This window comes from Lactuca saligna, chromosome 6 (genome assembly GCF_052625555.1).
Source record: "Lactuca saligna cultivar CGN05327 chromosome 6, ASM5262555v1, whole genome shotgun sequence".
Lineage (NCBI taxonomy): Eukaryota > Viridiplantae > Streptophyta > Magnoliopsida > Asterales > Asteraceae > Lactuca > Lactuca saligna.
Genome location: NC_136422.1, coordinates 33,976,819 through 34,120,997, shown reverse-complemented (window position 1 = coordinate 34,120,997; position 144,179 = coordinate 33,976,819). Strand labels below are relative to the sequence as shown.

Genomic DNA, 144,179 nt, shown 5'->3' with positions numbered 1-144,179 from the left:
AATTTCTCATGCTTTTTGATGTTTATTATGATCCGCATATGTTTCACAAACTTATAAAGAATGCTCAATAATATGTATGTGTTTTTCTGTTATTGCAGCCTCAAGAGTTCAATTTGCAAAATCCGAGAAAAATGTGGTTGTTGATAGTAGAAACCAACTTACAAACCTAAATTCTGACACAATTGTTAGGGAAAGAAAATGTTTAGTACAAGAAGATTGTAGTAACTTAACCTGTCCACCTCATAGGTTTCCAAATTGTATTGATTATTATTGTGAATGTGTTATCCGTAGAAGAATCTAATAGCCGACAAAAAATCATAATAAACTACTATTGCTTGTCTAAAATGATGTTGAAGTAATTTTAAGTATGTTTCAAAATTATAAATAAGATAATTAAGCATGGACTATTGTTTAGTTCTAACACCCCCACATGTAAACCTAGTTGAAATAATAAAGAAATGATACATTTATTTACTTTACACATGAATGTGTTGCAAAAGTGGGGACAGTTTTTAGAGTGTTGTATCGAATTGTATTGTGACATTAGAAGGATTTAGCTTAATTTTGAGAAATGTTGGATGGTGTACAAGTCTACAAAGAAAGAAATGAACAAAAACATAAATTATAAAAACACATCGTGTGAAGAATGTAATTAAACAAAATGGAAAAACAAGGTTTTGACTATTTGATGGTAGATAGAAAGCAAATTCCCATGCTAACTCATGGTTTTTGTTTAGTTTGTTAATTATTTATTTGAGTAACTTTTAACAGTATTAAAATTAATATTATATGCTCACCAAAGTTGGCTTTATTGATAAACAATGTGAGTTTGACCTTGATATTCTAAGTTTTAAGCCAATTAGGTAAAAGCATTTTCAAATTTTAAGCTCGCCTTTTAAATTTTGCTTATTAATTTTGACTTTTGGGTCGTTTGATTTCTTTCAAGATTCAGAATTGAGAACTATTTTGCTAGCAGCTCAAAACTAATATCTTTAAGTTTGATCTATTCATTATAGCAGTTGACAAAAACATAATAATTGTTTTTAAAACGTTTGATAATCTATTTTATTTCGAAGATTAAAGTTAGTCACATTGACTTTAACAAGTCAAACTAAGAAACTACCATCTTATTGCCATACAACTTCTATAATGAAAATTAGAGAAAAGTGATACAATATATAAGGATTGACAATTAATCATGACGTATCATTTTATAATGGATTAATTTATAATCCGTAGAATCCACGGTTACAACATTAATTAAACTTTCATAGTAAAAACTCAAAACTATTAATCAATTATTTTAAATAAATTATTAGTTAAGAGATATTTTTTAGTTGTATAAAATCATAATTGTTTATATGAATAAATATATGAAATTATATTACCTTATAATATGTATTAATTTTATTTTAATTTTTATTATAATTTTATTAATTTAATGTAATTAGAATTAGAAATTTAAAATTTAAAGTTTAAAATGAATAATCAATAGGTTCATACATGGTATGACATTAATTAGAAGACTTATAGAGTGACATATGGTAAAAGAATAATAAAAATTTTCTTTTATTTGAATATATAGAGGTAGATTTCAATTAAAAATAATAATTTTTAATTACTATTTGTAACAAAATTTTGGAAACTTATCTTTCTTTGTTTTCTATTAACATTAGTTATTAATTTCAGTTAATAATGGATTGTCAATTTATAATCTTTGTAGTGGTTACATATTGAAATATTATGCACTAAATATGCAAGCGATCAAAATAGAATTTCTATTTTTTATTGTAGCATTGTATTTTCTAATTTTCTTATTATAACATCATACTTTGAGATTATTTGTTTTTAAGACATTCTACTTTAAAAAGTTATCCGTTATAGAAATTAGGTAATTAAGTTAAAAGGTAGTAGTAGGTTCCCACTAATATAATTGGATAGAGTTTTGGAAGTATAATGTTTTAATAAGAATAAACTGAAATCACAAAGTTGTAATACGAAGAAATGAAAGTACAACATCATGACAAGAAACAAAAGTACCATGATATAATACATTTTTTTTTTGTAAAATCATATAATTATTTCTTTCATTTAGTGCGTTCTCTAAATCATTTTCTAGGAAAATTGATACTTATGATTTTTACTTATTTAGTACCAATACTTGTAATACTCTTTTACTAAAAAAGGAAACATATCTCATCTATTGTAATCGATCTCTTGTAATCTATGAAGCTAAATCTTAAGCAATAAAGTTCTAGTTTTGAAATATTTTCTTGCTGTCTTAATTGTTTATTGCTAGATTGAATCTTTGTAAGGTACCAACAACTAGTATTAGAGTGTGGTGTTTAGAGTCTTCTAAACATATTTGTTCAATGGATTCATCAAGCTCCTCAAAATTCTTTCAATCTTATTTCCTCAATAAATGTCTTTGTTGAGACATATAAACCCGAATTTGACATGCAGAATTGATAAGCATACAATCAACATGATATGATTTGGTGAACGTAATCTTTTAATTAACTAAAAATGAGAAAGTTACAAAAAGGAAATTTCATTATATCTAAATTACCTATCGAACCTTAACTCACAAAAGGATACATCATGCCACACCCTTATACAATGAGTATTGCATGCTTATTTATAGGCAAAATACACAAGTTAAGAAAATAAATCAGATAAGTCATAAAGAGGGCCTTGTTATCATCCATGAAGAACTTATAGAATGAGTACTGCATCCAACATTCTCCCCCTTGAAGTTTGGAATTGATGATAAAACTTCATCTTCCAAAACAAACATTTTGCGAATATGAAGTGAAATGATGATAAGGTACATCAAAGTAATCCACGAATCTTGACTTTTCAATAGTCTTCAAAACAGGTTCTAGGATATAAGAATGTGAAGCCAAGCACCAAAGGGAAAATCAATTTCAAACCCAAAAGAGTTACAAAAATGATATTTTGACCTTTATCTTCTAAAGTAATCCTGTAACATCCAAAAATTCATGACAAAAAATTTCATTTTTAAAACTATTCCAAAATCCATACGTTGTGGAATAAGATAGTTTCTAAAACCAAAATCATGAACCATAGTGTCCCAAAATCATAAGTCAATAGAATCCAGGATGATGTGCACAATGAAGCCTTCACCTTGCCCCTATCCTCTAAAGTACCTGAATCCATAAAGTCAAACTGTAAGACAAATCTTAGTGAGATTCCCCCAAAATACCACCATACAAACATATAACCACATGAATAATAAGTCCACAAGAATTGGATTGCATTACCCCTGATCCAACAGAACGAGTTTAGATTGCCCACATGGACCACAACTGATGTTTGGATTGCTCTCGAGCCCATACATAAGTTTGGCTTGCCTTTCTGGCCCTCAACATATGTCTGGATTAGTCCCGAGCCTACATCATAAGTCTGGCTTGCTTTCTGAACCTCACGTTATGTCTAGATTGCTCCTAGTTTGTTGGCTTCTGTATAGAACAGTATTCCATCAACCCAACCTCACTATGTCAACATATGCAACAGATAAATGTATAAATAGAAAATATAGCTAATCATACAGATCTACAAATCTAATATATCACTACAACATATCAAAATCCTATAATCAAGGATACATAACCAATAATCCAAGGAATGCAACCATATGTACCCAGAGGTGAGATAGACACCCGAACAGGTGATCCTACTCTAATGCCACAACCAAAAAATGAACAGTCAAGAAAGCCTAGACCAAGAGTCCTCAGTATATCCTACATGACCACATGCAGTACCTATGGCATCCCACTATTAAATGATAACAAAAACTAGTGGGCCAACATTCCCATGGGTAAAGTGAGGAAAACTCATTTGAATCGAAATACCCCAATAACACTATGACGTGCTCCCCTTGCGGGCATTTCTTGCTTCTGTGACTCCACTAACACCAAAACTAGGTAAAATCTTAATAGATAGTCCAAAACCCTCAAGTTTAACCCAAAATCAAACTTGATGAAAACGTTAATGGTCAAGGGTCACATAAAAGCAAAGTCTACATCAGGTTGAGTATGCCTTGTATATTTCATCTCCCCACATAGAGGGTAACTTGGCTATTACAGGACACTCTACGTACTCAAGCCAAAAGCAAAATTTCCATTAAGCACTTATCCCTTTAAGACCTTTCATCCACTACTCAGATCTAACCCCAAATAACTTCCTAAATCATAAAGTTTCCAACTTTATAACTTTGCATGGCTAAATAATGCCCAAATCCAAAACCCTAACTTATCATAATGTCCTAAGCTCCATAACCCGTACATAAGTGTACGCCCAACGTACTAGGGCACACCCTAGTACGTGTAGCGTATACACATGTACGCTTAGCGTAATCCTCTTGCCAAAATTACGAAAACACCACTAGGGATTCAAGGCATTTTCTCTTGGGACTTAGGGGCCAAAATGTCTAAAAAATAAATTTATAGGGATGAATTTAGAAGTACATTAACATCGGGATGTTACAATCTCTATTTTCCACTATTACGATATTTTTAAATAGAATTAGTGCAAATAAGATTTAATATTTGATGGATTCAACACCGAGCAAAATGATATCATTGTTCGCACACTCGACATCATTTAATCATTTTGTGTGGCAAGATTTATAGTACCTCTTATTTTCTTATTGCAATTGTTTAATTTCAAGCTTAAAAACTCGATTGAGGTGAGAGTGTTTTTAGTTTCGGTTATTTTCCACCTATGTTATTCTTAAAACATGTAATAGATAAAAATTACTAGATATCTAAAACGAATAGACTCGGTTAGAATAAGTTATGTGATATGAACACAGAGAAAAACGCATCATGTAGTCAATAGATAACAAAGACCTTTCATCATATGTTCCATCCTTTGTTGATGTTTCCACCCAACACCAAAGTTGGGCAAAGGATGTCGAGGAACATATCATTGTTGAGTTTAACTCAGTTGAGTGGTGGCAACAAAGATAGGTTACAGTTTAATTTATTAGATATGGATACTTTTGCATCATCTTCATTCATCTTAGTTTGATGATAACTCGAACACCAACAACCTCATAATTTTTACAAATACAAGTTAACATCATACTAAATTTTAATGAAGAAAAAAAGTATACTACCTATGAGGTTCAAAAATTTTCTTCCTACAAGTTCTACATGTTCTTACCATTAGTTTCGAACATGTTCTACTTATGATTTTCGAGCATGTTATTTATTGAATATTATTTATGAATGATAAACTTATGGTATATGTTTGTATAATCTAAAAAAAGAAAGACAATTTTAAATTAGGCCATATATGCTTTTTCAAATGCATGTATAACAATTAAATTAACAAAAAAAAAAGGAGTATGCATTAGTTTCAAATATGTTCACGAATTTCAAACATGTTCTTCTTACTTCTTTTAGTTTATGTGTAACATCCACAAACATTCATAAATTTAAAACTTTTCAAACATTTCAAAAACACCATTTAATTAAAAATTGTTTTCAAAATAGTTTATATCAGAGTATCCCAGAAGTCAAAATCATAAAATGCGAGGAGGTGCACGATCATGCCTTCACATTTTCGTGATCATCTGAAGTACTTGAAACAAAATCCAAAACTATAAGCCCGAAGCTTAGTGAATTCCCCCAAAATACCAATGCCATACAGATCATAACTATATCATAGCAAACAAACAACATGCATATAGAGTCTACAGTATGAGTGAACCGCCTTCACCGGGCCTGCAGTCTATCTTGTCCACTCTCAGAACCTTCAGCATGTCTAGTTCGCCCACCTGGGCCTGCATCCTGTCTGGACCATTCTCCGGGCCTTTGGCCTAACTGATATGCCCTAATGGGTCTGCAATCTATCCGGTTCACCCTGTGTCTGTTGGCTTTTAGCACAAAGCAAGTCCTGCCTCAACCCAGTCCCACATATACAATCAACACATAAATACCATAAGCTAGCTAGCATGTACAAACAGTCAGACCGATCCAACATATTACTAACAAAACATCATCCTATATACCAAGATACTGATCTAACATGTCACTAAGCACATCATCATGCAATAACCATGATAACAATCCAAAAAGGACCAACATCCGTTGTTAGTATAGTGAGGACAACTCACCTCACAACGTTGAATGGAACTAAAAAGATCAACCTCCCGAAACACGGCTCCAAACACCAACACCTACAACCACCATTGACCCAATTCAATAAATTCCTAAATTACTAAATTTCCAAACTACCCTCATCCAACTTGTCAAGTTGACTATGCAACTCATCGAGTTCCTTCAGTCCTTTTCTCATTCAGACGCTTTTAAGTGACACCAAAGCTCCAAACTATAGATCTAGCCTCCTAGGGTGAATTTACCATACAAAGTTGTCAACTTTACGTGCATGCAAGGTCTCATGAGGCTAAAACATCCAAACTAAGCTTAGGAATAGGTTTAGGGCATGAAGAAGTGTTAGGGATAGGTAAAGTTTAGAACTTTATGTTCATGAGGGCCTAGAGGAGTCCAGATCTGAGACCATGTTCTCATGACAAGCTCAAACCCAAGGATGACCCAATTTTCCACCAAAATTGTCCATATAATTACATAAGAAGAGATGTAAGAAATGGAAAGCCAAGGTAAAGACTTTTTACCTCCAAATGGATGCCAACACAATGTAGATGCTGGATCAACAAGCTTCTTCTCATTCCAATCCTCTTAAAGAATTGCACCAAACACACACTTTTTGCCTCACACATGCACACAATAGGGGTAAACTCGATTAAGGCTTCTTTCTGGACATGAAAAGGTGGTAATGAGGCTGGAAAGAGGACTTAAGATCCTTTAAATAGGGTGTAAACCCTAAAATTTAGGGTTTTCATATCCAGCTTCAACTTGTGAATTTGGGTCCTCTAACTCGTCGAGTAGGTTCTAAATGTTACGCGAGCTGACTAGTTTCTACACAATGAGTTGCGGCCTCCAACTTGTAGAGTAGGCTTCCTTAATTGCTTGAAAATCCCTAATATGTCATTCCTAAAATCGGGATGTTAAAAATCTCCCCCACTTGAACTAGGCTTCATCCTCGATGCCTGCTGCAGTGAACAAATCTGAATAATGCTCTTGCATCCTAGCCTCCGGCTGCCAAGTCTACTTGGATCCCCTCTGATGATGCCACTTGTATCTTTACCAAGGGCATCTCTTTGCTATGCGAAACCTTTACCTTTCTTTCCAAGATGGCCACCAACCTCTCGATGTAGTTCAGGAACACATCATCTTGAAGATCACCCAATGATGCAACGACATCCTTATCTGACACGTTTTTTTATAGCTGCAAAACACTGGAAGTGCTATGAATCTGACTAAACTCCTCCAGAATATCTACTTGGATCCCCACGGTAACAACTTGAAACAACCCAATATATCAGACACCATCTCCCCTTACACTTGAAAACCTGAAGTTCTCGCCAGAAACATAATCATAGATTATATGTTGCCGCCAACAATTCTTTGTTGGAAAGAGATTATGTATGATTTCAATCGGAAAGCTCATTTAATGACCGGATTTTTAGGGATAACACGAACCACAGGAGGCAACTGGGAGATGAACCCTTTTGTGCTGACAAGATAATGCTTCTTCAGATCCCGAACCTATATACAATAACAGCCAATTGCTAGCACATAACCACAAACACCCATAACTGGCCCGATCAACCTCGGGCTGGAATATCAACGTGTCGAATCCAATCAACCACTGGATTGAAATTACCAGGGTCTGTTGGCCTACCGCTTCAACCCTACTGCTCCCCTAGAGCTTTCGTGCCTACGACTTTCAGTCGGCCTGCACCGAGTATCTTGGCCTACTGGATAGATCAGGACCGCCTCAACCCCCAAGTATAATGTGTCGCAATAGATAATCAGGAGCAAGATCTAACCCGGTTCCCAGAACCTGAAGGACAGGGAAATTCTAACCCATCAAACCTCTATTTCACCATCAATAACATCACACCTTTCACCTAAACCTCGCGACTCGCACCACAAACCAAAAGATTCCCCATTCACCTCACTGTCTTTTAGGATGCATGCCTCACACGGATACACTCACGATTCTCAACGTACATTTCCATTATAAGCCATCATGAAAATGGCCATCCATGAATACACCCTAAGTTTCTGACTGAACACACTACCGATCATGCAGAAAAGATCCTCAAACAGGTCGATAGCAGACCTTTAACAATCTGAATCCATATGTTCACCAAAACCTTAGCATACCCTTGACTATCTGTCATGCCATTACCAACCTTCGAAGTGATGAAAGAAGATGATCAAACGAAGAAATTCTACATTTCATCCGATCCCTAACAACAACTTATGAACAAACAGGAATATGAGGCAAACATTTCATAGATTCAATCTGATACCCGACTGACATTCCCAAAGGCCCTTGACCATTCCATATCCAAACCAACTAATTAACGGGTCTTCTGATCTCCATCAACGCGTCAATAGTGAGAGTATCGCAAAGAGATTAAATGATCAATCATGACCATTTGGCCTACAGCTCATGACTAGAATGCCCCTACCAAGTCCTCAATCCATGGCTAAAATGCTCCTGATCTCATACCGACCTTGTCGGTATTACATTGCTTGCCCATCCTCATAATCCCTAAAGATACTCTCCTCTTTTCATTGCCTTGAGGGGACTTAATAACCGTCCCACACAACACAAAACAAGCATCACAATTCAGAAATCCTACCATACACGATTTTCTTATAGAATAAATTGTTGTCCAAGAGTTTTCAGGCTCTCCTACATGACCAACGACAGTCCTTCAGGGAACTCCATAGGTGATAACCAACAAGCATAGCTAACATCCAGTTCCACATGTTATTATCACAAAGCAGCATGCTCAGTGCCACGAGACAGACCTACTGATTGCTACAACATAGCAGCACACACAAAACCTGAACATATTTCTAACAGAATACATACAAAGTCTTCAGCATGACTAGACCTCCTCACTGGGCCTTCAGACTATCTGGACCACTCTCAGGGGCGTTCGAAGATGTCCTAACTTCTCCCTCCTGAGTTACCCTGACCATCCTGAGGGTACACCGGAAAACTCCCCTTCGAACCCAGGTGACATGAACTAATCCTTGTTTGCAATCCAACTGATAATTCAGCACCCAACTTACCCGAGAATACAGTACCTAACTTGCCTCGCAAGATACTCATGCCACATTGACTGACATGCGCTTACCGGTGCTGAAACATTGCCGCCAACCCCTGCGACCAATGGACCCCGAGCTAGAAATATAACCTGACCCAGAGGTCACAAGCCTGTTCACTCCTATGAATGCGAAAAAACTAAAAGGGTACAACACTTGCTATAGATGATAAAATTCCAATCCATCAATCAACCATTCTACTTCCCATCCTCTAATGAATCCCTGAACTCTAACTGCCTACAATCCTTCGATAATAAAATCATCCTGACACTTCCAATGACCTAACGACTCATGAAGTTCCACAACACATTGATCAGACAAAACAACTAACTAACCTAAAATTATTGTTTATCCACACTTAACAAGATTCCAAGGCAAGACAAATACCCATCAAGGACAATTTGACCATAATATTATTAGAGAATAGGGTTTCGAATTACATACTGTAACATCCCAAAAATTCAAGCCGATAAAAACTTTTTGAATCATTTAAACCCATTAATTATTAAAAAGTTTATTTTAAAAATAGTTTAATCATCAGAGTATCCCCAAATTCAAATCATGAAAATATAAGGAGGTGCACGATCACGCCTTCGCCTTCCCGCGATAATAAGAAGTACCTGAAACAATAATCGATAAATGTAAGCTCAAATTCTTAATGAGTTACTACCAAAATACCAACTCCATACATATATAACCATATCATATAAAAATATAAGCAAACACCATGTATAATGAGCCTTGAACCTGACTGGACCGCCTTGCAGGCCTTCAGGCTATCTGGACAGCTCTCCGAGCCTTCGGCACGACTGGACCGCCTCGCAGGGCATACAACCTATCCGAACCACTCGCCGGGCCTTTGGCCTAACTAAACCCCCTTGCAGGACATTCAATCTATCCAGAACACCCTGGGTATGTTGGCCTTCAACACAAAGTAGGAACGCCTCAACCCAACCCCCAATCCCCAATCAAACAAATTGTGCACATAAATATCATACTCTAGCATATATCACAGTCAAACGAATCTAACATATCACTAATCATAACAACATCGTAACTACCAGGATGCAGACCTAACATATCAATAATCATAGTACCATCCTATCTACCTGGATGCAGAACTAACAAATCAGTAATCTTATCAAATAGTATGTATAATGAGACTTCATCCTGACTGGACTGCCTCACAGGCCTTCAACCTATCTGGACCACTTTCCAAGCCTTCGGCACATCTGTACCGCCTCACAGGGCCTATAGCCTATCTGGACCGCTCACCAGGCCTTTGTCCTAACTGGATCGCCTTGCAAGCCTTCAGTCTATCCAGAACGCCCTGGGTATGTTTGCCTTCAGCACAAAGCAGGACCGCCTCAACCCAAACATACACATACATATGTCGACATACTCATAACACATAATCATTCAACAAACAAGCACAGATCATATAAATCATAACAACATACTATAACTAGGATAACAATCCAAAGGGTCGGCCTTGGTGCCTTAGACCTTGTCGATATAGTGAGGAGAACTCACCTGGCACTACTGAAGTCTCGTGGATAAAATACCAGCTGTTAGTTGACAGATTCTCGAACTGTCAACATCAAACAATACCCAATTAATAATTGGGTTCCAGCCCATGGTCCAACTCACACTCCAAAGGCCTAAAAGTCAAGTAATGGAACAAAGCCCAACATACGGCCCGATTTTCCTAATTGGGCCCAGACCTCTACATGGTCTTTCCTTAAGGCCCATCCATTTATTCTAGTCCAAACTCTTGGTATACCAATGGCCCAATATTTCATAATCATCAAGGCCCATTTATGGCCCACCTATAGCCTAATTTTCCAAATTAGGACCAAGTCCTTCACATGGGCCTTATCCTAAAGCCCATCCAATTATATTGGTCCATTTGCTTGTTATTGAATAGCCCATCAATAGTCCAATCACCAAAGCCCAATAGAAAGGCCCAACTCAAGGCCCAAGTGAAATTAGGGTTGTCACATGAAATGACAATTAGAGTTAAGTGTTCCTAATTAACCCATTAAGGACTTAATCCATTAAGTCCAATAATGACTTAGGTTAATTTGCAAATGATTATTAATTCGGATTTTAAGTTTATTGAATAATTCTAGTGTAGGTCCCGATCAATCCCAAAAATTAGGGTTTCATAACATTAGTGTTCTTCAAACCCTAATTAGGGTTTCCAACCCAAATACTAGCCCATTAGTCAAATGGTTGCGCATTTAGGTCTATTAGGGCTTCATTGGGCCCATTAGGATTAAACAAGTCGGGTACCACCCACTACCACCTAGGGTGGTGGTGGTCAACGGCGGCTCACAGCGGCAACCACCACCTCACAGAGGTGGTTATGGTTCTAGTCCATTTTTGTCCAAGCATCCCAAACAAAATCTAATAATAAACAAAGCACACCACCACCTAACAGCGTGGCTGGTGGCGGCAGCCACCACCACACGGTGATGGTTACGAGTTTTTCTTTTGATTATTCCGACACGATTACAATTTTACAATAAAATTTCAAATTAACACACACACACACCCTAAGATAAACACACACACACGCAAAGACATGCAGAAAACCACCATCACGCTGTGGCTGGTGGTGGCAGAACAGAAAAGATGGTACTAACCACCATGGTTGGCAGCCATGGTGGTCTTCCATGGTTTCTGGCCAAACAAAACACCGTACACGATATAAACAGTAGAAAAAGAGACAAACACATGCATCTTTGCTCGAAAAGGAAACCCAACACCCACATGTGGTGGGTGGCGGCGACGACGGTTAGCGAAACAACTAGCAGCAACATCAGTTAACAATGGCAATGGCTTGCCCCTCTTCACTCTCGACGTCCCACCGTCGATCTTCTTCTTTAGCCAATTTCCCTGCAATACACTTATACTTGACATAAATCTCATCCGGAATGTCGGATTCCAGCCCGGTTGCTGAACCAACGAGCAATCTTACAATCACTCCACACGACCTCCGAATGAAACTTTGACTAGCAATAACTACCCTAGTTATATCACCACTCCTGGTTCCATCAATCCTTCTGTTCCATCCGATCATAATAGCATGGCATCCTATCATCATCGAATCAAATACGAAAGGTGAACATTACCAGTGTATTGTAGTTTTACATCATGTCCGGTCTCCAACGACCTATCGTTTCCTGATTCCGACTATGTTGTGGTCTACCCATAATCTTGCGAACTGGCACACCCTAGCCTAATCATCTGAAAGAATCTGTAAATGCTATGGTTACCCCCCGCAGTCTTACAACACTTTCGCCCTAACACAACCGCATCCTGATACCTTACCCTCAATCTATCAATCTAAAAACCCGCAAAGTCGAGCACACACTCGACCGAACACCTGAACTGAACTCAATACATAACTAGAACTCCAATCTGATTCCCCAAATTCTGCTGTCAAGCACAAAGTAGACACAATTCACATGCTATGAAGTTTTTACCGAACTCCAAACTCACACAACCCTCAAACCAAACAACCACTTGGGCCTCCTTTCTCCCTGATGGGGATGTGAAGCTCATCCCAGTTTCAAAACCACTCCTACTTCTGAATGTAGAGATAATTCTCCCCCAGTTAGATTCGAATAAGTCTTCACAATACAAGAAAGTTGGAGAATTCCCAATCGTTCTCACTTTCCAACGACCGATCTGATGACAACCAGCCGTTTCCAACTAGTACTCCATTACTAGTCAATCCCAAAATATCACACACTTCTAAGAACCAGATGAACACTTCATGAGTTCTAGTGAAATCGTTAGTCCCTAATGCTTGAATGATACCACACTCAAATCTTAAAGACCAAAAGATGTATGCTCCAACATATACCTCAACAACGAGTTCCCTTCTAGGCGCTTTCATCCGCTAACCAATAACGGTTACTAAAACCATCGAATCCTGACAATGTTGAAATACCATCTTGTAGGACCCTACCCGCAGACCTCCCACATAATATCCCTATTCTCAATATGCTCCAAACAAATCTCCCGCTCGTGGGCTTTAGAAGTTATATCATTCAGGGTCTCGCACCCTGACTCACTCACCAGCTCAATTGTTTACAGTTGAATTGCAGTAGTTGAAGCAACCTCTACCCTAATCTGGGCTACAAACTACTCCCAAAGACATATTCTCCAATCCTAAAAGTGTAATAGATTGCACAATCAATCCTTACTTCTCGATACAAGAGAGCCAAGGAGAATCAGATCTTAGCTCCTATAGGTAGGGATGGTAATTGTGTACGCATCACATGAAACTCATGCCACATCGACCCACCTGTGTTCACCAACGCTGAAATAATCTCGCCAACCCCGACGACTAACTACCCCGAGCTGGAATACAACCTGATCCTGGGGTCAAAAGTCTGCTCACTCCTTCGAGCTCGAAAAATGAAAGGGCACAATCCTTACCCTAAAAAGAGACATTACAGTCCATCATTTAACCATTCTACTTCCAGCTGCATAACTCCAGCTAAACATAATCATCACTCCATTCAGGAGTCCCCGCGACTCGCATTCCGGCCTCGAGCAAAATCCCCGAAGCCACAATTCCAAAAACTTTTGTGCTAGCCTCTCCCACTTAACCCATGGAATGTAACGAGTACAAAACATCTCCCTGGTCCTAAGTAACTACAACCCTCTGCTCATCAAAATATGTCCCAGTAACAAGTCTCGGTACTGGAAAGCTCAACCAGCTCCTCCCCCTGTCGTCATTACAGCTGTTGTAGCTGCTGCGACAACCGTCTCAACAAGGGCTGCATAACGCTCGTTGAAATACTCAACCATGGCGGTCTTAATGACCAAAACATCTCCATAATCTGACCCCGGAGAATCTCGATCACCTCCTCCCGGATGATCTCACTAACACGGTCCTCTGACAATACTGGCCTATCCTGGCTGCCAGCTCCCGATCCTGACCCGAATCCGGTCTCAAGACGTCTCGTAACCACCATTCTAATAATACACCAGAGAGATCTCGTATAATCCATATAATAATAGGGAACCAACTCCCAACTAAACCCCAGGGGTTATGACTTCCTTGTCACGCGTATGGGTCATGTGCTTTCAGTAGTACGAGCTCATACTACCTTCCACACCTACCCATATTTGTCTCAAGAATCACCACAACACCCTAACAATATACATAAACATAGCGAGCATTCAATCCTCACTCCTATAGAAACGCTAAATATCTCACAACTGGCCTCCCGGCCTCTCACAACCCACCCATGAAACTTCCACCAACCCTGCAGCACTCGTGTTTGTTAACCGTACATAACGTTGGACCCTATAGGCATTCAAATACTCGGTCCTACTCTAAGCCCACAACCAGACAAGGAACAGGAAAAAAAAAAGCTAAACCAAATATTCTCAGGCTATAAGATCTTAATTATGTACAATCCTGATGCATACACTAAGCAACTACAATAATGATGTCAATTTCATATAAGGAAAACCCTAGGCTATTAGGCATCATATAATCAGGAAATTCTATAATGCAATTCCTGGAGATCCCTACCCTAGTACTAGCATGTTGTTCTAACATATCACAAAAACAAATAATCCATAAGGTATTTTAGGGTCCATTCACGATCTCCGGCTGATCGTACACTTGCATCCTCCTTTAGTGTTTTGAAAACCGTTTAAAAAATCCATTTTAAAATCTTGTCCTTAGTTTCAGACTGGAGACACACGAGTGTCTCCACTAATTCACTCAAACCAAGGCTCTGATACCAACTTGTAACATCCCAAAAATTCAAACCAATTTAAAACTTTTTGAATCATATAAAACCATTAATTACTACAAAGTTTGTTTTAAAAATAGTTTAATCATCAGAGTATCCCCAAAATAAAATCATGAAAATATAAGGAAGTGCACGATCACGCATTCGCCTTCCCGTGATCATCAGAAGTGCCTAAACAATAATCGATAAATTGTAAGCTCGAAGGCTTAGTGAGTTACCCCCAAAATACCAACGCAATACAGATATAACCATATCATATAAACATATAAGCAAATATCATGCATAATGAGCCTTAACATGTTGGACCACCTCGCAGGCCTTCAAGCTATTTGGACTGCTCTCCGAGCCTTCGGCACGTCTGGACCGCCTCGCAGGGCCTACAGCCTATCCAGACCGCTCGTCGGGCCTCCAACATGACTGAACCCCCTTGCAGGGCCTTCAGTCTATCCGGACCGCCCTGGGTATGTTGGCCTTCAGCACATAGAAGGACCGCCTCAAACCAACCCCCAATCAAACAAACATGTGCACATAAATATCATATTCTAGCATATACAACCGTCAAACGGATATAACAGATCACTAATCATAACACCATCCTAACTATTCGGATGCAAACCTAACAAATCAATAAGCATAGTATCATCCTATCTATCAGGATGCAGAAATAACAGATCACTAATCCTATCAAACAGTATGCATAATGAGCCTTCAGCCTGACTGGACCGCCACATAGGCCTTCAGCCTATCTTGACCGCTCTCCATGCCTTCGGCATGTCTTGACCGCCTCGCAGGGCCTGCAGCCTATCCAGACTGCTCATCGGGCCTTCGGCCTGACTGGACCGCCTCGCAGGCCTTCATCCTATCCGGACCGCCCTGGGTATGTTGGCCTTCAGCACAAAGTAGGACTGTCTCAACCCAAACATACACATACATATTCCAACATACTCATAACACATAATCAATAAACAAATAAGCACAAATCATACAGATCATAACAATATACTATAACCATGATAACAATCCAAAGGGTCGACCTTGGTGCCTTAGACCCTGTCGGTATAGTGAGGATAACTCACCTAGCACTGCTGAAGTCCCACGGATAAAACTCCAGTTGCTGGTTGATAGATTCTTGAACTGTCAACATCAAACAATACCCATTTAAAAATGGCTTCCAAGCCCAAGGTCCAATTCACACTCTAAAGTCCCAAAAGTCAAGAAATAGGCCAAAGCCCAACATATCGCCCAATTTTCCAAATTAGGCCCAGACCTCTACATGGTCATTCCTTAAGGCCCATCCATTTATTCTAGTCCAAACTCTTGGTATTCTAATGTCCCAATATTTCATAATCATCAAGGCCCAGTTATAGCACACTTATGACCCAATTTTCCCAATTGGGACCAAGTCCTTCACACAGGCCTTATCCTAAAGTCGATCCAATTATTTTGGTCCATTTACTTGTTCTTGGATAGCTCATCAATAGTTCAATCACCAAATCCTAATAGAAAGGCCCAACTCAAGGCCCAAGTGAAATTAGGGTTGTCACTTGAAAATGACAATTAGGGTTAAGTGTTCCTACTTAACCTATTAAGGACTTAATCCATTAAGTCTAATATTGACTTAGGTTAATTTACAAATGATTATTAATTTATATATTAAGTTTGTTAAATAATTCTAGTGTGGGTCCCGATCAATCCTTAAAATCAAGGCTTCATAACATTAGGGTTATCCAAACCCTAATTAGGGTTTCCAACCCAAATACTAGTCGATCAGGCAAATGGTTGGGCTTTTAGATCAATTAGGGGTTCATTGGGCCCATTGGGGTTAAACAAGTCGGGAACCACCCACTACCACCTCGGGTAGTGGTGGTCAACAACGGCTCACAGTGGTTCACGACGGCAACCACCACCTTACGGTGGTGGTTATGGTTCTAGTCCATTTTTTAATTTCCAAGCATCCCAAACAAAATCTAGTCACAACCAAAGCACACCTCCACCCAATAGGGCAGTTGGTGGCGGCAGGAGGCGGTAGCCACCACCTCACGGTGGTGGTTACGAGTTTTTCTTTTGATTATTCTGACACGATAATAATTTTACAATGAAATTTCAAATTAACACACATACAAACTAAGATAAACACACACACACACATGCAAAGACACGCACACAGCCACCACCACATAGCGGTTGGTGGTGGCAGAACAGAAAAGGCGGCGGTAACCACCATGGTTGGCAGCCATGGTGGTCTTCCATGGTTTCCGGCCAAAAAAAACACCGTATACGATATGCACAACAGCAGAAGAGACAAACACATGCATCTTTCCTCAAAAAGGAAACCCAATACCCACCTGTAGTGGGCGGCAATGGCAGTGAGTGAAATAGCCAGCAACGACATCAGTTAACGGTGGCAATGGCTTGCCCCTCTTCACTCTCAAAGTCCTACCATCGATCTTCATCTTCAGCTATAACAGAACCAGCGACAACTGTTGGCAGCGGATGCAGGTGCGTTTTCAACCGATAGCGGCGGTGGTCATGGCTAAGGCGTTGTAAGCAAAGGACGGAAAAAGGTGGTGACTACGTGAGCTATAGTAATAGCAACTACGACGACAACAATGTTGGTTAACGAAATGTATAGAAGAAGATGGTGACAGTGGGTGTTCCCGGTGGTCCTCATCAGTAGTTTCCTCCTCAACAGCAATGGCACGGCGGCGGCTGGTAGGTCACGATGGAATGGTGGCGACTGTAAGAGAAGTGATTCTTAGGGTTAGGGTTTAGAGGGTGACGGTTTTATATACCCCAAACCCCATAACTTCATTCCATAATAACACATTTGGTCCCTCCTTCTCCCCCTTCTTTCAATTTCGACCCAAAATTTAACATTTCAACCCCGCCTTTTGAAAACCCTTCCAATCAAGTCCGAAATCTTACCAGTCAGCCCCTCCCTCCACAAATTATTTTCAACTTCAATCCATTATTTACCAAATAACCCGCATCTTTCATAATTCATTACAATCCTAGTCCCAAAAGTTACCATTTAACCCTCACATTCCAAAATCCTCTCACTCTAAGTTCAATAATTACCAAACATACCCTTGAATTCTAAAATCCTTTTCAAAACAAGTCCTGAATTTACATTTTAACTCTCGGAGATCCAAATCTTGCCATTTGGCTCCCTGAACCGACACCCTGCTAATTATTATTTGATTTTTTGCTATAATAATCTAAATTAATAATAAAGATTACTTCTCGGGTTCCAGATTTATTTTTTAATTATTCTATTTTAAACGGTATGTTACAACTCTCCCCCAATTAAAATTGATTTCGTCCTCGAAATCATTTCTTATCATTCCTTACACGCCGGACAACTTGAACTACATGGCCACAATCCCGAGCATAACCCCAGGCTTCCCAAGGCAATCAAAACTAACCCTAACAAGGTTTTAAAACCCCAGGATGGACAAATTCCCTGCATTATGATCACATTACTCAATCCAAAATCTTTAGTCTCAAGATGGTCTGACTCCCTGACAGACTACCCATACTAGATCATTATTGTTGAATTCTTTACACTTATCTCCCAACTGGCTACTCAACTGCTAATAACCTGGGGTTCCTACTAGAGGACAGATTCACAAACCAATTTCCCTGCAATACACTTATACTTGACATAAATCTCATCCGGAATGTCAGATTCCCGCCCGGTTGTTGAACCAAAAAGCAATCTTACAATCGCTCCACGCGACCACCGAAGGAAACTTTGACTAGCAATAACTACCCTAGATATATCACCACTCACGGCTCTATCAATCCTTTTGGTCCATCCGATGATAATAGCCTGACATCCTGTCATCATCGAATCAAATATGAAAGGTGAACGCTACCTGTATATTGTAGTCTTACATCATGTCTGGTCTCCTACGACTTACCGTTTCCTGATTCTGATTATGTTGTGGTCTACTCACAATCTTGTGAACTAGCCCACCCCGGGGGTTGTAACTTCCCTTCTACGCGTATTGGTCATGTGCTTTCAGTTGTACAGGCCCATACTACCTTCCACACCTACCCGTATTTGCATCAAGTATCATCACAATGTGACAACCCGATATTTCGACTCTATGTAATGACCTAAAAAGTCAAGTATTGTAACCACTTTTGAAATAATGAAATGAAATTTGAAAATAAAATGTACAAAAGTCTCTATTGGGTTACCTACTATGCTAGATATTGTGTCAAAGTTTTACAGAAATACTAAGAACACTAAAATTCGAATTATAATGAAGAAGTTATGACCATTCTAAGATTTCCGACAAAACCAACAACACCGATTAAACGAAAAACACGAAGTTTCAATACAATAGTTTTTAGCCTTAAGTATCTAAATGAAAGTTGTAGATATCATTAAACCGTGAGCGTACATAAAAATAACGTCCAAATCTGACTTCGTATGAGGAAGTTATGCTTTTTCCAAGATCCGGATATAGCAGTAGATAGCTAAAAACTCAAAATAGAGATCGAGAGACTTTTGGCCGAAACAACCTAAATGAGAATTGAAGGTCTCAACCAAAGTAGCGCAACGGTAAAAAGTATGGAAAAAACGAATGCCGGATGAAGAAGTTATGGATTTTTAACGAACTTTTCCAGTCCCGGCCTGTTAAAAATAAATAATTAAAAACAAATTCAAAATTATCCGATGAAATCTAAATGAGAGTTGTAGAGTATATTCTCACCTACGCGTGCATATAAAGAATGTCGAAAACGGAGCTCGTACGCGAAAGTTACAAATTTTACAAGTTTAAGGCTCAAAATTTGAGGTTGTCAGGTCTGCCACGACGCGACACAGCTGGCCGCGACCCGGCAAGTGACTGAGGGTGTCCGATCAATGGAAGAGGATAAGACAGCCCACCACGACTTGGCCAACCCTTTTCCATGACGTGGCACCAAAATTCTCCCCCTATAAATAGAAGCTTAAGGGTGTCGGGTTTGGTGCTCATCTCTTTCCATCTAAGTGCTGTTACTCTGCGTAATTACCTCGATAAGCCATCACGAAGCCCCGATTTTCACATTCAAGTTCCAAAGTAAGGTTATACACTCCCGAGATTCCCGAGAAAATCAACTCTTCCAAGTCGAAGTTCTGCTCGATTATCATCTCGCTTTCTCCCATCAATCAAGTGAGTTCATACCCCTATAAACTACACTTTCAAATGTTTTATCAATGCTTTTTTATACACTTTTAAGGGGGGTAATACAAGTAAACACACGGTTATTATCATATGTAACATAAAGTTTCACTATATACTCTTTTTTATCAAGTAAATCATATGTGATTCATAACTACTACATGGGAACTTTCGTATGCAATATATATTCTTGATAACATCTTGTCTTTTGGAAATAAAACATGTTTATATATATACACAAATCAAACACTTCATTTATACTTTAAGTATATGTGATCATTTATGTCACTATAAATATTATACTTTACATAACAAGTGAGCGTTACACTAGGGTTTACTATACGAACGAAACACACATTTTGAAAAACTATAATAGGTATAGTTTACGAGAAAATCATGAACATTTACATACTAGAAACATTATATCAACGAGATATTTTCATACACGAGAACAAATGGACATTTTTGTACGTAAATCTGTTTTATACTAAGTTTTGTGAGACATTTCACGTACTTTCGAGTATGCATTTTAAGTCCTGTATTATATACCGAAATCCCTTGTAGGGGGAGCGTGATACTTGTGTATAGATCTATATGGGATTGACAATCACACACCTAAGTTGTTAGCTACAGCTAGGCCTGGGGTGACAAATGTCATAACCTTCCAACGCTTGAAGAAAGTTGTTATAGGCATCCAAGTCAAATAGCATGGCTATAAGACTCACATGGAGTATTAAAAACACATTGATTTACGGGGTTTTTCAAATGCCTTAGCGACTTATACAAAAATCTACCATTTTAGGCATGAAAAGCACTATTGCATTACAAGTTTTGGAACAATTAAACTACCATCTACTATAGTAGAAAATATGGGATTTTCTAGGAACATTCAAACATGTACAAACCATTTCATTCTATTTCATGCAAACATTGTTACTAAATACTTATGAACTCACCAGCTTAAATGTTGATGCACTCTTTCAAAACTACTTGTATTTTTCAGGAATTCAGTAAAACAGGTAAACAAACAGCTTTTGATGAAGGGATGTTGTGGCGTCAGTTTAATTTCATTTTGACATCATATTGTAATTTGTTTTGAAACAAGTACCTTTAACAATGTAAACTTTTAAATTATATATATGATGGTTGTATTACTTTCTTTACTATGTATTCAATTGTTACAATATTACATGAAGTCATCCACCCTTGAATGATTCCGCCGTTCTGGTTTGGGGGTGTGACACACAACGCCTTAACAATATACATAAGTATAGGTGAGCGTTGAATCATCACTCCTAGAGGAAGGCTAAATATCTCATAACTGGCTAACTGACCCTACACACATTATCCATCCTACCACCAATTGCCACACAACCCTCCTGTTGGATTAGGTGTCTAAGCCCATAACTATATTTGGTATGTACTTGACCCAATAGTAACATGGTCCTTTTGGGTTGCCTTCACCAAAGCAACTTGACTGGATGAATTATAGAGAAAGAGGTTGATTATGATTTATTAATACATTATGTGAATGATATATTAAAAGAGAAATCATATTATTTATTTAATATTGGTCAAGAATTAATTTAGAATTAGTTTTATGGTCAAAAGAGATTAACTGAATTAAGGGGAATGATATTGTAATTATGTTATAATTGCAATATGGGCTGAGGAACCCTAAGGGTAATGGTGGACGAAATCCATGTGGAAGCCCACTAGATTTCGTCCATAGGGTATTCTAGAAGGATCCTATGGGTTGCTTAGAGCCTATGCAACTGGATTAGGTCTTTGACTGAAACCCTAATTCTTCAGCTATATAAGGGACCCCTTGGGCACCTAAAATCGGCTACCAAAAACCCTAGAAAGATCCTAGATCCGATTTTGCGCCTCCTCTTCTCTCTCATATTCTCCAACTTGCTTCTTGGTGTTTATGATAGATTAAAGGTATTACATTTGTGATACTAAGCTCTCAAAGGCAAGGATCTTCAAGCTACAATTGATAGGTAACATTCTTAGTTGCTTAGTTATGTTGATTACGATTTCTATATGATAGATTTAGGGTTTACAAGCTTTGGATGATTATTGCATTTACAATTAGAAAAACCTAGATCCAAAGCTCTAGGGTTTGCATGTGCACCATAGGATTGTTGTTTTGCTCAAAACCCACCAACTCTTTTGGTTCTAGATAGTTATTGCATGAGCACTATCACATACCCCATGACTTAAACAACCCTAGGCTAAAAGATTCAACCCAACAACGGTTGGACTCAGACAAGAGCTGCGCAACAAGACCAAATCATCTAACCTAGAACCATTTAACACGTGAAGTATGTGACTTAACGCATTCATCCAATAACTAATTCACACAAAAAGAGTTACACAACAATCAATGAGGTATTCTACACAAGCTAAGGCATCAAAGATCAGGTAATTCTATCATGCAATTCTTGAAGATCCCTATCCTATCACTAGCATGTTGTTCTAACATATCACATTATCAAATATTTGTATGGTATTTTGGGGTCTACTTACTGGCTACGGTTGATAGTATACTCAGCATCCTTCTTTAGTATTTGAAAATCATTTTTAAAAAAAATCTTTTCCTTAGTTTGAGATTGGATTCACACGAGTGTTCCTTTAATTCACTCAAACCAAGGCTCTGATACCAACTTGTAACATCCATAAAAATTCATGAAAATTTAAAACTTTTCAGACATTCCAAAAACACCTTTTAATTACAAATTGTTTTCAAAATAATTTATATCAGAGTATCCCAGAATTCAAAATCATAAAATGCGAGGAGGTGCATAATCACGCCTTCGCCTTCTCACGATCATCCGAAGTACCTGAAACAAAATCCAAAACTGTAAGCCTGAAGCTTAGTGAGTTCCCCCAAAATATCAATGTCATACAAATCATAACCATATCATAGCAAACAAACAACATGCATATAGAGTCTACAGTATGACTGAACCACCCTCACCAGGAATGCAGTCTATCTGGCCCACTCTTAGAACCTTCAGCATGTCTGGACTGCCCACTCAGTCCTGCAGCCTGTCTGGACCGTTCTATGGGCCTTTGGCCTAACTGATATGCCCTAATGGGTCTGCAGTCTATCCGGTCCGCCATGGTCTGTTGGCCTTCAGCACAAAGCAGGTCTTACCTCAAACCAGTCCCACGTATACAATCAACATGTAAATATCATAAGCTAGCTAGCATGTACAAACAGTCAGACTGATCTAACATATTACTAATCATAGCATCGTCTATATACCATGATACTGACCTAACATGTCACTAATATATAGTCGTCCTATGTACCAGGATACCGACTTAAAAAGTCACTAAGAACATCATCATGTAATAACCAGGATAACAATCCTAACAGGGTAGGTATTGGTTCCTTCGACCCTGTTAGTATAGTGAGGACAACTCACCCCACAACGTAGAACAGAACTGAAAAGATCAAACTCCCAAAACATAGCTCCGAACACCAACACCTACAACCACCATTGACCAAATTCCCAAATTACCAAAATACCCTCAAAAGTCAAACTTGGTCAACCCTTAATCAAAGTCAAAGCCAACGGTCAAGGTCAACAGTCCATGTTGACCCAACTCATCGAGTGCAACCTACAGAATTGTCGAGTTCCTTCGGAATTCAGAAGATTGTGAAAACCCCAATCAACTCGCCGAGTTACAAGACAATTCAGCGAGTCGTTATAGCATCTAGAATCTCGAGAAAACCCTAACCAACTCATTGAGTTATCTCAGTAACTCGTCGAGTTCATGCAGAATCCAAAAAGCGGGAAACCCTTATCTAACTCGTCGAGTTGACTATGAAACTCATCAAGTTCCTTCAATCCTTTTCTCATTTAGACGCTTTTAAGCGACACCAAAGTTCTAAACTGTAGATCTAGCCTCTAGGGTGAAGTTACCACGTAAATTTGACAACTTTACATGCATGCAACGTCTTATTAGGCTAAAACATCCAAACTAAGCTTAGGAAGAGGTTTAGGGCATGGAGAAAGGATAAGGCTAGGCAAAGTCGAGAACTTTATGTTCACGAGGGCCTAGAGGAGTCCAGATCTAAGACGCTGTTCTCATGACAAGCTCAAACCCGAGGATGAACCCATTTTTCACCAAAAATGCCCATATACTTACATAAGAATAGATTTATGAAATGGAAAGCCAAAGTAAAGACTTTTTTACCTCCAAATGGATGACAACACGATGTAGATGTTGGATCTACATGCTTCTTCTCATTCCATGTGACATCCAAAAAAGACCGATTTTGTTTATGCTTTATAAAAATCAGAGTACCTCTTTCAGTGAAAATGTCGTGGAATTTGTTCCCAGTAAAACATGGTAAATACGTTATCAAAGCATTTCCGAAGAAATGTATTTTTATTCATTTTAAAACATTTAGGATGTCAACTTCAATATAGAAACATAAGCATAAACATAACGTATATTCATTTACACTAGTGATCTACATCTCTTTAATCTCTCAGTATAATGTAACATCGTATTGACACATGTGATACAAATAAGCTTGAGTGGGTCGGGTTGGGAAACTTGGTGAGTACATAAGGATTTCAATCCCACAATGTTATATCATATATATAATTTAGAACTCACAAAAATTTCACCATATATATATATATATATATATATATATATATATATATATATATATATATATATATATATAAGCAACTCTTACCCCCACCCCGTTAATCCTTACAACGAGACTATCCATACTCTCGGACCTTAAATTTTACCTCTTACTTAACCCATACTCTCAGATCTAATTCATGCTCTCAGATCAATAATTGTGCCCATTCCATACTCTCGGATTAGGGACAAGTGTCTATGTGTAAATCTATTCTCCCGGATTAACGACGAATGACTATGTCCTATCCATACTCTCAGATTGAGGACGACTGACTATGTCTTAATCCATACTCTCGGACTAAGGACAACTGACTATGTCTTAATCCATACTCCCGGATTAATGACAGTTGACTATGTCCAATCCATACTCTCGGACTAGGGACAATGACTATGTCTAATCCATGCTCCCGGATCAATGACATATACTAAAGTTCTATTCTCTGAGTATAACTCACTCGTACACGTAAGAAAATACTACCCAACATTCCTCATAATTAATTTAGGTTTACTCTTTATCCTAAATCATTACATATATAATCAGGTATGTTCTTTAACACGTATTTTAGGCAACATCAATTAACTCGCACATAAACATATAATCAATACTTCAATCAATACTTGTATTAAAATACTGTTCATGAAAAGGACTATGCACTCACACATAAACTCTTTAAAAAATATTTAACTCTTTAACATATATTTAATGCTATAATTAATACTTGTATTAAAATCATGTTCATGAAATGGACTATGCACTCACACATAAATTCTTTAACAAATATCTAACTCTTTAACATATATTTAATACTTTAATTAATACTTGTATTAAAATCATGTTAATGAAATGGACTATGCACTAACTTGATAAGGTGGTGACTCAGTACTCGAACGACACTTCGTTTACTTTAAACAACTCCTTTGACAGAACCTAGTATCATTACCACTAGAGTTTAGTCTAATGCTCGACGAGACTAATTAATAGTCTAACTATTATTACTATTATATAAGCGTTAACACAATACTTTTCACCCACTATGTACAGATAGGGGTCAAACATGGAACACCGGAGGGCAGAATCATTTTCGCATATAGCACTTCTGAAATCGAGCAACCCAAGTGGCCCTCCAAACCAGATTCTCCGTACCGCGAGTGGTTAAAAAGATATTATAACGACACTTATATAACTCATAATAATAGCCCAAATATTTATTATAAGGTCCTAATAACATTACTATATTTAAATAAAAACTATATTTAAAATAGCATAGGTGTATCTTACCTACGAGGGGGTTTGGCTAGAAGCCGGGCTCTACAGGGGTAGAACTTCCGAGCCGAAAGCTCTTCTTCTCGGAGTCGTCGAGCACTCCAGGATTTTCTTCTAGCACTAGGGGAGTTTTGGGAGGTTTAGAGAAAGTATAAAGAGAAGAAAGAATGGAAAAGGTATGAAGAAAATGAGGGTGCAAGAGGTTCGTTTTATAGGGTGAAATATGGTTGAACTTGATGTCACATGTCACCATCTGGTGGCAAGACTTGGGGAGAAAGCAATGACCAAGATTGTGTCACGTCATCCATTTTGGCACAACACACTTCCGACTTCTAAAATCCGTAACTTTCTCATACGAGCTCCGTTTTTTACGTTCTTTATATCCACGTGTAGGTAAAAATAAGATCTACAACTTTCATTTTTGACTCTATCGGCTAATTCTTGACCAATCTTAAATTTAATAGTAGGAGGAGATTATACTATTAAATGACCGCGAAAAATCCGTAACTCTTTCATACACACTCCGTTTTCGTCTGTCTTTTTATCGTTGACTTCATATTAATGAGATCTACAACTCTCATTTAGGTCGCATAGGCCAAAAACCCCTCGATCTAAAATTCGAGTTTCGGGTCATGCATTGCTATGCCAAATCTTAGAAAATTCATAACTTCCTCATATGAAGTCAGACTTTGGCGTTCTTTTTATGCACGCTCTCGGTTTAACGTATACTAGAACTTTTGTTTAGATTACTAAATCCAAAAATTCCTCTATCGTAAATTCACTATTTACATCTCCCGGTGTCGTGCCAGTTTTACCGCAAAACTTTGACGAGTCATAACTTCTTCGTTATAACTCGGATTTTGGCGTTTTTTATATGTACAGAACCCCTGTAACATATATTACTGCTTGGTTAAGATTACTCTTTCTAAATAATATTCGATCAATAAATCATTTTTTATGCTTATTGTCTCTAAATTGACTAGCCCGAATCTGCGAGCGTTACATTCCAAGCCTCTAAATCTTCAAGCCTCTTCAAGAATTGCACCAAAAACACACTTTTAGCCTCACATGCTGTCAAAATAAGAGTTAGCTTGATTAGGGTTTCTTTCTGGACGTAAAAAGGTGGTAAGAAGGCTGGAAAGAGGACTTAAGGTCCTTTAAATAGGATGCAAACCCTAAAATTAGGGTTTTCATATCAAGCTTTAAATCGTCGAGTTCGGTCCTCTAACTCGTCGAGTAGGTTTTAAATTTTACACGGGCTGACTAGCTTCTACACGAAGAGTTGTGGCCTCCAACTCGTCAAGTAGGCTTCCTTAATTGCATGAAAATCCCTAAGATCTCATTCCTAGAAATCGGGATGTTACATTATGACTTTTGAACTTAAAGAAGAAGATCTTATTGTTAACCATTTGAATAAAAACTTTCTATATATTACTTTTCAATTTTCAAAGTTGTTCTTAGTATGGAAAATCATTTATAACAAAATGCAAAAATGAGATGCGAAGGAAATTTTTAAACTTGTTTTTGGCTTGTGAAAATCGTATAAGTTTAAGGTGGGGGGGACAGTAATTAAGGTTGTGTTTGCCACGCCACAACTAGCTGATAAGCTAGCTTATTTTTCGAGCTTTTCTAAGTTGTCATGTTTGGCAAGTCAAAAAGTAGCTTATAAGCTAGCATTTTAAAAAGCTACTTAGACTAGCTTTTTAGGAGCTTTTTAAAATGTTTCCAAATATACCCTTAACTAATTATAAAAAACATATTCTTTTGAATGTCTATTTATTTAATTTTATATATTTCAGCTAGCTTATCAGCTAATTCTACCAAATATCATTTTTTATCAGTTATATTTTCAGCTACTAGCTAATTTTTCATATAACAACTAACTTTTCAGCTATCAGCTAGTATGCTATATATAGCTTAAGCGCAAAATCATAATATATGGTTTTAAAACTCCATTGTCAATTTGGTTTGATCTGGAAATGATATTTATTAATGGAAAGTGATCGCTTTGTGATTATGTATAGACCTCATACAAAAAAAAAAAAAAAAAAAAAAAAAAAAAAAAAAAAAAAACATCTCGTAACCTCACTCAATAAAAGCTTTTATATATATATATCGGTGTACATAAAGTTATAACAAGACCTCGTACAAAAAAAAAAAGTCTCGTAACCTCACTCAATAAAAGCTTTTTTTTATATTACCTTTTAATTTTTAAAATTGTTCTTGGTATGGAAAATCATTTTTAATGATATACGAAAATGTGTTGCGAAGGAAATTTTTAAACTTGTTTTGAGTGCAAAAATCATAATGGTTTTCAAACTCGATGGTCGGTTTGGTTTGATCTGAAAATGATATCTATTTATGGAAAGGCGTCATTTTGTGAGTGTATATATATATATATATATATATATATATATATATATATATATATATATATATATATATATATATATATATATATATATATAGAAAGAAGTAGGTTCAATGGAAAATGAACAATTAAGACAACATATGCTGGAACCAATGATCAAGTGATACGTGTTCATTTTTTTATTCATAAGCAAATTACTATGGAAGTTATTTATGTAGTTATTCCAAAATAATGTGTTGTCATGCTTTCATTGGTTCCAACATGTGTTGCCCTAATTGTTTATTTTCCATATATATATATATATATATATATATATATATATATATATATATATATATATATATGGGAAAAATGAATATACTCTGAAGGGTATATAAGCTTAGGTACCCAAACTCATCATATTACGTCGTTTTGTATCATTTATATACATTGTAATTGTCTAATGCTCTTATAATTCAACTTCTAACTTAATTTCATTCAAAGATTTTTATAAATTTCACATTTATTTTCTTCTTACATAATTTTCATTTTCAACTATAATATATATAGCGTAATTGATGTTCGTCAAAAAGATGTGATGTAAGAGGAAGATAATAATGAAAATTTGAAAATTTTGAAAGTAAATCAAGTTAAGGATTGAAGTTGAAGAACATTATAATAAATATATCAAACAAAATGACGTATTATGGTGAGTTTGGGTACCTAAGCTTATATACCCTTAAGGGTATATATATATATATATATATATATATATATATATATATATATATATATATATATATATATATATATATATATATATATATATATATATATATATATATATATATATATATATATATATATATATATAAAGGCAACATCCCGCAACCTCACTTGGTAGAGACATATATGAATAAAAACTTATTATCTAACTATTAAACTCAAATATTAAAATTTTAGAATTCTAAATTTTATCTATTTCAGCGTTAGCGTGAAGTGATACTAATTTTTTTTTGTTATACACAATAATTCATATATTATAAACTTATATAATACAATGTTTTAAATTATAATATATTAAAAAAATATTTATTGTACAAATAACACAAGTTCAAGACGGGAATGTTAAACAAGTATATATGCTGTAAAAACAGTTGGCTACTTTCAGCATAGATCCTATTAATTCATGAAGGCATGAATATTTATAAATCCCATACCCTATTAATGGTGGGTCTCAGCAACTTATCTTGTATTAAAACCTTCGTCGACATAAATTTTTTGGTATCATTGACGATGACAAAATTGGTGACGTCGATCTTCAGCGATCTATAAATCAATCACCAAACAAATTGATGCTATTACTTGGCATTAGGTTCGAATATTTCTTGCGGCCAGCTTTTTCAGCCTTTAATGCTACATTTTAATAAGAGCTTTAAGTTCAAAACTTAATAAATAGTTTTACTTTTTAAATGGATTATGTCAATTTTCTACAAAGAACTTTGTCTAAGCATATGTCACAATGGACTTAAACTCATGAACTCATTTGGTTAACTGATCAGATACTACAATCACCAGATAAAACCTCATGTATTGATGGAGTTGGACAATTTAATTTCAACCACTCTTTATGTAACGTGTAGCATTCATTATCCAACTTCAGCTCACATGATCACCTACCCATTTGACTTATCATATTTTATACTAGTGTGGTATCAAACAAAAATCGAATTCAGATTGTAAAATACTGAAGGTGATACTATTTTAATATATTAATTAATATTATATGTTAATTAGATCAAAATATCTAAAGAAAACTGTAGTTAACTTCAAAAGGAAAATGTCAAAAATAGGTAAAAAGTTGCTCGAAATATATTCAAAAAGCATACAACAAACAACCTTCGGTATTCACATTTCATTCATTAGATTATGCATTACACTTAACTACAAAATACAAATAAAAATCTCTAATGATTACAATATATTATTACTTATAATTAAACACCGAGTAATCCAAGAGCCCTAGCCATCTTTATCGACAAAAAACACAAGTATATCACCAAGAGTCCACCTCCGAGTGTATAATCAAGTCGCATCTCTCTTTTTGGCAAAATCGCAAGAGCCCAAAGCAACCCAATCATCAGAAACCCGATAGTTTCACACATATCAGGGTCTTCTGGAATGAGATACGAAGCAGGATAATTTGACCTTGTAACAAGAACAAACGATAACCCTAAACCGATAAGAACATTAAACAAAGGTCCAGCATAACACCCTGACATGGCAATCTGTGTCCCATCTGCTCCACCATACATAGCCATAGCCACATTAGCTGTAAGATCACCAATGGAGTTCCCCCAAGCTAGAATAGTGAGTCCTATAACTGAAGGGCTTATTCCTATTATGTTCCCTAAGCATTCTAACAAAGAGACTAATTCATCAGCAGTTATGTATGTCCAAGTGACACTCATTAAGAACCCTAGTGCATACCAAAGAACCAAACACTTTTCTGGTGGGTTTCTACTACTTGTGAATGCAAATGTACATGTTCCTAAAACTATCCCAGTTAACCCTGCAACAAAGTATATCACCATGCAAGAATTTGAGCCCAGTATTTCCTCTTGTGTGTTCCAAATTAGAGCCACCATTAATGGTGCTAATGTCGCTGAAATCACAAGAAGTGGCTTGGACCATCTCTCTTTTGTTATCATTGGTATTGTAAGCCTTCTGGGAAAGTCAAATGGCACGTTAATTACATAGAAAAATGTGCCGATATAGCTTTTTTGCATGTTGGATACGGCTTGTTCTTCACAGGGTACATGTCTTTCTGTCGCATGTAGAACGTTTTCTTCGTCAACAGAACACAATAATGGCACTCGTGTGTCCTGATCTTTATCAACAGCATTAAGTATTGTTTTCTGTTTTTTCATGGTGTTGAAATGCATGTAGGAGACGAGTAAGATGTAGATAATGTAAGTGGAAACGAAAAGAAGTGACGCCCATAAGGTGATTTTTCCGATGATGATGATTGCAAGGAGATTGGAGAGTGTGAGTAGAAGAAAAACAACGTCTCTGATGAAATTGGGTCTATCAAGGATGACGACTTTCCGATGGTATGTGATTAATATGCTGATAACTCCGACGACGACGGTGGAAACGAAAATCCCCCCACCTAAGATGCTGTTAAGACCGATCTCTCCGCCATCGCTGGTTCCGGTGAAGGCGATTATGCTAGAGAAAACATCCGGTGACCCGTTTCCTAATGGGAGCAAAGTGGTTCCGGCGATTGCAGGGGAGAGATTGAGCGTTTTGGATAAGTGTTCGACTGCAGGGCAGAAGTATTCCGACGCTGTGTTGCTTAAAATATAGAACAGAACAACGAGCCATAGAAGTAGCAAAATGAAACCCAGTTGAGGAAACTGTGAAAAATTACAGTAGAAGATTTGTAGGTAATTGATGTATCCGTTTGGGTCACACCCGGGGTTTGTCTTTATATAATTGCATTTGGAGATGGTGGAGATTTGTTCGTGGATGGCGGTGCAAGTGGTGGTTATGGTGTCGCCGGTGGAGGTTGCGGTGGAGGTGATGATAAGGAAGAGAGTAAGTTTGAAAACGGAGGAAATCGCCATTATGGAGGAATGTTGTTGTAGGGGCAGTGATGAAGAAGATAGAAGAACTGCATGATTTCAAGGTTAACTTGCAGAATGATAGTTGAATTATTGGAGAGGATTTATGATTTTATGGTCGAGGATATGGGCACAAACTGATTTCACGTATTAATGGTGAATTTATTGACCAAAAATCAATGGTGGTGTTTAAAAGATACTATATAAATATAAGGGAAATGATTATGATCACTTCTATACGAGACCCAACAAGTGTATATATTTGGACTTTGGTGTTTGGAAAAGCCAAAATTCGCTTTTATGATGAGTTTGAAGTCGACGAGCTCGAAAAGTAGCACATTATAATGCCTTTTAATGTATGTTTTAACTTGGCACGTTTAATGGAAAACGACTTTTGAATGAATGTCTTCATCAAGCACAAATTTCTAATAATAAAGAAAAAAAAAAAAAAGACTTGGAGTTGTGTGCCATCATTTATTAGAAACACGTCGATTAAAGCTATATTTAATTATTTATTTATTTTAACAAGTCGAATGAGTTGAAAAGATTGTAAGTTCACAAAAACACGAGTACAAACACCAAACCAAAAGAAGGGGAAAAAGGTCCGGCTCCAACCATACACAAGCCAAAGGCAACACAAAGCACCACCAGCCCCAAACCAACATAAATAACCACTAAAAGGCAAAAGGGGCAAACCCAAAAGAAGAGGGCAAATTTTGACAAACAAAAGGAGGAAGCCAAACAACAGCACATATAATCTGTTAAAACAAAAGCAAACACCCAACCAAGCACCTTAACTGCAAAGAAATCACCGGCTAGCAAGAAAAGAAGCAATAGAGACATCACCAATTTGCAGAAGAACCTGCACAGCAAAAAAAAACCTACAAAGAAACACACGCCACAAGGCAACCCACACAAGAAACCCCCCAAGAACACTAAAAAAGTGCCAAATATTGCAAACACATTTGAAAAAGATAACTAACCCAAGAAATGAAACACACACCAACACACATGTGATGCAATGAGGTACACCCCAAGACACTAAAATATGAAATACCCTGCCCACCCCTACACCCCACTCATAACCTTAGAGTGATGCGTATGGGGCCGTTTTGCCCGTTATTTCCAGCGTGGACACTCATTAGCACTGTGGTAACGGGATGACCACCGCCCTCAGGCGGCGTTATGTTATCCCTCGTGGTAATTTGAATAGTCCATATCAACATGTACTAGATCTATTAGTCATTCACTTGACTCACATAAACATGTGATTAATGAATTATTCATAATTTTCCAATGACCAAGATTCTCATGCATCACACAATTTGAATTGCTTGACTCCAAGTTTCTGTCTAATTTGAAACTTGGTTGTAACACCGTAAATTTTCAAACAAAATTTTCTTTTAAAAATCACATAATTCTCATATCACGTTTCACAAAAACTCCATTTAAATTTATTTACAAAACACAACTCTATGTTTTTTATAATAATAATCCAGAATCCTCAAATCATAACTCCTTCTCTGGTGTGTACAATCGAGCCGGTGCCTTCACTCGATTCTGAGAAAACCTGAAACACATAACACATAACACGGTAAACACAAAGCTTAGTGAGTTCCCCAAAATACTACACACAGCACATTAGCCACTCGAGGCTATAACTCAATAAGACTCTCTGGTCGATGTGTCTTAGTGGGACCCTCCGGTCCCACAACTCAGATGGACCCTCCGGTCCTTCAACTCGGCATCTCAATATAATACACAGAAAGCATAACACAAGCAAATAGCATGATATCTCATTACACGGCTCATGCACATAAGACCCTCTGGTCACACATGAAAATTACCACTCAAGGTAAGTATAGTGAGAAGACTCACATCGGATGATGAACAGCCCCTATAACATTGTTGCTACGCATCGACCTCTAACTCTAAGCCAAAACCACAATTAACCCATTTAGAAACTAAGTCCACACTCTCACTCATTAGGTCTAAAGGAAGACCACTAACCAGCCCATTAAAAGCCTAAAACTCATTGGGCCCACCAAGGCCTAATAATAAATGGGCTCACCCGAGGCCCACACTCAAAACTAAATGGCAAGCCCAACACAAGGGCCCAAGGCAAAATTATAATATTTCTTTGCTCATAGTCTCTAATTCATAGGCCCAAAGATTCAGGCCCAACCCTCACGGCCCATGATAAGATCCAACCCAAAAGCCCACAGTGAAGTTACGCGGGGCGTACCTCTCTTGGTATGCTTAGCATACTCATGCATGCATGAAACTGATCGGGGACTCCAACCCAGTATGTGGGGCGTACTAGAACTTATGTTGGGCGTACGTCAAGTTTTGCTTTAGTCCATTCTCTTGGTCTTAACCCGTTAAGACCTTAACTCAATTCTCAGATTTGGACTCCCTAACATCTCTTACTCCATAAAGTTAGTGACTTTAAGCCTTTGCATGGCTGATAAGGTCACAAACACATAAAACTATTATTCTCTTAACTCGGAATGCTCAAATCTCATGCATAGGTTGATTCTCACGTTCAAGACCTCATTTTTATGGATCCTTACCACTAGAAACACTTAAAAGGACATATATTAAGCTCTAAAGTGCAACAACTCATAAAGCCTTAAGCTTTGGGACCAAAAGCCCTAAAATGGACCATATCATGAACAAAACAAAAAGGATGGGAAAGTTTTGAGCTTTATACCTCCAAATGATGCTCCAACCACAGAAAAGCTCACATCCAAAGCCTGGACTCCATCTCTATTCTATTCCATGCTCCTTCTTCACTCTAAAAACTCCACAATAACACTTATAAGCTCACAATGGTCACACACAAGCTCAAGAACGAGGACTAAGGTTTAGGGGGGTTTATTGAATGAGGATGGTGGCCAGGAATAAGGCAATCTCATTCTTTATATAGGGATACTCCTCTTAATTAGGATTTTTCTTCTATGCCTAGTATGCCCAGCGTACTAGGTGGCTCAGCTTAAATGTCACTCGCATGAGTACGCTAAGCGTACACACACGTACGCCCAACCTACTCTGTTACCGTCAATTTCAACTAAAGGACTTACCTTGCCAAATCATCAAACTGCCATCGCTTCCTCAACATAACCCCGATTCCCACGAACCTCATACCCTCGGATAGGTGATGAGATGCCCTAAGCTCCTAGCAACTCGTCACAACCCCGAGACTCCCTCGTGCCCGGTTTGCAGCCCATGAACCCTAATCACGGACGATCAAAAAATAGGGTGTTACAATTCTCCCCAACTTGAATTAGATTTCACCCTCAAAATCGTTCCTTATCAACACATAGATCAAACCGATAACCCGAAAAGCACCACCGAAAGGGCCTCTTATCATACAACAATCTCTTCCAAAGACACCTGATCCTAACAGGAACTCCCGACCCCGAAGAAGGACAAACCCATGTGCTGCTGCGGTACTCGATCTGACTCTTTCCGAACTATAAAACTCTAGTGGTTTGTCTCCCTACCAGACCACGCTCGCAAAATATCATGTTAATCTCCCATCGATTAATAGACTCTAAGAACACTCTGCCAACTCTGATTCTCTAGTCGATCCCGGTCGAACTCAAGAGGAACAGAAAGGTAATAACCCACTAAGGACCCACCGCCCGAACCATTATCAGAACTTATCGGAAAGAATAAATAACAAAAATTAACCTCAAACGCAAGAAAAGACTATACTCACTTGAAAGCATCCTCTGACACCCATAGACATAAGACCTAGCTTCCTCTCAGATTTCCCCTTCAATACTGAGCACCAGGTCAGCTCCCGACCCAATAGATGAACCTCCAAAGGCTACTCAATGCAAACCAAAACGTCTCACCGACTTCCTTCTCACGATAACTATCTCAACTCATCGCGACACATCAATCATGAAGTTTGCTTTACCCCAAGCGAATGCTACAACTCATCTGAAATCGTCTTGCTTACGACCTTAATCATCTACACCCACTGGTTCCATACGTCTCGCGAGTATTCTCATACCAATGAAACTGACCCACTCCGGTCTAAAAATCAAATGAAGATCAATATCCCCCAAAATGAAACCCATCTACAAAACCGAAACCTCATCTCGCCTAGTCGATACACAAACGAATCTAGACTCAAGCTCAAGAGTCTGATCCAACAGCAGAATTGGAACCACTCAATTCCAATATGGTAATCAACTCATGACTGAAGATTCACGAATTTAAGCACATACCTTCTCCCCAATTCCTTCTGATTACGATAATCCCCAATCAACCTGGGATATATCAATTCCTAACTGACACAGAGACCCCTATCTCGCCCCTGGTTCGGCAACCAAGCTCCCAAAGACTCAAATGGTAAGGCTTCCCATGCCTAAGAATTCCTCTGCGCCGTACTCTGGCTAGTGAATACTACACCCCCCCGGCAGAACAATATTCACTCTTATCGACTACCACGTGTTACTGTCTCTCCCATAGTCTTGCGATACTCTCTCACTGACTAATGAATACCATAGCTCCCCGCAGTATCACAACACACTCCCACTATCCAGTGAATGCTACAGCTCCCCATAGTATCACAACACTCTCTCTTTCTCTCTCTCTCTCTCTCTCTAATAAATGAATACTACGGCTCCCCGCAGTATCGCGACACTCTCTTTCGCTGACTCATGGATGCTACGGCTCTCCGTAGTCTTACAACACTCTCTCGCTCACTGAATCACCATGGGCTCACTTCACGGTTTCTCCTGATAATCCCAAGCGAATACTTCCACCCGGATCCGTTTGTTTTCTTATCACCCCATAACCTCATAATCACACATCACCACACTGAGTTCACCAACTCATGCTCCGCAATTCAACATAGATAGGTGCTTACACTCACCCAGCTTATGCACTACCACTCCTGATGCAAATTCTCGTAAGCCAGATACTTATCTCAACACAAGTACACCCTTAGATAGTCTCGCTCTGGCGACAATTAACCGACGGGTTCCCACTGGAATAATAGTCACTCGATACTCCACTTACAACTCAAATCTCAAAATAATTTAAAATTTTTAGGCACCATACTTAGATATCCCGGTACACCATCATAAAATCTCATGATGTCTTGTCACGTACACTGATCTTCCACTCACACAGCTCTGAACCTCGAAATAATTCAACTCACAACTTGAAACACGGGGAATTGTCAACGACTAAAAACACGTTGACAAAATCCGAAGCTCTACCCTTTACTGATCACTGTCCATAGGAGCTACTCATACCGACTCTAAAATTGGTCGACAAACCAAATGTTGCCCTCTTCTGGGGTATAGATTGCAATCTATACCTATACCTGCAAATCTCAACTATTGCACCCTGCCTCATCTACCAATAACCTAGGTCTCAAGTGTCCGCACCACAGATCTCCATAACCAATTCCTTAACCGCTCTTGAACGAATCGTTGATCTTCCTAATTGATTACCTAGTTCTCCCCCACTCAAGGTTCAAACCATCACCATTGGGCATACCAACAATTTACTCCATAGACTATTCCACCAGGTACATCACACTTGACTCATGGAACATACCATGTAAACACTTAATGATCTTCCCGATAGAAACCAAACAACTCCAAATATCCCGAAACTCAGACAAAACCTCAAAATCCCCCCAGCACGACTGCCTCTAGACATCTCGAAATCTCAAACCGATATTCCACCGGACACCTCAACTGTTCCGAAAATCCTGACCCTCAGTCCAAAAGTAATGCCCTATCACGCACCATAACATGGCATTTGAGTTACTTCATTGTCATCCCTTCCTCTGTATATTTCTACACTCCAAATCTCCACAGGTAATCCAAATACTCTTGAGACTTTGACATCGCTTCCATGTGTGATATTGAATAATGAGAATCAAGAAATCAGTTGTAATTATATGTTGTGCCGATAGTTTTAGGATGAGTGGTAAACTTCGATTAATTTAAGGAAGTAATAGACCAAATAAGGGCATGTAGGCAATTTTACTCTACGTTGACAATCAGTTATGTTCCAGATAGCATGAATATGAATATTTTAAAATTATAATTTGATCCCTAAATGATTATATAATAATTAGTAAAAGTGGGTTGGCAAATATTAGAAAAGGTAAATTAGTCTACTGGAACCGGTAATAATTTGCATTAATGAGTTAAAACTTAAAAGTAGATGGAAGTTGTTTCATGTTTTTCACTGTGTTGTGTTGTTATTTCGGCGAAATTGTTTAGGGATCTTACAATTTGGTTATAAGACAGCAACAAGAATTTAATCATTACCACTTTGACCTGTATAAGTGGTCTTGCATCTGCTATGGGAGCTGCATTTGAGAAGTCAAGCAATGTCCATTTAATATACCTTCCATCTATGCTTAATTTTGTAAGTATATGTCTGGTTTCTTTAAAAGCAACTAATTTTGATATTCCTTGATATTTCTTGTAGAAACATGTCACACGGAGATCATGCATCACATAAAACAGGGATGAATATGGCACGCCTTAACATGTCACATGGAGATCATGCATCACATCAGAACGCCATTGATATTATCAAAGAATACAATGCTCAGTTCAATGAAAAAGTCATAGCTATAATGTTGGATACTAAGGTATGTATTTTGTTTTCATCTCTAAACTATTAAGCCTAGAATCAAAGAGAAGAAAAGTGCATATAAAAGTATTCATCCTACTATTTTTCATATGACTCATGTTGCTTTAGGGACCTGAGGTCAGAAGTGGAGATGTAGCTAAACCAATTATTCTTCATGAGGGGCAAGAATTCCATTTCACCATTAAAAGAGGAGTCAACACAAACAACATTGTCAGTGTAAATTATGATGGCTTTATAAATGATGTTGAACCTGGTGACATACTATTGGTTGATGGTAAGATTACCTCATTAACACTTCTAAAAAAGATACAAGTGACAAAATTTATAAAATGTTATATAGATATTCCCTTGTATAAAGGTACTTTTTTCTTTTTCTTGAAGGGGGGATGATGTCATTGGGTGTTAAATCCAAGACTGGAGATTTAGTAAAATGTGAAGTAATTGATGGTGGAGAATTGAAATCAAGGAGACATCTCAACGTGCATGGAAAAAGTGCAACTTTGCCTTCAATAATAGGTTTACTTTCATCCTATTTTATAATCATTTTAAAACTATTTGTCACTTTTATTGAATTATAAATTTGATTCCATTTACAAATAAAGATTGGGAAGATATAATGTTTGGAGTGGATAACAAAGTTGATTTATATGTTGTTTCCTTTGTGAAGGATGCTGAAGTGGTTCATGAGCTGAAAGCTTATCGGAAAAGTAAGGTTTCTTTGTAAATTATAAAATAATATTTCCTTTTATTTTTATTTTAACTAGGCTTCTAGAAAATGTATTTTGTATGATGCAATGCAGATATCCGTGTGATTGTAAAAATCGAAAGTGCAGACTCAATAGTCAATCTTCCTTCCATACTTTCCGCATCTGATGGGGTTAGCATTTTAATTTCAATGATTTGATTTAACTCCATTAATAATATTATTATTAATATTAAGTTTTAAATATTCATGTATTAAGCCAATGGTTGCACGTTGTGACCTTGGAGCAGAGCTTCCAATTGAAGAAGTTCCTTTATTGCATGTAAACTTGATTTTAATAATTAATAACCTTGAATATTTGTTGCTAAATTTACATAATTTTATAATTGATTGTTGTTTAATAAATAGGAATATATTATTAGAAGGTGTCAAAAGTTGCAAAAAAAAAAAAAACAGTTATAGTAGCAACAAACATGTTAGAAAGCATGATTGATCATCCAACTCCAACAAGAGCTAAAGTTTTTGACATTGCAATAGCAGTAAGACAAGGTGTTGATGTTGTCATGCTTTCAGGTGAAACTACTCATGGAAAGTAAGTTTTATGGATTTATTATTAATATCGTCAATTTTATTATATGTATTTTACTAAATCATTAATTTACTTTTAACATTCAACCTTATCTCAGTTTTCCACTAAAAGCTGTGAAGTTATGCACACTGTGGCGTTAAGAATCGTGTCAAGTTCGCGAGTCAACTCGAACTCGGTTTCTTTTTCGCGTCACTTGGCGTATAAGGTATGCACTAATAAATGAATATTTTAAATTTGGAGTGCAAGGGTAAAATGATCATTAAATATATTTTATAACTTTTGTAGAGCCATATGGGTGAAATTTTTGTCTTCCATGATGCAACAATAGCCAACATTGTTGTTACTCCTATCATTGTCTTCACAAGAACAGGATCAATGGATGTGATTTTAAGCCATTTTCGCCCTTCCTCAACTATCTTTGCCTTCACAAATGAGGGAGTCTAAATTCTCATCTTTCTATTTTTACTTTGAATAATGAGTAAATTACACGAATGGTCCCTATGGTTTGGGGTAATTTGTACGTTTGGTCCCTAACTTATTTTTTTAACTCGAAAGATCCCTACTGTATGTTTTTATTATACCCTTGGTCCCTACTGTTGTTATGGTTATGCGATCGGTCACTGTCTTACCTAAAAATACTATTATTTAAATAGGAAAAAAATGGTTTGATAGGTAAGGTAATGTGAGAGGGTGGGTTTGGGGGTGTGTTTATTTAAATAAATTAAAAAAACACGGGCAAAATAGTCTTTTTAGGTAAGACGAGGACCAAGCGTGTAACAAAAACAAACAGTAGGGACCTTCTAAGTTACAAAATAAGTTAGGGACTAAACACACAAATTACCCTAAACCATAGGAACCATTCGTGTAATTTACTCTTGAATAATTTACCTAATTATAATAGAAGTGAAAATTGCTTTGTATTTGAATCACATTGCTATTTAACCCTAAAAAATCATAAATTTGTGCAGAAAACGTGTTAAGCAGAAACTGATTCTTTATCATGGTGCGATGCCAATTTATATGGTGTTTTCTGATGATGATGATGAGACTTTTTCAAGAGCCCTTAATATTTTAGGAAAGAGCTTTTTGGGTTGTCTTTATTTCGAATTGTTGATTCAATACCTAATTTTATTGACAATCGAGCTCTTTTCTTTTATAAATCCTTAATGTTTACTCTTCCCATTCAAAATTTCTTTTTAATAGCCGGTGTTGATCTCTTCAATATCCAAATCCGTTAACAACTCACATGATTGTAATATTTATTTCTTTTTGTTGTGAAATGAGTAAATTGAGATAATCCAAAAGGAACTCAATTGATATTTGTTTGAGACATAATTATTTAAGAGGTTACATATCAGGTTTGTTATAGTTCTTGATGAATTATTAGTTTATTTCGGTGTTGAACTCTAATTGTAGTAGCTTTAACCTTTGTGTATAAACCGATGACTTTTAGTTTTATTAGAAGGAAGAACAATATAGGTGAGATGATCTGGTGCAATAAGAAGAACCAAGGGTATAAAGGTCTTTTTTAGGGATTGTCAATTGTAGCATGTATCTTTAAAACTGTATAGAACATCTTGACAATGGTTGGCAAGGGGAAAATGTTTTATGTTGTAAAACATAATTGGATGATTAAATGAGCAAACAAAAGTGTATTCACCAATATAGTATGTTAACCTTACTATATAGTTATCAATTCACAAGCAAGTTGAAACCTGTAAATGCTAGCCAGTAATTTTATGAGTTTTATGAATAATTAGTATTATATATGATTAAAAAGCTATAATATCAAATACCAATGCATGTTTTTTCTCTAAAAAAATAGTAATAAGTTGTATCATTTGAAAATATCCTTTGGATGATTTGTGATTATTTGACATGTTCCAATTGTTTGATAAATTGCAAGTAAAACATAAAATAACTTGGGCATCTTTAGGCCAGAAAATCGAAATTTCCTTGGCTAATGGGCCACTTAAGCTTGCTATTTTATGTATTAATGATAAATCCAACATATTAGTATTTGAAATTATATGTTTAATTTATTTAGGAACATACTTTTTTATTGATACAAATTACAGAGTTATTAAAAAATACAATATCAAGATTCATAAGTTTTTTTAAATTAATGATATATTATTTTATTACATAATCTATTATTTTCTATTTAAAATCAACACTCTCCTTTCCACGGGTTTTTAACCTAGTGATTTATATTTTAAACTGTGCTAAATATTTGGCAACAAGTTAAGGGACTATATTTATATTTTTCTAATTTTAGAAGGACACGAAGTGTAAGACCATGTTCGAACCCTTTTAAGCTAGAATTGGGCATCTTTTGTAATTTCAGATTTTGCAAGGGCGGTTGTCACCTCCCGCCGCAAAACCTTAAACCCTTGAAGGAGCTCTGCTAACCCCTGTCGCAGCCATTAATCTCCGTTTCCTCACACACAGGGAGCATGGAGCGATCTCAGAAGACTCACAGGTCTCGTCAATCTGGCCCCTCAGCCAAGAAAAAATCCGATACTGATAAGAAGAAACGCGGCCTCACCGATGATAAGAAGCGAGACCCTAGTACTGATAAGAAGAAACGCGACCTCACTGATGATAAGAAGCGAAACCCTAAGGTTTTCCGAATGTTTCTTAATTTTCCTGTTTTTTCATGATGCATAGCCGTTTTTTTTTTTTTTTTTTTTTTTTTATATCTTCCACCATCTATACCATTTCTCAAGATCGAATTGGTGCCCTAGTGTTGGAACGTTGGAGCAAAATGTAGTAAATATGATTGTAGTGGGTCAAATTTCAAAGCTTTGTAGTCGAGTTTTGTTTCCATCAATTTCAAAAGTTTGACAAAACCTTTAAACTGTTATGCAGGCTTTCGCATTCAATTCAACTGTGAAAGCTAAGCGTCTACAGTCCCGCGCTTCAGAGAAAGAGCAGCGTCGCCTCCACATTCCAACTATTGATCGCAATACAGGGGAACCTGCTCCTTATGTTATCGTTGTCCATGGCCCTCCTCAGGTTCTCATCAAACTTCAATCATAATCAGCTGAATCCAATTCAGTTTAAATCCAATGTAGTTTAAGCACCTCAGGTGGAAAAATTAACCTCAGTTGTAACATTTTCATTTTAGGTTGGAAAGTCTCTACTTATAAAATCTCTTATCAAGCACTACACCAAGCATAACATACCAGATGTGCGAGGTCCAATCACTATTGTATCAGGTATGTTTATAAAAAAAATTCTAACGTATGTTATGAAATTGGTACTCATAGTATTCATGAGTTTTGATACACACATCCCTTTTGTTTAATTAGGTAAACAAAGAAGGCTACAATTTGTGGAGTGCCCAAATGATATCAATGGTATGATTGATGCTGCTAAATTTGCTGATCTTGCACTTCTGCTTATTGATGGAAGCTATGGTTTTGAAATGGTGAGTTTTTGTTACTTCTTTTAATAACTTTTCACATGATTTTCTAAATCCTCATAGCAACATACACATTTTTCAGGAAACATTTGAGTTTCTTAACATCATGCAAGTTCATGGATTCCCAAAAGTTATGGGTGTTCTTACACATCTTGATAAGTTCAAAGATGTCAAGAAACTCAAAAAGACAAAGCAAAGACTCAAACATCGTTTCTGGACAGAAATTTACGATGGAGCAAAATTATTCTACTTATCTGGTCTTATTCATGGAAAGTAAGTTTCTTTACACATTTCTATGTTCTTTTTATTCATTTAAAACACATATATAACTGAAGTAACATAATTTTCAGGTATGTGAAACGTGAAGTTCATAATCTTGCAAGATTCATTTCTGTTATGAAATTTCATCCTCTTTCATGGAGAACCAATCATCCTTACATTCTAGTAGACCGTTTTGAAGATGTTACACCTCCAGATAAAGTGTCAAACAATAAAAAATGTGATAGAAACGTGACATTATACGGTTATTTACGTGGTTGCAATATGAAAAAAGGAACTAAAGTGCATATTGCTGGTGTAGGAGATTATAATGTAGCAGGTGTAACAGGTTTACCTGATCCTTGCCCTTTACCTTCAGCTGCAAAAAAGAAAGGGTTACGTGATAAAGAGAAGCTTTTTTATGCACCTATGTCTGGATTAGGGGATCTTTTATACGATAAAGATGCTGTTTATATAAACATTAATGATCACTTTGTTCAGTTTTCTAAAAAAGATGATGAAGATGATGGTTCAGGAACTAGAGATGTAGGTGCAGATCTTGTGAAATCACTTCAAAACACGAAATATTCTGTTGATGAGAAGTTAAATAATAGTTTTATCAATTTTTTTAGTCAAAAAAGTGGAAAAATTACAAATGGTGATGACAATAACTCCATTGAACCTATGGAGGAAGCTAATACTGTTGGTTCTGAAGAGGAAAGTGAAGATGAAGAAGATCTTGATGACTCTGATGAAGATAACAACCCTCATGAAAAGTCAACTGATAGTCAAAAAGTCAAAGATAACATTCAGGAAGAAGTTGAGATTCATGAGGGGAGAAGAAGGAGAAAAGCAGTTTTTGGAAACGAAAGCGAGCTTGATGATCAAGAGGTATTATATACTTTTTTTACTATGAAATATTTTTTTATCAAAAGATTTGTTCTCATGTAATTTGTTTATACTTTATATTTACAGGCTACAGATGATGATGATGAAGATGAAGAAGAAGATGATGATCAAAATTCTTCTGAGGAAGAAGAGGAAGAGGAAGAGGAAGAAGATCTAGAAGGTACAAAAAGACTCCATTTTTTTACATATCTAGATTTGTTTTTATTGAAGCAATATAAAAAATTAGTTTTTATGAAAATAGAAAATGCAGGGAATGCTTCGAAATGGAAAGAATCATTAATTGAAAGGACAATATCAAGAAAAAGCATTAATCTTATGCAACTTGTGTATGGGAAGTCTGAAACAAAACCAGATGCCTCTTCCCATGAAGAAGTTGATGCAAATGGAAGTGATGATGATGATGAGTTTTTCAAGCCCAAAGGTGAAGGAAACAAGAAATCAAGCGAAGGAGTGGAGGGCAATATGGTAAATACAGAAGATAGTTCCAAGTTCACAAACTTTGCTAATGTAAAAGACTGGAAAGATGGAGAAACAATTGAAAGCATTCGTGATCGTTTTGTAACCGGAGACTGGTCAAAGGCTGCTCGTCGAGTCGAAGGTGCTGACGTGGACGGTGAAAATGACGATGATGCCCCTGTGTTTGGTGAGTTTGAAGACTTGGAAACAGGTGAGAAGAATGAAGGTGATAAAACAGAGCCTGACTCAGTTGCTGAAGAACGAAGGCTCAAAAAACTTGCTCTTCGTGCAAAATTCGATGCTCAATATCCTTTAAAAAATTCATTTCATTTGACTTATTTATAATTAATAATTAATAAATTATATAAATCACATGGTTTTGAAGTCATTGCTTTTGTGCCCTTAATTCCTACATACATACAATGAATCCGATTCATCTGATGAAGATGATGATGACAACAATAAAAAAGTCAAGAGTAATAACAACAAAGCCAATGAAGTTAGTTATATCGACAAGGTAAAAATTTTCCACAATTTTTTTTTTTTTTAATTTTAAAAAAGTTTTATTCTGTTATTATTAATTCATGAATGGGTGATGCAGTTGAAAGAGGAAGCTGAGCTTCAGAGACAAAGAAATATAGCTGAACTGGAAGACTTGGATGAGGCCACACGGTTAGAAATAGAGGGTCACCGCACTGGAACCTACCTCAGATTAGAAATTCATAATGTCCCATACGAAATGATTGACCATTTTGACCCTTGTCATCCTCTTCTCATTGGTGGAATCGGTCTCACTGAAGAAAACGTTGGATACATGCAGGTTAGTAGAATAAAAAAAATAATAAAACATTTATTAATTGATCTTTTGAATTACTATTTACAATCTACCAATATTTAAATTGTATATTTCAGGCAAGATTTAAGCGACACAGATGGCATAAAAAAGTACTAAAAACAAAAGATCCAATCATTGTTTCAATCGGATGGAGGCGTTACCAAACACTCCCAATATATGCCATTGAAGACATAAACGGGCGCCACCGTATGCTAAAATACACCCCCGAACACATGCACTGCCTCGCCATGTTCTGGGGCCCACTCGCCCCTCCCAACACCGGGATCGTAGCCGTCCAAAATCTCTCAAATAGTCAGGTAAACAAAAAAATGAACAAAACTGTAACTTTACTAATTCTCAGAGGGCTAGAGCGTAACTTTTTTCTTTTCTTTTTCCAGGCATCATTCCGAATCACAGCTACTGCGGTTGTCCTAGAGTTCAACCATTCCGCAAAAATCGTTAAAAAACTAAAACTAGTTGGCGAACCGTGTAAAATTTACAAAAAAACCGCACTTATTAAAAAAATGTTCACTTCTGACCTTGAAGTGGCAAGATTCGAAGGCGCGTCGATTCGAACTGTTAGTGGGATTCGTGGACAAGTGAAAAAGGTAAAAAGAAAAAATTAATTTTTTTTGGGTGTGAAAATTGTTTATGAAATTTTTGGATGTGTTGACAGGTGGGAAAGATTGAGTTGGGTAATAAGCCGAAAAAGATGGGGGGAAAAGTTGAAGAAGGAATAGCGAGGTGTACGTTTGAAGATAAGATTTTAATGAGTGATATTGTATTTTTGCGCGCGTGGACTCAAGTTGATGTACCGTGTTTTTATAACCCGTTGACAACCGCCTTGCAACCACGTGGCGACACCTGGCGCGGTGTGAGAACAGTAGCGGAATTGAGAAGAGAATATAATGTTCCAATTCCTGACAACAAAGATTCCCACTACAAGGTAAATCTTTTGTATATGATATATATATTGGTAGAAAAGTTAAATTATAACCAAGTAAATTACATTTTTTTTTTTTTTTAAATTTTGTAATACAGAGGATAGAAAGACCATTGAAGAAGTTCAACCCAGTTGTGGTCCCGAAATCATTGCAAAGTTCGTTGCCATTCCGGTCAAAGCCGAAGGATGTGAAGACAAAGAAGGATGGAAGGGCGGTTGTTCCAGAACCACATGAGAGAGATGTTCATAAACTGGTGCAGCATTTGCAGTTGATTAGGCATAATAAGGTTTGTGTTTTCTTTTTTGTGGTTAAAATAACTTTTATTAGGGGGGAATGATTTGATGGGTTTTTTGTTTTGGTGATTTGTAGATGAAGCAGCAGAAAATGAAGAAAATGGAGAAGAAGAAAAAGTATGATGTGGAGAAAGCTAAGGAAGAAGTGGTGACAAAGAAACGTCAAAGGGAAGAAAGACGGGAGAGGTTTCGGAGCCAAGATAAGTTGCAGAAGAAAATGCGCAGAGATTGAGGCCACTTATAATTTTTGCATTTAATGGTTTGTGTTTTTGTTAAGTTTTCGAGGCTTTATGAATAGTGGGATAAACTTGAAGGTGAGATTTGTATTATTTTATAATTTAGACTCGTACTGACGGCAAAAATGTTGTAAAATTTTGGTTAACTTATATATGAGATTGGTTTTCCTGCGGTTCGTTAATACGTGGATTAAAGTTTAAAGACTAAGAAATGATTTATTTATACAAAATATTCTTCTTAAGGCTAGAGTCAACCATTAGGAGATGTAGTCAGTAATTCAAAGCAAATTTTATTGTCCAAGTTTCTTGGTTAATGCTACAAAGATGTAAAATATTAATTTGTGCATAGAAATTGGTTAGTTTCTTTGACATTCAATCTTTAGCAAACATTACACATAACTACCAATGCAAAATATAATTTCATGACCCCTGTGTTCATGTTAAAATATGTAGTATTTATAGCATCTAAAATGAGATCCATATGCACAGTTACAATTTCTTTTATAACAAACATATTCCAAGTTAACAAACAACCGCTTTAATAAATAAAACATTCAGCATCTCAAACATTACAATATCCTCTCATGCAAAAGGGTAAACAGAAAAAAAAAAAAAAAAAAAAAAAACTTAAGAATACAAACAACACCTCTTCACCCTTCAAGTGGAAAACCCCAAACTGCCCTTCAACTTTATCTGTCTATCTTGCTTTAATCTGTCTGCATAGATCCAGCATGGTACTTTTCCAAATCTGCATCCAAATCTTCTGCAGACACCTTCTCACCTCGTTCTCCCCCTCTACCCCTTCCTCTGCCTCTGCCACCACCCCTACCTCTTCCACCACCACCACCACCTCCTCCTCCTCCACCACCACCACCACCACCACCTCCTCCTCCACCCCCTGCCGCCCTCATTGCCCGAGCACCACCTCTAAGTCTCCCCATAACTCCACCTCTGTTTCCAAAGTTACATGTCAATAACTCAAATAAAAAGACAAAAAGAGTCCACTAATTGATCACAAATCAAACTGCTATAAAAAAAAAAGAGATAATACCTTGCGGGTGGACCATTTTGCCCTCCATAATTGGAAACAGGAGGCATGAGAGCAGCACCATCGTTTCCCATGTTTGTTCCTATTAATTCAATCTTCATAGGCTTTCCATCTAATTGAACATTATCATATCTTTTAATAGCCAATTCTGCATCTCTACGCCTTGAAAAGACTACTTCTGCAGTTCCCTAATGAAAAAAATTCTCATTAACTACACCAAGTAACAAAATTTCTTGAAAGGATGAGATTATTCCCAAATCAAGTACCTTTGATCTGCCACTTCTATCATAGTGTATAGATGCTCGCTTTATATCACCAACCTCTGCAAACAGCTCCTGCATAAATCAGACACTCTTAATGTTCCACAAATAGAAGCTTTTTGCATATTTCTACATAAATCCTACAAAATTACCTTGATATCATCATTAGAAACACCATAATCCAAGTTAGCTATAAGAAGTTTAGTGCCAGTTTCTATTCCTGACGACACCCTGTTTGATCTTGCAGGGTGGGCTGCAGCATGACCTTCGAACATTTCGTGTCCCCATGTTGTATCTGGTGCTTCAACCTGTAGGATATAACACATAAGACCATAAATTGTCGATACTATTGAAGAGAGGGAACTGGAAAGTAACTTGGCCCGAAATCTAGACACATTAATAGCAAAAGCAAAATCAATCGCTAATCCCAATTAGGTTTACTTCTGACATTCATTAGATACTGAATTTTGTTACGCCACTTCTTTGATTAGATCTAGTGACCAGTGCAAGCACGTAAAACCTGTTATTCGACGGATTAATTAAACTTTGTCTTAGATTCCGTACCTTTTGAGCGCCATATGGTGTTGACCTATTGGAGGCACGATTTGGCAAACGGCGAGACGGGCCAGGGCCGGAATTACGAGCTTTAGATCTAGGGTTGTCAGACCCTCGTGATTTCTTGTTCGCCTTTATCATATCATCGAGAGACATATCTAAATTAGACATGATTGACCAATTGATACAAAACCCTTTAGAAAATTTTGAGCAGAAGTAAAGTTTCAGTAGTAGGGTTTAGCTCCGCATGACAAACCCTTGGCTAGTTGGCTTCACCGTCTATCTATCAACGAAAAGGGAAGATCATATAATTTTACAATTTGCTACCTCCATTTTTTCTCAACTACACTTCGAGCACATGTAGTTCTATTTTGTAACAATTAGCCCCTTCGTTATAAGGCTGAGCAAAACTCCGTCCAACTAGGGGTGTAAGTGATCCCAGCTATTCGGGATCGACTCATTAAAAGCTCAACTCGATATCGAATTAACAAGTCCGCCTAAATATGAGGCTCGTTTATTAAACGAGCTCGAACCGAGCTTCAACTCAATATCGAATTAATGTATATTCACTTTTCCTATATATATATATATATATATATATATATATATATATATATATATATATATATAGAGAGAGAGAGAGAGAGAGAGAGAGATAGGTTCAAATATTTTTGACAACTATTGTGTGACTGTGTGCACCAATAAGAATTCAGGAAATAATTAATTATTAAATAAATCATTTAAGGGTATTATAGTAATCTTGACATATTTAAATATGGTAGATAATTAATATGTTCTTTATTATTCCTTTAAATATGGGATGTAGTCAAAATCTGTTGAAAAAAACCCTAGCCGATCACGTATACATCGATTTATCCTCCCTCTCGTTTTCTTAGCATTGGTCCCTGCTATTCAGTGGGGTTTCGGAGGTTTTGGGCTACTGTAGAAGGGAAGATGTGCTAGAGGTTTGATCAGAGGGCATCAGAGGGCAGGAGGGGTTCCGATGGGGCAAAGAAATCAACGATGAAGTCGAATCTTCATAGGCCTTGATCGATGGGAACAGAAGAGAAAGAAAGCGAGGGGAGGAGGTATCGATCTCCTATGAGTGATTAGACCGAAGAACAAAAGGAGAAGCAACGGGGTGGGGCTGTTGCTCCGATCGAAGCAGGTCAGGAGGTGGAGAGGATGTGGTGGTGGTCGCCGATTCTTCTTCTCCGGTGAAATCTAGGTATTTTTTTATTCATGTCTTCCGATTGATCACAGAATGAACGTGTTGAATTTTATCAAAATTTATACTTTGAAGATTACATTCTATTAGAATAAGTTACAATTTTTTTAATGTTTGCTATATTCTATCAGAATTACAACCCATAATACCAATTTAAAATATTATATGCATTCTGCCAAAATTTAAAATGGCATATATATATATATATATATATATATATATATATATATATATATATATATATATATATATATATATATATATATATATATATTCTGTCAGAATAATGGTAGTGCAGTAATGGTAATTGCACTTTAGAGTTAATGGTTCTTTTAGAATTTGTGTTTGCCTTTTTTGTAATAGATTTGCTATGATATTTTTCCACAGAATGAACATGTTCAGTAAAGTCATTCTTAAAGAATACGATATTTTTTTTAACCATTCTTAGTTTTTGTTGCATTTTTTATAGGAATTGATTGAAGAATGGTTTGAAGACATGATAGGAAATGTTTGAAGAATGATCAAAGATTGATCACACTCACATTTTAAGAATCTTGTTATGTTTTAAAGAATTACACTTATCATTCTTTCAGAATTTTGTTGTTATTCAAGAATGTTCTTTGTATCACAATCATACAATGTAATTATTTGATATATTATTAGTGCAAGAAGACATGTATTCTTTATAAAATGTTAGTGTTGATAATATGTAATACAATTCTTTAAGCATGTTAATATATATAAATATTGAATATAATCATATTCTACAAGAATAAAATCAAAAATATATTTACTAGTTTATGGTTGATTTTCATGTCATTCTAACAGAATGAAATCGGATATTATTAAAAATTATATTCGAATTAAATTTAAAAAATTCATATTTTTAAAAATAAGGGTATTAATTATCCCTTAAAATCTGGAAATTTCCTTTTTTAATACAGGTTAATTGACCAAAATACCCTTATGGTGAAATTTATGTTATTATATGGTACATGTTACCCTATTTTAATATCATAGACCCTCAGATCAAGATCATTGATTCTATTTCATCCGTTGGTCCAGATTTGTGCATATGGGCACACAATAGATGTCAAGAACATTTGAACCTAGCCCTATATAGAGATAGGTTCAAATATATATATATATATATATGGGAAAAGTGAATATACATTATAACCCCACCTAAGCTTAGGTACTAAACCTCATGAAAATATGTTGTTTTACTATATAAAGATTGTGATTAAGGGATTCACGATTAACACTTGAAGATGTAGATTCAAGATCGATGCAATAGTTTTGATAAAGAAGCATGGATATTGATTATCTTCGACCTTCGTGATAGTGGAAAACAATAATGTTTGTTAGGATAAAGTAATAAACGATAATGGATGAAAGAAAACATGGTTGGTAAAACGATAATGGAGGAAAGAAATGTTATATGGATGGTATATTACTAAATGAAAACCAAACCGTATATTTTTACTAAGTTAAACGACATATTTTAGAGGTTTAGTACCTAAAATTATGCAATGTATATTCCTTATCCCCTATATAATAAATATAGGCTCGTTTAGGCTTGCGAACTCACTAAATTGTTCACGTGCCAAGCTCGAGCTTCATTTTAAGGCTCGAATCGAGCTCGAGCTGCTTTAAAATTAAACGAACTGAGCTCGAGCTTGGTCAGGCTCGGGCTCGGCTCGGCTTGTTTACACCCCTACGTCCAACCCATCGAAAGGGATATTACGCATCAGTGTGTAGGAAGTAGGATCGTGGATTGATTTAGGAAGTGTCATGGAGGAGCATACCAAACGGAATGTAGCTTAACAATATAAACTTGGAAAAGTGTCACTCTTTAAAATACTGAAAGGATAAGTTTTGTTTGAAATATTGATGTAGTTTAGGATTAAATTATGAGAGGTTAAAAAAATGAAAAATGTGAGGAGCAACATCAAGTGGATAAACTTACAAAACTATATAACAATATAAAAAATGAACAAAGTAAACGAGGTCGAGCTAACACAAGTAATAAAGAATTAATAAGCTATATTGCGTTGAAATTTAAAAATATTACGACTATTGTGGATTTTACAAACCATCTAAAGCTTATATGGCAACTTAGGAGCTTGTTTTCTATTTAAGTGGTATGGTTAAGGTGTGTTTGATTTGGCTTTTAACCAGGTCTAAAGGTGGACTGTGTCCAAAATATCCAATTGACACGTTTAATTTGGCTTTATTGTACTTGGTACATTAAACATTGATCATTTTCCCCCTCTTAAACATTGAATGATTGGGACAAACCTTGGACAAAAATCAAGAATTCCAGTTATGCACTAATCATCGTCGCCTCTACAGAGAACAGAAACAGAGAAGATCGATTCCTACTATCTCCTTTTTACCAAACTCCTCCACCTGATTCACGCTACATTCTTCTCTCCATACCCCCCATCTATTTTCTCTCTATAAATTCTCTTTCGATTTTGATTTTAACTTCTAAGATTTCTTGCTCTTAACAGTCAAAATGAATTCCAATCACTTGCTTCTCAAAAAACCTATTAGAATGGCATCCATGATATATCTTCAAGCCTTCTAAACCTATAAATTCAATATATTTTTGTGTATTTGTGTTTATAGTCTAATTTCCTTACATTGTAATTGTATATTTTAAATCAAGGCAACTCAATGAGATTCCATTCAAGCCACCATAGCTTATGTATCGTTGCATGTAATTTCTTGAATTTTTATCTCGGATCCCTTTGATGACTTGTAAACACATTCATTCTGTTAATCTATTGAAGAACTTATGTTATAATGTTTGTGTGTTTTCAGGATTTTATTAGTGTGCCTAATGTTGTAAACATTTTGCTTTTGCCTGTGAACTTTAATATGATATTAAAGCAGTTTTGAAAGCCATTTGTTAGAAATTTAGATACATTATAGAACTAGCTTCTTTGAATTGCATAATTACTTGTCTTACAAGTGTGACAACCCTTGTCCTTGATTTCAAGCTTTTTCATTCTTAGTTCTATGATTTGTTTTTATAAATTGTAACTGGATCATTGTATTTCATATTTTATAATAATCGAAATAGTAGAATTTTGCATAAAGCAATACACCGATTCATGTACATACCACACATTTCAGTTTTATGTTGGCGATCAACATAGTAGGATTTATCAATTTAAGTTTGGTATATTTTTTTATAAATATTGATTAAATAAGATATAAGATGTTAATATGAACAAAGTAGGTGTAGATAGACTGATTCTTAATGTAGTAGGAGATAATCAAAGTAATATGTAACATCCCAAAAATAAGACCCAAAAATTTCATTTTAAATTAATAAAACCAGTATACCATAAAACATCATCATAAGAATCCATATAAAACAAATGTCTCAATCATTATATCATATCACAGTAAGCGAAGAAGATGCGGAACGAGGTGGTGCGTGCTCTACATTCAACATGAGCTCTTCCCTTTGAAAACAGAAGTACCTAAAACATAAACTGAAAACCGTAAGCATAAAGCTTGGTGAGTTCCCTAAAACACCACATACCAATCATACAAATAGGCCTAGCCCTAGGGTTCATTCCAACCCGAACAACAAGTATGGCCCCTGCCCTAGGTATATTTCAACCTAAACATATCACAGTGGGCCCCGCCTTGGGGTATATTTCAACTCGAACATATCATAGTGGCCCCCGCCCTGGGGTATATTTCAACCCATCATGCCATATTAGGCCCTGCTCTCAAGTGTGTTTCAACCCGATCACAACATGTATCACACAACAACTAACATACTACATAACCAAATAATGGGTCGGCATGGTGCCTTTGACTTATGGATATAAGAAGGACACTCACCTCGTACTGCTGAATCACACTGATAACTCCCTGGATGTTGGTCCGACAAATCCCCGAACTATAAATATCAAATAACATCCAATTAACAATTGGATTCCAATCCATAACCATCATACCATAATTAGGGTAAATGACCATTTTACGCTTTACCTAGTTTGGACCAAGACGTCAGCCCAAACCTAATAATCCAAAATGCCCAATTACCAAATAGTTGTATAAGGCCCAACCACGGTCCAATTATCCAAATTGGGCCCAATTCCCTTCCACAAGCCTTAATCCAAGGTTCAAAACATTCTTAGTCCAAAACACTCAAATTCTAATGTCCTAACAATGCCCTAAACATATAAGCCTAAACTATGGACCAAACCGAAGACCAAAATATCAGAGGCCCACTCTGCTGAGTGAAGGGCGTACTTAGCTCGTACGCCCAAAGTACTTGCCTTAGGGATTGTACGTTAAGCATACCTGCTTGTATGCCCAACGTACCCTCATATACAACCAACTTCCATATTAAGCACTTATTCCATAAAGACTTTACTCCACAACCTAGATCTGACTTTCTTGGATTGATTTATCACATAAAGTTGCTAACTTTACATTCATGCATGGATAAATGAAACTCCTAAGCGTAAAAAGGACTTAATATGTGACTTAATGCATGCATGAGACCCAATACTCCATAAAGTTGGCACCTTTATGTTTAAGGAGCTCCCAACAATCTTATATCTAAATAAATAAGTCCCTCAAACGTCTTAACTCAACACCCAACCCAAAAAGGGACCAAAGACATAACAAATCAAGCCATAAAGGGATCTAAATATCTACAAGCCAAGGTATGAACAAGGGTGACGATTCTGGATTTGATGGCTCCTCACCAAGCAAAGCACATACAATCTTATTTACTTCCTTCACAATGAGCAAAAAATGACACCAAAATCTTCTCAATAGCCTAAAAAACCACAAAGAAGGCTTAAGGATCGATTTAGGATTTTAGGAGATTTGGGGGCTGGTAGAGAGGCCAACCCTAAAGACTTTAGGTCCTTAAAGAGAGTACAACACACTTAAATTAGGGTTTCCTTCACTCCTTGTACACACAACGTACTCCTCTTACGCCCAACGTATGAGGCCGAGGCTTCGCGATCCTTCCTTCTTAGCATGCTTAGCGTACACTAGTGTATGCCCGCGTACTTAACCTTGCACTAGTATGCCCCGCGTATTGCCTATGTATACCTCGCATACTAGGGTTTCCCTTAAATCATAAAATACTCCGAATACCATAACTTCTTCATTATAAAACCAATTTTGATGATCCTTATATCCACGAAAATGTAAAGAGAAGCTCTACGTTTTTATCAACTCATATGTGCCTTAAGATTTCCCAAACAAAATCCAATTTCCTTAAAAGCCCAAGTTGACACTATACCGAATACCCTTGGCTCCAAAACACAAGCCGAACACCTGGATCATTTAAATTACATCACTCACACCCAAATAAGAAACAATTTGGGACAGGGCGTTACAACTCTCCCCCAATTAAATTAGATTTTGTCCTCGAAATCATTTCTATTATCCCATGCACCAAACGAATTACAGCAACACAACCACAATCCCAAGTGCGCAACACCCTTCCACAAGGTGAACAAGCCTAACCTTAGCAGGGCTCTCCAAATCCGAAAATAAAATGAATCCCTTCTTAGCCAAAAACAACCCCATGCAGAATAGCCTCATCTACTCAACTTGAAATTTGAAATCTCGAATTGGTCTGACTCCCTGATAGACTGCCCATACTGAATTGTTGTTAATTCCATTTCACTTATATCCCAACCAACTACTCAATTTCTGATTACCTGAAGTTCCGACTAGAAACTAAATCACAGATCATGCACTGCTGCCAACAAATTTTCACTTGACTAAAGGTATTAGATATTCCTTCGAGAGAAGGCACATCCTGATCTTAACAATTCCATGAAACAACACGAAACAAATTGGGAGATAAACCTTCTAGTGTTGAAAAAGAAATTGTTTCCTTTAACTGCCAAACCCGCATGCCTCTGCTGAAATTCTGGAATCCCATACTTGCCTGACCCCTACACGGATAGAACCAATCCAAAACACAATCACAAGAGCCTAATCAACCATCAAAGTTTAAACCATCCTTTAACCCTGAACCCTTCAACTGATGCCCTTGGCATAAAGATACCCTATTTCATATCCTCCTGAAATGAAGACCTTGCACATACACACCCGCAATTCAAGGACTTACACCTGCATTGCCATATACACACGGGCCTCGCCCACTGGTCCCACCCAAACTATACCAAAAAGCATGCCTCACCCACGGGTCCCACCCATCTTGAACTATATAAGCCTGACTCCATCACGGACACCAATGATCCTCGAGCTAAAACAGAGAAATGGTCTCCGAAAATCCCGACTGTCATGCTCATGGCACGAACTGATCCGCCCTTTATACTCATGACCACCTCAACAATAGGTTACCACAAACTAGTGAATGCTACGATCCCCACACAATCTTACAACACTACTAACCAACCATGGTTACCACCCATGGTCTTACCACATTCGAATCATATCAACCCCAATTATCCTGAGTCAAACCCATATCCAACTGAATTCCAATAAGGTGTTCAGGTCATGTTTCGAACCCTAAAGCCTTCATCAAACAAGAACAGTCAACGAGACTCTAACACAACCCTCGACCTGGATCCGATCACAAGCCTGCTATGTATAACAAAGAAGACGCCAACCATCTGTTGGAAGTTTTCTGAACTCCCAACTTACACAACTTCAACCCTGTTGGCCACTTGGGTCGCGTCTCCTCCTAGATGGGATGTGAAACTTGCCCTAGTTCTACACCCGATCAAACTCCCAAAAATTATGATTGATTTCCCTCACTTTGATTCTTCGAATCTCTCCCATATTATAAAATTTGATGGATTTCTAGCCCATCTTATTTTCATACAACATGATCCTCCTATGACTTGCGCTTACCAATACCAACATTCCATTACTAGCTAAAATTGATGATAGCCCACCCCTGAAATCCAAAAGATTACTCTCGAAATCTTAACAGGTCTGATAATCCCAATCACCTACCATGATACCGTACCAATTCCGTAGTTCGTTTATGTTGGTGACTTAAGACCATCACCCTTGATTTGAAATGGCAAATCTTCATCCAAACTTCTCATCCTCAAAAGAACTTATGAATTCTAACCATCTACAATCCTTGCGATAATAAAATTCCGTTGACACTTCCAATGACCAAAAAACTCATGCGACCGTCACCACCATCTTCTTGCTACCACTCCTTCCCTAGCAACAATAGTGATTATACCTACATGATCTTCCATGGACAACTGAAGGTCATACCAGAACAAATGCTAACACGACTGAACTCTTACTTTATTGGATAACTAACCAACTAATCCAATCATAAACCTTCCAAACGATACCCTTGAATTGACCCCACCAACGCATCAGAACAACAATCGAACAAACTAAAACCCACTCAGTAAGGTACGAATCACTAAAGACTCTTGGCATGCAAAATGACATATAATAATTCTTGACGATATAACCCATACAATAGAAGAGAACCAAACCAGAGATAATGCTTACCAAGACCAAAGCAAAATTCCAAAGCAATATAAATTCTGATAATAATCAAGAAAAAAGAAAAAGATAACATACCTACAAATGCAATAACACCTGATGGAACCTTAGTCTCCCCTGATTGACACTGCAATACTTAGCTCCTCCCAGCAGGGGCTCCTGCCCCATCCTTATGACCACCAGAGATCCTCAAAGAAACCAAAGCAGGTGCACTCACTGCTCCACCCATCAACATCGGACAATCTGTTGGATTAGGTGTCTAAGCCCATAACTATTATTGGTATGTATTCGACCCGAGAGTAGCATTATCTATTTGGGTTGCATATCATCAGGACAATTTGTTAGGATGTATTTTTGAGAGAAGAGGTTATATATGATTTATTAATATATTATAAGTTCTAATATATTAATATGAAATCATATGTTTTAATTAGTATTGATCAAAAATTAATTTGGAATTAATTTAGTGATCAAAAGAGACTAATTAAAACTATGGGGACTAATTATGGTAATTAGTTATATTTTTATGTGTTGGGCTTATGATCCATGTTGGACCAAGTTTATGTATGGTGTGACATCCCCAAAATCTCGGGGCCAGAAAAGACCAGTTTCATTTATGCTTTTTAAACATTTTCAGAGTAAATCGTTTTAATTTTAAAAGAGATGCGAAATTTGTTCCCAAAAATAAAACATGATAAAATAGATATTTATCAAAACATTTCATAAAGAAATATAATTTCATTTCATAATCAAAAGTCGGGATGTCATCTTCCGATACAGATCATAAAGCATAAACGATAGCATTACAAGTCATTCAACAATTATATACATATACGGACTTGTAAGCAAAACAACTTGATGATTCGTCCATCTTAAGCTCTTGCGCCACTTCCTGTAATACAAATAAACTGAGTGGGTCAGGCTTGGGAACCTGGTGAGCATATAGGGTTTTCAACCCACAATGAATATTTAATTTAACAATCAACAATAAACCCGATTTTCCATTCTCGTTATCCTCACTTTACATCCCTAAAAATAACATCTATTATAAGGAACCTAATTTAGGATTTTCATCGGGATGGACATTACTGCAGAGGGGCTTCCTCAACAATAAGTGTCCTAAAGGCAACCATGTGGGGGATAGAGTACACCGGTGAACACGTCGTTCACAACACCTACAGGTTATGAGCCTGCTAGTGTTCCACAGGACAGTCTAGAATAGTCTGTGGTCATTATCCATACTCTGCTGAATGACTAGAATAACACCAACAACACCGAGCCTCTCATCTGTTTATTACACACCAACTATCTACCCATGTTCTACCCAACATATCAGTAGATAAAAATATACATTTTTATACATAGTTTAAAAACCTGTATACCATGCTTTAATCAATACATATTCCACATAACAGATGAGGCACACACACATAACACATATTTCATAGAGAATAAATCAGATATATGAGATAGAAGAGAGTGAATATACACTCACACGTATAACAACAAAATATATACACATAACACGTATTTTATATAAAATACTTCATAATATTGCGTTGGAAGAAAATGACTACACACTCACTTGATCAGAAGATGATCGGACAACACTACCACTTGCAGAAGAGGTGTTTCTCTGTAGATCTGGAAGATCTTCACAAAAACCATGCTCCTCGCGAGCAGGGCTTCGGCTCGGGAATAACGCTCTTCGGGATCCTCGGAGCCTCGGATCTTGCTTCGGGGCTCGGGAATATTACTGGGGCTTCGGGGTATAAACGGCACGCATCAAGGCAAAAGATTAGAGAGAAGGATGGAAATTGTAAAAGAAATGAAGCTGGCTTCGCATGCCTTTTATAGGGGGCTGGACCCTCGCACGTACGCTGGGCGTACGCCTCGGATCGTCAGTGCTTACGTCATCGGAGGTACTCGAGTGCTGGCGTCGTCATGCTTCACTGTACGTTGGGCGTACAACAGTACGCTGGGCATACTTCGGATGGGTCGGCTGACTCCTCTTCAGATAATACCATGATTTAGATTTTAAAATTTAATTATTAAATATTTAATAAACTTCAAAAATTCATATCTCCTTCATACGAACTCCTTTTTCGACGATCTTTATATCCACGCGTAAGTGAGACTACGCTCTACAACCTTCATTTAGACTCCGTCAGCTAATTTTGACTTTATTTTTATTATTTATTTTTAGGAGGCCGGGACAGAAAAACTTCGTTATAAATTCATAACTTCTTCGCCTGATGTCCATTTTCGCCTATCTTTTCATTGTTTCACTACAATTAACGAGATCTTTGATTCTCATTTAGATTGTTTCGGCTAAAAACCGCTCAATCTCAAATCGAGTATTCGGGCTGCATACTGCTAAGTCGAAACTTTGAAAAATCATAACTTCCTCATACGAAGTCAGATTTGGACGTTCTATATATATTCGGAAACCTCGTTTCAACTACTACAACATTATTCAAAGATATCAAGTTTATTTTACACTTAAATTTTGACGCTCATTTTATTCTTAATTAATCATATCGCATAATTAAGTAATTAAGCACGAAACACATAATACTCATATAATACGTTCTTATTATTTCAAATTGGGTTACAAAGGTTAACCTAGACTATTACATTGCTAAAAATGGCAAGCCCAGAAACACGGGCGTTACATATGGATGCATAAAGAGTTGGACCACATGAACCATGGATCATAAAATCCATGGATATGGGTTTGGGTTATACTCATGACTCTTAGAATTCAACACATATAAATACATTTGTTATGACCTAAAAACCGCCACTTTTAGTGTGTGTGCATGTTCATGGAGTTCATGAAGGTTTTAGAGTGCATGGAGATTCTCTCTCAAGTCCTACCTTTATCCTTGATGTGTTGTGACTTCATTTGAGGCTTCCACACTATTGGGGCTAAGTTCTTAAGGCCAAATACATCAAGACCTCCAACCACACAAAAAGGTATGTTACACTATCTAGTATTTTATGTAGTTTGTATGACAATTGCATGCTAGCTATAAGTTTAATACCTTGGAAACCATTTGCATATATAATTAGTGAAAACATAGATCCAAGGTATTTAGGGTTTTATGTGCACCATACGATGTTGTATTATACCAAAACCCAACACAATCGACCTTACTGTGGCCCACTTGATTATAGCAAAAACATAACGGGCTTGCCCCTAAGGACAATCCTGAATGATGTGGCTAACCCTTCCATATTTGTAGTAGTCCATTCCCCTATAATGACACACCCCATCGTGCTGCTTCTCGTACGTGTTGCATTGACCCCGGCCTTGCTGGCCCCTCAATCGCTAATCTAAAGTCTTGGGTCTCTTTGCAGGACCCTCAACTGCATACACATGATCTGGATCCCTCTTCCCCGGGTGCTCCAAATAAATCTCCTACTCCTGGGTTACCCTGACCATCCCATCATCCGCCTGAAACAGCCAAGGTCCGACCCCTGAACCCGACAACCAATCTATCAGTGACACGCCTAATGATGTCGGGTATCTCCTAGCGTACAACTCATGAAACCTCCACAACAATCCAATCATCTGGTTGAATCTCCTAAAGACATGGTGCATAACCCACCTCCAATCCCACATGACAAGAGCTAACAATAAGATCTTCCTTCCTAAAGGATCATAGGGATCCATAAGCTTTGGGCTCCAGGTGAGTGCTTAACTGCCCCACTACAATCTTGTCCCGAAAGGCCCCGAGACGACCATCCAATAGCTCAATAATCCCTTCCTTTACTAAACCAAAGATCACATGAGTCCATTCCAGAATACCACGGGTAATCTTCGATGAGATAAACTCCCGCATGTGCTCATTAATCAGCTCAGTACCTGCACCTGAGCCAGAACCAGAACCGGAACCCCCTTCCTGAGTGCTCAACATCATGCTGAAAAACAACATGAAAAAGACCAGAATACACCCAAGGGTCCTCATCTCACAGGCTTCCTAGATTCTCCAAGACTCTCCCCGATTCAACTATGGATCTTGTGCTTCCAGTAGTACGGGCCCAATACTATATTCCACACATAGCCATACTTTCCTCAAGAATCATCCCGAATCCTCCATGTCACCTTCTCAAATTGATACTCCAAGCACTCGCTAACCAACTCAACAAAACCCACTGAAGCATTTCATAGGCTTTCGTAGGTTCCCGACCTCACCCTGCCATTAGTTGTTGTAGAACTCCTCATAATGTTAGTTAGTTACTTCGTAAACATAATCACATGCAACAAAGCTCAGATAATCCTTCGAGTAAAAGACTCGTCCCTAGAACGGTTAGACTCAAACGAGAGCTACACAACTGGGTCTAATCCATCACTCTGAGATTATTCAATCTTTGTTACACGTGACTTAACATGTTCACTTAATAGCTAACTCACATCACTTAATAATCCCACAAAGCACAAAGCAAGCAACATTCGAGCAGTAGCACTCCAATCCATGGAATGATCAAATAACATTAAAATTCACACACCACATATCATGCTAGAAATTTCCACCCTCACTTCCGGTTGCCTTATGCATGTAAATTATACGCAGAACATGATCAAATAGACTGTCGAATAAAAGACTCTACCCTAGGACCACAACCAAATAAGGAACGGGAAATAAGGCCAAATCAATTATTCTAGGGCTATAAGATCTTAACCGCATACATTTTTTTGAGCATACACTTAGAAATTACTGATACCAATAGATATTCCCATTCCATCATAGCACCCAATGCTCTCAAGGTTACAAGGCCTCACATACCAGGCCAATCTATCATTGACTAATCATCACTAGCATGCAAGTTTACTAGCTCATATAATAGGCATACAAAGGCATCTCTCATAGCATTCTATTATGAAAAAACTGAGCAGATCCTTAGCCCTAACTAACATGTGATTCATAGATTCACAAATCAAATCATATTAGATAACATGTATGGGTATTTTGGGAAAACTTACTTGATCCCGACTGATTGCATGCATCACACCCCCTTTATCTTTACAAAAATCATTTTCGATAGTTTTTTTCCTTTTACAAAAATCTCTTTAAAACCTCTTTTCCTTTTAAGAATAAACAATTCCTCAGTTTGAGTTCAGTCATACTTAAGAGTGTGCCCGAATCCCTCAAACCAAGGCTCTGATACCAACTTGTAACGTCCCAAAAATAAGACCCAAAAATTTCATTTTAAATTAATAAAACCAGTATACCAGAAAACATCATCATAAGAATCCAGATAAAACAAATGTGTCAATCATTATATCATATTAGTGTAAGTGAAGAAAATGCGGAATGAGGTGGTGCGTGCTCTGCATTCAACCCGAGCTCTTCCCTTTGAAAACAAAAGTACCTGAAACATAAACTGAAAACCGTAAGCATAAAGCTTAGTGAGTTTCTCAAAATACCACATACCAATCTTACAAATGGGCCTAACCCTATGGTTTATTCTAACTCGAACATCAAGTATGACCCCCGCCCTGGGGTATATTTCAACCCGAGCATATCACAGTGGGCTCCACCCTAGGGTATATTTCAACCTGAACATATCACAGTGGGCCCCGCCCTGGGGTATATTTCAACCCGAACATATCACAGTGAGCCTCACCATGGGTATATTCCAACCCATCATGCCATATTAGGCCCCGACCTAGGGTGTCTTTCAACCCGATCACAACATGTATCGCACAACAACTAGCATACCACATAACCAAACAATGGGCCAGCATTGGTGCCTTCGACCCATGGATACAAGGAGGATACTCACCTCGCGCCGTTGAATCACACTAATAACTCCTTGGCTGCTGGTCCGACAAATCCCCGAACTATCAATATGAAATAACATCCGATTAACAATTGGATTCCAATATATAACCATCAAACCATAATTAGGGTAAATGACCACTTTACCCCTTACCTAGTTTGGACCAAAACTTAATCCAAAAGGCCCAATTACCAAATAATCATACAAGGTCCAACCATGGTCTAATTATCAAAATTGGGCCCAATTCACTTTCATGGGACTTAATCCAAGGTTCAAAACATTCTTAATCCAAAACACTCAAATTCTGATGGCCCAACAAGGCCCTAAACATCTAATCCCAAACTATGGCCCAAACCGAAGACCAAAAAATCTTAGGCCCACTCTGCTGAGTGCGGTGGGCGTACTCAGCTCGTACGCACAACGTACTTGCCTTAGGGCTTGTACGCTAAGCGTACCTGCTTGTACGCCTAACGTACCCTCGCATTCAACCAACTTCCATATTAAGTTATTGTTCCATAAATACTTTACTACACAACCTATATCTGACTTCCTTGGACGGATTTATCACGTAAAGTTGCTAACTTTACATTAATGTATGGCTAAATGAAGCTCCTAAGCTTAAAAAGGACTTAATGCATGCATGAGACCTAATACTCCATAAAGTTGGCACCTTTATGTTTAAGGAGCTCCCAACAAGCTTAGATCTAAATGAATAAGTCCCTCAAATGTCTTAACTCAACACCCAACCCAAACGGGACCAAAAACATAATAAATCAAGCCATAAAGGGATCTACAAGCCAAGGTATGAACTTGATACCTCCAAAGTCTTGCAACAAGGGTGATGATTCTGGATCTGAAGGCTCCTCACCAAGAAAAGCACATACAATCTTCTTTACTTCCTTCACAATGAGAAAAAAATGACACCAAAATCTTCTCAAGATCCCAAAACACCACAAAGAAGGCTTAAGGATCAATTTAGGATTTTAGGAGGTTTGGGGGTTGGTAGAGAAGCCAACCCTAATGACTTAAGGTCCTTAAATAAGGTACAACACACTTAAATTAGGGTTTCTTTCACTCCTTGTACGCCCAACGTACTCCTCGTATGCCCAACATACGAGGCCGAGGCTTCGCACTACTTCCTTATTGTTACGCTTAGCGTACACCAGTGTACGCCCCGCGTACTTCACCTTGCACTAGTATGCCCTACGTACTGCCTATGTACGCCCCGAGTACTAGGGTTTCCCTTAAACCCTAAAATACTCTAAAGACCATAACTTCTCATTATAAAACCGATTTCGACAATCCTTATATCCACGAAAAGGTAACGAGAAGCTCTACGCTTTTATCAACTCATACACGCCTTAAGATTTCCCGAACAAAATCCAATTTCCATAAAAACCCGAGCCGACACTCTACCGAATACCCCTTGGCTCCAAAACACAAGCCGAACACCCGGATAATTTAAATTACGTTGCTCACACCCATATGGGAAACAATTCGGGATATGGGGTTACATAATATTTGTAAGAGATTATGTATTTTATCTTTTGACAAATCAATAGTAATCTTGAACAAAAAGTATAATGAGATTGTGTATGATGGTTGTGAAAGCATAAACATTAAAAACAAAATTAACACAAGGGTAATATGAAAGCATAAACATTAAAAACAAATTAACCATATTTATAATTATTTTATTCAACACAAGGGTAATATGATCATTTTTCACCATTCATTACAATCAGCCATACATATATAATCAAACAACATGTTTTCAGCTATAAGTTATAACTCAATCAACAACAACCAAACAAGGTGCACATAATGGATCCGGATTTTTTTTAATCCAAAAAATATTTGATGAAGATGTTTAAAAACCCGATCCTATAATATATGAATCATATATATTCGATCTGGCATATTCAAATATGTTATATTTAACTTTGGTTATAACCCTAATTTTTTCTCCACTTTTGAAAAATCCCAATATTATTCAATAAAAAATTTATATCATTGTCGTATAAAATCCCGTCCGATCTAAAATAGCCAGATAAATCCAATGTGATCCGGAATTCAATAACTTTAAACCAAGATCCGAAATTCACATCTAGGCAAAGTTATATCGCAATAAAGAACATAAGTTACATCACGATCACTATAGGTATATATTCATTTAAAAGATCACTAAGATGACACAAATCAAATACAACACCTCGTAACATGGGATCGATTACCCTGAAAATGAAATAAACGCCCACTGCTTCAGTTGATTTTGATGAAGAAGACGATAAAATAAAAACTACAAAAAACCTAGATGATGATGAGTTGAAGACGATTTTTTTTAGATTTTATATCTTTTTTCCTTTTCGTATTTTACAATCAAATTAAGTGAATAGCTATTCGATGAAGACGATAAAAACTTAACCCCTATTTTTGAATGGAGTTAGCCAAATAGACCTTGCAAGATTTTGAAACCATAAATACCAAACACTAAGCTTTTAACGTCATACTTTTTACAGAAATCATGTAATTTAATTATTATCCATGAACAAAAATAAATCCAAAGGCCAGACATATTTGCCCTTTACTCAATAAGCCCGTGGTCCAAAGCCCGAAAATATACACATCTAGACTCTAGTCCGGTTTGAGTGCCATTCATTTTAAACCGGTATTGAACATTATTCATGATCATTTTCTATAGTTCCGATTCACATGTACACTGTCATATAGGGGTTAGGGAAATTTTTGTTTAAGAGATCGAATGAAAATTGTATCCTATAAACTCGAAATAAATATGAGTTGATAAGCAATAAATAATTATCTTTTTGAACCGACAATATTTATCATCTTATGTTATGCAATGTTTGTTAACATATGGACGGAAATTTTGTATTAAATTTAATACACTTTCAAACGGGAATTGTTACATTTACTGGAATATACTTATTGATGAAGTAAAAATTGTGGGTGATGTTATATTTTCTCAAAAATACTGTCATTTTCTATGACAACTTAAATCTTGTGAACCTATGTGTAGGGGATGTACATGGTAGGATGAGTGTATATATTGAAGGGGAATTGCTCACAATCACATTAAAGCACTAGGTATGCACTGGATATATGTGCATTGGGTTATAGGACCATACTAGACTTGTAGAACAAATGAACTTTTCTAAAATAATCGAACTAAAAATATCATACTAATTTAACATGTCCAATTTGGCTTATTGATCAAATACATACATAAGTGTGTCTTAATGTGGAAAATAAAAACCTATAAAGTCATTTAGGTTTTAGGAATAAGAAAGAGTTAGTATTCTATTTGAATTTGACCATACACAACAAATAATTGATTTTTGCAAGAAAAATCATGAACCAAATCGAAAATTCATTTAAAAAGACACAAATCAACTATAATTTGTATCCACTTATGTTTGTGTATTGCACGTCCTTACCTCTTAATCAAAACTCAAATACATATCTAACCTAATGATTTTAGCCTAGTAACATACCTCTAACATTTTGATAGTTTTGTGTTCGAATAAAATTTGCAAGGTTTTAAAAAGCTTGTTATGGCTTCGCCATGATATGTCATGACTCTAAAACTTGTACTTGCTAACAAGCTTTAACAAAATATTGTTTTAAGTCAAACATGTATATAAAAATGAATAATAGTAGAATATATATATATATATATATATATATATATATATATATATATATATATATATATATATATATATAAGTATTAATTATATACAAAAAATTCACATTAATTCATGCCTTACAAACGACATGATTTGTCACGACTCGAAAAAGTTTGAGTCTTGAAATTGTCATCAAGTCACGTCTAATGTTACTTAGAACCTTGAAATTTGTGTTCTTAAAAAAACTCAATTACATATAAAAAAATATATTCAATCTTTTGTAATATGTTGAATTGTATAAATGATGAAAAAAAAGGGGGTAAATTAAGTTTTTAAAATTATGGTTGCATTTATTTGAAGTATTCTAGCACATTGGTGTTAGGTGTTGTCCTTTATTTTAGATCGAATGATCAAGTCTCGTCTAGACATGGAGACATTAAGCGTTAGCTTAAGGGCAGTTATTGGTTCAAAAAGAAAATATTTACCTGCTAAATTCTTGAAAAACTAGTGAAGTATCCCCTCTTTGCGGGGGTTGGATATGCATTCGACTGTTTGCAAAAGGAGGAACTGATTCCTCGTCACCGTAGCAGCCAAAGAATGGAAAATGCAGCTATGTACTGTAGTTAGGTTTTTGAAAAAAAAAATCAAAAGAAAATGCAAAAGATTAAAAAGAAAAACGTGTAAATACAAAGTTACAATATGAAAAGAAACCATAAAATTCAAAGAGAAGTCGAAAGCTCAAGTTTGCTTATAATATTATCTTAAGGAAAGTAGGATGCGTAAATAGATAAAGTTTCCATTTTCTAACCCCTCATTTCTCTTCCAACTAATGCATCACTGACTTTGCAAAACTTTGTTGCCGGCACATATATATTAAATTCTAATTTTGGAAGGTTTTATATTAATTTTATTTTTTACAACAAATTTCACGTTCATGCGTAACACACCCGACAAGATTATTACAACAAAAGAGAAAACAAAGAGTAACAGAAAAACATCATAACTCATGGCTTGAGGTTGATATATTTAATACTCAGATGTTCAATTCAATAAAGCGACAAATATTAGCAAACATGAACAAAAAAAGGTAGTACCTTGTATACATTAGGACAATACATCAAACAACTTGTGTGCAAGAAATCAAAGAAATTCAATAAATATGATATTACATTGGGCAAAAAATTTGATTCTCATACAGATTGTTGTTATCTACTTCAACATCGTAAAACATCATCTATGAAAATATAATGAAAATATAAAAAGAAGAAAAAAAAGATTCTTGTGCTATTCGAGTATTAATTTTCTCAATATCGTAAAGCATCATCTGTGGAAATATAATGAAAATATTAAAAAGAAAAAAAAACGTTCATGTGCAATTCGAGTATTAATTTACACATACTAAAAGATGAAAACTATAATTACCTCTTTCCAACTCAAGAATTCAATCAAACCATTAGGAATTGTAAGCGATTTATATAGCATCAGCAACTCCACCTTTCTTCAGAGATCATGCACTCTTCAGGATAAGAAAAGTAACATAATTAAATTAATGAATATGATAATGGCTAGAAAAGATAATGTCCCAAGATGTGAGGTACATATCCATGATATACAACATCTAATGCAAGTTGGGTTGTGCTTTGCATAGTTGTACCTTAAGTGGAAATATACAAATGTTTACTATCACCCAATTATAAACAAAAAACTGAAATTGCAAAAAAAAAAATAATAATAATAATAAACAACAAAACATACCCAACACTGAATATATAAGTAGTAGCAAGCAACATATAGAGTAGCTCTGCTCTAAATTCTAGAAATAATTCCCGAATCTTAATTCAAGTGTCAAATGCTTTCATTTTCATCTTCATGATGTTGTTTAATAAAATAAAACAAAAAACCAATTAAGTAAACTCGAAAAGAATTATGTTTTTAAGATCACAAAATTTGGTATTGTTAAATGCCAACTTGTAACATCCCAACCGTCAGATATCATTATTATTACATTTAGATTTATTGTTTTAAGGTCTACTCGACGAGTTGACGTTGTGACTCGTCGAGTAGCAGCAGGTCAGGACACGTCATTTAATAAGTGACTCGACGAGTCGGCATGGGGGACTCGACGAGTAGGAGCTGGCAGAGGAAACCCTAAATTTCAGGGTTTTTGCACCATATATATTGGACCATTAGCGCCTCCCACTGTCCTCTATCACCCCTTGAGAGCCAGAAACCCTAATTTCCGTGAGTGTGAGCTTGGAGAGTGTTTTGGAGCTTTGGGAAGTGATTTTTGTGAAGGAAACTTGTAGATCAAGAGGCTAGCATCAAGGATTTCATGTGGATCCAGAGTCTACTTCATCTTGGGCACGTTTTGGAGGTAACAAGTTGTTACCTTAACCTCTTTTCTTCTAGAATCTTTCATATGTGAAGATTAGGGCTTTCTTTAGCTATTCATGAAGGGATTATGGTATGGGAGCTAGATCTGAAGTTGAAACTTCAGATCTAAACCTCTTTTGAGCCCTAAGTTCATAAAGTTCTTAATAGGGTCATGAAGGAATCCTTGTTTATGAGTAAAGTCCCATTTCAAGCTTAGATGTGGAATTTGAGTCATGCCAATATGTAAAGGTAGCAACTTTACGTTGCTAATGCACTCTAGGGACCTAGATCTACTGGTTGGAACAAAGGGGTAGTTCAGAATCGCTTGGTCATGAGAGTATGTGTATGGACTCGGTGAGTCTGGGAGATGACTCGACGACTCGGGTAGGGTTTTATCCAAATTAGTCCCGCACGGACTCGGCGAGGTCTGGGAGATGACCCGACGAGTCAGTTTGGACTTCCAAACACTTGGTCACGTATCGACTCGACGAGTCTGTTAGAGACTTGCCGAGTCGAGTCGAGAAATTCTGGAATTAGAAGGGACTCGAGGCAGATAAAGTTATATTCAGTAAATAGGTCAACATGTATTGTTGACCATTGACCAATGACTTGACTTGACTGTGGGATGCATTGTACCTCCCAAGGGAATTTTGGTAATTTGAGTGATTATTGAGTGGACACCTTATGGGTACAGGCAAGGTGGTTGGAGCTATATCTGGAGGTGTGGACAGTATCATTCCGAGCTATTAGCAAGGTGAGTTATCCTCACTATATCAATAGGGTCTAAGGCACCAAGGTCAGCCCTTTTAGTTGTTAACCTGGTTATAGTTTGCTACATGTGGTTATGATATGTTAGATCGGTATCAGGATAGACAGTATGTTGTTAACCTCTTATGATCCGTTAAGATTGGTATGCTAGAGACCTGGTTAGGTCGGTGCTCTGGTTATGAGAGATTACTATGATCGATGATCTGTGGGATAGTTATATTTGATATTTGTATATGCCATTATATGTTAGTTATGTGCAGATGGATATTTGCTTGATGTTTGGGTTGAGGCGGTCCTACTTTGTGCTGAAGGCCAACATACCCTACGAGTGGTCCGGATAGATTGTAGGCCCGTATGGCGGTCCAGTCATACCGAAGGCTCGGGATAGTTCCAGACAGACTGTGGGCCCTGCAGGGCGGTCCAGTCATGCCGAAGGCCCAGTATGCATGTTGTTGATTATTTGTTATTGATATGGTATTATCGGTGTAGTATTGGTATTTTGGGGGTAGCTCACTAAGCCCTCAGGCTTACAGTTTCACTTTATTGTTTCAGGTACTTCCGGAGATCATGGCAAGGCGAAGGCTTGACCGTACCGCTCCTCATCCATATGATTATATTTCTGGGACACTCTGATGAATAATATATTGAAAACATTTTGTAAAACACTATTTGGTTTCATGGTTGAAAAAGTTTAAATTTGGCTTAAATTTTTTGGATGTTACACAACTACATAAAGTTTAGTTAACCATAAAAGATTTACTACAATGGAAAGAACATTAACATATAATGCCAATAAACGTTAAAAAAAATGCATGCCAACTCATTCCATACTGTTGGAATAGTGTCTAAGACTGCAACTATATTAGGCAAGTATTTGACCCGATTGTGCATGGTCCTTTTGGGTTGCCTTCACCATAGCAACTTGGTAGGATGATTTATTATGAGAGAATAGATATTATTAATAATATAAGGAATAATAATATAGTTATTTGATTAATATAAGTAATAGATTAATTAGTATTAATTTGGTGACTTAAAGAGATTAATTAAATAAGAGGGTATAAACTGTCAATTGTTTGATAGTTAAACTTTAGACTGTAAATCCATATTGGATAGACAATGGATGAATTCTAGAAGCTATGGATAGCTTCAAATCGTCCAAGGTTATCTAAGGAATGGATTTGGATTACTTTAAGAGAAGATTATCCAATTAGGGTTTAAGTGGTAACCCTTAAGGAGTCTACAAGTATAAATAGACCCTATGGCAAAGAGAATTCAGTACATCATCTAAAGTAGAGAACCCCTGGCCGAATTCCTCCTCTCTCCTCTCTCTCAAATCATCCTCTTTGCTAGTTGGTGTTTGTAAGCCATTAGAGGAGTGACAATTGTGACTCTAAAGCTCCAAGAACAAGAAGATCAAACAAGTGTTTCAAGGTATGATTCTAACTCTGGTTTTGTGTTGTTCTTATACCTAATTAGCCATTAGAAGTCTTGGATTCAAAGCATGTTTAATAGAGAAACCTAGATCCGAGCATTAGGGTTTGTATGCGCACTTAGGAATGTTCTTATGTACAAAACCCATCACATACATGTTCACATCCCTCTTCATTAGCACATGCAGTAAAAATAAATAGAAGACATATAAAATGACAACTTATCTCCTTAAATACTAAAGAAGAATCACAAATAAGACCATCGATGCTTTGAAAGGATATTGTTTCTCAAAATAAAACACTATGTCTCATTGAGGCATTTCATGAAACAGGTTAGGTGCAAGTTTGAGCAACAAAGTCAACTTGTGAAAAAACATACCTTTAGTAATTAAGAGGCTTCCTTTAACATTAATTTCAAACCTATGCAAAAAAGGAAGCTTCAGGTAGTTAGAAAACCGAACTTAAAATTTCAAATTGGATTTTTAATAAAAAAGAAATAAAAGTCTTTTACAAAAGTAGAGCCCTTAGGTGTTTCTTTGGGAACTTTTAGAGTTTTCATTCTCAAGATTTGACTCACATCAACAACCAGGTTATCGTCAGTGGGTATTTATTATGTGGTCCCACAGATGGCGTCGGTTGATGTGCCTCGAGTTTTTCTTCCATAGAATAAGAGACTTTGTTTTCTTCTTTATGTTGGAAAACTATGATATCTAACTTGAGAAGCAAAACAACTCTGATGATTACATTAGATAATAGTGGGTATTTATTATGTGGTCCCACGGATGGCGTCGGTTGATGTGCCTCGAGTTTTTCTTCCATAGAATAAGAGACTTTGTTTTCTTCTTTATGTTGGAAAACTATGATATCTAACTTGAGAAGCAAAACAACTCTGATGATTACATTAGATAATGAAACATCTCAAAAATCAAGGGTAAAAATTTCATTTTTGTTATAATTAAAACACCAATGTAACTTTTATCCAAACATTTAAAAGTATTTTGAATAAGACAATTACCAGATTTCATTCCCAAAGATCACACATTGCGGAAAACATGGGTGTATGCGTTGTGATCAAGTCGGGCCCTTTCCTTTCAACGGGGAAGTACCCAAAACCATAAACCACAAACTGTAAGCACAAAGCTTAGTGAGTTCCCCAAATACCACATACTGCACATACCAATCGAGCCATAAATAACATTCATATCAATGAGCCATATTTACCATACATATATCATAATTAGTAAATGTGCTTTGTGTCATCCATAGTCTTGTCATTATGCCACGAGCCACCTTGTGGTCTTCCTTGCTAGGAAGGGGGTCGCAACCCTAGGTCTTACAGACAAGTTCCAGGAGCCACCTCTTGGTCTTCCATGCAAGCATCATAAAGACAACTAGCATACAATCCTACCATTACTAACCAATTAACTGCCAGATTTCAAACTCTGGTCTTGCATACAAATTGCCAAGGGTCACCCCTTGGTCTTCCTAGAATACACAAACCAAATAGGCCAGTTTTGGTGCCTTCAAACCACAGAACAGTGAGGAGACTCACCTCGAATGTTGAAGCACACTAGAAGAAATCCCTAGTTGTTGCCCTGACGACTCCTCCGAACTGCCAGATCAAAACAACACCCAATTAGCAATTGGGTTTCAATCCATAACCACAACCTCATACATGGGGTAAAAAGACCATTTTACCCCTAACCTAGCCTTGTCCAAAACCCATGACCCAGACTACAATCTGAAAGGCCCAAAGTCTCACTACTCTGCTAATGGCCAATTTTCCAAATTGGGCCCAAACCCCATACATGGCCTTGCCTTAAGGTCCAAAAATTATTTCTAGACCAAACACTTTGTATCCCGATGGCTCGTTAATAACTCAATCCCAAAATACCAAAAACTACTAGATCCATAAAAGCCTACTAATGGCCCAATTTTCCAGATTAGGCCCAACCCCATATGGGCCTTATCCTAAGCCCATAATTCCCTTATTTACAATTCAGATTACTTCAAATACCCCTTGGGATAAACTTGTTCAAAGACATAAGTCGAAAGGACAAGATCGATAATCCATATCGACCCAACTCGTCGAGTTGTCTACTCAACTCGTCGAGTTCTACATCAACTCAGAAATAGGGAAAACCAAAACAACTCACCGAGTTAACTAACCAACTAGCAAAGTTCGCCCAAGACCCAACCATTTAATGAATTAAGTTGCCTTCATCGAATTCAAGAGCTCCAAAGCTCGGGTCTTGACCAAAATGAGATTTAGAAGGGTACAGTTTCCAACTTTACCCCTAGGAACCACCAAAATGGGTTCAAACAAAAACCCTATACTTGAACAAGTGAGGGCTTAACCATTAAGCACTTAATCATCAAAGATAAAATCCTAAAAATACAGATCTGACCCCATCAAGCTAGATGGCCACGTAAAGTTTCCAACTTTACGCTTAAGACATTGAGAAGCAAACTATTGGACAATGAGATTAGTTATGTTCCATGTCTCATGTCCAAATGATATATTGCAGAACAGATGATTATATGATCACTTATCTTAGGACACATAACTGACTGGGTCAGAGTTCGACAGAGGCTTTTGGAAGCTACAATTTGCTGATCAGTTTGGAAATTATACTGGCAATTATAGTTACAGGCTTATTCAAGAGGGAGGCTGTTGGATTAGGTGTCTAAGCCCATAACTATAATTGGTATAAACTTGAATTGATGGTAGTACGGTCCTTTTGGATTGTCCTCAAACCTAGCAATTGACAAGATGATTTTTAGATAAAGAGATTGATTTATTGTTTGATATACATATACCCTTAAATGTTAAGGATTTATCCGCATTAATACACGTAAAACCCATCAGATGGTTGTCATGATTCAACATATGAGAATATAGGGAAAAAAAAAAAAAAAGTTGAGATCGACAACAATAAGAAGAATCGAATGAGAAGGGTTTGCACCAGGAAGAAGCAGTGACTATGGTGAGAAATTTCAGAAAAGCTTTGATACCATGATATCATAGCAATACCATTAATCACCTCCTCATCTCATCTAAGTCGTAGTATCGTTGATCCTTCGTCGACACCTCTTCTTCCTCTCGTCTTCTGTTCATCCAATCAACTCTCACTATGACAATAGATGCATCGAAAAACATCCCCATCACAAAAAAAAAAAAAACGTTATAGAATATCTAATATTCATGCCTCGGTCCATCTTCTTCTTGATTATGATTGTATGAATTACGATGCATGGATGGAACTTTTTGAGACCCACTATTGTGGTTTTGGAGTCGTTGACCATCCTAAACCATCGAAGGATTCTACGTCATCCAATATGGAGGAATGGGAACGTATTGATTCTATAGTCAAAAGTTGGATCTATACCACTCTATCTCTTTCTTTGCTTCAGATGTCGCTGAAAAAGGAGTCCAATGCATATGGTTTAGGACTCAATTTGAAACCTTGTTTCGTTCCAATACTGACTCCCTGGCAATACAGTTAGATGTTGTGCTTCGATTTATAACCATGGGAGAATTGTGTCGGTGTATATATTTGTATCCTTTGTACATACCATAAGATTTTTCTGAAGTGGTATAAGGACCGGATGTGGATGGTTGTCCCATGGTTCAACAAATGAGAAGAGAGAAGAAAAGAAGTTGAGATCGACATCAATAAGAAGAATCGAATGAGAAGAGTCTGCGCCCGGCAGAAGTGGCGACTAGGGTGGGAAATTTCAGGAGAGATATGATACCATGATAACTTTATTATTTCCCATGAATCTTAACCCTTTTCATATAACAAAATACAATGACATTGGTTGAATACATAGAAAACAGCCAACAAAATACAATACATCAACTATACATTAACAAGTATTATCAAGTTAGTATAATTTGTTAATGTTAAGATTAGAACTCGACTTCTAATCTAAAAGATAAAACCTCTCTCGAATAGAATATAGAATAGTAAATTGCACCTTGGTCAAAATAAACAAGCAATTGCAAGAGTACAAAACTCTCACTTTTTAAAATTAGAATACACAAGTACAAAACTCTTATTTTTCTATTTATGTAAGAATAACTATAGTGACATAATGCACCGCTTTACTTTTTGCCAATTGCTTCCGTCACCTTCAGATCCCAGCTTCTATATATCCCTTCCAAACTCTCTCTTCTCTTTCTGCAAATTCAAGCTGAGCTCTCACTTTCATTCACAGAAAGTAGGAAATCTCCGACCATATATCTGAAAATGGGAGTGATTAGGTTGATAACAGGCTGGCCAGGTCCCAGTGGCTTTGGATCAGCCACCACCGCCGAACAAGTCACCGCCGGAATTGATGCCGGCGATCTAACTGTCGTCATTACAGGTACATAGATACATACATACTTTTGTTTTTAATTTAGAGATATAAAAGAACATGTATATCGTTCTTCTCTTTGATTCTTCATTCTTTCACACACACACACCACCACCAAGTGTGAGGGAATGTATAAAGTTCATGGTGAAAGCCTGAAAGTGCTAAACATTTACTCAAAATAACCACATATAATTTTATTTTTTTTATTTAATTCGGAGAGAATAACTCGAAAAGTTAAGGCAATTGAAACTTTTGCTTAAAGTATTCAGATTTCAGACACTAATAGTAATATTTTATCGATTTGTAGTTTTCCTTTTTCTCCAAACTGGCGAACTCCTCTCATATTTTTTCTTTTACGAGTTTTAGAATGCGGACTAGTTTTGATCGATGGTTTTCATAATGTAAATTTTTAGACTATTTTTATTTATATATTCAAATAAAAGAATATGAATCTTTTATAGACTTATACTCATGTTTTACAAACTTAATAAAAAATGTTTAATAAAAATAAAAATTGAAAAATAACTCTTTGGAGTAGCAGTCCATTAAAATTGATTATAAAAAAGCAATTAGCACGTATTAGTATAGAATGCATCTGCCATGTTCCTTGCCGTATTAGGTTAAAAAGAAAAATAAAGAGAGATCCCTATTTTGAAGGAGACGTGATATGTTGTAGGAAATGAGGGCATTTATGGAAAAATAATCATCATTAAATCTTAAAATTTTCTAACTTAAACATCTTGTTAACATTGAACAAAAAAACAAACAATTATAACTGAATTTATTAAGGTTGTGGTATGTCTCACGGATCACAGCTAGCGGATAAGTTAAGTTATTTTTCGAAATTTTTTAAAGTTATATTTAGAAAATCAAAAAGCAGCTCAAATTATATATATATATATATATATATATATATATATATATATATATATATATATATATATAACCACGTACAATTATGATGTGGTGTCATATTATTGTCATCTCATCGCCACATTTAAACCATATCATTATAAAATTTGCACCATTCCACATCGTTATATACTTTTTATTTTTTATTATTATAAAATTAGAAAAAAAATATAGAGAAAAAGAAGATATTATCACATTCCACCCTACTACAATACCCCACGTGGTAGTAGTACGTGGTAGTAGTAGGGTGTCATGGTGGCAAAGAACCATAACCACTATGGTATTTTGGATAACCAATAAATTAATTTTTTTTAAAGCTATTTAGACTAATTTTTATAAGTATTTTTAAAATTCTCAAATTTATATTTAATTAATTCAAAAAATATATATTCTTTTAAATACTTTTTTATATATTTTAATTAACTTATCAATTAATTTTACTAGATATTATTTTTTTTATTAACTATCAATTAGTTTTTTATATAACAATTAGTTTTCCAACTAACACTTATTTTTAACTATTACTTTTTAGCTATTTCAAATTAACTCTCATACTTTTTTTTACTATTAACCGGTCAAACCGCTTATTGTGGTTTTAAATTTTAAAGAGGGGGAAGGTAGGGGTTATCAAGAGAGTTTAAATGAAATATTAATTTGCATTTATTAGGGTATTGTATTTATTGTATTAAATGTTTTTTTATGCCATATAGGGTATGTCCGTATGTTTCCCAAACTACACTGTGGTCTTAGCGTAAGGCCTACATACCTCGTGATCATGTTCCAGTTGTACAACTAAAATCTCGTGGTCCTCTTCTATAATTCGTATATATATATTTCATGTTATTAAAAGATTTCACGACGAAAATACTTTGTGGATAAGACTAGAGTAATAACTTTAATATTTTGTTATGTCAGGTCATTATTAAATTTATTTTAAGATTTATCTTGTATTCGATGAGCATTAATTATTCAACTTTCAACCTACGGAATTGATAATTGGTCAAATTCAACCTTAATTGAGTTGGTAAGACTTTGACTATAAATTAATATTAGTTTTAATTAAAAAGATTCACATATATTTATATTTTGATCCTCTAAAAATGTACAAACGGAAGTAAATCGGTTTGGCTGTTATCACAGTTCTGTTTGTACGGAAGAGGATAAATGCATTTTGTCAAAAAACAAACGTTACTGTAAAATTTATCAATTTTATTTTAGTACGTAACATATGTGTGTAAATTTTGTAATGTATATGCTTAACAATAAATGCAAGATTAAATTTCATGACAAGTTAATATTTGGAATACCTCTAAGTCATAAAGCAATATCATTAATATTCATAGAAATGTATGATGGGCATAGTGACAATTTTGTGTTTTCTCAAAAATGGAACAAAAAAGTTAAATTTCGTTCCCAAATTGTAATTTATTGAACACACTTTAAGTGTGGGGTCTTAATTTATAGTAATATATTAGTTGTCTAGTTTCAGCTATATGCTATTTTTGGAAGTATCAAAGTTGAAGCAAAAGTCATATTTACCTTTTTAGCAAAAATGAAACTCTTTTTTTCTTACAATATTGCAAAGGCACCTAATGCTTCTCTTCTAGAGTTTTTATGTCAACATTGAAATTGTGCTCATTTGTATTATCACAAATGGTTAATAAGATTGATTTGAGCCCATAAAATGTCTTAATATTACTAAAATATATAAACAAATTAAGCTATAAAATTAAGAACATATTTAATTAATGGTGGACTTACAGGAGGGGCAAGTGGGATCGGGTTAGAGACATCAAGAGTGTTGGCCTTAAGAGGAGCACATGTTATAATAGCAGCAAGAAACGTGGAGGCTGCAAATGAAGCAAAACAAAACATCCTTAAAAGCAACGAAAAAGCTAAGATTGATGTTCTTCAACTTGATCTTTCCTCTCTTAAATCCGTCAAGGATTTTGCAGACAACTTCATAGCTCTTAACCTTCCTCTCAACATCTTGATGTGAGCTTATTTTCACTCTTTCTTTTTTACATTTATATATGCCTAATTAAGCCATATACTAATATGTTATTTTCAGAGTTGCTCGCTAGAAATGACTAATTACCACTTTTTCAATGTTTGTCACAAAATAACTATCTATTTCGCTAAATTACGAAATCACTTTTCGTGGTATCATGTTTCATGAAATGTTTTCTAAATACTTTATTTGCCAAAATGACATAAAGTTTCATGAAATTAATGATGTAAATTCGTGAAAAATAATGTTGTGAGCTTTGTATTTTTGTGATTAGCTCTATGTTTCATTATAATATGGCACTAATTAAGACATATTTCCAAATTGTTAGAAACAATGCTGGAATTATGTTCTGCCCTTACCAACTCTCACAAGATGGAATCGAGATGCAATTTGCAACGAATCATATTGGCCACTTCTATTTGACAAACCTACTCCTTGACAAGATGAAGAACACGGCTTCATCTATGGGCATCCAGGGTAGAATTGTAAATTTATCATCTGTAGCTCATCTCCACACTTATGAAGAAGGGATCAAGTTTGATTCAATTAACGACAAAAAGAGGTAATTTAAAAATAAAATAAAAAAACATTTGATAGAACAAAATAATGCTTAACGACCTCCTAATTAATATGTTGTCATTGTGTGAATCAGTTATTCGGATAAAAAGGCATATGGGCAATCCAAGTTAGCAAACATTTTGCATGCAAACGAGCTCTCTCGACGCTTAGAGGTTGGGTTTTGTTGTCTTCTTTAATATTTAATAATTGTTGTTAATTAGATTTTGAATTTTTATTTGATTGGAATTATGCAGGAAGAAGGGGTAAATATTACAGTAAATTGTGTCCACCCGGGCCTAATAATGACAAATCTTATGAAACATTCTTTAAACCTCATGAGTAAGTGTGTGTTTGTGTTTCTATTAACATATTAATATGTCTACAGGGTTGTTTGGTAGCCTCTTAATGTTTCAATTATGAAACCAGATTCAAAGTTTAATTTTTGCTTCTTAATTATTGTTTCACAGATATCCTAATTTTTTAGCAAACCTTTTTCGCTCTTCTCTTTCTATTTCATACGAATGTTTCCATTCTCCTTTATATATTGTTCACACTGACCTCTTAAAATTCAGAATCTTTTAAATATTCAGATTTTAAATGTTTAAATTCTATCAAATAGCCCCTAAATAAAATATATATATATGTAAAAAGATGCATAATTTGTTTATGTATGATTGTTGACAGGAATTATGAAGTTCCTCACTTACCTTCTATGGAAAAATGTCCCACAGGTACTTTTATTGCAAGTTTGCAACCTAGGAGCACATGAGTTGCATGATACACCTACTAGGCTACTACTCACAAGTCACAAACATAATAATGTAGCACAAATTATGGGTGTGATAAAATATAATTTATTTATATTATATGTATATAACCTAATTTATATAAACTCTATTCTATACATATTTTAATAAAAGAATTAAAGCTTTTATTTGTAAAAATAAAAAAAAATAAAAAAAAAAAAAAACAAACACGGTAAAAGTTTATAAAAAATCTCAAATGATATGATAAAAAAATAAAACTACAAGTTACTTTTGGAAAAATAAAATTGTCATTAAATTCAATTGTGAAAATTCCAAAAGTGATTGTTTTAAAAAACTATTTAAGGACATATTTAAGAAAAACGTCTATATTTTCAACATTTTACCTAAAAGTCATTACGAAAACAATTTTTGCAACTGATAATTTGATTTTATTTGTTTTTTCATTTAAACCAATATTTACCTACTAAAATCGGTTAGCAGGTTACAAATATTTTCAATAATTTTCTACAAACACAAGGTAATATATATAATTGATGATAAACAGGGAGCAGCAACGACATGCTATGTAGCAATGCACCCAGATTTGAAAGGAGTGAGTGGGAAGTATTTTCTTGATTGCAGTGAATGGCCTGCAAGTGATTTTGCAAGAAATCCTACCATGGCCAAGAAGCTATGGGATTTCAGCAACCATCTACTCGATTCTGCTCTTCAACGCTCCTAATTTCATCACCTTTTTTACTTTTTTTCCCCTAAGAAATAATTATGGTATTACGCATGTTATATTCAATGTTTATCGTGGTATGATAAATCGTATGATATCCTAGGATGTGGATTCTGGATTTACCTTTGTCTTTGTAATACTTGAATGTTAAGAGGATTGGTTTGTTTTATGGTAACTAGTTTCATATTTCATTGAGTAAATTACACGAATGGTCCCTATGGTTTAGGGTAATTTGTGCGTTTGATTCCCAACTTATTTTTTTTTACTCGTAAGGTCTTTATTGTTTGTTTTTATTACGTGTTTGGTCTCTGTGTTACCTTAAAAAACTATTTTTCCGTTGATTTTTTAACTTATTTAAATAAACACACCTCCTCACCTTAGCTTACATATTCTATTATTTTTTCAATTTAAATAATAGTTTTTTTAGGTAAGATATGGATCAACCATGTAACAAAAACAAAAGTAAGGAGCAAGAATGTAACAAAAACAAATATTAGGGACTTTCAAAATTAAAAAAAATATAAATTAAGGACCAAACACATAAATTATCCCAAACCATATGGACCATTTTGTGTAATTTACTCTTTATATATATTTCATTGAGTAAATTATACGAATGGTCCCTGTGGTTTAGGGTAATTTGCATGTTTGGTCTCTAACTTGTTTTTTTAACTCGTAAAATCTCTATTGTTTGTTTTTGTTACGTATTTGGTCTCTATCTTACCTAAAAAATGATTTTGCCCTTGATTTTTTAATTTGTATAAATAAACACACCCCTTCACATTACCTTACATATTCTATCATTTTTTTTCCTATTTAAATAATATTTTTTAGATAAAACAGTGACCAAGCGCGTAACAAAAACAAACAGTGGGACCAAACACATAAAAAAACAAACAGTAGAGATTTTCCGAGTTAAAAAAGTAAGTTAAGAACCAAACGTGCGGATCACCCCAAATCATAGGGACCATGCGTGTAGTTTACTCTATTTCATTTTATGGAATTAGTTGCTTGTAATCTTCTAAGGTCTTTTTTTGCAATAATAATAATAATAATAATAATAATAATAATAATAATAATAAAATAAGCTAACTTATTGTAATCTAGCGTTTGAGAAAACCAAAAGTAGTTTGATTCATGGTTGTCAAAATCGCGATCTTGATCGTAGAATCGTACGATCCTACGATCCTAAGTATGAAAAACGATCGGGTCGTAAACAAATCGTATTTTGGGTAGGATCGTAAGATCGTAAGATTGAGATCCGATCCGATCTTACCTTCCCTTGATTTTTTTTTTTTTACCACCTGATAACTTTTACTCTTTACCAATTTACCGTTAATTATCTTGTGTTGTGACTTATGATTAATATTTTGAAGTTTTTATAACTTTTGAACGAAAAATTAAATGTTTGAAATATTTTTCATGCTTAAAAATTATAAATTAAAATTACGTTTTATTTTATAGGATCTTAAGATCCCGATCCCGATGTTGCAAACCCGAATACAATCCTACGTAGGATCTTGATCTTGACAATATTGGCTTGATTTAACTTATGAACTAGCTTGTAAACTATTTTTTTGATAACTTTTTATAAGCTTATGAAAATTATTTTAATATTCTAAACATTCTATTAGTTATTTTTTTTTTCTTTTAGTTATATATCTAAATATCTATTTATATCATTTTACATTTGAACTTATAAACTATTTTTTACCAAACACTGTTAATTCATAAGTTTATCAATTGTCAGTTAGTTTTTTTTTCAACTAGTTTGCTAAAAAAATTTAATGTCAAATTTTTTTTATTTTCTTTTCTTAGGAATCTAGAGTACATATTTCATTTTCATTTTATGAGATTTATTGAAATCATCAAGATGTCAAAAGTTTGATTTTCTTTTCTTAGGAATCAAAAATACGAATTATTAACAATAATCATCATATACCATATCGAATGAATTTATTGTAAACGAACGTAATTTACAACAAATTTAATTGAATCTTTATACCATATCGACAAAAGACACCATGCATGATCGATTGTATTATGATATTAATGAATGCAATCTCTCGTTCTCTCTCATTCTCTCATTGAGCATCACCTTCATCCACCTCCCACAAACCAAGAGCTCTAACCAAACATGCGGAAGCCGCCACAATCACCGCTGCAAAGATGGGCGGCACCACCAAGTCGATCTTGGATTTCTTAAACATCTCAGCCGGAAGACAAAAAATTTCAGATGGAACATCAAAAGGAACCCTCACAAAACCTTCCTTTTGATCTTGACATACTTGAGAGAATGAAGAAGAAGGTGTTATGGCCCATACAAATGCGAGCTCTGGTGCAAAGGAGGTCACCGCCACAGTGGCCGTCAGAATGGTGGTCCAGGTGGTGGCGTACACCAGTAATGGCCACCGCTGAGTCAACTTTTCCAAAATTGAATTTAAACAAGAGGGAATTATCATGTTTAATTATGAGATGAAGACAATTTATGTGATAGAATTAATATGTGTACATAACATATATATAAATAAATGATATTGCCGATGAACCAATCCAACAACTTACGTAATATGTATTGAAGTTGGTGGGAGAGGAGGAAGTGGACTAACTACTCTTACAAACTGCTTAATTGGTTAAATATTTGTTGGGATGTGGAAAAACCGAAAAACACACTAATCATCGTTGACTTTGACTTTATTAATCTATTTCAAGTTTTGAATATCTTTTTTTCGTTTTTCGTTACAAAGTACTCCAATATTGTTTTGAGTTTTGGTCAAATTTTAAATATTACCATGATTCCATGACACGCTTAAAATGCATATAATGTATAGTAGGGGTGGTATTATTTGGTTAACCAAATTTGGTTTTTGGTTCGGTTAAACTAAACCGAAATATGAATTTTGTTTATGGTTTGAGTTATGATCTAGTGGGGTTCGAACCAAACCAAAACGAATTATCGAATTTAATTAATTAAATATTATATTTCTTTATACTTTATAAATTAAATAGAAAAAATGAATACATATTTTAATATCTTATATTTTATGGACAAATCAACTTCTCAATTCCAAAATGTAAAAGTTACATTTTTATTTTTTAACCCACTTTTCCTTTTATGTTTTGGAAAATTATTATTTTATTTTTAATCTTACGATTTGGTTTCCTTGGTTTTCAAACCGAATTGTAGTTCAATTTCGGTTTTGTGTGGGTTGCTTTGAATTTGGTTTGGTGTTCGGTTTGGACCCAAAAAAAAATCAAATCATACAGACCTAAGAAACCATAAACCGAAACAAATCCAAATCATTTTATTTTAAGCAAAGTCAAATAGAGATTATAACATTTTCTTATGTATAATCTTTTATTTATTATTGCATAATTGGTCCCTATGGTTTACAAAAAACCCCAAACAACTTTGCAAAATACTACAAGTCATGTGGTTTCCAATGCGCTTAGGCCATTTTGATAGCTCGGTTTTGGTTTTGGACGTTTAGACAAGCTCACATGCCCCTCAAACGAAGGTAATTTGATCTTTCTCTTATCACTTCCATCTATTTTAACCTTTATATATTTGTTATTTCCTTCTTCCTTATTTATGTTCATCAGCCAAAGGTTTTCTCACAAAATCCGTTGGTGAAAATGCTCATCTGTTTGTTTGGAAGCCCATAGATTGTTCAAACATCATGAACAAGTCCATAGGAGGATCTCATCATTAGATAGGTTAACTCACCAATGTGTCCTAGGTTTTAGGTTAGTGTTATTGTATCTTTATTGTCAAATGTTGATATGGGGAAAAATCATCTTTTTAATGCCATGTTAATGTTAATAGTGTAGTTTCTTTTTGTTGAAATTCTTCCCTATAATGTAATGGTGTGAGGCACTGTTTTGTAATGGTGAATAAGTTCATGTAATGGTGATGATGTTGTAAACTTGTTTTGATGATTTTGTTCAATGTTTTAACCATTACAATCACATACACTGTTTGATAATTCATATCATTGAAAAAAATACCACATTACATAAATATGAAGTCGGATTCAATATGGTGAAAACTCAAAAACTTGAAAACAAATAATATCATAGCACCCCAAAAGTAACCAAAATTTTGAATATCCACGTAGCACAATAAAAACACATAAAAATTCAGATTAAACCGGTTGAAAATCTTTCCAAAAAAACGAAACTAGATTAATGGTTTTCTTTTCGGCTACTTGTTCACTCAGGAATCATACCCTCATTGTCAGCATCACCTTCTGTTTCAATAGTGGGTTTTGATGGTTGACTTGCACCAGGTGCTTGCCTCTTCTTTATTCCACTCACAATATCATCGATTCTCAAAAGCATACATGCTGCTTCAATGGATGTCTTAAACGTTTGTGCCTTCACATTATACGCATCCCAAATCTAAAACATTCAAAAAATTAGTACCAATAAAAATATAATCGTAATAATAAAAAACATAAAATATAGTGATTCATGTCATGTCATGTCATGTGCACCTTTAGTTCTTTCATGTCAGCAATTTGACCCGAATTCCCATCGATCCCAGTCCATGCATTCTCACCATTTGCATGCTGTTGAGAAAAATATATTTAATCAAAAATAAAAATAAAATAAAGTGAATAATAAAAAAAAAAAAAAAAAAAAATAGCTTACTTTTCCTTGAAGAGCAGTCATGGTTCTAATGACATTGACACCACAGTTTTGTGCCAATGTTCTTGGAATTGCCTCAAATGCTACAGCTGCAGCTTCATACGGCCACTGTTTCATCATTTAAAAAGAAATGAGTAAATCGCAATTGTTAACATAACGGATAAGAGAAAATTACAAATTTGGTCCATGGGTAAATTGGTCAATTACAAATTATTAACTTAGACAGCACACAGAACTAAAGACATAGGATACATCAAAATAAGTACGAAATTTGCAAGACAACTTTTTTGAGACAAAAAATGTAATTTATTTATTAATACAAAAAAAAATTACCTTTTCAATGCCTTCAATGGATGAACTCTTCTGCTTTAGAGTAGCAGAAACAGTCAACTCAGTGGCCCCACCACCAGGAACAAGTTTCGGATGCTTCAAGATGTTTCTAGCCACCGACATAGCATCCTATTTTTAAAAAAAAAAATTAACTGTAATAAAATTTAAAGTAATTTACAGAAATGGTCCTTGTGGTTTGGTGCAATTCGCAGGTTCAGTCCATTTTAAATTGTTCTTACACACAATCCTCATGATTGCAATTTCTTAACAGTTTTGGTCCCTCCAAACACATTGTATTTACTGATTTGGTCCAAAGGCAAAATGACCATATAGAATAAAAATCCAGTAAATTACATTTTTGGCCCTCGAGTATAATTAACTTTTTCATGTGTATCCTTATTTGAGGTTTTGTAACATTTTGGCAATTTTGGTCCGAGTATACATGATTTTTGCGAATTTCACAAAACCATTTCCGTAACTTACTCCAAAAATTGAGGGAAAGTTTAAACAAAGTACCTGTAAGTTGCGTTCAACTTCATTCAAAAGATCCTTGCTGGCACCTCTGAGAAGAACAGTACATGCTTTTGGATCTTTACAATCAACAATATAAGCAAAAAACTCATCCCCAATTTTTTTAACTTCAAAAAGTCCAGCTCCAGTTCCAACATCTGATTCTTGAAGTTCATCTGGTCTATTTACAATAACAGCCCCACAAGCTTTAGCAATCCGATTATTATCTGTCTTTCTTAATCTCCTAATAGCACTCACTCCAGCTTTGCTTAGATAATGACAAGCTAAATCACTAAGTCCTTTTTCTGTAATGACCAAATCGGGCTTGAATTTTAAAATTTGAACACACAGATTTTGGATGTATTCTTCTTCCATTTTTAGAAGAACAGCCCAGTCTTCTTCTCTGACTAATTCTGCATTCGTTTGGTTTTCACCCTTTTTGTATTCCAAAGGGCAATCTAGTAAAATGATGCGGGGGTTTATGATTTTTCTTTTCATTTTTCCAGGGACAACAACGTCTTTGTTGAACATGACACCTTTCAACACTTTGGAATCTTCTAATTGTCCACCAGGGATTTTTTCCACTTTTATGTATTTTTTGATGTCCACTTCTTTTATTCCTTGACCTAAGTCAACTCCCACTGTTGTTGTTGCATCTAGTGCTAGATCCTAAACGATTAAAAAAAGATTAAAGAAATTATATTTAAAATTGTAAATATAAATATGATAATACTTACTGCAATTAAATCACCAAATTGACTTGTGAACTTGGTGCCAATGCAACTCTTCACTAAACCTAGCATCATGGAACCTGTGACACAAGTATTTGATTTGAAAATTGATTAATTGAATTTGAAATGATGAAAATAATATATATGTATGTAAATGAGATATAACAAGAAGAATAATATAATTAAGATTTAAGCTTACGATCATTGACATCAATAGACATGGAGATTTTGTCCAACACAGCAAGAGCATCTTCAAGAGCCTTGTTGTAAGCTGAAAAAGTATTGTTTGTTACATATTTATATTTGTTATGTAATTTATGCAAAGATTTAACAAAATGGTTAAAATATTAAGAAGAGATTTTACCTCTGCAGATAACTGTAGGGTGATACTTTTTGTCAATGAAAGCTTCAGCCACATGAAGCATCTCACCAGCTAAAGATTAAAATTTAAGAATTAGTAACATGTAAAAATAGTATATAAACAAAATAAATAAATAAAAAGTTTTAAATGTGAAAAAGAATACCAAGAACAATGACTGAGGTAGTTCCATCACCAACTTCCTCATCTTGTGTGCGACTTAGTTCAATCATGGACTGAAAAAAATTAAACAAAAAAGTTAATTTAAAAAAATAAAGATAGCAAGATTTAAGAGGATAAATAATGGAAACTTATATGAATATATAAAGTAAAAACCTTTGCAGCTGGGTGAGCAATATCCAGTTCCCTCAAAATGGCATTCCCATCATTAGTGACAACAATTCCTATTAAAAACAAAGATTCAAAGAAGCATTATAACTTTATAATCACTAAAAATCACACACATACACATATGTTCAAAATGTAATGCACCTCCAGTAGCATCTAGAAGCATCTTCAACATGGACCTTGGCCCCAATGTGGTGCGAATAATATCAGCAACTGCCTGCATAGGGATCAAAAATTATTGTTAAAAGATATATCACTTACAAAAAAATAACCTAGAATCTTGATAATGAACTCAAAATGTTAAAAAATATCCTCATTTCACATTCTCATTATTATGTTAGAGAATACTTATAGCAGTTTCAATATTATGGCAATTGAATGTTGGATTAGCATAATACTAAGATCATGTTGCCTTCAGACAGAAGCAACTAGGCTTAAATAAAACCTAATAACAATTCAACACGAGTGAATTTGTCACCTTAGAAGCTTGTATATTTGCATGATGAACCTTACTTCCAGATTCACGGGTGAGCGAATCCTCTGCACAAATTGTATACACATGATCAGTATAAGTAGATATTATTCTGAAACTATGAACAAAATTACTGGTATTGATTCTAGATGGTGAGTTTTCAAATCAATAGTGAGAGATTTGAGATTTATTGTCAAGTCTATGTTTATCCATGTCAAATTTTACATGTAAGTGATAGAAATCGATGGTGGTAGATTGTTAAACTTAACTATAAAACGTATCAATCATGCATTTGAAAAGTAGTAAAAGCTTAATTTAAGAATGTCAAAACATAGGTCTTTCTGGAAGCGAAGTCCCTAATACAATTAAACAAATAGTTACCGACTTCAAATCCAAAACCTATTGCAACAACCTACACCATATGACTCAAATCTCTTAGCAAAATGCATACAGTATTTACTCTTATATATAAATAGCATCCAATTAAACTTTAAACAGTCACCAAAACCATCTTTTTCGTTCTCGCCGCGCCCAGGCTAAGCAAGTCTTAAGCATCAAACACGTAAGTTCGCTTTTGCGTTTTTCAGATTCTAAATCTCGTGAATTTATGGTCTCACAAGTGTGACAGTACTTCAAAACCAGATCAATATAAACCATAGCTAGTAAGAAAAGTACAAATTTCACCACCATTGTCAGAAAAAAAAACCGGGAGCAAATCATGAGATCACAACACATGATCTTCGATAGATGTGTGTGTGTGTGTGAGAGTGCGCGAAAGAAAAACTTACTGAGAACAAGAACCGGTGATTGCATAGCTTGAGGTTAAAGTGTGAGACTCGAGGGATCAGTTGCTGAAGCTGGTGGATTTTTGTCTAGGGTTTCAGTGTTGGCCTTCTTTTGAAAATGAGAAAGAAAATACGAGAAGAAGCGGTATCAGCACTTGCAGTTGCGTTCTTTTTGGTAAGGAAACACTCGAATTCAACTACGGGCTACAGCCTGCTACAAGTCACAAGTGTGCAACCATGGTCCATGGGCTTACTTGGATGGGCCACTAGTCTAACCCATTAAAAATGTAAATCTCCATATAAAAATCTTTGTAATTAAAAAATAGAGTTTTGGCTTAAATAACTACAAGTCATAAAAGTTATGTTGAGACTCAATTTAACCACTAAATTCTTCAATTTTGGTCCATTTAATTTACTTTTTTATTAAAAAAATAAAAGGTGAAAAAATATTTTTTTTCTTTCCTACAACATGTTTGTAGCTCCTTACGAGGCATGTCATGTAGGAAATTATGTCCCATAAAAATCTACGTGTATTTTTAGAAATTGTTTTTAAATAAAAATTTTAATAAATTACAACAAAAAAGTCTGACGGTCACCACTACAACAGACGTGTTTCGCAAAAGAAGTTGTTAGCTGGAAACGGATAGCTGATAGCGTGTAGCGAGTAGCTGGTAGCAAGAAGTTATAACTTTTATTTGTAATATGAGTGTTTGATAAAAATACCTAGAAGCTTTTGAAATATATAAAATTACATAAAAGATAATTGATTAAAAATGAATAAATATATAAATATATTTTTAAGTGTAATTATGGAAATTAATTTCAAAAGTTCAGTAAACGCTGCATGAAATAGCTTTTAGATTTGGAGCGTTTTGTTTAAACTAAAATTTTAACGTTCGTACTACCAAACGAAGCTTTTTGTTTAAACTAAAGCGTTTTATCAAAAAATAAAAGCTAGAAGCTCCCAAATGTTTCCAAAAATTTCATATCAAACACGTCCAGCATCAGCTTTCCAATCACCACAATCATCCCTACCATCATCATTTAAGTCACTACCAATATCATTTGTAATATTTTAAACATGAATTTGAAAATGGTATGTAACATGGTATCTAATTTTGGAACCTAAAACTTAAAACTAAATCATTCAACCCAATAAAACCTTAAAACCACTACCACGACAAAGATCTTAATTATATCACCTAGAAGGAAAAATGAAACCTTAATTTGAGATTTTTGAATTAACAAATAAGGAAAAGAAAAAATCCAGGAAAAAACCAAAAAAAAAAAAAAAAACAAAAACAAAAACAAAACAGAGCTCATAATCATATGCCCAAACAAAAAAAACGCATACATACCAACATACAATAAGATCAGTTTGCTTTGGAAAAATAAAAAACAAAAACATAACGAAGTCAAAAAGAAATGAAAACACACACACACACACACATATATATATATATATATATACACACACACACACACTTCGGACCTAGTTCAAAGATGAATAGAAATTTCAAAACATATATAATGAAGAAGTTAATAATGATGGAGGTTACAATGGCTATGGATGTTGGCAGCACCTTCCTAAGTCGATAAAAGAGGATATGGACAGGGCCGGTCCAGACGGTGGGCAACCCGGGCGACCGCCCAGGGCCCACGTCTCCAGGGGCCCAAAATTTATGGGTTATGTAGTCCGTATATATATAAAAAATATTATCTAAAATGTTTTTTAGGGACTAAAGTTGGTTTAAACTTAAACTAGCTCAAAAGATAAATAATTTGACTTGTTTTTTATTGCTAATTGAATGCATTTATAGTGAATAATAAATAATATTTTTTTGAATCTTTATTATATTTGTCTTTAAGGGGTCCTTTTCTTTTCTTTTCGCCCCAGATACCATATACGTTTGGACCGGCCCTGAATATGGATGTGATGGAAGAAACAAAAATATGGGGGAGGGAAGTCTGGGACGTGAATAATAAGGTTGTAAGGGCAAAAAAAAATAATATACAATGTCGTTCAACCAAAGGCAAGGCTAACGTAGGCTCCAGGCCAATAAATAAATCGGATAATTGGGAGCTAAGGGTCAAAAGGGCAAAAAGGGAAAAAAAAAATCGAGACTTTAGTGATCGGGGACCATCATTGGAACTTAAATGACTAAATCAATACAAGATTGTGAGTTCAATGATCAAAAAATGTCAAGATTCCTTAAAAAATTATCCATGTCTTTTATTGTTTTTTTTTTTTTTTTTTTGGTTTTTTATCATATATTTATAAAGTAAAAAGGTTTTGTTTTTTTAGTTAGTTTAATTTAGACCTGGTCCAGTTAAATATGGAAAACTGTATTATCCTTTAGAATTTTATTTACAGATTATTTTATTTGTCATTATAATTATACGAGAAAACTATAAAAATGGCCACTTTTTTTAATTACTTTGCAAAAAATAGCCAAAAAAACAAGATTACAAAAAACCACTAAAATCGTAGATAGATTATGGTCATCTGCGATTTTCATTTCATATATACGAATGTACAAGTTGGTAAAGCATTGACGTGCATCGATTGTTGTATGTTCGCGGATGATGAGATTTTTTGGTATAAATACATGTTTTACACCCACGTTCGCATATGAATTGCAATCCATCTGCGATTTACTCTGCAGTCTATCTGTTAATGGTCGGTTTAATTTTTTTATTTTGACTAAAAAATGATTGATTTTACTACGAAATTATCATATTATATATAAAATTTTGCAAAAAAATCACTTTAACAAATATTTCTTTGGCAGATTTGTTTAGAACCACTATAATAAAATGAGTGAATATGTGGTTTGCGTTGTAACTAACGAGAGGTGGGAGTTTGTAGAGACAAATCTTGAATATGTATATCCACATGGAGAAATTTCTGAATTCGCTTTGATATTTTTGGAGTATATTAGTTATAATGATTTTGTAACACCTCAAACTTTTGACCAAAATTTTCATTTTTAATTTCCTAGAATAAAGTTTCACAAATCAATTCATCCAAAAACATAAGTGTCTAAAACAAAAATCATCACAAAATATCAGAGTATCTAAAACTGTCTCGATAACAAATCTATTATTGGGTGTGTACAATCAGACTTTCACCTTCCTGCGGTCCTCAAAAGTACCTGAAACACATAAATCAACACTTGTAAGCACGAAGCTCAGTGAGTTCCCCAAGATACCATATACAACACAACATAAATAAACAGATATGGGTTATCAGCAACCCTTAAGACTATCAGCAATCCCTATAGGCAACAACACACCCTATGGGTTATCAGCAACCCTGGAGACTATCCATAATCTCAGTCACACATAACAGTATAATACAAAATAATAGTAGACCTGGTTGATCATCACAAATACATCTATTCTACCACATAGGTAACAATAAGTGAGGAGACTCACCTTATACTGACGACAAGTAAATCTCACACCCGAATTACCATAACTAGATTCCGCCTAATCAACGAAACACTTAACCCTAATTAATAATTAAGCTCCATAACTCAACCTGCGAGTCCAAAACCCACAACTAAGTCGTTTAAGGGAAAAAAACCATTTTGCCCCTCTCATGGTCCAAAACCCTAAATCTTGACAAAAAGTCAAAAGTTAACGAAAGTCAGCTGCCTAGCGCATATGTTGGGTGTATTTTTTCTTACGTGGAGCATACTACTTGAACAGCGACCGATAAGGGGTGGAACCGGCTACGCATGGCATAGCCAAGAGTACGTCCGGCGTGCTCTGTTTGATTCAACTTTCACCAACTTTTATGTCTTCATCCATTAAGACATACAACCCAACTTCAGATCTAACCATCCTAGTGTGTCTTAATCCATAAAGTCGTCGACATTAAGCCTTTACAAGACCAGAAAGGACCCAATGCAACAAACTCTAACTTCCATCACACTCTAAGTCACTTTACTCATGCATGGGTCATAGGAAATGAAGACTCTTGGGCAACGATTTGTTTTATAAGGAAATCGTGTATGGTAGGATTTATGTATTGTGATGCTTGTTTGGTGTTGTGTGGGACGGCAATTAGGTCCACTCAAGCCAATGAAAGGAGGATAGTCTCTCTAGGACCCATGAAGGTGGACAAGCAATGTAATACCGACAAGGTCGGTATGAGATCAGTAGCATTTCTGCCATTAACTGAGGACATGGTAGGGGCATTCCAGTTATGGGCTGCAAGCAGAATGGCCAGGATTGATCATTTAATCTCTTTGCGATACTCTCAGGGTGATGCATTGATGGAGATCGTAAGTCCCATTAATTAGTTGGTTAGGATAGGGAACAGTTAAGGGTTGTTGGGAGTGTCAGTCAAGTATCAGAATGCATTCGGGGAATGTTTGCCCCATATTCCTGCTTATTCGCAAGTTGTTGTTTGGGATCAGATGTAATGTAGAAGTTCTTGGTTGATCATCTTCTTTCGTCACTCCATAGATTGGTAATGACATGGTAAATAGTCAAAGGTTATACTAAGTTTTTGGTGTATCATATGGATTTTGATCGTGAAAGGTTTGCTATTGACCTGTTTGAGGGTCTTATCTACATGATTTGTAGTAGTTTTAGTTAGCAACTTGTGGTGGATTCATGGACGTCTATTTCAGGATGCTTATAGCGTAAACTTGCGTTGGGGATCACAAGTGTATCCGTGTGAGGCATGCACACTGGAAATCAGTAAGGTAAAAGGGGGGAACTTTTGGTTATGGGTTGAATCGCGAGTTGTAGGAAAAGGTTATGATATCATCTATGGAAAATCGAGGGTTGTTGGGTTAGAGCGTCCCTGTCTACCAGGTTCTGAGAACGGGGTTAGATCTTGCTCCTAATTATCTATGGAAACACATTGTGTTGGGAGGGTTAAGGCGGTCATGCTCGATGCAGTAGGCCAAGATATCTGGTGTGGGCCGACTGTAAGTCATAGGCACAGAGACTCAAGAGGAGCAGTAAGGTTGTGGAAGTAGGCCATGATACCCTGTGTGAGTCGTTTGTAAGTCGTAGACACAAAGGCCTGGACGAGCGGAATGGTTGAGGTGGTAGACACAAGAGGAGCAGTAGGGTTGCATAAGTGTTTGTGGTTATGTGTTAGCAGTGGACTGTTACTGTATGTAGATTCAAGAGCTAGAGGAAGCATTATCTTGTCAGCACAATAAGGGTTCTTCTCCTAGTTTGCCTCCCATAGTCCATGTTATCTCCGAAAATTCGATCATTGAATGAGTTCCGTTGAAAGAATATATAATCTCTTCTCCAACAGAGAACTATTGGCAGCCACGTATGATCCATCATTATGTTCCAGGAAGGACTCCAGGTTTTTAGGGTGTGATCCGCTTCAGGAAGAAGGGAATTTGGGTTCTCGATATATCGGGCAATTTCGGGTTTTGCCAAGGTTGGCAATGCAGCGTATCAACTGGGTCTCCCAGAGGATCCCAATTAGATTCATAGCACTACCTATGTGTTGCAGCTACGAAAGTACGTGTTGGGCAAGGAAGATGTGGCATCATTGGGTGATCTTCAGTACGATGAGTGTATGATCTAGGTCAAGAGGTTTGTGGTTTTCTTAAAATGAGAGGTAAATGTTCTGCGTAGTAAGGAGGTACCTTAGGTAAAGGTACAAGTGGCAGCATCGAAATGGATCCGAGTAGGTTTGAGAGCCAGAGGCTGGAATGTAAGAGCATTGTCCGGATTTATCCATTGCAGCAGGCTTCGAGGACGAAGTCGAGTTCAAGTGGGGGAGAGTTGTAACATCTTGATTTCCGAGAGTGAGATTTTAAGGATTCCAAGCAATTAAAGAAACCTACTCGATGAGTTGGAGGACCCAACTCGTCGTGTAGGGATTAGTCAACCCGCGTGATTTATGAGGTCTACTCGATGAGTGGGAGCTGTAAAATGAAACCCTAATTTATAGGGTTTTACACCATATTTAAAGGGTCATTATCCTCCATCTTCCTCCCTTACCGTCTCCATTGAGCTCAAAAAATGTTGGTATAATCTTCACTAACTTTGTTTTCTTGAGTTTAACCATGCTTAGTTAGACAAGTATTGGTTGAATTTGGTGAAATCCTTTAACTATTTGTTGAATGTTGAAGACTCCATGAAATTGTGTTTGAATCTTTATGAGACTGTTTTGTGCTTTAACATCTTATCACTACTTGTATGTTTTTATTTATGAGTTTAAATGTGTTTGTGGTGATTAGCCAGCTAATTTCTTGATTAAGTAAAAGATCCTCAAATCAGCAAGCAACAAATAATTTTTGTGTTGTTTTTGCTTCACACAATCATAAAAACATTTCCTCCAACATGGTAGTGTAAGCATTTGACTCCTCTTGGATTTGGTGACTTTTTGGTTCTTAATGCTAGTTGACTTTCACTAATTATATGCTTAATGGAAATTGTGACTTTGATTAAAAAAATTATATGAGCTTCTCTAAGCATTTCAACAACTAAGAAAAGTCAAGGTAATCTCAAACTTCTTGGATTACTATAACAAAATTAAGGATTTAGAACAAGTACTGCACCGTTGGATTCTAATGATATGTTCATCAAAAAGTTAAAGTGGTGAAACTTTAAGTCAACCATCTTTCACTTATTAATTTTATATCAAACTCTTGTTTTTATTGAAATTGTCTATTTAAATCTTAGTTTAGTTTTAGTTTATTTCAAGTGTTTCAAATGACTAAACTCTCATTTATACTTTTATTGTCATTTTACAAGTATTTTTAAAAAGATATTTTTCATATAGTTATAAAACTGAACCAATCTTCATGGATATGATCTCTTTACCACTATACATTATTTTAGTTAAAAGATATAGGGTTATTAATTTTGTTGACCTCGACAACCACCATAAATCATACAAAAAATATATAGAATACATATTATATATATATATATATATATATATATATATATATATATATATATATATATATATATATATATATATAGAGAGAGAGAGAGAGAGAGATAGAGAGACACACACACACACACACACATATATATATATATATATATATATACACACACACACATACATACAAACATACATAATTGCATGCTATTAAAATAATCATATCGTTATTATTAAATTTGAAATAATTATATTTATACAAAATTGATATAAAAACTCACTATAAAATGTTTGATGTTTTTAAGCATACAACAAAAAATATTAATAACATTAATCTAATTATGAGAGAATACTTATTGTTCCAAAAAAAAATCCGCATAGTAATAACCATGATTGTTTGTGAAAAAATTTATTTATATATTAGTAATACGAATACAATGTATACAAACGATAATAAAATAAAAAGTCAGTACCGATAACCATGAGTTACAAAAACTTTTGACTTATAGTGATTAATAACTTTATATTTGAAATCACAAGTATACACAAATTAGAAACTCTTTTGATGTTGTGAAAAATTCAAATGAATTATATTTAGGTAAATTTCCAACATTATGCAGAATATATATATATATACATACACGCTAGTATACACACATACATATACATACACGCTATTAAAATAATCATATCATTATTATTAATTTTAAAATAATTATATTTATACGAAGTTGATATAAAAACTCATTATGTGATGTTTGTTGCCTCTTAAGGCATGCAATAAAAAATTATTAATAACATTAAACTAATTATGAAAAAAAAAATTTGTTAAACTTGAAAACTTCTCATTTTATGCCACTTGATATAAGATTTGTACAATTTGTTATAACGATGGACTTGAAATTAAGCTTTTATGATAGAAATTATGGAGCATATCAATATATTTAACATGTATCGTTTTAATCAATTACAATATGTTGTTCAAACAACCTTTCATACATGTATAAATTTGGGGGGGAACAAAAACCGAACCGCAAACCAAAAACACTGAAAAAAATCGCACAAACCGAAACCGAAATGAAAACCGAATGTGCGGTTTTTAGTTTTGCAAAAATCGAAAATGAAACCAAAATCTAAAAAATGAAACCACACTGAACCGCACCATGTTCACCCTATACAAATGTAAATATAAAATGAAACCAAAATCTAAAAAAAAAAACAAAGCATATTGAAATATTCATAACAAAAACGAAGAGATAAAAACAAATAGGCTAACGATGATGTTCTCACATCTAACTTCGAAAATTGCAAACCACAACTCGAATTGCAAATCACTATTGGAAACAAATATAACACGATTAAAGTATGAGTAAAAATGATACATTCATCCATAACCTTGACTTGTAGAACTTTTTTAGGAATTCTATCACTACTAATACGTTCTAAAAGAATTGTGTTTATTGGATTTTTTTTTATTTTTTTTTTCTTATGACATTTTACTTACATGTAAGAGTTTATATAACATGTTTGGTGTTTAATGTTAAATCAATTACTTAAAAAATATTTGAAAATATAAAAACAAAGAATTTCAAATCAATATAATACTTAAAAATATAGTTATTTGAGAATATTAAAAAGATTAAAAGAGTTTCCAATGAAATGATGCTTACAAAAATATTTTTATTATAAGATAATATATCATATTGCTTTAAAACACCCTAATGGGCTCCAAATAAGCCCATCGCTAAACACTGTAGGCCTGTAGCGTAAATCGGATTATCGGACTTCGAGTGCTTGGGAGTTGGTCTCACGGCAAAGTGCGTTGTGACTCTGCAACCGGAGCTTCTTTATCGTTTTCAAAAGGCAAACAGAGAAACCCTAGAGAAAACCTCAAATTCCTTACTTTTGAATTGCGACTAGTGCAATTGAAAATGTCATTTTCTTCCTATTGCCGTCGAGCTGTTAACGGATCCGTTTCTTTGATTACATCGAGGATTAGCAGCTCTCAGATGAGATCCAAGCATTCTATCAGCCGTAAGTGTGTTTCTATTCAACTCTTGATTTAAAATTTTCTTCTTCAACGGAAATTAATTTGATAAAATTAAAGTTCAAGGAACATTCAATTCGATGTCGGTATGTACATTTCTATTGATTTATGTAATTATTTGTATCGTTCTTTGTAATTATAGTGTTATGGCCGTGTTCGTAACCTGGATTGTCTTTCCATGGTTTCAGTTGACTCATTCTGTTGATTGTTGACGGATTATTTATCCCAAGTTTTAGTCATGGAGTTGGGATCTTCGTTGTACATTCAGATTGAATGTTTCCCTCATTACAGTGTAATTAAATAAGTATAGTTAGATACCAAATTATGTACTGCGTTATACTTTTGGAGAAAAATGTTGCTTAAAGACATGAATTTCTGTTTTTTAACTACACAATGAAGCCCATAACATCATGCATTTGAGAGTACTAGGTAAGTGTAACATCGAACCTGGAACAAAGAATCCGTATTAGCATGATTAAACAGAAGCTTCCACATTGAGAAATGTGCATTAAGGGATTATTTTTGCAACACTAATATCATCACCAATTTGTAGCCTTTCCTTGCCAATTCTTTTCCAGCTTCCTTAATCTTTGTTTATAAAGAAAGTTATCATGAAAAGGCATTACATCTTAGGATTTGAACAAATATAACTCTCTGTAATCTGTATCATTATCTAAAATTCCTTTACCAAAGAAAACCAGTTTTACTAATTCGATCGTAATATTCCTACAGGTGCTCAAAATGTGAGCTCTGAAAGGCCACTTAGGCAATTTGTTACAGGTAAAGACAAGTCAGCAGGTAGAAACTCAAAGGGTCGTATCACAATTTTCCACAGAGGGGGAGGGGCAAAACGGTCACAAAGAACAATTGACCTAAAACGCAACACTTCATCAATAGGTGTAGTTGAACGAATCGAATACGACCCAAATCGCACTTCACGGATCGCAGTGGTCAGATGGGTCGAAGGGGCAGCCGTTGACCGCCCGAAAAAAGTCAATTCCCTCCAAAAAAACTTCACCCCGCCTCCCAAGATCCTCCCCTCCATCTCCATCAAAGGTCAGTTTTCATTCTCTTCAATTCCCGGAATGTTAGAAGACAAAAAGGTGGAATCTTTAAGGCCTAAAACAGATCATGTAGTGGTTGGACTTGGACTTTCAAAAGGTAGTAGGACATTGACTAGTCAAAGTCAAAGTCAAACGGGGACCCAAATGAGAAACGTGAAGGATGTTTTCTTATCTGCTTTTTCATCTTCAAATGGGAAAAGAAGACATAATGCTCCTTATTCGTTTGTGAACGCGTTGGGTGTTCCAAGAATGGCGGTGGCAGGGGCAAAACCGGAATTTTTTGTTCCAAGAATGAAAGATGATGTGAAAGAGAATGAAAGCTTGTTGCTTAATGAGGTAAAAAGGTGGGATAAGGATAGTGTTGTGTGGGGGCATAAGTTGAAACGAAAAGCAGCTGTTTCTTGGGGGAGTTTGAGACAAAGGGGGATTTTAGGGGTTGTTAATGAGTCAAAGTCAAAGTCAAAGGTGAGAGAAAGTGAAAAGGTGGAAAAGGATGGGAAATTTGGAGTGGATCGAGCACCTGTGAGTTATATATTGGCTACACATCAAATGGAAGCAGGGAAGATGGTGATGAATTGTGATTTGACTACAAGATCAAATGATGAATTTAGATATTGATTTTGATTTTGAATATAGATTCAAGATATGACAATTGTTGCTTTCGTATTTGTAGTTGTTTTGAATTTTGATGATGATGATTTGTATGTTTGTTTGGTTTTTTTCAAAGTTCTTGGGTGTGTACCCAGGTATAATGCATAACAATGATCTAGAGATAATTTTATCTTTTTTTTGTTCGAAGATAATAAAACAGTATAATGCTATATTACACAGCAAATTGAAAGTATAATGTTTTACTATGTGTGTATATGTTGTAATAAAATATAAAAATGGCAAAAACTACTTTATAAGAAGTCACATTTTTGCCGTATTTTTCAGAAAAGCAAAATATTACAAAAATAAAAACTTCAAAATTTTACATAAACTAGCATTTTACTTTCATAAAATTTGATTTCCTCCATATTTTGTTGAAAAATATAATTTAACAATACAGCTTTAGAAAAAATTCATAAAATAGCAGTGGACTTTCTAAAAATAAAATTTGTAACATTTTTCCAGAAACAAAGGTACAATGTTTTGTTTTGTGTGTATGTGTTGTAAAAAAATACAAAATATGTCGATGTTAATACTAAATTTCACAATTTGTCCATTACAAAAAACAATTTTCAACAATGTGGCATCCTACTCACATTTGCTTTTCATTATAATGATGTACTTAACAAAAGTGTGTATTTGACTATTTGTTACTTTGTGTCTATTTCTTGTAAATAAGTTGTAAAAATGTTCCATGTTACTATTTTCTTTTTCTATTTTGTATTTTCTGGACACATTTGCCCCTAAACAAAACATACAATGGGTTTCAATAGGTTTTCTCAACAAATATGATTGTTTTGTAATACAAATGTATGATTGTAACCTTTGCAATAAAATAACTAACGTTGTGTTGAAAGAAGTATTTGAAAAATTATGATTCCTAACAAATATTATTCACAATATGTCGATAGTCTTTCTACTACTTTGGATTCAACTACCTTCTAATTTATCATAGTGTTTTTATTTATGTAAAAGCACTACTTTAAATATTACTAAAGTTGTACTTTTACTGTTATAGTCATTCTTTTATATGTATCGAGCATTTTTCATTTATTCGCTCACTATAACATTTTACTTTGAAATTAAAAACACATTAATATTTTTTCACAGTAGTCAATGCTTAGCCGTTTTCTGCATATCTTCTAAATCATACAAATAAATATACTCTAAAAACAAAAAAGAAAAAGAATAAAAAAAAAACATGTAAGCTTGATGATCTACACAAGCAAAACCGCATTAATGCATCCATCATTCTCAGGATTATTCGTTACTTGTGCATATTTCCCTACATTCAACCACATCCACAAACACATCAACATCCCAAAGAAAGATTTATATTATTATATAATTATTAAAAAGCATAATCATAATCTTACCCCATACTACTTTCCCAGCTGGTGTGACAAGACCTAGTTCACTCACATTCACCTAAAATTCACATCATTTTTTGTTCAAATTTATTACTATACGTAAAGAAAGTCAGAAAAATAAAAATAATAAATCAAATGTACCTCAATGATTGTTCCCTTAGTGACAACACCAAGTGATGTATACATTGGGCCATTAGGATTCTTCTTCACACCAATCATTTCAAGATTAAAAGTGCACTTCAGTTCAGGATGTGTCACATGGGCTTTCGTAAACCTTAATCCAGTTGGACGAATAAATCTCTCATATTTCGGGGGTTTTCTTGTGAAACCTTGTCCTACGAATGTCACTTTTGTAATCATCCTCTTCCATTGTTTCGCTGCAATCAATCAATGTACACAAGTTACACAAACAAAAAAGATGAAGAGGGAGGGTAAAAGAGTCAAAATACTCACTTTTCCTTTTCCCAGTTCTGATCACTTTGAACATCTCGTCTTCAGCTACGGGTCTTACTTTGGGTAAAGGCACGTCCCACTTCCCTGCTTTCTCCTTTCTTTTTTGTTTTACTGTGTTGCTGAGAATCTGAATGATTGTTGATTATATTATATAAGGGAGGAGAAGAAGTGTTTTTGTTTGTTAGTTTAAGGAAAGGAAACAAACCTTGGCGCGTGTTGTGGTTTCACGATCAAGAAGATAGGCAGGAACAGCGCCTTCCTGAACATCATCATCAACCTTGCGTCTACTTGATGATTCTTCATGCATAGCCAATCTATTTTTATATTAACACACTTAGAAGTTAGAAGAAGCAAATAAAGATGATAAAAGTAGAGCAGAGATACTAACGTCTTCTTCATTTGAGCCTTTTCTGCATATCGTTTCTTGGCAAACATCTTACCCTTGATTCCTAAAGCCTGGAACAACCATAAAAGAAGGGAACTTTTTTAGAATTCCATGGCTTCCAGTTGAGATTTGAGCAATTAGTTCAAATTTTCTAAGGAAACTATCCAATTGGGCAGAGAAACAAAACGATTGATAAAGAGGCACAACCTTTTGAGCAGTTTGGGAGCGCTTGTGAACTTCACGGGCTTCCTTCTTCCGCTTCCTCTCAAAGTGATCATGGCGATAACCATTTCTCTTCCTGTGAAGCTCTATGTAATCTCCTTGAGGCTTTTAACAACAAAAGAAAAAGGTTATAAAATCACAGAAGAATACCAAATTGACTGTTGGGATGCATTATTTTTTAGATTCAAGCAGTAAAGTTGGGCGTAATCGAACTTCCTTAACGAAATTTCATTGATAAACAAAGCATGCGAATCCATCCAATAAGCAGTTCAAAGTAATTTAGTCTTTTGGATACAGAATCGTAATACAACTAACCATATTGACGTCGGTGGATAAAGCAGATTCAGCTTCTTGTTTGCTCCAGGCAGAGTTTTTCAATCGAAACGATGCTAATTACCTGAGATGGGCGGCGATAAGGATGGGATGAAGTGTGAAGGAGAGAGGTGAACCGGTGAAGGACGGAGGCGGATGGGAGGTGTTAAGTGTTACGGGCTGAATGGAATACAAAATACGATGAATTAGGTTAGGGTAAAGAAAGCAAAACTTTGAACCATCCCTACTATGAATCGGTTTTTAGCAGCCCAAATATTAACAAGCCCAAATTTCTTTTTATTATTTAGTAGATTGGTCTATTATAATTCTAACAGTACATAATACATTTATAAAAATACAAAAGTTATAAAATATTATATATAATTAAATTGGCATTTCAAGTAGAAAGCCCTATCGGTTTATCTTTCTTGTCGTATCAACCCTTGTACTTAAACGGGTCAAAATTGCTTACACAGACTTATTAATTTTCATATCAGGTTGTCGTGTTTTATCGGAATTTTCCAGATCTAACTATAGGATGAGAAATGTGGTGTTAAGGCGGTATATATATATATATGTATGTTACCATAGCCTAGGCGTGCCCAAAAAAACCGGTTCACAAACCGAACCGGTTTTCCCCCGAACCGGTTCATGCATGAACCGAACCCACGAAGAACCGAACCTACGAACCGAACCAATTCGCCCTTTTTAATGTGTGATCCGGTTTCGAACCGGTTTGTTAAGAACCGGTTTTTTGAACCTATGCGTAAACCGAATGTGAACCGGTTTTTTGAACCGGTTTGAACCGGTTTTTTCATATTACCGTTTTTTTGTCTTATTCTAACGGCTATATAGCCGTTTATGGCTGTTAGATACTCGTTTTTTTGTCCCTTTTGGCCATATTCCCCAATATTTGATAGTATAAATACCTATTACATGTTTTGGGTTAACCAAACCTCAAAAAACCTCTCTTACTTCAAAAAATGATCTTAATTCAAACAATGGATTCGGCTTCCGTTGGTATTGGAGACTCATCAAACAATCTTACCGTCGTTAGCATCAAAGAAACAAATAGAAATCCGGCTATTTGGTGCAACTTTGATTTATGTGTAATGTCGAACGGTATAAAAAGAGCGCGATGCAAGAAATGTGGTGCTTTTTTTAATGAAGAAGGGAATTCGACATTGAAAACTCATATGACAAAAAGATGCCCCGCGGTGAAATTTGGGCCGGGTCATAATCAAACAACAATGGCGAATGATGCAACATTGTGGAGTTACGATTTGAATAAAGTTCGGGATAGGATGGCGAAGTTCGTGATTCAAGAATGTTTGCCTTTTGACCACTTCGACAACAAACGATTGACTTCACTCATCCAAGATACTCTTCAACCACGATATTGCCATGTGAGTCGTACTTCTATTAGACGTGATTGTATTGAAATGTGGCAACTTGCAAAAAATGAATTGATTTTAAGATTTCAATCTTTAGAAACCGGTGTGAATTTAACTTGTGATGTTTGGACGGCTCCTTACGGTTCACCGGATGCGTACCTTTGTGTTACCGCTCATTAGATTAATCCAACTAATTGGGAGTGTGCATTTGCTTGAAATGCTACCTTGATGGCGTGGAAAGGATACAAGACATTGAACTACTAGAAGGCACATCGTTACATGCCGAACCACAAGTACATGAGGAAGAAGTAGCGATGGGAATGTCGGTGCCACTCACCCTAGAAGAGATCGAGTATGAGAGAGGATTACGCAACGACATGGTGGATGACGAATAAAAAAACGTGTTGATTATGTTTGAAGATGTATTAGTTTGACAATTTAGATGTTTTGTGTTTTTATGTTTGAAGTTGTATTATGTATTTCCAATATAAAAAAAAACAAAAAAAAAAATGAAAAATAGGTTGAAAATTGCTCCAAAAAATGTGTTGATTCAAATTGAACAATTTTTTACATACATTATGTTTTTCTACATATACACAAACATAAAAAAAAAAACCTTATTTGCGTCGAACCGGTTTTGAACAAAAAAAAACCTTATTAGCTCAAAAGAGCTTTATACTCTAAACAAAAAAAAAAAACCCATTCCTATTTTACACTTACTAGCTCAAAAAAAAAAAAAAAAAAAAAAAAAAATTATAAAACCTTATTTGCGTCGAACCGGTTTGAACCGGTTTTTTGATCCTTTTCCGAACCGGTTTTTTCCCTTATATCTGAACCGGTTTTTTGAGCCGGTTTTCGTTGAACCGGTTTTGAACAAACCGAACCGGTTTAAATAAGTTCGAATATTTTTTGGGGTAAACCGGATTGGAACCGAACCGGTTTTGGTGTGAACCGGTTTTGACTTGTTGGACTTGAATCGAACCGGTTTTCTGAACCGGTCCGATTCATAAAAAAAATCGATTTTTGCACGCCTACCATAGCCCCAGCTAGCCTGACCCATACACAAAATACAAGATTGACCATATAACTAATATTGTAGCCCAATAAATATTTTGTTTAGATTGGTATATTATATGTAGTACTTTTTGATAAGTTATTTTAATTTAATGTAATTTATAAATTATTTTATTTTAAATTATTATTCTTAATAATGGAATTTCTTAATAATGGAAGTTAATTATAAACTAAATAAGTTTTAGGATCCGATAAATTTATTAATAAAAGTATGTGTATGTATATGAGTGCATCTATGTATAAGTTTGTGCGACTATGTGTCCATTTGTCAATGTAATGTCTATGGCGCTGTATATTTTGTTGTACATACACACACGACATTTACATAGATAAATAAACACGTAGACACCAAAATATAAAGAAATAAAAATAAACAAATTATTACAAATACAAGTAAATAAAAGTAAACAAATAACTCCAAAAAGACATAATTATAAAAGTTTTATTTATAATTTGGTGGTTTTTCAATTTGGTAAGCCATTCAAATTTATTGATTTAAAATAACTATAAATCATTTTGAACATTCACGTTTTTTGTCACTTTTTTTTTATCTAAGTGGTCAGGAATCACGACCGTACACATCATCGTGGTGCCTCATTGTGGGTTGTGGTTGTGGTGGTCCGTGTTGCCGAGAACAATCAAGAACGGCCAATTAAACGCATTTGATTACTCCTTGGACTCTTCTAATGGAAGGTCTGGAATTTTTTTTTTCCCTAGTATTTATTTATAAATATAACCACACATCTTATATTCCACACAATCATTCTCTCAATTTATTCACATTTACACATTTGTGTTGCTTGATCTTTCAAAAATCATGACTCCCAAAATGTGGAATTGATCGGAAGAGGAAGAAGAGAAGTTAGCACTAGCATGAGTGTCAGTTTCGAAAGATGGAGATAGGCAAATGTCTAGAGATTTTTTAGGAAAAGTTTGATACGTTTTCTACGGTTTAGGTTGTCCAATTAGTATTGATGAAATATGTTCGAAGTGGCATGATATGAGGATAAAATCTTATGTGTTTTGATACATAAAATAGATATTTTTTTCACAAAAAAGGCAACCGAAGCTATAAACATTTATAGTAAATTTCAAGTATATAACAAAACCAAAACCACTAATGATCCTTTTAAATAGGTTAGAATGATATAAAACAACTATAACGTGTTTAGAAATGACAATCTTAGAAGCCTTTGGACCCTCTTCAATTTAAGGTATTGATGTAGACGGAAAGAACAAGAAGCTTGAACTTCTCTATAAGTATACACCACCAAGAATAAGATACCAAAATTATTAGATTTCTTCTTGTATGAATTTGTTCTTTAAGCTGCTTAAACAATTAAGCACTAAAACGAAGATACAAAGTGAACACCAAAAGTAAGAACTAACTTCAAAAGACAAAACTCTTTTGGCTCTTAGAAGGCTAGACGTTTCCTAGAGAAAGAGAAGAGGACTATAACAAAAAACTAGCTACTTTTTTCATGCATAAGATCACATTTTTATATCAGATACAAAGTAAAACATTTCTACTAAAATACTCTAAAGTATTTCCTAGAAAAAGAGGCATGGGGACAAGATGATGAAGGTTGACACCCTAAAAGTTTCAGTCATGAGGCCTATTGGGACTAAAAAAATCACTAATTAGAGTAGGCCTTTGATTTAATTATGATTAACCAAAATATCTAAAACTTTGTACATGACTTATCTTATGGTATCGTATCATATAAAGACTATTTCTCTACTTCATATAATATTGTTTTCATGAAAATATAATTTTTCTCTAAGTAAATACAATAGTTTAATTTTTTTTATTAATAACCAATTACTTAACAAATATTATTAAATACCAACTTGATTAAGATGTAGTCCTATAGGATCATATGTCATTATCAATGTCACTCAATAATGATTTATTGAGCATATAGATCGAACATAAAATGTTGTAAGTTCGACTGAATTTATAACTTTGTTATAAACAATGTACAAGCAAACGATCTTAATCCAGATGCTTTTGTCATGCATCAAAAGTAAAACAAAATTCACAAACCATTAAACATCTCAAAGCTTGGGTAAAGTTGAAAAATTCTCCAAAATGGAAAAAACATTGTTTAAAAAAAATGGGATCAATGGTAGTTGTTTGTGCTTGTATTTTTATGTTTTTTTTTCTATTTTATTTTAAGTTGTTTTTTTTAATATTAATGTAATGTTTTTATTTGACTAAAAGACTAATTTAAAAAAAAAAATGTATGTTTTTATTGTATTTGTTAATTAAATTTAATTAAAAAATACGGTGTGGTAATGTGTTTAGTGATAGGTACGCTAAAGTATGAGTGAGCATTTGAACCGAACCGGACAAGTTCTTGGACCGGACCGGTATCGGAGAATATATTAGACCGTGGATCGGACCGGATGAGACTTACCGGGTCCAAGTCCAGGTTCGGTTTTTCCGGTTCTTGGACACGGTTGTACTAGTACAACTTTACATCCATACAACACAAGTCATTAAAACATAATTTTTGGACAGGTCAAACTTTGGACACTCTTGGATCCGTTGGAGAGGTCAAACTTTGATATTTTATATCATTTGTTTGAATTTTGAATCAAATAAGTTAATGATTTTATCATGTTTCATTCATAAATAATCTACCTTTATTTATAATATTGTAACTTGCAAGATTAATTTTCCAAAAAAAACACCTAACATATAAATCAAGTTCGCCAAGAAAAGTTAACAATCTTAACACAAACATACAAATTGTAATTACCGTAACACCAAAAATCAAAGTTTAAACTTTAAAATCAATCAAACTAACAAACGTTATAATCTAATATTTCATTGGCCTCTTCCACATATCATTGTCATATAAATCTAGTATTTTTAAAGCTTGTGCAATCTCTACATAAACACAAAATGAAAATTTCGTTAGTATTTAAAAATAAAAAAGAACAAATATTGTAAATTTTTTACCCAAAGTTATTCATCATCGTTCAAGATGTCATCAACGTTGTCAATTATCGGATTTGTAGACTTTCTCATCCAATATTGGGTGCATAATAAAGCTTCAACTATCAACCTCGATAAACAACTCCTATACTCACTTACAACTCCTCCACATGTGTTAAACACAGACTCAGATGCTACACTTGAAATTTGTATCGCCTATATGTCTAACAACAAAAGAATTAAATTGTAACGACATTAATTTATAAAGAAACTATAAATGATTAAAAAAAAGCAATCACATTTCGCCATCTGAGCAAGTGTCGATGAACCTAATAATGTTTACTCTCTATCACCCGAGAATTAATAAATCTTTTTATAAGTCATTGTATTCTCTTTCAAATAGGTTTGTAACTCGTTGTGCATTGGACCCGAGTTGCAACCTCTCGTTCTAAGGAAATCACTGAAAAAATCATTATCATCATCACAATTAATGACTATTTGACTCGCTTCTTGTTGAGAAGATTCATTATTGTCAAATCATTTCAAGTAAGTCATAAATAAATTATACATCCTATTCTCAATCTCTTGAATCATTTGACGTCTTTTATGTATATGCGATCGGAGGTCACTAACGGTTCGATGTACCCGATCATTTTTTTTTTTAAATGCATGTAATAAAAAATGCGATTTAGTGGTAGGATCAAGCATAACCGCAAAATACATAAAATCATTCATCTTGTTGTAGGCCCCAATACGTGTCGTATTTCGTCTTCATGTCCTTTACTGTTTCGAGAAACATTGTTTGGTTGACCACTTTCTTATATGTATGTCCACATCTAAAGGGGTGTTTGGCTTAGCTTTTTAAGGGCCAAAAGTCATTTTTGGAAAAGTTGCAAAAAGTCAGGTTTTCTTGACTTTCTCAAAAAGTTGAATTTCCTTCTATCAAAAATCCAAAAGTTGGTTTAAAATTGTTTTGCCAAAAATCTTTTGGCTTCTATCTTTTTCTAAAAGATCTTTTGGCTTCTCAAAAGTTAAGCGAAACACCCCCTAAGGCTTCCCGGATAAAAATATTTACCAAAGCTTTTGATGCAGCGGATACAAGCTTTGTTTTTGTCTTGAATTTTTCAAAGAATTTCACCATCTCTGTTACAACTTCGAAGCCATAATTTTCCGGTACTCTACCAAGATCCCTTTCATATGATTTATTTGTCACAGAATATAAAAGTATAAATTTTTGTTAGAAAAATGAATATTTCAGCTTTGATATCCCAACTTTGAAAGATTGTAACTCGTTGAAAATAACACAAAAAACAACAAAATTATTGTCTAAATTCATCTACAAACTCAAAATTACATGTTGGAAAAACCGCATTTCAATCCGACTTAAAACGAATGAGATATAGCTGTTTAAAATTTTTCACAAAATACAAAGTATAAAAACTTTTGCTGAAAATTTGAAATATTTGTAACTCATTGAAATTCAACAAAATATAACATACTTTATGAAATTCAACAAAAATTAAGAAAATCAACAAAAAATCGTAACCATCAATAAAAGTTTTACACAATCTAACAACATAGTTTATAATATTCAACATATCATCATCATCATCATCTCCAATCCAATTATCATTCTTTCTTTTTATTCCATTGCTTTTGATTACACCGCTTGTAGTTTGTAAGATTTGTGAGGAGAAGAATGAAAATCTATTTCCAATGAAAGAGAGATGAAGTATTCGAACTTCAACGTGAATGCCAAGAGACGACGATAATCTTTGAATTTATTAATCCACTAAGTCATAATCATAGTCGACAATGACAGAATTAACTAAAGAGCGTGTGCGAAATTGATTCAAACTACATCACAAATTAAGAGCTCGAGTATCTAAAGTAATCTTTCGAATATATCTTGGTAGTGGAATAATGCATGTTAGAGTGAGGAACTAAGAAAACAAATTGGTGTAGCTGCATATATAGATAGTGACTCAAAGAGTAAACAAATCAATAGGGTAAAGAAAATGAACCAAAAACACTCGTACTCTAGATAAGTAGATTCAAAAGGGTCCACTAATTTCAGAAAACTACAATTTTCATTTCGAAAAAGAGAGATTCTTCTTCAAACCTAGAAGCTAACAAAAGAAAGGCAAACTACAATGCTTCGAAACATTGCCTAAAACCTGATTAAACATGAAGGTATCCTACATCACCAGCACAATGTGAATAAATACAAAGAGACAATGAGAGAACATTTTCTTCAACGCCTAAGCTTTCTTTGGGGATTTAGCTGCTTTAGCAGGAGATTTGGGCTCCTTTGTGGCAGTCTCAAGGGATTTCTTTGGCAAAAGAATTGGGTTAATGTTGGGAAGAACACCACCATGAGCAATTGTCACACCAGCTAGAAGCTTTCCAAGCTCTTCATCATTTCTCACAGCCAACAAAACATGTCTTGGTATGATTCTCTTCTTCTTGTTGTCTCTCGCAGCATTTCCAGCCAACTCCAACACCTAATCCAAATTCCAAAATCACATTAGCAAGCACAAACAATTAGAATTGGAAAGAAATAATGATTACTAACGGAATGAACGAGCTTTACAAAAAGCCCTAGCTTTTGTTTTTTTTTTTTTTTTTTTTTTGCAATTACCTCAGCAGCAAGGTACTCGAGAACGGCGGCAAGGTAAATCGGAGCACCGCTACCCACACGCTTTGCGTACCGACCATTCTTGATGTGTCGGCCAATTCTCCCGACGGGGAACTGAAGACCAGCCTTGACGGACTTGGAGACGGACTTCTTCTTTGGACCACCTGCCTTCCTTCCGGCGGCACCCTTTTTCACCTTACCACTGGTCTCCATTTCAACGTATGTGGATTCTAGAAAAAATAATCGAGGGAAATGCAGAGATTGTAAGTTTTCCGGCGAGTTTTTTGTTGAAGGTAGGAGAAAGAGATGGAGCGTGAATGTAGCTGATGAATTGGGGGCTAATTTATATGGTACTCTTTTGCGTTGCTGATCCGGGTGGTTTTTGTGTGTGGGGTTTTCTGGCCGTTGGATTGTATCTGATTGATGGAGGGTGGGATCTGACGATCCGTGTAATTAGTTTTTGGCCAATAAGAATCGGCCATGTGTAGCGTAAACGAGTATGAAATCGTTATTGGTGGTATAATTGAAATTACATATATTATCTCTAATATATTTTTGCTGTGCCAACAATTTTTATAATTTTAATTTTGTCATGTCTTTTATCCTTATACACTGTCAAAACCTATCATTTTTAGATATATCTAGTATTGTGAAACACTAACTTGAAAGTTTAAACAACCGATAATAGGAATGAAAATCATTTAGCAGCTTAATATAGTTTTTATTTTAGTTATTGATGTTTTTTTATATTTGTTTTTTCTTTCCCATTCAATTTTTAATTCAATTTTTTTAATCGGTTATTGTAGGTTAAATTGAAATTTTGATATAACGGTTTGTACACATTTAATCTTTAATATTTTTTTGTAACTAGTTGTAACTTATATGGTATGAAAATATACAAAATAACAAATTAAATAATCAAATGTGAACACAAGAAAAAAAAAAAAAATTGTCACTAAATATTTGCAAAATGAAACTATATTACTCTATTAAGTTATTTTTTATAATACTTATATATTGCACAAACTCATATACTCTTACATATTTAGCAGAAACGTTATCTTCCAACCTCTTCCTCCATTTCCTCATTGTAGATTCGGAATTGATTTGTGGGAAATTTAACCAAGGATGGGATTCTTGGTTCCCACAGGTGCTTTGACCCCTTCTGAAAGACATGTTCCTGCAAAACAACACAAACCACAAACACAGAACATTAAAAATATAAACTGGGCAAACACGACTGGACTCGTCGAGTCCATGAACAGACTCGGCGAGTCTGATGAACACATTGGGTCCTTCTGTGATTCGAACTGTATTGAGTCGTGTAAACTCTAAATTCATCTCAGGGGTTTGTCCACGAAGGTATTCTAAACACTAATTCATAACCATTGACAATAAAAACTCATAAAACATGTCAAATTTAAGAACCCTAAAAATCATGTATTTTAAAAAACGGGTTTTTTTTATAAAACAAGACCATATAATATCTGAAGAATGAACCTTTAACAGAATTAGGAGCAAAAATTGTTACCTTGTGTGAAGATTTTGGAGAAATCAAGAGTATAATGAAGATGAAAGCTTGAGAGAGTTTGGCACAATGAGTGGTGTCGGTTGTTGTGTAGAATGAAAGTGATGTTTCAATTAGGGTTAAGACCCTAATTTTACTGAATTGTAAAAATATTATTTTTTTCAGTAAATAATACCGACTCGTCGAGTAGGGGTATCGACTCGATGAGTCAGGACGTGGGTCAATTTTTTTGGATACGTATGGACTCGTCGAGTCCGGTGGCCTAACTCGGCGAGTCTGTTAAGTTGTTTAAAAAAATGGAAATTTTCTCCCAAAAATTTTATTAAATCTACCACACCCCACACTCAGGCCTTGCTTGTTCTCTAGCAATCATTTGTAGACAAATAGGAAGATTTGAATACAAAAATCCTAAGAAAACCAAACAAAAATGAAAAATAAAATGTGAAAATAAAAAGAAAGCAAACTCTCGTAACGGGTTGCCTCCCGTCAAACGCTTCTTTTTTAAGAGTCTTTAGTTGGACTCCTTTACGCTCTACGTTTCTGTGTTGCCCTTCATCGGGATGTCAACCTTAATCCTTTGTGGTTGTGTATTTTGTTTTGTAAGCATGTATTTTTCTCTTATATGCCTATAACAACCCAAAATTCAAGGGCAAAAATGTTATTTTTGAATTAATGCATTTAATAAACATTTTACCAAAACCTTGTCAATAAAACATTCCATTACAAAACCATAATGTTGTATTTCAAACCATAACACCATAAGTATTGAAAATCATAGTACAATCCCAAAAACTTCTTGCGGAAACATGTGTGTGTGTGATGCGCTGCTACACCGCCGGCTCCTTCCCCTTCGACGAAGAGGTACCTGAAACCAAAACCAAAACTGTAAGCACAAAGCTTAGTGAGTTCCCTCATCATACCATATACCATACAATATCGTCAGTATCTTTCAACCGGTAACCTTCATCGTTATCTTTCAACCGGTAACCATCATCGGTATCTTTCAACCGGTAATCAACATCGGTATCTTTCAACCGGTAACCGGGGACTATTTCGCCCCTACCACTAGCATACAATCAATACATACGAGCATACAATCAGGCATATTCGGGTACTAACCTACCCTTGGGTCCTAAGGACCACTGTCAGGGAAACTAATCCCTACCCTATACATAACATAAATCCAGATAAACCTCATAACCAACACATAACCAGACCAAGATAATTATCACAAAGACCATTATCTTCTAAATACCTCTTTTTTGTGGGCCGACATTGTGGCCTTAGACCCACCCCTACTGGAAGGTAACCCACCTCAATGTCGTGCAGTGTCTGAACTAGCCTCGACACACAAGTCGACTCCTTACGACTCCTCGATCCCTACACGACAACCTTCAAGTCAACACACATCACATACAACCCTACACAGGGTCATGTAATACATGCAACCAAATCAAGAAACATGCATAAAAAGAACCCAAAAAAAATTAAGAATTTAGCAATGGACTCGTCGAGTCGGGTGGTAGGGACTCGGCGAGTCGACTGCTTAAACATAAAACCTTTTAAACATAAATTCCTAAAAGCTAAAATTTGAAAAGCAATCCTAATACTGAATTTACTTAAAACATTAACTTTGTGCAATACTACCAATTACACCGCGTCGGTATTCACCCCAAGTCCTCCTCCCCAAACCCCGAATCCTGAGTACTCTATTCTTGTCATACACTAGTTACCCACTCGCTCTCGAGCACTTCATAGAAACAGGTTTCCCTAGACTAAGGCATCACAAAATCAGGCCACTCTAGTCCTAATATGTATACCTAGTCTACTAGCATGCGCATCATATCATATCATATCTCATAACACATATTGTAAGAGTATTTTGGGGATTTTTACCGTTCGGGCGCTGGCTGACCGTACACACTCTTTCTTCTTTGGTTGTCTCAAAATCACTTATCAATTTTTTTTTGATTTACTAATTAAATTTTTCTCAAATCCCCGGTTTGAGTTCAGTTACGCCCGAAGGTGTACCCGAATCCCTCAAACCAAGGCTCTGATACCAACTTGTAACGTCATAAAATTTCAACCAAAAATTTTCATTTTTACAATCAGCAAAACATGAGTAATAAGTTTAGGTTCCAATGTAACAATTTTAGTCACAACCGATTACATAACAAAAGATAACAAAATGGTTTCCCTGAGTGTGTGTACGGTCACGCTGGCGCCTTCCCACGGTCCTCGCTAGTACCTGAAACACATAATACAACAACTGCAAGCATAAAGCTTAGTGAGTTCCCCAAAATACAACCTACGCACGTACGCCTTTCCAGGCCTTGACCTTTCAGTCCATGTGTCTCAGGGGACTTCCGTCCCGACTGGGTAAACCTTCCGGTCCTACCCACATCAACCTTTCGGCCCATATCATGTTGCCTTCCGGCCCAAATCAAACATATCATACATGGCACATATAACGAATAACTTAACACACATAAGGCATATATCTCATATCATATTCGACCTTCCGGTCACACAGTCAAAACCCTTCTGGGTACAGTATAGTGAGAAGACTCACCTCGTATGCCTCGCTAAGTCGCTAATCGTGAATCCTGGAATCACTCGGGCTCGAACCCTCAAGCTGCAATCCTCCTATGATATTATAAATCTATAATTATTACTTGTACCACAAAGGTGGACCATCCTTATCAAGTCAACACAAGTTGACTTGGTCAACAGTCTTTAGTCAATTTGGACCGGACCCGGCGAGTGCACAATAGTGACTCGGCGAGTCTACGCATTTTAACCAACTCTCAAGGTTTTTCCCCTATGACTCGTCAAGTACTCCCCCGACTCGACGAGTTCCTCCTGGGCCTGAATCACAGGGCCACCGCGACTCAACTCGCCGAGTCTAAGGTCAACTCGGCGAGTCCCAACCTGACTCGGTCCATCTGTCAAAACCTTTCCAACTCTCTACGACTCACTGAGTCGCCCATAATTCGGTCAGGACTACACACAGGGTGTTCTCAAGGATAATCTTCAAGCGACTCGTCGAGTCTGTTCTTCAGACTCGGCGAGTCCATGCCTTGCACCAGCTAAAACTGGCTTTTGCGGTCAGATCCGTTCCATACATACATAGATATGGCCTTCCCAAGCTTATTTGTCACATAAAGTCTCAGTCTTGGTTGCCATGCAATGCATACAAGGCTTATTTTGAAGAAACAACCTCTAATATGGCAAGTTTAGCTTCTAACTCAAAAGAATGGACATAAAGCTTGTCATATGGGGTCTCCTGGACCTGCTAAGGTCCATATCTAGGTTCCATATCTCCATGGGACCTCTCATACTTCCGATTCATGCCAAGAAATGCAAGAAGAAACCCTAGATTTGGCACATCAACACAAAACACGAAGTTTGGCTCTGAAAATTACCTCAAGAAGACTCCCTTGATGAAATAGCAACAAATCCAAGCTCCCCAACTCTTCAAGCTTGATCCTCTCCCTCCTTTCCTTGCAATATCACACAAAATGATGAACAAATAGCCTCCAAACACACTCACAAGGGCTCACCATCGTATGGGGGCTCTTAGGGTTCAAGGTGGCCGCAAATGAGGGCCATAAGGTCCTTTAAATAGGGCTTAGGACAGGGAAATTAGGGTTTCATTAAACAGCGCGGACTCGCCGAGTCCATCCCTTGGACTCGCCGAGTCCGGACGCGAACCCCCGCCCAAAACCGCGACCCGACTCGGCGAGTTCGACCTCCAACTCGCCGAGTCCCCTCACAGAATGTCAAAAATATGAAATGAAGGTACCTGGGGATCCCGGCTGTTACATTTTAGAACTTACAAATTTGTTGTCTCAATCTCTTCAAAAAAAAGATCAAGACATAGTTGAAGCGGTTCCCTTAGTAGAGATAACAAAGAAAAAATTGCAAAAGTTTAGAGACGAGGGTTTTGAAATTCTTCTCGAGGAAGTATATGCTTTTTGTGAAAAGTATAAAATTGAAAAAGTGGACATGTCGGAAAATTATGCAAGGAACCGAAGAGAAAATACCGACATCAACAATCAACATCATTATAAAGTTTATATGTTTACCATGGTTCTTAATATGCAACTTCAAGAGTTTCGTGATCGTTTTAGTGAGATAAACACTAAATTGCTTACAAATATGACAACTTTGAGTCCTTGTTACTCATTTTCATAAATTGACGCATCAAAGTTAGTGAAATTAGTATGTTATATCCAAAGGATTTTACGGAGGTGGAGAGGATGAATCTTACACAACAACTTGATTATTATTATGATGTTGTTAAAGAAGATGTTCGTTTTTCTAATTTGAATGGAATCGTCGATCTTTCTAGAGTCATGGTTGAAACAAGAAAACACATTTCATATTACTTGGTGTATCAGCTAGTAAAGTTGGCATTAGTCTTGCCCGTTGCAACCGCAACAGTAGAGAGATGTTTTTCGGCTATGAAACTTGTGAAGTCGAATTTGAGAAACCGGATCGGTGATGATTTTTTGAATGCATCTTTGATTTGTGCAATTGAGAAAGAAGAATTGGCGAAGGTTACAAATGAAGTTGCAATTGATTGTTTCCAAAATATGGCAATTCGTAGAGGGCAATTATAAACTTATAATATGTATTTGAACACGTTTTTGTAATGTAACTTTGTTACTCTTATTTGAATGCGTTTCGACCTGACTAAAAAAATTATATACTTTTTATGCCCCCAATCTATTAAAATCCTAGATCCGCCTCTGGTAGGTAGTGTCCTATGCAATGAATGATGATAAGAATTGTCATAGTTATATGCGTGTGCCACTTTAGATAAGAGTAAATGAAGTCATGGAATGTTATATTGAGTGTTGTTATAGTGAATAATGGAAGTAAGACTAGTGTATGGATAATCTAAATGAGTGGATCAGAACCTTTTAGTGGTGAAGTCAAGGTCGATTATGTATGATGTGGGTATAATAGTATAGGGCCCATACATGAACTTTGTGGAAACATGAAGGGGTTTTGTGAAATGTGGTAATGATTCAAGTGAGTTGAAGACTTACTGAATGCATATCTTGTGTTAGATAAGATTCATTAAGGAGTTTAAAACATGATTAATGGATAATGGGAGTTTTTTTGTAACCTTTGACTTTTCTGTCAAAGTCAACCAACTAGTATAAAAATGAAATTTTCTTGGTGTACATTTGATAGATGCTCAAAAGTGAGTTTGTACTTTTTTAAGTACTATTAGTAGTGAATTATAAACACCAATGAATGAAGTGAATTTAGTTATTTAGTTGTTAACAAACAAGTTACTAAAAAGGGACATAGTTGACTTTTAGTAGAAGTCTAAAATCGGATAAGAATTTGAAATTCTAAATTTATGATTAAGATACTAGTTGAAGTTGGTTACTTGGGACAAGCTTATGTTATTAAATAAGGGTGAGAACTTCAAATAAAAAACAAGTTGGTTATGAAAATAATGGAATGCAATCATGAATTCCATTCTTGGATGAAAGAAATGTTGTGATGTGATTAACGACATTGGAAGGTGAGTCGATAACCCAATTTTTAAAATTGTGATATGATGATGAAAGCGAGATAGTACAAGAAAGCATGATTGATACAACTTGGGAATGAGTATGGTGTTGTAGATGTAATGGGGTATTTTTATGACCCTAAGGAGCTGGTGACAAGACGACAATAATGTCAAATATAGAGTGTGATGGTATACGTGGAAGAAATGCATCCTTGCAAAAACAATATACTAGTATAAGACGAGCGATGATGTATTAACCTAATGTGCTAGACTGGTGAGTGAAGCCATTACAAGGAAGGAATAATTGTATTTCTCAAGCATGAAAGGAAGACAACCGATATGAAGACTGTCTCAAAGCATGCAAATAATGGAAACTAAAAGTGACAGTGATAAGTCCATGAGAGTACCTAACATTGTGGTACTAGAATATCGTGATGAAAAGTTTAGCAGGGGGAACTTTGTAAGCCCTACATAAAAGTTCCACGGATGGTGATGAAAGGTTAAGATTACACAAGTAATGTGATGCAGACGACATGGAAAATAAAACTCCAGGATGTGATAACATGATGATGAAGGACTGGTAACTAGAATATGTTCTAGGATCGGCCAAGGAGGACTGTGACATCCCCAAAATCTCGGCAAGAAGAGACTGATTTCATTTATGCTTTTTAAAATAATTTCAGAGTAAATCCTTTAGATTTAAAAGAGTTGCGGAATTTGTTTCCAAAAACAAAATATGATAAAATAATATTTATCAAAGCATTTCATCAAGAGATGCATTTTCATTATATAATCAAAACTCGGAATGTCATGTTCCAATACATATCATAAAGCATAAACGATATTCAACAAATATATACATATGCAGACTTGTAAACAAAACAACTTGATGACTCATCCATCTTATGCCCTCGCTCCACTACCTGTAATACAAATAAACTGAGTGGGTCAGGCTTGGGAGCCTGGTGAGCATATAACGTTTTCTACCGACAATAAATAATTATATTTAATTTCACCAACCAATAATAACCCGATTACCCATTCTCGTTATCCTCACTTTACGTCCCTAAAACCACATCTATTACAAGGGACCTAATCTAGGAATTTCATCGGGACAGATATTACTGCTAAGGGGTTTCCTCAACAATATATATCCTAAAGGCAACCATGAGGGGGATAGAGTACACCGGTGAACACATCGTTCACAACACCTACATGTTATGAACCTACTAGCGTTCCACAAGACTATTTAGAAAGAGTCTGTGGTCGTTATCCATACTCCGTTGAATAACTAGATCAACAACGACAACATTGAGGCCTCTCATCTGTTTATCACACATCAACTATCTACCCATGTTCTACCCAACATATTAGTAGATAAAAATATATATTTTTATACATAGTTTAAAACTTGTATAGCATGTTCAATCAATACATATTCCACATAACAGATGAGGCACACACACATAACATGTATTTCATAGAGAATAAATAAGATATATGAGATAGAAGAAAGTGAATATACATTCACACATATAATCCACAAAATATACACATAACACGTATTTCGTATCAAATGCTTCATAATTATGCGTTAGAAGAAGGTAACTACACACTCACTTGATCAAAAGATGACCGGACAACACTACGACTTGCAGAAGTAGTATTCTTCGGTAGATCTGGAAGATCTTCACAAAAACCGGGCTCCTTGCGGGCAAAGCTTCGGCTCGGGAATTGCACTTCTAGGGATCTTCGGGCTTTGGGACTTGTTTCGGGTCTTGGGATGATAACGGGGCTTCGAGGGTACTTCTTTGCACGTAAATCGATGCAATACAGGTGAGAGATGAGAGAATGAGCAACCAAACTCGGCTGGCCCTTCAAATATATTTCTAGGGCAAAACCGGCCCTTGCCACATCGTAGCACCTTTTTCCACGTCGTGGGCTTGGTCGTCACTGCATGCGTCATCGTCCACTTGCTCTGTCAGGCTCCAGAATGCGTCAGAAGTCCTGCCACATCGTGGTCACTGTTGCCACGTTGTGGTCTCTGACATAGTTTTGGGGTTCACGCCCCGAACTTCAGAAATTCATAACTTTCGCACGCGTATGTGAGATTATGATCTACAACTCTCGTTTAGACTCCGTTTGCTAATTTTGACTTTATTTTTAAGATATAAAAATATATTACTTATATATTATTTTTAGTAGGCCGGGACAAGATTCCGTTATAAATTCATAACTTCTTCATCTGATGTCCGTTTTTGCCTATCTTTTTATCGTTTCACTACTCTTAACGAGATATTTGATTATCGTTTATTGTTTTGGCTAAAAACCGCTCGATCTCAAATCGAGTATTCGGGCTGCATACTGCTAAGTCGAAACTTCATAAAATCATAATTTCCTCATACGAAGTCAGATGTAGGCGTTCTTTTTATGCATGCTCTCAGTTTAACGAACTCTTCATCTTTCATTTAGATTACTAAAGCTAGATATCGTTCTATCTTATATTCGTATTTTATGTTATTCGGCGTCGTGCCGGTTCTGTCGCGAAGCTTCGACAGATGATAACTTCTTCGTTATAACTCGGATTTCGACTTTCTTTATATATTTGGAAACCTCGTTTCAACTACTACAACATTATCCAAAGATATCGGCTTTATCTACTATTTTATTTCGACGCTTATTTTTTATTCTTAATTCATTTAAGCCACACAACCAAACACAAAACATATAATACTCAAATAATACATTCTTATTATTTCAAAATGGGTTACAAATGTTAACGTAGACTACTACATTGCTATTAATGACAAGTCCAGAAACACAGACGTTACAAGGACGACGATTTCTCATGATGGAATATTGAAGAATGCAAATTGAACATCAAATATTTTATAGTACTAACACGATATGGGCAATAATGAATACCTGATGTTTGTTAAAAAGGACTGTTAAGAAGGCGATGACGAGTAAAGGATTACTTACATATATATATATATATATATATATATATATATATATATATATATATATATATATATATATATATATATGAAATATCCATGGAAGTGTTAGAAAACGCTAACTATTATAGTATAAGAATCATAGGGTGGTTACCTTAAAAGAAATTCCCTAATTTATTTTAAGAGGTAGATGGTAAGATGGATATAGAAATGTGAGGATGTAATGTAAAAGAGCTCACACCATTCTTTAGGCTAATTAACAAGAACTTGTGATGCTTGGAATTATGAGTGACACAAACGAACCAAAGATACAATATTTAGAGCTTCTAAGTTGTGTAAACTGATAACGCGACCGAGCAGACTCAAGTACAATTTGAGTACTAATTTTGTGTATTACTGCTAATCTGTATTCGACAAACATACAAAGAATCGACAGACTTATGACAATGAGATATTATTTTGTGAATTCATATAGGAAATAATACTTTGACTCATATCATTGTATGTCACGTGATAGTAACTAAAAAGGACGAAGAAATCTATTGATATAAAAGTTGGTCGTGTAATCATAGGATATGGACAAGAAATAGAAACGAGTAAAGTATGATGCATGATAAGTTAAACTAACAAAGTGATGAATGGAAGACTCGAGTACTCGAACAACAATGTTGAAGGACACATAAATTATGAAATTTAGATAGAAGCTATGAGTGATTAATTGTATGAAGCCATGGTGGAACTCGAATGCCATACAAAGTAAATGTGAGGCAACGAGCTTCCGAGAGGAAATAAGCGAAACATCCTGCTACATAATGAGGATCGTCTTGTGATTTACCCTTAAAAGAAATGCCACTCATTTCTTTAAGGGCTAGATAGTTCGGAAGAATCAAGTTACAAGTGACGAGACAATTTGGACCCAACAAGATTTTGAAAGTGAGTTGAAACAACACCATGTTCTTTTGACATTCTTGTCATGGTGTGTTTAGGATTGCAGGTGTACGTTAACCCATGACATGAGAATTGAGGTTTGATACAACAAATAAAGTGAATGAAATGAGATATGGACATAAGAAGCAAAATGAACTTGGATCGTATGATACCGGTTAGTACAAAAATATAAGATTTAGAGACATATATACGGTAGAGTTATCTAACTTCGATCTATCAATTTTCATAGTACACGCCCTAAATTAAAAGTAATCCATAGTTCGAGGGGAAAGTTGCAAACCATCCATATATTTACACCAACACATCTACGATCTACCCTATCCATTCTTCATTTATATGCACACAAAGTATCTGCCTTTTTCTAAATTTAGATAAAGGTCATTCACCATTACCGGTTTCTTTCGATTTCATAGTCACGTTCTTCGATTCCGATAATCGAATCTCGATCCTCACTATATGTAAGCAGTTCCTATGATCTTCAGTCGATTAACAATCACGTGTCTCATATCCGTTTGAATTTGTTTGATCATCTTCGGTTCAATTCGAATCTGCGATTGAATCAATTATATTTAGGGTTTAGTGAATAGTGATTGATTTTTGAGGAAATTAAGGTTCGAAGAGCATCGGACAATGCATCCGGTGCCTTCACTCGAATTACTTACCCGGCTATTTGGCGGTTCTTCGTGTTCGCATCGTTTGAAACATCGGCTTGATAAAAGTAATCGTCGTGGTAATCTTAGGCTCTTAGCTAACAATCATCCTCTAGCATAAAATCAGAATCAGTTAGTTAGTCTCCTCGATTTCTTCTTCTGTTTGCGTTTTTATCTCTAGCGTTTTTCATCGTTCTCATCATACTTCTGTTATTTCGCGGCGAATCAACTCTATTTGTTAATCGGAGACCTCCATTTGACATCTTCACGGTTGCGCAGAGTTTTGCTGATTTGACAGAAAAGGTAACATTATTATTGCACACATCATAGATGATAGATCTACTCTTTTTTATATTGTTACTTCCTATTCATTGTTCATGAATTGGATTACGAAAGTTATGATGGTATTCCATTATGCAACTTTTCCTTTTTGTTTATTTGACTTTTGAGCTCGTTGTACTACGATCGCCATTAAATTGTTTTTTTTAAGTCAATTTGTCTGTGTCCGGCAACATCGTTAACTCAAGTGAGCTTCATTAAAGATCAAATCACTATACTGAAATTGTTTCTGTAAATATTATACCAGTTGATTCAAAGTATTTTAGTAAAGTTGTGACTTGAAGATCTACAATCTGCTACTATCATAACGCCCTATGAGCTTGCATCAAAGCCTGTTTTACCATAGATTGAGAATAATTAGATTTGTTTTTTGCAGTTGAGTTCCCTGTTGATACAAATGGACGTTTGTTCTCACATCAGTTTCCCAGTTAATGATGTTAGTAGCAGCATTCATGGATTCTGTTTGGATCCAACCTTTGAGTCCACATATGGACTTGCGGGTGGTTTTTCTGTGGATGAACTTGCATTTGGAGCAACTAAGTTTCTGAATATCCAAGATGACATCGACATACAAGGAGTTTCAAGTTCAAATACTCCATTTCCTCCTGTAAGTATCAACTTAAAAAACTCATTTATATTTTAGATATTAATTTTATCACATGTTGAAAATGGTGTAAACTGTTACAGAAGGATTTGAAGCCTGTATCTGCCATGAAAGGCAGCCGTGAGAAACGTGGAGTGGATCCACCCAAGAAGTTGAGCGTGAAGTGGGCCCCGGATGTGTATGATCCGGTTCCCTCTTTGCCATCGGATACAGTAATAAGTAGGCCACGTAAGCAGCATGGTAAAAAGAAGGGGACGAGTAGTAGTGAAAGTAAATCATCACGAGGGAGTAAAAGTAAAGGGAAAGACAAGAAGCATCGTAAAAGAAGTGGGAAATCTTATGACTTGGATTTTTGATTTGTGTAAAAGTGAAGAGAATGACTCACATCCCTTTGTATGTATATTAGTAATAAACTATAGAATGCAAAACATCAAAGACGTTAAAAATTGCTAAGGATACCATGAACAAGATGATGTTGTATTTTTTTTTTCTTTTTTTTTTTTGCCATGTAGGATGACATGTACATGCCAAATCATCAAGGCAACCGGTATACCGTATACCTAGGGTGTATTTGGATTTGCGTTTCAATACAAAAAAAACATTGTTTGTTAGAAGTGTTTGTTAGTTGTGACACGTTGATTCAAAATAACTTGACAACTTAGCTGCCGTTTGTTTGTTGGAAAAAAAACCTCTTCAAACCTCTTACTGCTGCGGCGCGGCACACGCGCAACACTTTTCATCTCGCAGCTGTTTGTTTTTTAGAAGTCTTCTGAGTCAAAAACCTCTGCGCGTGCTCTGTTTGGCGCAACACTTGTACTGCTTCTTCCAACCTCTTCTTCTTCTTTTTTTATTGTTGAAATTTTGATTATATGTTATTAATATTTTATTTCACATTTTTTCCCCTTTTTTTTCGTTTATTCTTATTGAATTTATTTTTCATTTTTTTTATATTCAATAATGATAATTTCTTGATGAAATATCATTATTTTTTACTGAAAATATATTTATTTTTTGTTGAAATATCATTCTTTTTTACTGAAATATCATTAATTTTTACCGAAATGTTATACATTATTAAATTTTACGTATTAAAAAGTTATTTTCGGTTTATAAAATTAGTTTATTTTAATTTTTTAATATCTGCAGCAGTATGTAGATGTTAAAAAAACAAACACACTTCTTATTATAGTCTGCAGTCGTTTGGTCCACCTCTTCTATTGCAGAGGGTTGCAGAGGTGGTCCGCAGACTTCATGAATTTTTGATTCTACGGGTGCCTTCATCTATCTTCAGTATTAGTGATTAGAAAGTTTTATAGCTTAACTGCTTGAGATTTCTTTTATTTCATCATAGTTCTATACAACAATATTACCTTAAGTGGAAATGTGTAAAATACTATCACAACGGTTTTTATACCAAAACAAAATTATCGAATAAAGTACTAACTATACTCTCCTGAGATACATATATGGAATAGGTAAGCTTTAAGCTTAGTTGCTAGTTATGGTTTTATGATTTAACATAAATGTTTAATCAAATCTAATGCATCAATAACAATTAATGCATTCTTTCTTGTGGACATCTTTCGGGCATAAAAACATTCTTTTGAAATTTTATAACTACATGTAAGTAGGCTAAACATCTAGGAAGTTAGCTAATGATATATGGTCAATTAGCATGGTCTAGACATCTCTGGCACCCCAGCCTTGCTGGGGACTTTCCTGTCAGCCCGACCTGACGCACCATTGCCTGACGCTCATTTGTCGGCCTTTCTTGAGGCGTGCCCGCCAACCTTGCCCAACGCCTTTGGATGGCCTTACCCAACTCCTCGCTAGCTGGGCTTGAATTGGGCTGGCCCAAGGCCTGACCTAATTCCTCTTGAGCTAATTATCCACTATAAATAGAACAGTGTCTCCTTCATGAAGGTGGACTTCAACCATGGGCTCAACCGCCACCCATACATTCCCCCAGGGCTCTGCCGCCACACTATACTGTGAGTCACCATACACCGCCACCAACATCAAGATGGTTCTTTCCAGCTAAGGAGAACCATCTCAGATCTACCAGCTGATCTAACTAGGGATGAGCGTGGGATGGAACCGGTACCAACCCGTACCGTTCCCGATTTTCCGAAAACTGAATTCGATCAAAAGTTAATCCCGAGTACCGAATCGAATTAAAATCACCGGTACCAGTACCGGGAATGGTACCGGTTTTCGGTACTAGTACCGGTACCGACGGTACCGAATCCCGAATTTTGTGTGTTTGGAGTACCAAGTACCGTCCCATATTTTTAAATTCAGTACGGTTCGGTACCGGTACGGGATTGAGATTTGGGAAAAACTGTTCATCCCTAGATCTAACTGATCGAACTTGATCGTCGGAGCCTGTTCTCAGAGCACAGTCCCTGGGACGGTTCTAACGCATCTCTTTGATTGTGACTAGCAGATCTCTTCGCCATAACCGTCATCAAGAGAAGAGAAGAGGTGTTCCAGATCTATGTCACATCATTAGCTAACCACAGGGGATCCACATACGATTGTCCTATAAGGTCCCTTTACAAGACGTCCATTCATTCAATATCCCCTATGTTGGATGTTAAAGGGCATACTTAACATGCATATAAATTTCATTAATCATGTGTAATACGCATGTTGGTATCATAATATGGCATACACTACGTCTTCACTATATAATTGTAACATAATTTTGAATAAATAAACATGACAATTTGTATATAATAAATTCTAAGCTTCTTGTTAATCTCAGTTCATATTATTAATCTTTTTGGAGTGTTTATAACTTTGGCATGAAAATAAAGATTCACTTCACAGTCTATTCGCAGGTAGCTTGTGTGCAGTACTTTCGTTGTTCGTTATGTTTACAAAAGTAAAGTTTCATGATTACACCGCATGTTTCTAGTTTAGCTTATCATCATGTTTTTAATTTAGCTTATTCTTTAGAAATGCTTTCACCTTATGCTTCTAACCTTACTTTTTTTAGGGGTGCAAACGAGTTCAGTCTAACCAAGCTTAGTGGCCGAACCAAATTTTTTTGCAAGGGGTAGCACAAAAAAATCCCGATAAAAGATACTAAGATATATATATATATATATATATATATATATATATATATATATATATATATATATATATAATTATGGTTTTATTAGAAATAACAAACTACCGCAAAAATCTTACATAATTACATTTTTTAAAGTTGTCCTCTACGATTATCCATTTTCCGAAAACGCTCTATCACTCGTTCGATCTTAATATCCATAAGTGCTTCTTTTTCTACACTACAAATTAAAGCATCATTCAAAAAATCATCACCCATTTTGTTACATAAGTCGGTCTTCAAAAGTTTCATTGCAGAAAAACATCTTTCAACGGTTGCGGTTGCGACAGACAAAACCAAAGTCAACTTTAATAACCGATAAACCAAAGGAAAAGAAAGATGTTTCCCGATTTCTACCATCAAACGAGAAAGGTCCGCAATTCCCTTCAAATTAAAGCATTATTCAAAAAATCATCACCCATTTTGTTACGTAAGTCGGTCTTCAAAAGTTTCATTGCATAAAAACATCTTTCAACGGTTGCGGTTGCGACAGACAAAACCAAAGTCAACTTTAATAACCGATAAACCAAAGGAAAAGAAAGATGTTTCCCGATTTCCACCATCAAACGAGAAAGGTCCGCAATTCCCTTTAAATTAGAAAATCTCTCATCATCAATCAAAGAGTGACAATAGGTTTCAAGTTGACCATCAAGATACACCATTTCCGAATCATTAAAATTAGTTTTGTAGAACTCGCTTAACTTCACCAACTTTGATTTGTCATACATAGAAAAAGCATTACAAGGACTCAAAGCCACCATGTATTCAAGCAAATCGGTGCTCACTTCACTAAAACGGTCCCCAAATTCTTGAATTTGCATATCCAAAACCGTGTTGAAAATATCAACTTCAAAGTGATGTTGATTAATAACTTTGGTCCTACGGTTTCTTGGAGTAACATAAAATTCAGACATTTCCATAATTTTAATTTTATGTTTATGAAAAAAGGAAAATACCTTCTCCAACATTGAAGGAAACCTATTATTTCTAAAAGCTGTGAATGTTTTCATGGTCACATTTACCAAAGAAGTCGCTTCCAAAATATTTTGATCCTTTCTTTGAAGATGTTTTGACAAGGTATTCGTGAGACCAAAAATCTCCAACATCAAGTGTAAATAAAACACAAACTCAACAGTCTTAAAATACGACAAAATACCGTATGCTTGATTTTGGTTATTTAAACTAGACCCATCCTCTTCAACATATTTAAGAACCTTGATAACCTCCGGAAACAAATTCTTCAAACTTATTATTGTTTTATAATGTGAGCTCCATCTTGTATCCCCAGCTCGAACAAGAGAATTCTCCTGATTTAACCTTTTTCCGGTCTCAATTTCACCATTACCAATTTCTTTTAGAACCCTTTCCTAGTAACTATCTTGTATTATATCTTTTCTTTTACAAGAAGCACACACCAAATTAACCACCAAAGCTAATTGCTCAAAGAAATCATAAGCACCATCGTGGTTTTTTGCTACAGTCATAACCACTAATTGAAGTTGGTGTGCAAAACAGTGTATATAATATGCCGAATGATTATCTTTCAATATCAATGTTTTCAAACCATTAAATGCACCTCGCATATTACTTGATCCATCGTATCCTTGCCCTCTTATCTATATCAATATATATATATATATATATATATATATATATATATATATATATATATATATATATAAAATAGATAAAGATTCAAATACATAAACAAAAAAAATTCATAATTTCTTACTTGAGATATACTCAAGCTATTTTTGGTAAATACCGAATCAATGGCTTCTTTTAGAGTTAAAGAACTTGTATCCTTCACGTGAACAATGCCAACAAATCTTTCTTTCACTAATCCAAGGCTATTAGCATATCGCAAAACCATAACCATTTGTTCGTTTTTGGATACATCACTAGACTCGTCTACTAATATAGTAAACACATCATTACCAATTTCTTCACAAATGAACTTTATTATCTCTTTTGAAAAGCATTGAACAATCTCTTTTTGAATCTTTGGAGACGTCAACTTTTCATTTTTTGGAGCATTTTCTAAAGTAACCTTATAAATACTTTCATTATGGTCCCGAAGGAATGATAATTCTTCAATGAAATGGCCTTTAGAAATTGACCCATCCGACTCGTCATGACCACGAAATGGTAACACATTCTTCAATAAAAATCTACAAGTATCAATTGTAGCACGTAATCGAATTTGATAGTTACTTGCTTCAACTTCAGTTTGCTTATGAAAAGCTTCATTAATAGATTGATTTTTTTACTAGATTTTCACATTTTTGTTTTGCTTTGTTGTGATGACTATCAACTTTACCTTCATGATCTTTCAATGATTTCTTTTTACTCCAAGTATCAAAGCCACCCATCACAAATACATATCTCCCCCCCTTGTTGCCCCACAATATCTCCAAACAAGTAACAACATAAACAATAAACTCTGTTCTCTTTTGTGCTATACTCTAACCAATTAAATCATCAAACCATTCATTTACAAAATATCTGTTCTTACCACCAACTTTTATTGATGGAAAACTATGGTCTTTTGGTTGAGAAGGTCCTTTAAGCCAATATGCTCTCCTTATTTCATCCATTTGATTTGGATGATATGATGCAATTCTTGGTCTATTGTCGGATCCAAAGGAAGATTATTAATATCAAAACTAGGTGGAATATGTTGTGGTTGTGGTTATGGTTGTTGTTGAGGTTGAGGTTGAGGTTGAGGATGAGGATGAGGTCTTTTTCCTCTACCATCTTCATCACTACTACCAATATCCAATGTCTTTTTAAAAATTTTTCCAATTAAACCCTACAAATACAATTAAAGATTTAAAATTCACAATTAAAGATTTAAACATAATACAAGTGAACAATAGTTAGCTAATTAGGTTTTCAATTTGAACAAATAAATTAAAGTAAATCATTAAATATTAAATCATAAAACATTAAAGATGGAAAATTAAATATTATTTGTTTCATATTCCGTAAGTAAGCCAATAACAAAATGAGTGAATAAGCTTTGCCAAGAAAAATTATGGTGAAGTAGGAGGCAGCGGCAGTAAAAGGACGATCACATGAACAACAAAAACATATAAATTTCTTTTTACTCTAGTATCCTTCGTAATTTAGGTGCTAACAAAACAAAAACACATATTTTTTAATAAATGGGCTAAGTTATTCAAATTAATGAGCTTTGGCCTATGAGCTTCTATTTTAAGTATAATATGACGGTTGGTTAAAAAGCATATCAACTTTGTAATTATACATATATAAAATACTATTTCTATGGAAAAATTGAGGGGTATCACGTGCTATCGCTGCCAATTAATTACTTTCGCTCATGTAAGCTCGGCTCGTTTTGAGTTCTATGGCACGGAGCTTGAGATCGACTCGTGAAGAATTATACAGACATAGGCTCAGGTTGGGTTCGACTCGTATGTTGTATACCCAATTACTTTTTATATATATATATATATATATATATATATATATATATATATATATATATATATATATATATAAACTCGTTTATGCTCACAACCTAATAGAGCTTAATAACATAGGCTTGAGCTCAAGCTCGTTGAATAAAAAGCCTAATATTAAGTTTGAGTTTGTTTAAAATTGATCTTGAATCGAACTTTTAACGAGTCGATCCCAACTATCTAGACTTGTTTGCACCCCTACTCCTTGTCATCTCTAAGCTAGGATTTATCACCATAATTGGGACACGACTTGCTTCTAGTTGCATAACTCCTATTTAGGCTCGACTCATCATCATTTTTAGACTTAATTTGCCATGCTATTCTTAAGTAACTTGTAGCTTATGTTGGGACACTTGAAAAAAATGTTTGTTGTATTTCTAAAAGGCTCACATTGAACCTGCATTTGCATTTGGTATGAAATGAATCATAGAGCACTAGCAATATTTTTAACTATTCGATTTTAACTTTAACATCTTTTATGAAATTCTGTACCTCAACCGCTAGACTTTGATCCTAAGGAAATGTTACTTTGATCCTAGGGAAATGTTGTAGTACTTGTATGTGGCTTTGTAAGCTCCTTGTTTTGTGATTGCATGCTTAATTACAACTTTTTTAAAATAATTCTTTAAATATTTGTCCATAACAACTCTCTTTAAGTGTTAATTGTTATTATGTATGTTAATATAATGAACTTAATTTAATCTTTATGATTATGTCCGCTTTAGATATCTTAAACACCGCTTTATAGAATTGTGTGTATGTGTGGTTGAGTGGGTGTGTGTGCACCGCCCCTTGACACTCTATATCAGTCGCAACCCCCTTACCTCCACAAGTATACACTCTGCACCAAGCCACCAACAAACTTGCATTAGATCAAATATGATCCCCTATGAAACTAGTATAAATCCAATTACACTTAAATAGCACGTAACACTAGAATCACCAACAATTTTAAAAGAACCCTAAATAAAAATCGTTACATATACTTAAACAAGAGAAATGTTGATTGAGGTAAACGTAAGTTGCATGAAACCAAATTGCAAGTTAAATGGGTCTATCCAAATAACAAGTAATGAAAGTCTAGTGAAATAATTACAACCCAAGTTTCATTGTTCTTCTACAAATTCACAATGAGTTTGGGCAACCGTAAGTCCATAACAAACGAACAATGAAGACTACCCGTTAAGAGGCGAGAGTACATATCCAAACAAAATGGAATCAAACAGTCGAATATAGAAATTTAGGCCAAAAGGATTAAATAAGTAAAACGATATAATGAGTTAATGACTTGTATCTTATACATGCAAGCTATACAAGATTCTCATAAGCAAAATCCAAACGATTAACCAAAAAGTAAACAAAGATTCCATTCATAACAATGGCAGAAAACAACATCCTTTTGATCATTTTCAGTAATGCAAAACTAGTTTGAAAAATAACACCACAATTTCATCTTCTCACCAAGTATCAAAATCTTCATCTCTTTACATTAAAACCCCACTTCAAAGATTTGTTATTCCAACCACGAACCTCTGTAAAACGAGTCCTCCTTACTTTTCTGATTCAAGCCGATCGTTTTTCTAGACTGCCAATCATACAAAATGTTTAATATTAGTTATTTCAAGAAAATATTGTAAAAAAACATAACAAGAAAAGAATTCCCTCCACTCAATATATATCAGTGTTCCTTTTTTACTTAATACAAAAAAAGTTGAGAAATGAGTGTTTTCCTTAATTAAGTCGTAACTTTTTATAAATTTGCCCTCATTGATTACTAACTACTTAAGCAAATCATACTTACATATATAGCAAAACCATGCATATGCTATAAACATCACTACATTACTACATCACATCTTCAACATCATGTTAATTTTAGATTATAATATGTTTATAACAAGTTCATAGGCACAGAATTATCAACAACTAATGAAAAAAGCCAAAACTTGCCATTTTTGTTCAACTTTGGCAACATAGATGTTTTGTTTGCAATAGAAATCCAAATGGGATTACTTGAATAAGAGATTGGGGTTATTTAGAAAAACCTTGAGGATCCGACATTCACATTGCGATGGAGTATCCGACCCGACCCGGCATCATCACTTGATCCGATCAACTCCTTCAAACCGGGATTAATGGATTTCTCTTCCTTATCTCCACCACCACCGTTCACCGCTGCCTCCTCCTCCTGCATCTTTCCGGGCACAATTCTCATTCTCTCGAAATAATTTCCATAAATATACTCTGGATTATACCCATTCTCATCATCAAACAGCATGATATGACCATGCCATTCCCAAACACGATATTCCGAACCCGTTTCCACATGATACCCGACACAAATATGGTGTTCGCCGATCGTCACTGCCTGACCCGAATTGGGTTTTAGGGTTTCATCTCCGTTTCCGCTGAGAATAATTTTGATCACCGCCTTTTCCAGCTTCGATTCTTCTTTGGCGAGCTGGGTTTTGCTCCTCCTGTTGTTTTCTTCATCATCGTCATCGTCTTGATCGTCTTCGGTATCTGAGATGTTGTTCATGGAGTCCAAAAGGAGGTCTTCTAGGGTTTGGTTAAAAAGAGGTGATAACTGTGGTTGAAGAGGATTTGGGGGGCGAATTTGAAGCCTGCCCATTAGGGTTTGAAGGAGGAGGTTATCGAGATTAGATGTATTCGTGAAGGAACTCATCTCAACAGAAGTTTGAGGGTTCAATTCGTTGTTTCTGCGACACTAATTTAGGGTTTTTGAAAAGGTATGAAAAGGAAGAAGGAGATGTGGCAAAGAGAGGGTTTATCAGGTTTATGCAAACTGACGCTAAATCTTTTAGAACAACTCGTGCAATGACAAAAATGGTCCTTGGATTATTCTCTCATCTCCATTTCTAGTCCTTTCGAATTTAATTTCTACACTTGACCATAAACTAAAGTATTCTAATGCAAAAGGTACGGAAAAGGAGGAGATAAGCAAAAGACATTTTTGGTCTCTATAGTTTTAAGACATTTTCTAGAATTACATTTTGGCCCTTGACGTTTTTAGCTTACATAAATTATATTTATGATCCTTGTAGTTTTAATTTTTTGAAATTAGACCTTTGATCCGTATAGTTTTAAATCTGAAATTACATATGAATCTGAATGTTGGTCGTTGTTGATGGAAGCCTCATTAGGGCATGCCCATACCACCTCATTCGTCATTCCCTCATTTTTCGGGTATTTGTGTCACTCTTGGTCAGCCATAAAACATAACACGCCTAACCGATACCCTATAGAATTTCCTTTTAGGTTTCAACGGTACCCTCTTGTCAAACAATACTCCTGAAGCTGCCTTCCACTTTAATCAACTCGTCTTTATTCATTGGGTGAATGTCTCCCCCTTCCTTATGTATCATGGATCCTAGATATTTGAATATCTCATTTGGGTTAAAAGTTTGCACCTCTAAACTTATATCTACTCCTTCTGGCATTCGTCTTGCTAAAATTACACCAAAGCTACTCTATTTTACTGGTATTGATCCTTAACCCTTTCTCTTCTAAAGTCGCCATTTATGTATCCAACTGAGCATTTAACTCAACCATAGACTCAACCACCAAAACAATGTCATCGACAAAATGCATACACCAAGACACTTCCTCTGGATCTCATGATAGATCTCGTTGTTCAAGATCAAGGCGAAAATGTGTGGTTTGGGAGCCGAGTATTGATGAAACCTAATTTCAACCGCTAACGCAAACAACTTTCTGTCGGAACCGACTGAGGTTGCACACAGGTCGATGACAACACCAAAAACAAATTCCCCATATATTCACAATCATGATTTTAGTTATCTAACGGTTTTGTGTAGCCCCAAAGCAGTCACTCTAGAACGAACTCATGTTATTTATCGGTTTTATTCAATGGTTCACGGTTCCAATGAGTTTCTCTATTCTCCAACTTTTATCAAATTCAAGTATTTTCATTCAATTCAGGCCTCGCACGTTTCAATTCAGGGCCTCGCACGTTTCAGTTAAGGTTTGTGTTTGTGTCCTTAAATCAACATTGCTTCTAGATCTTTGAACATACTTGATGATTTATTGTAAATGCAAACAACCATGACTTGTATTTGACTTCTTTTGACCTTTTTCTTGCCGTTGACTCAGTGGTGTATTTATATTTCTCTAAAACTAAATGATTCACTGAAATTCAGCAACATATATCGTTCTTACATGATCAATTTCTAAAAAGAATCATCGTATTCACTGAACAAAATCAATTTATACACCATCAAATTAACAAAAAACAGTATATCAAATTTCAAAGTGCACAAAAACTCCTTCCCTTACACTGTTACACATTGCCAATACATTGAATGGGAAAAAAATATAAAAAAATAAAATAGAATATATATATGTAATTTTTCTTAAGTATTTTTTTCATAATAGTCGTCATTGTCGATGGGATAATATAGATTACACAACATATTATAGGCACACATGGAAATGTGCAATTTTTGCCCAAAAATATAATATAGAACTTGTAACACTTGACTTTATATATGACATCATCATTATATCCTCTCTCCTTTATCTCCTTAAGCTTTCCACAATATAGTCCGCATACAGATCCCTTCATATTATCAAAACAGTCACAACCAAGATACTTTATTTATGTAACTTTTTACCATAATTTTTTTTTATATAAAAAATAGAGAAAATGAGAAAAACTTACATGGAATGTTTGACAACCTCAATAGCCTCAGCAGCTGGCAAGAAATCATTGACCACAACCTCCTTGTTCTCATTCTTCTTGTCTAATTATTACTTGTTAAGATTAACAACAAACAAAATTTTGCATCATGAATGATAAAATACAAATTTCATAATTAAGTTCTGAAAGGATACAGTCTTCAAAAAAGCGATGAATCTCAGCCAATCGATGTGGTGGGAGTTCCTTAATGTCATTATAATGTCTGTACTCAGGATCATCAGCACACACTGCAATTATCTTATCATCTTTCTCTCCCTGATCAATCATAGGCATCACACCAATTGCTTTTGCACGAAGAAAACACCCTGGAAGAATTGGTTCCTGTTTCAACACATCACAAAATGAAAGATATAACAATGTACTTTTTATTAAATCAAAATCAAAAATCAAAATTGTAGTAGAAAGAAAGTAAAGTAGAATACCTGCATGATGACCAAGACATCAAGAGGGTCATTGTCTTCACAAAGAGTACGAGGGACAAAACCGTAATTGTGAGGGTACACAACTGATGAGTATAGGACACGATCCACCTGATAAATCACATATTAGAAAATTAAATTACCCGAAAAAGAATATAGCTCGTGGATTACACCACTAATTTTACCTTGATAAGTCCTGTTTTTTTGTCAAGCTCATACTTTACCTTGCTACCCTTGCTAATCTCAATCACCTGAAAAAAGGTGACAAATTTTATGAGAAATCATTTGTTTTATAAAAAAAAACACCATGAACTGTATTGATTCATGATTCCACAGCCTTACACAGTTGAATATCGTTGGTGCTCCTGGACCTGTATTTGATAATTTACAGAAGTCAGACAATTGAATATAAAATTATGAATCACTACATTATATGAATTTAGGTTTGAATGAATGAGATACCTATTTCAAGATCATGCCAAGGGTGTGCAGCAACTGATCTTCTGCTTAAGGATGAGAGTATTCTTTCATTCAGAGGAGCATGTGAATGGTGATGATACTCGGTGTGTTTGGTTTGAGCCTCAATAGGTGGAGTCATTGTTGTGATCTGCATATGTATCACATGTTACAGATACACAGATTATGAAATAGACTAGATCTCATGAAACTGAAAACAAAAAAAACATAACAGAATGCCAAAAACAATGTTGTGATTAAATGAATCATCTGATATAAGAATATGAATGCTTCAAACATAAACAACCGATGAAGCATACGCCTGAGTATTATTATAAAAGTGAAACTAATGTTGCCTTTTGCCAAATTCAAAGCTGAAAACTTCAAAAAAAATTCACATAAGAAGGTCTGTATAAGCAAGAAGAACACGCTGCAATCTCCATACAGAAGATAGAAGAAACAAATAAGATCAAGCTCATAATCACTTAATGCATTATGCAGGCATGTGTCTTCTGCAACACATTGCCGGATCGAGAGCTTTAGTGATGTAAATTGCAAAATCACGCACACACACACACAGAGAAATCAAAACAAAAGAACAAATCCAGCAAAAACAGCGCTAAAACATCAAATATAAGCCGAATAAATTCGATTTGGACCCCAACAAAAGGTATTCAAAGCTATAATGCGAAGTGATGGCTGTGTAGAAATTAAATAACAGCATCAAATCACCTAAAATCGAACTTCATAAACATTACGCAAGCAAAAGAGTTACAAACAAACCTAAGATGCTCTATGCTCTATGGACTTGACGCTGAGAAAATGAACTGCAGATCTAGGTATTTAACAACAGCAAAATCAAACAGCGTAAGAATCAAGTCAAACATATACATACACATACCTGTATATCTATCGATACAGAGAGAGAGAGAGAGAGAGAGAGAGAGAGAGAACATACCTAAAGAAAGAGAGAGAAAGTAGTGGAAGCAAGCAAGCAGAAGGCGGAAGCTACACGCTGTTGTTGTTCCCGCTATCTCCAGCTTTCGCCATTTAAAGCAAAGGGAAAAAAAAAAGTCTCTAGATACGCGTTTCAAAGGTCGGACTTTTCCGTTACAAAACTGTCTATTTTCCAGATTAATGTCCAAGTGTTGATGCGGGAGGTACAAGTTGTTATGGGATTATGGTTGTGGATTTAGTTGTTTATGATCTGGAAAAGAGGTTCACCGGTTCAAACGGGGAAAATGCCATTTGGAATTATGGAATCGGGAAAAGATACCTGTTGAGAGATGAGAATGAGATACGTGTGTGTGACACGGTGGCTTTCGGTGGTGGGCCGGCGGTGTGGGCCACCGCTACCGTCTTGTCCAACTAGAATAGGGGACTTGTTATTTTGATACGTAGGAATATAAAAAGAAATAATGAATTATTCGTTAAGGAATATGATTTATCTTATTCTTGAAGAGAAGTGTTTTTCTTAAAATAAATAAATAAAAGAATTTTCTGAAAAATTATAATGAAAACGTTTTATTATTTAACTGGTTATAAAACCCGTGTATTATATGGGTTGATTAAAAAAATAAAATAATAAGTATTTTTTAAAATAAAATTTTGAAATAAAAAATATAGAAACATATTAATTGCAATTTATTATAACATTTATTATACTTGATTCTTTTTATATATAAGTATTAGATTATGTGGTTTTATAATTTTAAAATTTGAAAAAAAAAAATTATAAATTGACATATGAGTATTATTTATTTAAAAAAATCATAAAATAAATGGTATCAAATTTGACATGTAGCAAAAAAAAAATTCATTTACTATATATGATTAAATTAATATTTATTTAAAAGTTAAAACTCAAAATATCTTAGTTGAGGCTTTATTTGACAGACTATCAAATAAAAAACGATATTTGATGAAATTAATTGAAAATGTATTTTAGCTATGTACGTATGTAAAATGAAATAAAAATGTATAAAATTAAGTTTTTTATAATTAATAAAGGTTTTATTTGAAAGAATTAAGAAAAACTTAATAAGCTTTTTGAAACACCAATCTAAGTAATTAAAAAGAACCTAGCTTAGTGCATCAACCCTACTTCAAACTCTATTTTTTACTTTACTATAATGTTTGAGATTTTCATTTAAAATTTTCTTATTAATTTATTGACTTTTGAAAAGTCAATAAATTTTAAAAAATGTTTGACACAACTTCTACTTAAAAGACTTTGACGATAATTTTTTAAAACAGGGTTCGTAACTTTTACCGTCTTCCATTTTAGTTTATCATCTTTTATTTTGTTTTAATTGACTATTTAAATGATATTAATTTATCATAAATTTAAAACAAAACATTTATGTATTGAATTAATATAAAATTTAATAAATATGTAAACAAACTAATAATTTGAAGAGTCTTTTGAAAATCTTTTTAAGTTTAGAAAATATTATACTATTACAAATAAATTTTTTCAGAGTAAAAAATAGAATATGGTTGAAAATTAAATACTATTTATTTTAATTTTTACTCCATTTTAAAGTACAAAAACAAATTATAAGCTACTATTTTGTTTATCAAATATGAAATTTTAAAATTTTTCAGAAAAGTTAAATAATTGTAGGGTCTTTATATATATTTTTAATTCATAATGATAATGATATATAATGGTTCATTCGTTTGTTTGTTATCACATTTCATAAACAATAGTAAAACACTGGCCCTCAACGTGAGCCAAGCCGGGAAATAAAAGTCGAATATCATCGTCATTTAGTTTATAAAAGTTCTTTAACTTAAAAAAAATTAAAAAATTATGGTACACTAAATACAAATGTTATAGATTGAGTTGATGACTCATGTTTTAATAATTATCGGGGCCTAAAGTACGTGCGTTGCAGTTTTCACAACTTAAAGGACGTGTGTAATATTTGATTAATTGCAGGCATACGATAATTCACTAGTTATAGTATTCTTTAATTTGTATATTCCCATGTTACGTTTACATAATTGATTATCGTTGTTTCATTCACGACTTTGGATATTTTTGTCAAGCTACTGCTTGAAATCCTTTTTAAAAATGAAAGATATACGTTATAAGTTTTAAAGTTTATACTCTAGTTATCATTGTAATGCTTAAGAATATATAAAAACTAATGATATTTTTGAATATCGTAGCCTGAATATTAAGCAAATACCACCCAAATTGGTTAATTTTGTTTATCTACCAAGTCTTTTCCGACCATAACTTGCATCAGTTAATTCATTTAAAGTATTTTTAAAATAAATATTAATGCATTCAAAGTATTGTTAAGATGGCATATTCCATGTCTCGTTAATATATAACATCACCGACGAACCTTCCACGTCTTCAAGAATTTGATTTTGTCAACCACATGGGGAGGCCTAATTTTGAGGAATATTCTTTGTACCATTACAGAAGTATGACTATGACTTGTCACCCTTAAAGACACCTTTAGCATCCAACTTGGGTGACAAGTGACATTTTAACCACGTCAAGTGCCTAACATATTACATATATATGTTTAAGAAACAAATATCTTTAGAGATAGAGTAAATTGTAGAAACAAATATCTTTAGAGATAGAGTAAAATTGTGGAAATGGTCCTTGTAGCTGGTATTATTAGATTGCATTTTCGATCCAAATGAAAAAAATAAAAAATAAATAAAAAGAAAAAAAAGAATACGGTTTCAAGTTCTATAGATTTGGTCTTTTTGCAACAACTACTTTAATAAATGAAAGTTTTTTTTGTCACACTCTTATTTAATTTGTCAAATGTAATTTTGTGGTTATTTTGATTTTTTTTTTCATATGTCATTTTATAAGTTTTATACTCTTTCAGAAGCTTCGGTGGTGGAGAAATTCGTGACCCTTCTCCAAATTATTCCTCTGCTGACCTGCTTATTCACAAAAATCAGACAACAAGGAGTCTTAAAGATGCTGTCCAACATTATTCCTTCCCATCAGATGTCGCACTAGCATCTTCTCCTCCTCACTTGTCGATGCCAATTTCAAAGGAGCATAATAATTTGGAGCAGGTCCCGGTTTTTCACTCTACAACTTCTTCTTTGAATAAGGTATTACATAATGGTTCTATTGGTTTTTCGGGGGGAGGGGGGGGGGGGGGTATGTCCGGATGTCATGGGTGGAAGTATCGGAGGATTCCTTGTCACATCCTCCAGGTTTTTCGGATAGATTGAGAGGGAATGAAAAGAATAGTGAAAATTCTACATCAGAGGAGATAAGAAGAACGATGGAAATAGTTCAACAAATTGGAATTAGTATGGATGGTTGCTTGGATCAAGTTCAATCTGTTGTTGAAAGGGAGGGGATAATTAATAAAAAAAAATAGTATTTTATGAATTGTTTGTCTCTAAATATTCAAGGAGCGAGGTCTGTAGATAAGCGGGTTTGGGTGAGATCGTTATGTCATAAATTTAAAATAAATTTCCCAGCTATACAAGAAACTAAGTTAGAGCTTATTGATTTTTTGATGGCACATTCTTTTTGGGGTAATAGTTCCTTTTCTTATGCATATTCTCCTTCTCGTGGAGCTTTGGGGGTCATTCTTGTCATTTGGGATCAAAATCGATTTAAAAATAAAAGGGTGTTTTCTTCTGATTGGTTTGTAGCAGTGGAGGGGGTGTAGGTCTCTTCTGGAGTTCAAGTTGTGCTTGTTTCAGTCTATGCTCCGCGAGGGACTGAACGTAGAAGACATCTTTGGGAAGAACTTATTCGGTTGATGAGTTCTTGCTCTGGGGAATATGTTTTTATAGGTGACTTTAACGAAGTGCGTGATGAATCCGAAAGGTTGGGGTCTTAGTTTAATCTGGCGTCTGCTAGGTTTTTTAATCAGTTTATTGAGGAGGCAAATTTATTTGATATTTCTTTTTTTTTTTTGGGGGGGGGGGGGGGGGGGCTCGGTTTACTTGGAGTAATAAGTGGTGTTCTAAATTCAGTAGGTTGAATCGTTTTTTGGTTTCTGAGGGTCTTTTTCTATACTTTCCTCATCTCAAAGGTTTGGTCTTGGAGAAGAAAATCTCGGATCGTTGGCCTATTACTTTGCTGGAACATTTTGTTGATTATGGCCTTAATCCATTTCGTTTCTTTCATTCTTGGTTGAAACATGAAGGTTTGGATGAAGTGGTTCAGAATTCATGGTATACGACTGTCGATTGTGATGGTTCTCTTAACCCTTGGGTTATTTTTAAGAAGAAACTTCAGGTTCTTAAATCTAATTTCAGGGTTTGGTATTTTTCTATTCGGATTGATATGGATGGTAAAAGAAAATTGTTACAAGAGAAGATCGAATCGATAGATGTTATTCTTGTGGCGGGTGATGGTATTGCTAACCTTCGTGAACAACGAGTTTCTATTTTGAAGGAGTTGATAGATTTAGATCAGCTTGTCAGAGTCAACCTAGCTCAGAAGGAAAAAGTTCAGTGGGGTATTGTGGGGGATTAAAATACTTTTTTTTCATAGTTCTATAAATAGAAAAAGTGCCAGTTAGCAATTAATGATGTTATGGTTGATGGAGTTTGGATTGATGAAATAAGGAGGGTTAAGAAGGAGTTTTATAATGTTTACAAATCGCTCTTCTCTAAGCAAAGAGGGACTCGTCCTTCCATAGACCCGGCTCTCTTTCATACCCTTTCGGAGGTCCAGGGTCAGTTTCTTCAGGCCCGCTTTTCTTATGATGAGATTAAAAGGGCAGTTTGGGATTGTGGGTTGGATAAGTCTCCTGGTCCGGACGGTTTTTCTTTTGGTTTTATTAAGCGTTATTGGGATCTTATTTCTTTGGATATGGTGGCGTTTGTGCAAAATTTTCATTCTCATTCTTCCATTCCCAAAGGTTTTAATGCTTCTTTTTTCTTAGTTATCCCTAAGGTCCGGGACCTAAAGGTCATTAGGGATTTTAGACCTATTAGTTTAATTGGTTGCCAATACAAAATTATTGGTAAGCTTTTAGCTAATAGGTTGGCAGAGGTTATTGGATATGTGGTTAGTTTGGAGCAATCTGCTTTTGTCAAAGGTAGACAAATTTTGGATGGTCTTTTTCAATTGAATGAGGTGGTAGCTTGGAGTAAGGCTTTCAAAAATCCATTGATGATTTTTAAAGTGGATTTTGAGAAGGCTTATGATTCTTTGTCTTGGAATTATCTTTTGGAAATTATGCATATTATGGGATTCGGTTCTATATGGTATGGTTGGATTAAGGAGCTTTTAAGCATAGCTAGAGCTTCTGTCCTAGTGAATCGGTCTCCTACTGACGAGTTTCAAATTTTTAGAGGTTTGAGACAAGGGTATCTATTGTCGCCATTTCTTTTCATTCTGGCTATGGAGGGGTTTCATATTGCGTTGTTAAAAGCTCAGCAAGCCAATATTTTTCGCGGAATCTCCATAAGTGACATTCATATCTCACATCTGTTTTATGTTGATGATGTGGTTTTGCTTTCTACATGGGATCCAGATAATGCCAAAACTATTTTACGTATGTTGAGGTGTTTCTATGTGGCTTCGGGTTTAAAAATTAACTTGCAAAAAAGCAAGTTGATTGGAGTAGGGGTTCCTTTAGCTCAAGTAGAGTCTGTTGCTGCTACTTTGGGTTGTGTTTCAGGTTCACTTCCTTTTGTTCATTTAGGGGTTCCGATTGCTGAAAATATGGCTAGAGTTTCTGCGTGGTCTTCTATTCAGGATAAATACTATTCAAGATTATCTGGGTGAAAAGCAAAGACTCTTTTTATCGGAGGTCGTCTTACATTGACTAAGTCAGTTCTTGGAAGTTTGGGGAGTTATTTGATGGTCAGTTTTATGGTTCTGTCTAGTGTTATTAATTCTTTGGAGTGCCTTCGTTCTAGATTTTTTTGGTGCTGATTTAGAGGATACTTGTATGCATTGGGTCCGTTGGGACAGAGTTTTGGCTGATTAAAAAGAGGGAGGTCTTGGAATTGGAAGTTTGTTTTCTTTCAATCGGGCTCTTCTTTTTCGTTGGTGGTGGAGATTCTTCCATAACCCATATTTGATTTGGGTCAGGATGGTGAAACCCTTACATGGTACTGATGGGGGTTGTTACTCTTTGTCGTTGAAAACAGGGTGGACAGGTCCTTGGAGCAAGATAATTAAGATGCTAAAGCATCTTAGAGATGAGGGGGGGGGGGGGGATTTGAGGTCTTTTTTTCCGATTAGAGTTGGAGATGGGAGTAACAATTCTTTTTGGCATGATGTTTGGAAAGGTGATCAGCCTCTTGCGGTGTCTTTCCCTAGAATTTATGCCCTAGATATTCATCGGAGAGTTTCCATTCGTGATAGGGTAATGGTTGGTTGGAGTGTTGATTCTCTCAGAAGATTACCTAGGGGTGGTATTGAGCATACCCAGTGGGAAGAGTTGTCTGAGTTGTTGCGTGATTTCCATCTCACTTCCTTTCCTGATCGGTTGGGTTGGTCTATTGATGTTTCTGATTCATTTTCAGTTTCGTCGGCTAGATTTATTATTGATCGTGCTTTGTTGGGGACAGGTGGTTGTGAGATTACATGAAATAATTGAGTGCCTATCAAAGTAAATATTTTCATTTGGAGGTTGCACTTGCATAGTATTCCAACTAGAGAAAGGTTATCGCTTCGTGGAATTACGCTTAATTCGATTATGTGCCCTATCTGTTCTATGAATGTTGAGTCTATTGATCACTTATTTGCTGAGTGCATTCATTTGAAGGATATCTGGTCACATGTGGCTATTTGGTGGGATGTTCAGATTCATTCTCAGTTATCGATTGATTCTATTCTTATATGGTCTCAGTCGTCTGGTTTGAGAGGTGGTAGAATAAAGGCTTTTCAGGCGGTTATATTTACAGCGTTATGGTGCGTTTGGAAGTTTCAGAATGATTCTATTTTTGGAACGGTGATGCCTAAGAAATCTTTTATTTTTGATGATGTGGTTAAAAAGTGTTTTTTTTTTTTTTTTTTTTTTTTTTTTTTTTTTTTTTGGGATTTCTAATAGGTATACTAAAGCTAAGATATGGTGATCTTCTTGGCTCCATAATCATTCTATTGCTTATAATTTGTTGTAATGTTTCTTTTTCTAGCTTCTTGCTAGTTTTTTAATAAAATCTCCACCGTTCTAAAAAAGTATATTTTTTGGTTGGTGATAGATTTACAGAAAAAAATCTTATTATGATGCCCTGACATAGCTTGAAAATTTTAGTGGAAAATAGATGAGAAAGTGAAATGGCACACAGAAGCAACTGAAATTTTATGAAAGAATAATGAAGAGTACAAGACATATCCAGATATCCTTAAAAAGGAAAATATGCAAAGAAAAATGAGAAGTCCAAATTATCAACGGTGATATTATGAGGGAGGGTAGGAGTCTAGTAGTCCAAATCATTATTCGATCTCCAGTCTATGATGTAATTCTAATC

At 35.3% G+C, this 144,179-nt stretch overlaps 14 protein-coding genes, 1 long non-coding RNA gene and 2 pseudogenes across 18 annotated transcripts; 7 read left to right on the top strand and 10 right to left on the bottom strand.

Annotated features, from left to right (window-relative positions):
- Positions 1 to 30,365: 30,365 nt before the first annotated feature.
- On the bottom strand, positions 30,366 to 32,310 carry LOC145003343 (cation/calcium exchanger 1 pseudogene; annotated as a pseudogene).
- A 6,281-nt stretch (positions 32,311 to 38,591) lies between these two features.
- LOC145002436 (pyruvate kinase isozyme G, chloroplastic-like) lies at positions 38,592 to 41,214 on the top strand (annotated as a pseudogene).
- A 1,193-nt stretch (positions 41,215 to 42,407) lies between these two features.
- LOC145000281 (P-loop containing nucleoside triphosphate hydrolases superfamily protein) lies at positions 42,408 to 47,587 on the top strand. Its single transcript, XM_078959482.1, has 15 exons — positions 42,408 to 42,671; positions 42,919 to 43,065; positions 43,178 to 43,268; positions 43,362 to 43,480; positions 43,557 to 43,747; positions 43,825 to 44,623; positions 44,708 to 44,801; positions 44,883 to 45,402; positions 45,515 to 45,614; positions 45,699 to 45,917; positions 46,010 to 46,249; positions 46,331 to 46,540; positions 46,609 to 46,878; positions 46,974 to 47,162; positions 47,246 to 47,587. The coding sequence occupies exons 1-15, from the start codon at positions 42,504 to 42,506 to the stop codon at positions 47,399 to 47,401; spliced, it is 3,513 nt and encodes a 1,170-aa protein (XP_078815608.1). The 5' UTR covers positions 42,408 to 42,503; the 3' UTR covers positions 47,402 to 47,587.
- A 340-nt stretch (positions 47,588 to 47,927) lies between these two features.
- On the bottom strand, positions 47,928 to 49,552 carry LOC145002173 (THO complex subunit 4A-like). Its single transcript, XM_078961472.1, has 5 exons — positions 49,278 to 49,552; positions 48,866 to 49,021; positions 48,720 to 48,788; positions 48,457 to 48,641; positions 47,928 to 48,356 (listed from the first exon to the last, which is right to left on the bottom strand). The coding sequence occupies exons 1-5, from the start codon at positions 49,437 to 49,439 to the stop codon at positions 48,113 to 48,115; spliced, it is 816 nt and encodes a 271-aa protein (XP_078817598.1). The 5' UTR covers positions 49,440 to 49,552; the 3' UTR covers positions 47,928 to 48,112.
- Positions 49,553 to 58,762: 9,210 nt separating this feature from the next.
- On the bottom strand, positions 58,763 to 69,019 carry LOC145001768 (uncharacterized). 3 transcript variants are annotated; one of them, XR_013661710.1, is made up of 3 exons: positions 68,859 to 69,019; positions 67,922 to 68,053; positions 58,763 to 58,891 (listed from the first exon to the last, which is right to left on the bottom strand). It is a non-coding gene; the product is annotated as an uncharacterized LOC145001768 (long non-coding RNA). The 3 variants fall into 3 exon arrangements; XR_013661712.1 differs by lacking the exon at positions 58,763 to 58,891 and adding an exon at positions 63,234 to 63,378; XR_013661709.1 differs by lacking the exon at positions 58,763 to 58,891 and adding an exon at positions 65,590 to 66,024.
- A 7,100-nt stretch (positions 69,020 to 76,119) lies between these two features.
- LOC145001393 (short-chain dehydrogenase TIC 32 B, chloroplastic-like) lies at positions 76,120 to 81,510 on the top strand. Its single transcript, XM_078960761.1, has 7 exons — positions 76,120 to 76,381; positions 79,048 to 79,279; positions 79,624 to 79,857; positions 79,948 to 80,026; positions 80,108 to 80,192; positions 80,538 to 80,584; positions 81,165 to 81,510. The coding sequence occupies exons 1-7, from the start codon at positions 76,264 to 76,266 to the stop codon at positions 81,339 to 81,341; spliced, it is 972 nt and encodes a 323-aa protein (XP_078816887.1). The 5' UTR covers positions 76,120 to 76,263; the 3' UTR covers positions 81,342 to 81,510.
- Positions 81,511 to 83,278: 1,768 nt separating this feature from the next.
- On the bottom strand, positions 83,279 to 83,821 carry LOC145002040 (forkhead box protein G1). Its single transcript, XM_078961352.1, has one exon. It carries the CDS (start codon positions 83,801 to 83,803, stop codon positions 83,426 to 83,428), a length of 378 nt encoding a protein of 125 aa, XP_078817478.1. The 5' UTR covers positions 83,804 to 83,821; the 3' UTR covers positions 83,279 to 83,425.
- A 1,578-nt stretch (positions 83,822 to 85,399) lies between these two features.
- LOC145000982 (T-complex protein 1 subunit gamma) lies at positions 85,400 to 89,689 on the bottom strand. Its single transcript, XM_078960296.1, has 13 exons — positions 89,529 to 89,689; positions 88,747 to 88,808; positions 88,413 to 88,485; positions 88,257 to 88,324; positions 88,087 to 88,156; positions 87,927 to 87,995; positions 87,762 to 87,833; positions 87,569 to 87,642; positions 86,838 to 87,500; positions 86,325 to 86,450; positions 85,995 to 86,099; positions 85,838 to 85,912; positions 85,400 to 85,742 (listed from the first exon to the last, which is right to left on the bottom strand). Exons 1-13 carry the CDS (start codon positions 89,551 to 89,553, stop codon positions 85,554 to 85,556), a joined length of 1,671 nt encoding a protein of 556 aa, XP_078816422.1. The 5' UTR covers positions 89,554 to 89,689; the 3' UTR covers positions 85,400 to 85,553.
- An 8,473-nt stretch (positions 89,690 to 98,162) lies between these two features.
- On the top strand, positions 98,163 to 100,351 carry LOC145001695 (large ribosomal subunit protein uL2mz, N-terminal part-like). Its single transcript, XM_078961041.1, has 2 exons — positions 98,163 to 98,439; positions 99,185 to 100,351. Exons 1-2 carry the CDS (start codon positions 98,337 to 98,339, stop codon positions 100,132 to 100,134), a joined length of 1,053 nt encoding a protein of 350 aa, XP_078817167.1. The 5' UTR covers positions 98,163 to 98,336; the 3' UTR covers positions 100,135 to 100,351.
- Positions 100,352 to 101,225: 874 nt separating this feature from the next.
- On the bottom strand, positions 101,226 to 103,120 carry LOC145003247 (uncharacterized). The gene is made up of 8 exons (XM_078962383.1): positions 102,913 to 103,120; positions 102,583 to 102,702; positions 102,379 to 102,446; positions 102,196 to 102,304; positions 101,991 to 102,117; positions 101,679 to 101,914; positions 101,544 to 101,595; positions 101,226 to 101,452 (listed from the first exon to the last, which is right to left on the bottom strand). Exons 1-8 carry the CDS (start codon positions 102,913 to 102,915, stop codon positions 101,385 to 101,387), a joined length of 783 nt encoding a protein of 260 aa, XP_078818509.1. The 5' UTR covers positions 102,916 to 103,120; the 3' UTR covers positions 101,226 to 101,384.
- A 7,250-nt stretch (positions 103,121 to 110,370) lies between these two features.
- On the bottom strand, positions 110,371 to 111,288 carry LOC145000874 (histone H2A-like). The gene is made up of 2 exons (XM_078960174.1): positions 110,963 to 111,288; positions 110,371 to 110,825 (listed from the first exon to the last, which is right to left on the bottom strand). Exons 1-2 carry the CDS (start codon positions 111,170 to 111,172, stop codon positions 110,583 to 110,585), a joined length of 453 nt encoding a protein of 150 aa, XP_078816300.1. The 5' UTR covers positions 111,173 to 111,288; the 3' UTR covers positions 110,371 to 110,582.
- Positions 111,289 to 116,713: 5,425 nt separating this feature from the next.
- On the top strand, positions 116,714 to 117,112 carry LOC145002435 (uncharacterized). The gene has a single exon (XM_078961712.1). The coding sequence runs from the start codon at positions 116,714 to 116,716 to the stop codon at positions 117,110 to 117,112; it is 399 nt and encodes a 132-aa protein (XP_078817838.1).
- A 5,163-nt stretch (positions 117,113 to 122,275) lies between these two features.
- LOC145002133 (uncharacterized) lies at positions 122,276 to 123,989 on the top strand. The gene is made up of 3 exons (XM_078961427.1): positions 122,276 to 122,881; positions 123,294 to 123,524; positions 123,605 to 123,989. The coding sequence occupies exons 2-3, from the start codon at positions 123,315 to 123,317 to the stop codon at positions 123,875 to 123,877; spliced, it is 483 nt and encodes a 160-aa protein (XP_078817553.1). The 5' UTR covers positions 122,276 to 122,881; positions 123,294 to 123,314; the 3' UTR covers positions 123,878 to 123,989.
- Positions 123,990 to 126,732: 2,743 nt separating this feature from the next.
- LOC145002434 (uncharacterized) lies at positions 126,733 to 129,236 on the bottom strand. The gene is made up of 5 exons (XM_078961711.1): positions 129,162 to 129,236; positions 128,960 to 129,104; positions 128,405 to 128,883; positions 127,140 to 128,006; positions 126,733 to 127,023 (listed from the first exon to the last, which is right to left on the bottom strand). The coding sequence occupies exons 1-5, from the start codon at positions 129,234 to 129,236 to the stop codon at positions 126,733 to 126,735; spliced, it is 1,857 nt and encodes a 618-aa protein (XP_078817837.1).
- A 2,230-nt stretch (positions 129,237 to 131,466) lies between these two features.
- On the bottom strand, positions 131,467 to 132,915 carry LOC144999754 (uncharacterized). The gene is made up of 2 exons (XM_078958919.1): positions 132,170 to 132,915; positions 131,467 to 131,709 (listed from the first exon to the last, which is right to left on the bottom strand). The coding sequence occupies exons 1-2, from the start codon at positions 132,808 to 132,810 to the stop codon at positions 131,688 to 131,690; spliced, it is 663 nt and encodes a 220-aa protein (XP_078815045.1). The 5' UTR covers positions 132,811 to 132,915; the 3' UTR covers positions 131,467 to 131,687.
- Positions 132,916 to 134,481: 1,566 nt separating this feature from the next.
- Positions 134,482 to 136,832, bottom strand: LOC144999755 (soluble inorganic pyrophosphatase 4-like). 2 transcript variants are annotated; one of them, XM_078958920.1, is made up of 9 exons: positions 136,699 to 136,805; positions 136,524 to 136,575; positions 135,747 to 135,891; positions 135,627 to 135,655; positions 135,470 to 135,535; positions 135,288 to 135,395; positions 135,000 to 135,186; positions 134,827 to 134,908; positions 134,482 to 134,724 (listed from the first exon to the last, which is right to left on the bottom strand). In XM_078958920.1, the coding sequence occupies exons 3-9, from the start codon at positions 135,880 to 135,882 to the stop codon at positions 134,682 to 134,684; spliced, it is 651 nt and encodes a 216-aa protein (XP_078815046.1). In that variant the 5' UTR covers positions 135,883 to 135,891; positions 136,524 to 136,575; positions 136,699 to 136,805; the 3' UTR covers positions 134,482 to 134,681. The 2 variants fall into 2 exon arrangements, with proteins under 2 accessions (XP_078815046.1, XP_078815048.1); XM_078958922.1 differs by lacking the exon at positions 136,524 to 136,575 and having other exon boundaries at positions 136,699 to 136,832.
- Positions 136,833 to 142,795: 5,963 nt separating this feature from the next.
- LOC145002432 (uncharacterized) lies at positions 142,796 to 143,296 on the top strand. Its single transcript, XM_078961710.1, has one exon. It carries the CDS (start codon positions 142,796 to 142,798, stop codon positions 143,294 to 143,296), a length of 501 nt encoding a protein of 166 aa, XP_078817836.1.
- Positions 143,297 to 144,179: the final 883 nt, after the last annotated feature.

What these genes read in the sequence shown, in the direction of transcription:
- LOC145000281 (XM_078959482.1), top strand. Translation starts at nt 42,504, where the DNA reads ATGGAGCGATCTCAGAAGACTCACAGGTCTCGTCAATCTGGCCCCTCA. An exon ending in GCGAGCTTGATGATCAAGAG is followed by an intron (nt 44,624 to 44,707) that starts GTATTATATACT and finishes TTATATTTACAG; the next exon opens with GCTACAGATGATGATGATGA. An exon ending in ACAAAGATTCCCACTACAAG is followed by an intron (nt 46,879 to 46,973) that starts GTAAATCTTTTG and finishes TTTGTAATACAG; the next exon opens with AGGATAGAAAGACCATTGAA.
- LOC145002173 (XM_078961472.1), bottom strand. Translation starts at nt 49,439, where the DNA reads ATGTCTAATTTAGATATGTCTCTCGATGATATGATAAAGGCGAACAAG. An exon ending in CACCATATGGCGCTCAAAAG is followed by an intron (nt 49,022 to 49,277) that starts GTACGGAATCTA and finishes TATATCCTACAG; the next exon opens with GTTGAAGCACCAGATACAAC. An exon ending in ATAGAAGTGGCAGATCAAAG is followed by an intron (nt 48,642 to 48,719) that starts GTACTTGATTTG and finishes TTTTTTCATTAG; the next exon opens with GGAACTGCAGAAGTAGTCTT.
- LOC145001393 (XM_078960761.1), top strand. Translation starts at nt 76,264, where the DNA reads ATGGGAGTGATTAGGTTGATAACAGGCTGGCCAGGTCCCAGTGGCTTT. An exon ending in AGCTCTCTCGACGCTTAGAG is followed by an intron (nt 80,027 to 80,107) that starts GTTGGGTTTTGT and finishes GGAATTATGCAG; the next exon opens with GAAGAAGGGGTAAATATTAC. An exon ending in ACATTCTTTAAACCTCATGA is followed by an intron (nt 80,193 to 80,537) that starts GTAAGTGTGTGT and finishes GATTGTTGACAG; the next exon opens with GAATTATGAAGTTCCTCACT.
- LOC145002040 (XM_078961352.1), bottom strand. Translation starts at nt 83,803, where the DNA reads ATGATAATTCCCTCTTGTTTAAATTCAATTTTGGAAAAGTTGACTCAG.
- LOC145000982 (XM_078960296.1), bottom strand. Translation starts at nt 89,553, where the DNA reads ATGCAATCACCGGTTCTTGTTCTCA. An exon ending in GCTTCTAGATGCTACTGGAG is followed by an intron (nt 88,325 to 88,412) that starts GTGCATTACATT and finishes TGTTTTTAATAG; the next exon opens with GAATTGTTGTCACTAATGAT. An exon ending in CCCTACAGTTATCTGCAGAG is followed by an intron (nt 87,834 to 87,926) that starts GTAAAATCTCTT and finishes ATACTTTTTCAG; the next exon opens with CTTACAACAAGGCTCTTGAA.
- LOC145001695 (XM_078961041.1), top strand. Translation starts at nt 98,337, where the DNA reads ATGTCATTTTCTTCCTATTGCCGTCGAGCTGTTAACGGATCCGTTTCT. An exon ending in ATCCAAGCATTCTATCAGCC is followed by an intron (nt 98,440 to 99,184) that starts GTAAGTGTGTTT and finishes ATATTCCTACAG; the next exon opens with GTGCTCAAAATGTGAGCTCT.
- LOC145003247 (XM_078962383.1), bottom strand. An exon ending in CAGAACTGGGAAAAGGAAAA is followed by an intron (nt 101,915 to 101,990) that starts GTGAGTATTTTG and finishes GATTGATTGCAG; the next exon opens with CGAAACAATGGAAGAGGATG. An exon ending in AGCTGGGAAAGTAGTATGGG is followed by an intron (nt 101,453 to 101,543) that starts GTAAGATTATGA and finishes GGTTGAATGTAG; the next exon opens with GGAAATATGCACAAGTAACG.
- LOC145000874 (XM_078960174.1), bottom strand. Translation starts at nt 111,172, where the DNA reads ATGGAGACCAGTGGTAAGGTGAAAAAGGGTGCCGCCGGAAGGAAGGCA. An exon ending in TCGAGTACCTTGCTGCTGAG is followed by an intron (nt 110,826 to 110,962) that starts GTAATTGCAAAA and finishes AATTTGGATTAG; the next exon opens with GTGTTGGAGTTGGCTGGAAA.
- LOC145002435 (XM_078961712.1), top strand. Translation starts at nt 116,714, where the DNA reads ATGTTATATCCAAAGGATTTTACGGAGGTGGAGAGGATGAATCTTACA.
- LOC145002133 (XM_078961427.1), top strand. Translation starts at nt 123,315, where the DNA reads ATGGACGTTTGTTCTCACATCAGTTTCCCAGTTAATGATGTTAGTAGC. An exon ending in CAAATACTCCATTTCCTCCT is followed by an intron (nt 123,525 to 123,604) that starts GTAAGTATCAAC and finishes AAACTGTTACAG; the next exon opens with AAGGATTTGAAGCCTGTATC.
- LOC145002434 (XM_078961711.1), bottom strand. Translation starts at nt 129,236, where the DNA reads ATGGATGAAATAAGGAGAGCATATTGGCTTAAAGGACCTTCTCAACCA. An exon ending in TAAAAGAAGCCATTGATTCG is followed by an intron (nt 128,007 to 128,404) that starts GTATTTACCAAA and finishes GATAGTTACTAG; the next exon opens with GAAAGGGTTCTAAAAGAAAT. An exon ending in GGTTATTAAAGTTGACTTTG is followed by an intron (nt 127,024 to 127,139) that starts GTTTTGTCTGTC and finishes TTTAATTTGAAG; the next exon opens with GGAATTGCGGACCTTTCTCG.
- LOC144999754 (XM_078958919.1), bottom strand. Translation starts at nt 132,810, where the DNA reads ATGAGTTCCTTCACGAATACATCTAATCTCGATAACCTCCTCCTTCAA. An exon ending in GTGAATGTCGGATCCTCAAG is followed by an intron (nt 131,710 to 132,169) that starts GTTTTTCTAAAT and finishes TATGATTGGCAG; the next exon opens with TCTAGAAAAACGATCGGCTT.
- LOC144999755 (XM_078958922.1), bottom strand. Translation starts at nt 135,882, where the DNA reads ATGACTCCACCTATTGAGGCTCAAACCAAACACACCGAGTATCATCAC. An exon ending in CACCAACGATATTCAACTGT is followed by an intron (nt 135,536 to 135,626) that starts GTAAGGCTGTGG and finishes ACCTTTTTTCAG; the next exon opens with GTGATTGAGATTAGCAAGGG. An exon ending in GAGGTTGTCAAACATTCCAT is followed by an intron (nt 134,725 to 134,826) that starts GTAAGTTTTTCT and finishes GATAATATGAAG; the next exon opens with GGATCTGTATGCGGACTATA.
- LOC145002432 (XM_078961710.1), top strand. Translation starts at nt 142,796, where the DNA reads ATGGTGAAACCCTTACATGGTACTGATGGGGGTTGTTACTCTTTGTCG.